Genomic DNA, 144179 nt, shown 5'->3' with positions numbered 1-144179 from the left:
TAGGAAGCCCAAATTTCCCTCCTCACTTAAGGAACACCTGGAAATTACCTGTACTGCTGTTTTGTTCCTTTTTTTCCTCCTGCAGGTTTGTACTGTCCCCACAGATTATCAAGGCTATGACAAGGTTCTTGGCCTCTGCATTTGTCAAACTGACAGTCTGGAGAGTGTGTGTAATTCTCAGTGTAGAAGACAACAAAGAGATACTCTGCAGGTCACTTGTACAGAGAAAAATGCTCAGCTTTTTATCACTTACAGAAATGAGAGCAAGGTAAAAGCTACGGTTATTTTCACAATCTACCTATTTTTGCTGGGCTTTCTAGAGTTTTAGTAATCTTTTAACCAAAGAACACCCTCATTCCTTTTTTCTTAGAAAATTATAGAAGCAATAAAGAAAACTCCAGGACACTATTCTACTATATGCATAGCGTATTTTTGTACCCAGTCTTATATTGCAACTGTGTGAAAAATTCAAGTAAAAAAATTTCTGAATGCTTTTTCTATTAGACTGCTGTTTTCTTAGAAGAATTAAGAACAGTTCTGCTAAGACCATATTTCTTTTTAAAAGACGCCTGCACTTCAGAACAAAGCAAATATACCCATCCAACATACATCGTGAAAAGGAGTGGTAAGGAAAAGAATAACAAGAGCTATAGTATTATCTGGTGTTAAATGCCTTTTATACACCACAAGCCTTTCCATGATATTTGTAACACAAACAATAAGAAACCTTGATGCTTATATCCTGATAGCATGCAGCAATACAAATTCATCACTCCATGCAAAATTCATCCCACCCAATCCCAGAACATTCATCTGAAATCTGTATGTTTCCAATATTACAGGAAAGGACCGCTCTTCAGATATTTCCTCCCATTCCCTAAATTACGATAAAGAGAGATGAAGAGTATCTTTTCCTGACAAAGGACTCCCTTCTCAGGTCCTTTATCCATACAAATTTTCTCTTGGGCTTCAAATTTTAATGTGCTTTTACCAAGTAGAATTAGTGAAACATTTTTTTTCCCAGGATTCCAGAACCAAGCCATAGGCCAAAAGCGCTATTTGCACAACCATGTGAAAATTTAGTAATAACAATAGGACAGAATCATTTGCCCATGGTACCTTTGCACAGTTTCATTGACTTCTGCCAAGTTAAACTAGTTGCTACTTAAGGAATGAGTCTTGCAACACCAAATAAACCCTAAAGGCTTTGAGTAAGGCCCAAGCATTTTAAAGCACTGCCCTAGAATAACAAGAATGTACTAAAAAGTATATCATTAGATTTTAGATTTTGTAAGTCTTACTTGGGGTCTTTGGTGAGCTGATACTCTATAAACTAGAAGGAAAAGCAAAGTTCAACGTAAAGAAAACCAGAATTGACCAATGTTTTTTAATCCATTTCAAGGAAAGGATTTTTAGGGGTGTATAATCCTGACCCACAACAATTTCACAATTTCATCATGCTAAATAAGGCTTCATCATACCACAAAAATAGGCCTTCTTCAGCAATAGCTCCAGGTAAGTCCTCCTGTAAAGCTCCAAAGCATGTATTTAATACAGCTTCTCTAAGATTTAATTGTGCTTTGTCATATCAACCATCTCTAATGCCGACCTAAATAGGTTAAATTAAACAGTTAAATCAAACAGACCTCACCATCTTCAAATTCCCAGAGAACCTGTTCACACCAAGCATAGTGAAGTCAAAAAAAAAGCTTTACCTTCTCTGCACTGCAAGTCAGAACCTCTGCAGCCACAGCCCAAATGCACCGGAAGGCAGACTACTTCCCTCTGGCCCCCTGCCTTTTCCCCAGGGGCAATGAAGAACAACTGTGTGGGCAACTGTTAAATGCCTCCACCTGTGTATGCACATGACCTGGCACACAGCCCCCTAACACTGCTACCACCGCCATGTCCATAGGTATGCAGGGAGGACAGAATCCAAGAGCAGCTACCAGAGCTGAGATTCTCTCATTTCCTCCCACACCTCTCCTTTGGCTTAGTAGTCCTGATCCACAGTTTAGCTCCATTCTTCAGTTCTAATCTACACCATCCTCTCCTTAGCCTTGGGCATGTCAGATCACTTCCTTATTATTCCTTCCACTTGCATTCCTCTTGGAGAGCAGGACTTGAGTCCCTCTTTAGTGTCTGCAGAGATATTCTCAAATCTATAGGCAAGCCAAATCTGACTAAACATAAAGGGACAAATCCCTTATAAAGGCTGCTGATTTTGCAAGAAGTGCTGCTTCTTTACCAGATGCACCTCAGCAGAGCTGTTGCAAAAAGACAAGAAAATATGGTGCATAATTATCCAATATCAGGAAAATGCCAGTGGCATGTTTGCATGCTGTCTTGACAGTAAACCTTATTCTGGAAACCAAATTTGCATGTATAAAGTTTAGTCATAAAAATGAAAAGGAAATGCTGTATCCTGCAGTTGTTCTGTAGACAGAAAATGATCAGTAATGATCCAGCCTAATGAGGTCTGTGCTTTTACAGTTAAGTCTGCCATGAAGAACGCAGGTCTTCCCAGCTACAAGCCTGAGACCTTCAAACTCCACATCAAAAATCATATTTACTGGCATCTTAAATCCCACCACATGCATTAATGTTAATGTTACCATCGTGTTAATTTTCTCCAAGGAGCATTACCCAGTTTATGATGTGTAAGTACAAATGCTGAACATAGAACTTAGCTAGTGCACTTTTGCTTAAGCTACAGAGAACAAGGCTGAAGTTTTTACTTTTTCAGCATAGAATTAAGAGAAAACATGACTAGGAAGAGTAGAAATCTCATTATTAAACATACTTCAATGTCTTTTTGACAGAGAAGACATTGTGGCACAGTAGGAAACAGTATGTAAGCCATTAAGAAAATAACATTCACTTAATAAAATAAGCAAAATTAAACATATAAATACTGTTCCTGATGTCTTGCTGATGCTATTTCTGACCTGTGTTCACACTCTTTGCAACTTGACATCTCACTGACTTATGCTGTATAGTCCCTTTAGTTGACTTTAAGTTCTCTCCCCTTTTTTGTAGTTATTGAGTTTTAGGATCTTACTGGAGCTAAGGTTTAGGTTTTGGTAAACTAACCCAAATGGAAACAAGTTACCCCATGCAACGCTACAGGCTTGGGCAAGAGTGGCTGGAAAGCTGCCCGGAGGAAAAGGACCTGGGGGTGCTGGTTGACAGCCGGCTGAACATGAGCCGGCAGTGTGCCCAGGTGGCCAAGAAGGCCAGCGGCATCCTGGCCTGTATCAGAAATAGTGTGGCCAGCAGGAGCAGGGAGGTGATCGTGCCCCTGTACTCGGCACTGGTGAGGCCGCACCTCGAATCCTGTGTTCAGTTTTGGGCCCCTCACTACAAGGAGGACATTGAGGTGCTGGAGCGTGTCCAGAGAAGGGCAACAAAGCTGGTGAAGGGCCTGGAGCACAAGTCTGATGGGGAGCGGCTGAGGGAACTGGGGGTGTTTAGCCTGGAGAAGAGGAGGCTGAGGGGAGACCTCATCGCGCTCTACAACTACCTGAAAGGAGGTTGTAGTGAGGTGGGTGTCGGTCTCTTCTCCCAAGTAACTAGCGATAGGACGAGAGGAAACGGCCTCAAGTTGCACCAAGGGAGGTTTAGATTGGACATTAGGAGAAATTTCTTTACTGAAAGAGTGGTCAGGCCTTGGAACAGGCTGCCCAGGGAAGTGGTTGAGTCCCCATCCCTGGAAGTATTTAAAAGACGTGTAGATGAGGCGCTTAGGGACATGGTGTAGTGGGCATGGTGGTGTTGGGTTGACGGTTGGACTCAATGACCTTAGAGGTCTTTTCCAACCTTAATGATTCTATGATTCTATGATTCTAAGTAGTTCCTACTGCACTGAAAGCCTTAGGAGCTCTGCCTTTGTGGCTTTTATTTGTTTGGGTGGTTTTGTGGGTTTCTTCCCCTATGGCCTATTTTTATTTCATTTCTGCCATTCATCCAGTTTCAAAGCATACAAAAACCACCAGGGACAAGTAATCAATAACAAAGCCTACATGTGGTTTCCATGTTCTCTATGTTGACATCTGCAGTGATTAAACACCTATAAGGGGTCCCAGTGTCTATTTATTCACTGCTAAATAAACACCCATGCTGCTTAGGCTTAATTCCTGCTACTTCACATTTGTTTTGGGGAGAACTAGTTGGAGCAGTTCAAAACAAAACAGGGGATGAGTAAACAATAGAGCTGTGTGGACAGTCAGAGGTTCAGTGCCTAAACTCACGCTGATCCTCAGTTATTTAGTGGTATGGATGAACCTTGAGTGACAACTTAGTAAATCTCTGCTGTAATTATGAGCCTACCCCAAAAAAATGGGTAGTGACAAGAATGGACTTTTGTACTTTTGCTCCTAGAAACAACCTGTACAATACGAATGCGGAATTTGACTGGGGAGACCTTCGAAGCCTCAGCGAGGAAGTGAGAGAGGCCTCCCAAAAATGCCTCCTCTTCCTTTTCCAGTTCCAGTACCCCGGTACCTATGTGCTACGGCTGAGTAGCAATCAGCACAAAAAAATGGTTTGTATCAAGGAATCCTGTCTTTGCATTTACAATGTCCCTCTTAGCAAAGCATTTCATGTTTTATATGAATGTTTGGAAACACAGGAAATTTAAAAAATAATAGTGAGCATCTTTTCATTTTTATACATCATATCGTACAGGTGAGTACAGCAATAAATATGTGAATTTGCATGCCTGTGTGCTACATATATGAGTGCAAAATGGTGCAACTGCTGCAAAGCTTTGATTCAGTGTAACAGACAAAATAACACTTCATATTTAAATCAGCATGCGTATTTAAATCAGATGCAATGACATGTGACTGGTCTTTCTATTTATGCTCATTTCATTAAGTACGTTAGGGTTATGCCACTTGGAGGACAGTGTTATGAAGAGGGGCCATTCTTCCCCACAACACGCAGATATGCTGTACAGGTGGGCATTGCAAAAAACCGAGACTTCCTACTGAAACCTGACTGGACATCAATTACTGGAGTAATCACAGGACTTCTCCTATTGCTTATTGCCTCTGTGGTATTGACAGTAAGTAATAGTTACACAAAATTTTTTTTTTAGAGGATATTACAAGATTTTGCACAATGAACCCGCAAGCTATCTGTTCCCTTAGGCACCACCTATAAAGTTGAAATTTAGAATAAATTGTAACTCAACCTCATGTTTTATATATGGGGTAAAATTCATCCCTATGAATTGATCCAGCACCACCCAGTATATTTACCCGTTACATAGGTCACTTGGAGATACTCATAGGTATAGGTGAATTTCATTCCTATTTTCTGATTCGTTAGATCAAACCAGAATAAAATTCTTCACAACTCACATCTCTTCAGGAAGGAAAGAGATCATCAATGAGATGATAATTATTTTTTCTTTAATGTCTGATCAAGCCTGCCTCAAAATAAAGAAGACATAGATAAGTCCTGGAAAGCTGTTATAAGAACTGACAGTCATTAATAAGTTTCTTCAATGGTCATTCATGTGACATTCAGTTTTGCACTCCTTATTCAGACAAAAGTCCCAGTGACCACAACATACCTGACATCAGATGTGCTGTTTCACAATTAAAAACCAAGATGGTCCTTCAGACTGTTAATCCCCCAAACAGCCATTCCTTTAAGTTTCTAACATGTTCTGAAATCAACAGGCTTTTTCTGCAACCAGACTACTGAGGTAATGATAGAAAATGTGATTTATTCATCCAGCAAATCCAAACAACAGATAACTATACTTCCCTCCCCTTGGTTTCAGCCTTATCTGCTGGGATTACTAATTCTTCTGTTTTAGAACAGATTTCTTTAACGATGTACTTAGAAAACAGACTCTTAGGGTCTTTGCCTAACAGGTATGATGCATCCTGCTTGTTGAGTGAATAACATGTGAATCACATTAATAGAACATGTCAAAATAAAAAAAGGAACTTGTTTAATTCTGTTGTGTTTTGCAGCTTCTTTGTCAGGGATTTAGCTGGTCACAGAAAGGCACTACCTGCCCTCCATTTTGAAGGTAGCAGCTGAAGTATAATCTGGACAGCTATTCCTAAATGTATCAACAGTCTTTTCCATTAAAAAATGTCACCCCTCCCTGCAAGAACAAAGGTAGTATGGATGATGACTCTTGCACCACTGATGAAACAGGTCAGATAATAAAAAGGTTAAACAACAGTGGGTCTACCTGGTTACTTGCATATAATGGAGCCAGAATCCCATGTTTAGCAATGTGCAATGGCTGCTAAGTTCAGTAATTTACAGGCATTCTTTGTTCAAAAAACAGTCATAAATGAAAAAAATACTAATAAATGAATATCTATATTTCAGCCTGCTTCCTGAAAAGGGGTGATGTTTGGGAGCCTGAAGAACAGATAGACCATGAGTCATTTAATACCAATGTTTTCTTTGAACTTTTGCTGAGACAGTCGCTATCTGTCACAACCAAACTGGGCCATTTCAAAGAAGAAGTAAATTGTGTTTTGAGGCTACTCATATTTATATAGAAAGAGCCTAAAACATGTAGGTAACTTTGCCTGTTACCATTGTTTCATTAGCCTTTTGCTATTAGGTACATGCTTTATTTCAACTTTCATTTTTTTAGAATACAAATATGTACCTATGTTCTTAAGCATGTTGTTTATAGCATGGAATATAGTGGGAAGAGTAGTGACCTTAAGGCAGAACATTTTGGTTTTCTTATGGTTCTGCACTGAACTGACACCATTTTTGGAAAGTCACTCCATCTTCCAGCTTCAATTTTTCATCTGTAAAATGAAAATAAAACGGATTTCCTAGTCAAACACTTGAGAGCTGCAGATTAAATTGAGGAGAAATACAAATTAATAAATGAATGCATAGTAACACAGATATGGAGCCTCATTCTGTTATTTGAATTTTATAATAATCTCTCAGCTGAAATCAATGGGATAGCATTTCACAGCCCTAATGATGAATCTACCTGTAATACTCATCTAACTTCATTTGTGGTTTAAAGGACAGTAGAGGGAGCTGGCATTACAGCATGCAGTTAACAGGTGAGTAGTGTGGAGAAATCATCATACCCTAATCTGAGACAAGCTAGCATTAATGTGTTTTATACTGAAAACTCAGACACCAGCATGTGTTTTAATTATATAAGGAGCCATCTATTTTGAAGAGAGACTTCACCATCTCCAAATTATCTCTTACAGTCCTAATACAATCTTTTTTTTTTCTTTTCTTTTTTTTTTTTTTTTTTTTGGACCTCAGGTAAAAACTGTATATCGCAAGCTTAGGAGTGAAATATCTTCACTGAAAAACCTTTGGATAAAGACACTGAGTATCCCAGAAGAGATGGAGGCTTATGAGAGCACAATAACAGAGGCTTACTTAAAAGCAAACCAGCAGGTAGAGCTCAGTTCAAGAACATTTACACATGGAATAACAAATTAAATTCTCAGTACTCTATTTTCAGAATTTTAGGCATGGTCATGTAAAACCTCACTTTTGGAATTGTAGACGTTTCATATTTCATAGGCTGCAAAACAATTAACATTGTAATGTCTGTGAACAATAAGTTACACTGGACCTTTAAAGCATTTAAAGTTGCTGCTACTGCTTCATGCTAACACAGAAACATATGTCTGAAAGATTACTCTTTTTTTTTTTTTTCCTTGATCTGTCTGATACATCCATGCATCCCAACTCTTCTTCTGGGAGCTCTTGTCTCTCTGCTTTCGTAGCAGAGGTTTCAGCTTTGAAAACAGCATAAATTCATCTGCTTGAGCATGTGTTGCAACTTCTTTTTCCACATCGGAACTGTACTTGTTTACATTGTTACAAAAGTTCTAAGAATGAAACAATTTCATGTCTTGAAAACAGAAGTATACTCATCGTCTCACTCAGAAGAATGTACATGCTACATAGTAAGGAGTTGCAAAAGCTAATTCTTTCTTAAGGACTTATTACATCACTTGTTAAAAGGATACTCTAAGTTATTAGCTTACTCAGATCTGGATACATGCTGATCACTTATGTGCTAGATAATTGTAATTCAGCATATTAGAGTTGTCAGCATATGTATGCTGAAATTCAAATGAATACATCAAAATTATTTTAAATTTCTAAATTTGCCCTTTTAATAAAGGGCAGAAAAGTTTGTGAACTCTGTTTACATTTGGATAAAACAAAAAAAGAGGTGTTTTGATCTTATATCCCACCTAGACAGAAGAAGAGATGCAGCAAAGGAAACAGCTGGCTGCTGAATATGAGGAAAGTGTGAACAAACAGATGCACTTATTACAGCATGATCTGAAATGTCAGGAAGAGCATTGTGTCATGTTCAATTCTGCCTTGCGAGAAGTGATGAGATTGGCAGAGATGCTGACAAATAAGGTGGCATGTAAAAGAAACCAAACAACGCTGCCTCAGCCAGACTATACAAGGTAATAAACATACTGCAAAATTCTGCTGCAACTTTCTTTTTGCTAGCTAGAAAGCGTTTGTGGCAAGCAATTGGGTTGGCTTGTGATTGATACATATATCTGGAAGTTGAAAACTGATTCTTGATCCAGAAGATCAGATGATGCAGATCATAATTTTCACATTTATGTAAAGCAAGCCTAGAAAATCTCAAACAAAGACAAAAACTCTGAAGAGACTCCCATCATAATCTCATGGACAACAGTATTTTCAGGGTCCTTTCTCGTGCTACCGACCAATTTGGCTCTGGGATATCACACCAGTTCCAGTCAGTGTACCATCCATGCTCTGACAGGTCTTAACACTGTCAGAATCAGAATGGTGTAATTAACAAAAAAAAAACAGAGAAACAAGAAAGTGGTCTTTTTTACAGCATTAGCCAAAGCAAATAATCATCAAGCTTTCTAATTGCCAAAGTGCAGATCTTGCTTGCATGTCCATCAAAATTCTTCCTTTACTCATCCTTTTACATTGTTTTACCTTATCTTCAGATGGCAAGTAACCATCTTTATCTCTTGAATTCTCTCTCTCTCCAGGTAGAGACAGCAAGCAGCAAGATGTCAAGCATAATAATAAAGGAGAGTCACCGCATCAAAGCATGGGGAGTGCTGGGTGAAGGAATGGGAGCTCACCTTCTTAACAAAGCTAAAACCAGGATACTTACCAAGCAGGAGCTAGTGGGTAACTACAGCTTCTAGAAATTTGTTTGAAAATTATGTTAGTGTGTAAGGAATTGTAGGCAGGCTGGTGTAGCATAGGTCACAAAATCTACAAAATATAGGTCACAAAAAAAAGCTAGGTCACAAAAGAACTTATAGGAAAATCAAAAGAGATTGTATTTAGAAAACCATGTCCTCACTGAGTTCCCACTAACAACTTGTGAAGTAAGGGATTGTTACAAAAGCAAAATCATCAGTAGAACTCTTCTACATTGTTTCTTAGGAAGAATGTCAGATTTGCATTCATCAAGATCTTTGACTGGGTACTTGCTAATTATACCCTAGCAACAGAGAAGGCAATTAACTATTCTATAGGCCAGTCTCAATAAGTTCAACTAATTTGCTCCTATGTGTTTGTCTGCTTTCCAATATTGTTGCACGTGGTTTTGTACGACAAAATGTAAAAGGTACCTTGACACCAAGACACCTTTCTTTCACCCTTCTAAAAGGAACAGAAGTAAAAAAAGTACAATGAAACTGACCTTGGATGTTTAAATTAATGTTGCAGACTGAGGAAATGAAATCTAAAATCCTGAAAGGACATTCATGAAACATGTCTCCTCACTGTTACGAAACTCATGCAGACATGGTAGAGAGATAATCAAATCGCCACGTACTATAGACATTTCCCCACAGACATCTTCTGTAAAAGCAGTAGAAAGATCAGTTTCTTTTTTCTCACCCCATCTCTGCCCTTGCATACAATTTCTGATAAACTAGCACCCCCCACTCCTTCTGCGAGGCCTACAGGCTGTTTCTTCTCCCCCCCTCCCCATCTATTGTAAACTGCTTTTAGACTCAAATGGCACTGCCCGAGCACCTGACGTTGTCTGCGTGGATCCTGTCACTGGACTGTTAACTTCCTACCCACACTGCACCGTGCTACTGACCAGTCAGTGCCCTGGGCCGGTACCTAGCAATCATTTTCTGCATCCTGAGACTGGAAAGGTACTTCACGTAGCTGGTAACATTGGTTATGATCCCATCAGATCTAAGCTGGTCTGTGCTGTAGATTCTGCTTCAGGTAAGTGCCACAATGAAATAATCAATTGATTCAACTGCCTATTTGTGGAGTACAGTTATAGTGGGGGTACTGGTTAAAACAAAACAAAACACAAAGAAACAAAAAAACCCCAACTTGCTATACTCGCATGTACTTTTCCCTTAACAAAACCTAAAGGAAATCTGAGAAAGCTTCTCATTAGCGTGGCACTGGAAGATAGTGTTGTTCAGCTAGGTACAAGATTTACTGTGGATAAGATGTATTAGATGTTACAAGGCTTGTATACAAGGAAGTGCTGAGGTATTCCTTGTTTCTGACAGATTTCAGCCCCTCTGTTCATTACACTATAAAAAACATTATATGCTGAGAAACTTGCAACCTTAACGGAAAGGTCAAAGCAAAAATTAAATGTAAAAAAACCCTTACAATTGTCAGAAAGGACTTACATTCATTCATTTAATTCTGGACCTAAAGACAACAAACCTTTACTATCAGCATCCTCTGAAAGTTCCATAGTCTCCATTCGGAGCTCTAATGCTTCCTTGCCATTAGCATTAGTTCACATAACCATGTTAAATTTCTCCTGGTTCTACATGTAGGTAAGCGTCGTAAGCCTGAAGTGCCCATATTTCCCTACATTCCTTACCCAGTTAGTCCCAACACTGGCCTACGCGTGAAGACAAAACTTCCAGTCCTGTGTCCTGAAAAAATGTTTGGTATGGGAGGACTCATGCTAGATCCGGTGACAGAAATAGAAGTTCCAGTGTTTGGGGTTACGATCCATCCTCACACTGGGCAAAAGCTGACTGCTGGTGGGACATACCTTAACCCCCTTACTGGCATGTTGACACCTCTGGAGATTGGGGGTCCTATGACTGAGCCAGAGGGAGGCAAGATTGTTCCAATACTCGGCGTCGGTTTGGATAGTAACACTGGTAGGTGAATGCTCTTCATGATTCAGTAAGTGTGGTACACACATTTAACCTGCCCTTAACTGATTGATTTGAGCCACAGACCAGAAGAAGCCTAAAAAGTCTTTATGTTCACCTCACACCTTTGCCTTCTCCTGTTGAGCCAGCTGTGGAACAGTTGTGCAACTTAGCTTTTACAGACAGTAATCCCTCTCTTTTATATAGTTTTATTTTACAATTTATCACTTTAAAGTTCAATAAAACTAACTAGAGAAACTATGAGAGACATCTGAGGTCATCATTCATTAACTATGATACAAACTACTGAAGTTGACTTGACTCTTAAAGATGGTCCAATTGCTCTATTAAAATATTAAAAGTAGCATGAAATGCATTATTTAAAGGCTTAGGGGGGTTGAAATTCTGGATTTTTAAAAAGCATTTTCAGATACCTATATTCTGTATGACTCATGTCGGAAGATACACTAGACCCAAAAAAAGGAGTGGGGACCTTAACCTTCTTCCAAAGTAGAAACTAGGAGACTTATTTAAGAACATTTTGTGAGCCAAATTATTTTATAAACCACCTCAAACTCCCTTCCCTTTCCTCCCCCCCCCCCCCCCCCCCCCCCCCCATGTCCCATTAGACCTATTTCTGCTTCCATTGTAAATGGTCATTGTGCTTTTTTCTGAATGGGAAGGACTGGACCATGATGATGAGTTGCCAGGTGATGTTCTGACTCTCATTTCCTGTTCCTTGACTGCAGGAGAAGTTATACCTCTAGGTGGGCTGGTCGGTCCTTCCAGAAACCTAATGCTTCTTGGAGATTCCTTCACTGAACCTCTGAGTGGGAAAATCACCGGGGTACATGGAGCTCACCTCCAGCAAGACGAGGTGCTGCCCCACAGTGGAAGCTACCAAGCAGTGTTGGAAGCTGACTGGCTGGTATCACAAACCCATGTGGTGAATGCTCTAAAGCAGTTTAAGGCATCTATTTTGGAAGATACCTGTCTAGTAGCAGACAGATTAGCAGCACTAAAGGCTTCAGTAGAAGATATGAAGAAGTCTTTCACCGCTAGGTTTTATCATGCAATACATTGCTTGCAAAGCCTGGAGAAAAAACAGGAAATAGCTTCAAGTCTGAAGAGTAATGGTGGTAAACTGGGTAGGTATAAAACAATCAGCCTGTTTTAAGGAGTAAAACTGAAGGCTACAGCAATGCACCCACTTCCATCGCAGGGTTTGGCCCAGACATCAGCACTTCAAACTTCTAGGAAGTTTTTTGTCAAAATAGCCACTCTAGCAAATCTTATGATTAACTCAGGTATTATTTGGAAGCTGTAGCAGAAATAACAGCATTGTAAGCCTCTGAAAGTGAAAGTAGTTCTTTTCATCACAGAACTATTTAATGGTTTATGTTTCTCATCTTTTTTGAACAAACTAGGTATGATCAAATATTTTGGCACAGAGATGTGGATCCCTGCAGTGTTTGGAATGAAAATCCCAGATCCTGGTGGGTCCAGTTTGATGGTGCCAATTCTGGGAATAGATTATGACTGAACTTGCAGGAACCATGGAATATAGAAATGGAAAAGGTAGAGCAGGAAATTCAATTGGATGATGTAAACAATAAAGAGACAAGGAAATCTTATTTTCAGAGCAAGAAAATCACCCTACCAAAACAGATCAGTTTCTACCTCAACACTGAATAGAAAATACCAATTTTCATGGTGTGTACATTCAAAACCATCAACACCAGAATAATGGTGAAGGAGAGTGTCGTGGTTTAACCCCAGCCAGCAAAAATAAACCCCACGCAGCCGCTCGCTCACCCCCCCCTCCGGTGGGATGAGGGAGAGAATCGGGAGGGCACAAGTAGGAAAGCTCCCGGGTTGAGATAAAAACAATTTAATAATTGAATAAAACAATTGTATAAACAATTAGTAGAGCAGTAGAACAGTAGAACAGTAATAATAACAATGAGAACAACAACAATAACAGAATACACAAAGCAGGCAATGCACAACGCAACCGCTCACCGACCGCGTGTCACGAACGGGGGGCGAGCCCCCCCCACCCCCCGACCCCTGGTTTTTATACTGAGCATGATGTCACATGGTATAGAATACCCCATTGGCCAGCTGGGTCCACCACCCCGGCTGTGCTCCCCCCTCCCGGTGCAAGCACCACCCAGCAACAGCCAAAGCATCAATGGGCCATCAACGCTCCTTTCACACTAAACCCAAAATACAGCACACCCCCAAACTACTGGGAAGAAAGTTAACCCTGTCCCAGCTGGAACCAGGACAGAGAGCTAGGACTGAGAACAAATCACTGTGGTTTTCAGCCCTTCAAAAATCTACTGTACTCTTTAGGAGAACTATTCTGATGTTCTCAGTGACGGGGTCATTAATACATGCTATCTGAAGGTGAAGATCTGAAGTGCCTTGGTCCGACACTTGGTACATAGCATTTACAGCTCAGGAAAATTCAGTTTGTTTTTCGTCAGGCAATTTGAAATCATTGTCAGTTCCTTTTGAACTTTAATAAAAGCTGCTCACTAGGGCTGCAGCTGGAATTCATGATCTAAAATCTAAGCATTATACTTAGTTTTTCTTTATCCACAGGCCTTGTCCCCATCACTATTGGTGCCAGAACCATAAGCCCAATAACAGGTGAAATTGGGCCTGCTATAGGTGCTCAAACCAACCCCTGGACACACAATGTAATTCCTACTGTTCAGTCTTTTGGAGCTTTACCAAGAAGAGCTACAGATCCAGATCTGGTAATTACAGCTCCAGCAAACTATCTTTATTTACAGGTTTGATATCTGTGAGAAATACTTTGCTGATGCTTTTCCACTACGGAGAGGAAATTTCACTTCTTTCTATGCCCCACAAGTAGTATTTTCTTATAGTGCAGATGAACTGAAATATCTGTATATCATTTTACTTAGCTCTCCCCTTTTCATTATCTTTTTTTTCTCATTTTACTTAACTCTCCTCTTTTCATTATCTGCTTTTTCTCGCCCTTCTATCTCTATCTTCTTCTGCTGATCTTTGTACCTTCTATTTCATATCCTTCCCCTACCCCAAAATACACATTGCATTTGGACATGAAATATAACACGCATAGACCTAGGACTGCAAAGCATTCATCCCCTGTGGCAGCAAACTTGGATATATGCTGTCAAAAGCATTGAATGGAGATTTCATCCCTAGCTTCAATGAAGTTTATAATCTTCATTCAGCTTCCTGCAAATCTGAGCTATTATGTCTGTCATTGCTTTACAGCTGGACTTTCTAGAAAAGGAAATAAATTCAAGGTATATATACTGGCATTGCAGAAGAAAAAAGAAGAAGGGCTTCTTAAAAAGCTGAACTCTCTATTTCTTCATGTCCTTGATGCTGCAAAAGATGGAAAGGCACAGAAGGTATGGTGCATTCTTTTTGCAGCTGGCTTCAGGAAAGTTCTTTAAAAATTCCTTAAGAAAGTCTTATTCACACATATCCAATTCAAATATCACTGATGCTGCACCCAGGATGGTGATGTTCTGAATCCAAGTCACTTCCTTCCCCAATACGGTGCAAACCAAAAATGTAAATGGAGATGTTGCTACTTCAGTGCAACCATTCCCACCATAAGGGAATGGTGTCAGGTGTCCTAACAGAGTAACCAACAGTTCAAATTCAGCATGTGTCTATACGCAGGAAGGACAACACAATTCACAGTGGTATCAGAAACAGGGGGTTTGCAATCAGTTTCTACACAATCAGAATAATTAAAAGGCTAGGAAAAAGCAATAACCAAATTAGACAACCTCTTGCTCTCATCTATCAGAGAAAAGAGTATCACAACAGGTCACTATCTCACAAGTTAGCAACATCATCTAAAACTCTCTCTCCTCTTCCGTTTCTTACAGATAAAATACAAGGAAAAAGTGAAAGTCATTGAGGAAATGTGCCATTTTCTTAAAGGGTCCTCTCTGCAGGAAGCTGAGAGATGAACCTCAAAATATTTTAGTAGCCAGCTGGCCACCGAACTGTCCTTGCTATTCAAAGGTACAAAAGGGTAGCTACAACCAGAAGAGAGGGAGGCAGGGTCGTACATCATTTTCTGTGATGTTTGCTCCCTCTGACAGGTTAGCTTAAGCCTTACAAACTACTTATGTCCTCCTGAAGCAAGACAATACAGAGGTAGGACCTGAAAATTGAGCTATTCTAAAAGATAAAGAATGTAGATGTGGTGAAGCACGTTGAGAAGGCATATTACTTCAGATTTGCTTTGTGAATTTCCAGTAGATTATCAGATGGGTGCTACTGCTAATATTTGCTGTTTATAACTGACAGAGATGAAAAAGAACAGGAAATACAGGTTCTGTTGGAGATCAGAAAGGCACTGGAGAAGCTGATGCAGTTCATCGAAAAGATGCAACTAGAAGAAGAATTAATATACGTGACACTGATAGAGAGAGAAAAGCAAAGGATCCACATCTCAAGTACTGAGACAGTAACAAACCTGAAGCTCAGGAAGGTGAGGCCACTGCTGGGTTGGGCTGAACATCCTCAATCTCAGTCCACAGAACACGTTGGTCTACCTTTGAGAGGCACTGTAAAATGAAAGCTCTGAAGCCAGTGTATTAGATATTTCCAGTTCCAGGAACTGCTATTTATAAATGAGTTTCTCCTTTCCCACCTGGCCTTCTTTTAATCCCAATCAGAAAAAAAATGAAATAAAAGAAAAAAAAGTGGAAAGACAGACATCAAGAACAACAACAACAAAAAAAAAGAGGAATTATGAATACCCCAGTCATCCTAGACACCCATCACTCAGATATTTAATGATAGACTTTTGGCAACAGCAATGTTTCATTGAACTGTGTAATTGAATCTGGACTTCATTAAGGAAAGATATCCAATGGAATTGTAGAACAGCGGTGGCTGAGCTAGGAGTGGACACAGGCTGGAGTTTGGAGTTAGAGAGAAGACCTGACAAAAATGTTATGCTTTCCTTTATTTTCCTGAGTGGAGAAGATTCTCCTTATGTCAGGAGCCAAACAGTCAGAGAATAAATGCAACCTACCACATAAAATCACAGCTGTTAAAGCTGGAACAGATCTAGGAGATCAGGAAGTACCACTCCACCAAAAAGCAGTGCATATTCCCTGTAGGGCTGGATCCAGGTGTGATCCAGATAGGGTATTTGCATAGGTGAATTTCTTTTCCTACATTCTTCCTTCTTGGAGAGAATACTAAGAAATATCTAAAGACTTCCACACAGGTAAATCCATATTCAGCCCTTGAAAACATCATCAGTGCTTCTCCAAATAAGTGTTACCTAGTACTACAGAGAATGCATCTATTTCTGTCCAAGCAATACCAGCTGAAGTAAACACACAACTTTTTAGTGACTGAACAGATGTCAGATAGACTTTATTGAAATATATTGCCAGAAAGCTTTTTTTTTTGGCCCTTCACATCATCTGCAGTTCCCATGACGGTTCTTTAAGGGCTACCCAGATGTTAGTGCTTTAGAGTCATTACAGTTACACCAGCTTTGTAGCTAGTCACTTGCCAGATTTTGTGTAAGAAAGCAAATGAAAGCCAGGATTTGCAATTCACTTGAAGCAGGCTTATATTTTGTATCATTTCTTCCAGGTCATACTTGCCCTAACCTCTGAGTCTCAGGAATGTATACTGAAAAAACAAGCTAGTGTGGAGGCTGCATACACCAAACTGGAATATTTGAGGGACTTGTCAAATATCCAAATGCAACAGGCAAAGGTACTGACTTCACCTTAAGGGAAATAAAAAGCAATCATGTTACTTACTTTCTAACAGCAGCATGAGCAGTTGCCATGTTCTGACAATACCCATCCAAGAACCCTGCTGCAAGAAATCAGAGTCCTGTAAAATAATAAAAAACTTAAATAAGAATTGCAAAAGTTGATTTATAAAGTACATATCAAAAGACTTTTACACTTGGAAATTCAATCAGCTTTCACTTTGAAAGGCAGTTTTTCAACAGCAGGGTTAGAAAAAAGATAGAATAGAATAGCATAGCATAGCATAGTTCACTTGGAAGGGACCTACAAAGATCATCTAGTCTAACAGCCAAGTTGTCAGTTTGTCTACTTGCAGAGAGATTTTAAATAGCTGGACACCTGAAGTTCTGTACTTCCTAGGGAAGAAGCAAGTTATAAGACATTCCACAACTCCTGTGAATACTTTTTCCTGGATGCAAGATGATTTTCAAAAATGCTTGAGTACAGAGGATCAGAAGTCCCCCTCTCGTAAAGGGACCTTTCAAATCCCATAACCTATAATGTTTCAAGAACTGTAGACCCAAATCCTTTTGACAAGAGAGTAAGTGAATCTTTCCATGAATTCAATGGTCTCAGGGTCTGATCCTTACTCTTTGCATTAAGTGGTTTCCACATTCCATTTTGGACCACTTACAATAAAACGATTAAAATTAATGCACTTCCCTAATCCTTGTTCCCTTTCTTCAGGGCCCTTTAAAGTTCCCTGGGAGGTCTCTCTGTCTTCGTCTTCTGCGCTTCCATTCCCATGAGACCACCACTATTAACTAAACTTCAGCTTATTAATCCAAATGAGATAGGATTATTAGACCACAATGTTGAACAGAAAGCATTTTACTACATGTATGGCACTTACAAATAGATTCCAAAGGATATTAAATGCAAGTAATGCAGTTCAAATCATATCTTACAAATTTTACATCAGCTTGAAGGATGTGGAAAAATCTAAGAGTTGGGAGCTGTGGGACCATAACCATTGCAAAGGGCTTTTAAACTGCTGAGGCAAAGTGCTGTAACATCTTATCGAGTCACTGGACAATTTGCATAGGATGGCTATGAACTGACAATATAAGGTTTTCATGAGAAGGCAAAGAATGCCAGGATGCTTTTTTTCAATGATATTTTTGACAGGCATGAAATGGCCTTTCTATGCTTTGTGGTGTTTCAGGTGCTTTTCTCTGGGTCACAGCAGTGTTTTGAAAACTATCAGACAACCAGATTTTATGGCATTAGTGGGATCTCACATGTACATGCAAGGTCATCCAACAAAACCTGATCCCACTACTCAAGTCTATGCTTCAGATGCTGGAGGAAAATAGCAAAAGTAGTGTATCACCTGAGACACCAGTAAGAGAGAAGATAAAGGTACTCTCAATTACTTTATTCTATTCTGGCCTTGAAAAACATGTTGTTGGAACCTTTCAACTTTGAAAATCTAGAAGGAGGTTCTCCCATCTGATAGCTGAAAATTAGAACTGGTTCCATTTTGTAAGAGTTAAAGATCTCCTGGGACTTAATGAGTAAACCCTTTATCATTTGTGTAAACTTGCTGCAGGGTGGGATCAGCCCTGAAATCATTTGTAAGGCTCAAAGTTTCTCTTGCCAGGCCTCACAAAAGTTGATGTATATTTTGCAAAACAATTAATGTCTTTCTCCACATTTAGGGTGTTCTTACAAGTATAAGTGCAACTTCATTAGACTAATTTGTAATAAGCTGAAAGCCAGTTAAAATTCAAAGGGAAGACTGTGAGAAAAGGGTGGCACAGAATTTGATTCCTTACATTTTCTATGCATCAGATTTGAGATGGTTTACCTGGAAAACTTAAGTAGGATGCTTTAATCTTTGGAAATCAAAAAATGCATTGTGTTTATGCATCTGAACTAGTTCCACGTTTTCAGTCCTGCAACTCCCTGCAGAATGGAAAATCTAACCTCAGTTTAACAACAGAAAATGCAGTACAAACCTAGAAATCAATAGCAAAGCTTTTACTTACCCAGCTGAGAATATTAAAATTGTAAATTACATTTTGACCAGGCTTTTAGTTATGTACAGGTCTGCCTGCCATATATAAGCAAATGGAGGTAAAAAATACAAGCTGTTCAACTGCTGAAGAAATTTTAGTATGGAAAACGTAAAAGAAGTATGCTTCTCTGAAACCCTAGAAACAAAAAACATAGTGGAATTTCCAAGGAAGTTCCTCTGATGATGTCCCAGCAAAAGTACTACTTGCAAAAAAATACATTTCTTTCTTCATTCTGAACAGCACAGTCTTTGCTAGGGCAACTAGCTGTACAGCTGGAGTTTGAATCATTAGTGTTTCAAAGATGTTTTCATACAGGATCTCTTCATTACTATCACATCTAGTGGTGATCTAACTCACTTAGAAGACTGCTGTCTTCATGGAAATACACAGTGGATAAACACAAATTCAGCATGCATACTGCCTGAGGAAATATGCACAATGGAAATGGGGTTTTTGTTTTTGAGCATATAGCCTTCTATTGCTGTCAGGTACTTCAGTGAATCAGGAATTAAGTAACAGCAGTTTCACAATGCAGCTACTACTTTTTCAATTTTTCTGTCACCTCTGGTTCCTTTTGAAAACATTGGTGATTTTAGCTAAATTGGAAAGCCTGCAGATTCGTCAGCACTTTAGAACTAATTAGTGGCTATTTAAGCAGCAGGCCTGCATTAAGTAATTGATACACACAGAATCAAATAGCCATTCTTTTTTTTTTTTTTTTTTTGAGGCAGTATTGATTTTCATTTCAGTATTTTAGCTTGTACAACTTGACTATTTCCAACATAACTAGGGGTGGGATTATCATAATATTTCCAGCACAAGAAGATGGAGGAAATAGTCAGTTTTATTTTAACTCCAGTAGACTAGCATTGGTGATTAGTAACAAAAATTAAATGAACCAGAGTAAAGACACATGCACTTTCAACCTCTTTTCCTCTAAAATAATCCCCTGTAGAATCCCTACATCAACTGCAGGCACCTCTTAATTTATCTGTCTGCAGCAAGATATTAATCGATGGGTATGCCCTTAGGTTTTTTTTCATCTACTCCTTTATGCTTGGGACAGATTTTACACTGGAAATAACTGTCTGGATAAGCAGCAAGAAGATTCTATTGAGTTAAAATTTATCTGCTGTTGAAGTTCATTTGCAGTTGAAAAGGAACAAGTGGTATAAACCAGGTTTCCTTTCTCAATAAGCAATATAAACAGACTTTCAGAATTCTCATATCCAGATCAAGACAACTCTTATTGGAATTATTGATAAAACACACTTTTTTTGTTTAAAAAAAAACCTGTTCTGGTAAAACAAGCTTTTGTGGAAATGTAACTGGAACAGACTGATAAATGACTTTTTGAAAGGTCCTTTGGTTTCCTTCCAGCTAGGAACACTGCTACTTTAACTATTGAATACTGTAGGAAAAAAAAAAAATCCTAAGAAGTGTGTAATAGGGTTTGACTGTACCCAAAATATAATGATTCAGCAGTAAATATATTTTCTTATGTTTCTTCCACAGGCTACTCATCAAGGAGCACTTTAAAAGCATCTGCTGCTCATTCAGAGGCATTAAGGACTGAAGAAAGTCAGGAAATGGCTTCAGCTTCCATAGTATCACCTGCTCTGCCCACTTCCCATTCAGAAAGGATCAGCCACATGCAGCAAGAAATCCAGACAAGGTAAGAAATCCTTGTTCTGCCTTGTTTAATTGCCTTTGCATTTTTAGTTACAAAAATATATTCTTTGCAATTTTGGAAGGTTTTCTCTCCAGAAGGCTTATATTTGGGTTTTCTGTGTGGCTCAACAGAAGATACCTGTTACAGCCTACTGCTTTTTCTCCAGGCAATGTATGTATGAATGTGACGAGTGACTCATAGTAATGACTATATAAAAACTAGTCATCTATCTTCAGTCCTGTCTCATGCATATCCGGTTGTAGGTTTTTCTTTGAGAAGCAAGCTTGTGAACTGGCACATCTGGAACTGTCTTTACTCTTTTCCTTTTATGAGTCATCCAAGGCTAAGGAAAAGGAATACCATAAAGGAAATTGGGTAAGGTTGGCATTGCATCAGCTGAGGGTTCTCAGCTGATACACAGAAAAAGAAAGTTTTCCATTTCCTTTTTGAATTCCTTTCGATTTTGTCACATCACTTTAGAAAAGGAAATTGAAGCAAAAAGGAATTTATTAAAGAGGAAAGAAATCTTCTGTTCTGACTACTGCAAAGCAAAATAGAAACTAAATTAGTTTTCCTTTCTCAATGTTAAGGCACAAAAAGCTGTTAGCCTTATTTTCTCTGGAATTGTGTCTGTTTATAGCAATGGGACAGCTCACTCCGTATTACAGTATATTATACCGTATATTTTTTTAATGCCAAAAAGAATTGAAAATACCTTGGGCTTAGATACTAAAGATCAGACACTTCAGATCCATTTCTTAACATAGATTTTCTTAGGGCTCCTTTGGGAACCTTAAATTTATTTTTGATAGTTGTGTTTTTGTTATTTGGGTATTTATAAACAATTACAATAAAGGGTGTATAGGACTGTAAAATACTGTTACCTAGCTTCCACTACCTTTGATGGCATTTTCAAAAACTCTGACTCTTAAATCTGTTCTCAATGTATTGCGTGGAAAGTAAGATAACCAAAGAAGATTCACACATTTCATGTTATATTTCACATGACAATTTTATCTTTCAGGAGTTATCGACCGATGATGACACCAGGGACATTTCGCATCTCCTGAAGCACAACACAGAGTATATATTTTTAGTGCTGGAATTTATACAAACTCTAAGATTACTACAACTGAGAGAGGCACAGTTTAAGGTAATAGTCAGAAGCCTAAAAGGCTGTATCCAGGAGAAGGTAAAAGTAAAAATATATTACCTAGTAATTTTATTCAGAAAATGTTAAATAATTCACATTGCTATTGTTACTGTGCAAAGGACTTTGTTCTCCAAGTATCACTCTTTCCAGAACAATACCAGGATCTTGTGGCTTGTTGATTTTTTTTCTTATATACAATCTGTAGTTTGTGGATGAAGCTAACATCATAGCCAATGAACTGAAAAAATTCAGAGAGCAGAAAATGAGAAGGCTGGAGGAACAGTTGAAACTCTTCCTGGAAAATAAAAGAACAAAGAAGAATATTTCAAGTAATTTTGATCCACTGCACATTAGAAAACCGCAAATCCCATAAGTTTTCTCATTGAACAGGCTGCATTATATGCACAGTACATAAGATTAATGGTATAATGCTAATAAGACCATGACTGCAGCTATATTGTGTGGATTATGTCCTGTACTATGAGATTCACAACGGATATATGAAGAAAATGTTTGAATGTAGAGATTAGGAATGCAATACTTTAAGAAGCTGGAAAGGGATAGGAGAAGACAGCTTTCAAAAGTAGGCTAACCCCCAAGTAAAAGTACAAGGCAACAAAGAAAAAGAGTTTTTCTCCTTTACAGAGTTTTCTCCTTTACAGAACAAAAATGCCACCTTGAAAACAGAAGAAACAACAGAAAAAAGAAAACACCTCTGGCAGACTTTCCAAGAGAAACATCTGGACCTCAAAGAATCTCATACACGGCAAATATCAAATGAAAGAACAAAGCTGCAGGATTATCTGCTTTGTGGAGAACAGAAGAGCAGGATGAAGCCCACAGGATTTGGTTCTAGAGCATACACTGAGCAGCATGATAGGGTACTCTGCGACTACCTCCCTTCACACAACCCCCCCTCCAGTGTTTTGGAGGGTTTTTTTTGCTATTTTCTGATTGTCAGACTTACTGAAAGATTGTGAGGACTGGTACTCCAGAAATGCCATATCTAGTACAGAGTGCTAATCATTATAGAGTCTGAGAAATTTAACAGCAGAAGGCATGCTAAGCAGCTAGTGCCTGCCCTAAACAAACTATGTACTGCTAGAAAATTTCACTCCATAAGGTGACAGTCTGCTGGAGGTCTCTGTATTTGCTGCTTAATATTTTTTCTGGCAATTGAGTAATGCGAGGGAGCAGAAGTTTCTAAAATACAGACCCTAAGTTCATGCAAGGGGAGGAGTAAAGAAAAGGTCACATAGAAGCAAATACAAACTTTCCATTGTGCTTTTTATAGGTACTTACTTTTACATCTCCTTACTTTTCCTTGTAGAACTCAATGAAAGAATCCAGTGAAACAAAAGCTTTCTTAGAAAAGGATTTTCATCCAGATTTGCAGAAGTTGAGAATGAGACCAGAAGAAAAGAAAAAAGAAAATGAGATGCAGCAAAACAACAGTCCTCTATCATCCACAGCCATGTCTTTCTGGGTTCCAGGAATACATCATAAGGCAGATGACCAGCTCCTACTGTTCTTGACTAAGAGTAAGTCTGGTTTGTCATAGGAAACTTAAGTGACCTATCATTCTTTTTTGATACTGATGCATTGCCTGGGGGGGCATTAATGGTGTGGAAATGGAATGAACAGAGAAGAGGTGGGATGGAACTCAGACTATAGTTAAAGTACAAGATGAGGATGATGTGATTCTGGAGGAAAAAAAGTCAGTTGCATTCTTCCAACTAACCATCAGCAGGAGAACATGTAAGTATTCCTAGAAACTGAGCAAATGAGCAGGAAGTTTTTAGATTAAAAGTGCATTTTTCAGCTCAGAAAATATCAGTTTTCCACCCTTTCAAGTAAAGGATATTACCAAAATTCACATGTAAAACTGGATACTTACATGGGTGCTTGGCTTTTCTAGGACATGAATAAAATTATATGTCTTACCTACATGACGTTTATGCATCTGCAGAGCTAAGCTTATTCCATCCTTAGGGTTAGCAGGTCTGTAGGAGTTTTCTTGAAACATCAGCAGCTACTTGGTAAGTAGCAGAATTTCTTCTTCTTTGAATTGAAAAGATTTCGTAGGGATCAGATGAACTATCACATGTGATCAATTGTTTAGTGTTTCAGAGTCTTTTCCAGCACCTTCTCTATGAAGTAAACAGCTGTTTATTTACTCATTAGCTTGATGAAGTGGGATAGCACAATCCTGGAATTCAACTAAACACAAAGAACTAAGACAAAAAAAAATTTAGTTTGAAACGGTGCTATCTGAAACAGATGAAAAATAATTCCTTCATGCAGCAAAACTGGAATTAAAGAGAGCACACACCAAGTGCGTCAAGCAGTCCAGTTGGCCTTATTGCTTTCTTATCACCCTGTAAGCAATTCCCAGAGCTTCCTGAACAGCAAAGAGTGCAAGAGTCATGCAATTATCAGAACAGCAGAGAAAGATTTCCTTATCTAGCCCCTTGGAGAGATTCCAATACACTTCTGCATTTTAAAACCTCTTCCAAAAATTAGACATTTAGTCAAAAACCACAACTTTTATTCGTAACAGTTGATTTTTAAACTGATGTCTTAGGCCCAAATACTACATAGAAAAGTCAACGTTAGTTTATGGAACAATAAGAGGAATGGACACAAACCTCTCTGGAATTATTTGCAGTCATTAACTAGTATATAGTGTTCCCACAGATATCAAGCTGCTGAAGCAGGCAGAACACCTGATGGCATCCAAAATCATTCTTCTGAATCCACAGTTCACGACACCTTCTATGTATGGTAAAAACCTTAAGTCACTTTATTGACTACTGCCCCACAAACAGAGCTGCACAAAATGGTCTCACAAGAGGCTTCTTTTCCTGCCAACTACCTTCTTTTTGTCTGCTTAACAACAAAATACATAAGCGAAATGCAATATCTGCATAAGAACTTGCCTACAGTTAAGAATTAGCAATGACATAGTCCTTATAATAAACCAAATACTGGACTTAGAGCACTTAAAGAGGTAAATGTTGTATTCATTAGCTGGAAAAAAAAATTCCTACCAATTCTGATGAGATATGGAATTTGACACTTTGATAGAAAGTCACTATTTATAGAGTTAAGGGCAGATAGAAATTTTTTTCTCATCAATAAAAATGCATCTGTGACAAAGACAACTTACTTAGGAAAAATTGCAAGGGGTATTGTGTAAGCAGTCCAAACAAGAACTATGGGAATGAGAAGTGTTTGGACTTGGGGTTTTTTGTTGTGTTTGGGTTTTTTTGTTTTAATTGAACATTCCATTCTTCCTGTTTAAACAGACTTCCACGTAATATTTGAGATATATGAAAAAGGAGAAAACTAGTTAATTGGATAATGTAAAGCGTTTTAGACAGAAAGGTATTTTCTCTGCGACATTAACATCTTTGCCTAGACTTCAATGTCGTGCTCCAAACAGCAAAACTATTTACCTCTTTCATCTCACTTGTCTACATAATTCCAATGTGTGAAATGTTTGCTCAAAAAAATATGGTAAGAGGTGGACTGTTCAGGAAAGCAATATTTCCATATTTGTTTACACAGGTGGTGATAAAACTAAGTGTATAAAAACCTCTTTTCTTCTTGGTCTTCTGAAAGATGAGCTACAAAGTCATGCAGTGGCAGCTGGACGAGAAAGCCAAAGGCTGGACAAAAGTAAATCTCACCTCTGTTCTTCCTTATATGAAAGTCAGAACTTGAGTGTAATGTGAAGATTTCTGTTTCATCATTCAGGTAGATGTTGGTTGTGTTTATTGTGATAAGATCTTGCTGGACAGACATCATAAAGTTACTCTTTTCTTTGGAGGAAGTGATCTATCATGAAGGAGAAAGGGTCAGAACACAGAATCATCCCCGACTTTGCTGCTGATCAGCTCTGAGGCACACATAAGTAATGTCACTTTTCTAGGCCTTAGTTATCAGAAATTTCACTAGGAAGAGTGAAATTTTGGGCATTGCCTAAGGGTATCTAGCACTTCATGACTCTTAAAAGAATTCATAATGCATCAGAAGGGCTTCATTTTATATTGAACAATGATGTTATATTATGAGGTGAGAAATGCAGTATATTATACACTTGTATTGCAGTGGTACCTCTCGGAAAAACAAAATGAAAATAGAAAACAATTAGTCTAATGAAATGCTATTGTTCTTGCAGAAACAGCAAGTACTTCTCAGGGTATACAGGATGCCTTGGTGACTCAAGAAGGAAAACTAACAGTAGTTGATCCTGCAACCCTTTCTACAAGAGTTTGTCATATACCAGTACGGCATCTCCATCCTACAGTTTCTCAGATTTCACATTGGTGTACGTTTTTAAGATACTGATATTTAGTAATCAGTGCTTCCAAGGGAAGAGAGTTATCAAAAAAATTCTTCAGCCAACAGGCTGCAAAGTGTCTACCAAGGTAAGATCAAGTAGAGAATGACAAGTGTGCAAACATCAGGAATTGAATTCCATTTATGTTTTCTCCACAATGGCGTAGGACTGTTTTGAAGTCAAACCTCTGTCCCACAAGATCCACGGTCAGTTCTTATATTTGTTGTGCCATCTTTCTTGAGCACATAACGTAATTCTTGCATTACCTAATCCCTGCATATTGCATAATATGGTGATAAAACATATTTCCTTTATAACTTGGAGCAAGGATTTTCTCATTTTCTTTGTACAGTTCTTAGCACACTATAGCTTTAGTCTAGGTAAACTCTCCAGGGTCTTTTGTAACAGTATTAAATAAATAATAATAAAAATCATGGTGACTACAGCCAGAGCTCCAGAGCTGGAGTACACTTTCTTTACTTAATTAGAAAACTGGCAAGATGAACTACTATGATTTGCTAGGTTTTTTTTAAACAGTCTCCAGTTTCATGTGGTATTTGTTGGCTCTGTGTACCCACTGCAAATCAAAGCTGACATTTAAATGAACTTATATCCCATTAATCCCTCTTACTTTGCAGATCTGATGCGCATACACACTAGGATACTGAGTGCAGTATTTTTTGAATATATTTTAACATGAGTGTCATACCCAAGGCACATTTATTAAATCAGCTCTGGTTACCCAGTTTCTCATGTCCAAATTCTACCACTTGCATTTCTACCAAATTCTCTATAGGTCAGCTTTATAGAAGCCAGCAGTGTATCAGCATTTTACTTGCTATAATTATATTACAGAATCTGACTATTTAGTATTATTTATTTCTAAAACTCTGGGATGTTGAGAGAGAAGTTTTGTAAAGTTCATGATATATAAATATAAAACTGTCTAGAAACAGAGAATGCAAGAATGCTTTAGATTCACATCATAGAGTATTAAGTAAAGTCTTACGACAATGCTGCTGTCTTGTGTATATGGATATTCCCCAGCACTCTAATTTGAATCTTTTGACTTCCCTAAAATTGAGACAAACAGTTGGAAGAGTTGCATCAGCTGAGCTGAATACTGCTGTGCCTTTGTGTCAGCTCTGGGTATTCATTCTTTCTCAGAATTCAAAGAACAAACTATTCGTTCTAAGGGATTGCCTGAGTTCTGGAGGAAGTTTCCTTCTCCTCCTCGTGCACTACTCGGCTGATAGCATTGCTGCTGACTTCAACCACGATGCCAACCCACTCTTTCTGAGGCTTTTTTTTCAGGTACATCAATATGTTCCAAATGTAATTGCATTATAGGAATGTTGGTAAAAAATTATCATTTTAAAAGTGGGGGGTTAACACCTTTGTACAACTTCCATTAATAAAAATCAAAAGGAGAGATTAAATAAGATAGGTAACTATTACCTGAACTGCCATTATAGTCACACAGTGGCTGTTCACAGACAGATTCATATTCAACATTCAAAGAACATTGTTTCACCTTAGGTGAAGACAGCGAGACAGCAGAAAAATCCACCATATCACGTATTAACATTCTACCCGTGTACAAACAACACTAACTCAGAAATACCTGTTTGTTCCACTGACAGCTAAGGAGATGAAAACAGACAACTACATTCTAACCATCTGTTGGCCAGTACATGGGAGAATCAAACAGAGGATGCTCTTTCATAATCATAGTCCTGACTTAGAGAACATAATTATACCAGACACAGATTTGTTGAGAAAAAAACATGGAACTGCAGTGTTCTTTCCATAACACCTTGATGTGATGCAACCCTTTCCATTCAGCTTTCAATAAAGTGCACTTTTATATTGCAGGGGATACCCATTATCATCTCATTTTCCCCGAAGGTGTTCCCAATATACACACAGTGATTTTAGTCCCTTACTGAAAGCTACTCTTTATGAATTATGGTTCTCCTTATGAGCTGTAAGGACTACCAGCATTGTCTAGAAACCAACATAACACAAATGTCCCAAACAGGATTCCACTCATGCATGGCACTATGTTCTCATCCTGATCCGGTCTTTAACAGCTGCATATTTACTACCTTATGCAGTGTATTTGGGGTCTGTATCAAATCCCCATGAGAGCAACAAAGTTCTTTTTTTCAGATGAAATAGGCTTCCAGAAGTGAAAACCTGTCTTGATACCCTACTATTGTTTGATTCCATCTTCCCCCCTGCCCCTATTAATATCTCTATTCAGTGGTTAGATGTAAAGAATTGTGTTCGACTGCTTCCAGGTTTTCAAAACAGAGGGTTTTTTTCTAGGCATTAAAGGCTTGTCTTAGTGAGACGTTCTCTCTCAGACTCCATCTGTCAGCAGTTCTCCAGGGTCATAAATCTTATGGGATGTCAGATGTTGCTAAAGGAAGAACCATTCTCCAAGGAGGAAATAAATCTCATCCCCCAACTTTTTGAGGTGAAAGTGAAAAGTCTCACAGACATGGAAGCCTTTGAGAAGGTAATAAGAAAGATCATGAGACCTGGTCTGGTTGAAAGCTCGCCATCCCTATTTGACACTAAAAATCTATACTATGGTTTCAGTTCTTTCTCTTTGGATTCACTTATATAGGTAGCCCTCCAGTCTTGAACTGGCTCCTAGTTGTCTGCTTTTACAGGACAAACTGCTTCCCCTTCAAGGTTACTTATTAGCAAGGTTTTTTCCATCATGGCTTATTAGGTAATAATAGTTGGACTACAGCAAGTAGAAACAGCTGCAGTAAGTGACAACCATAGGTATTTACATGAGCTATTAAGTTTTGACAAACTAGTTTGTTTAGCATTTTGACCAGATTAACCAGCAAGACAGAAGGTATTGACATCACTTCTGTAACCCTTATGCCCACAGTTTAATCAACAGGCTATAATGGAGTAGGTGACAAGTCAGTAGGAAGACATACTGCAGGTCAACAGAGCAAAGTTATGCTGATTCTGATTGTTTAAGACCACATTTTTTAGTCAGTACTGGAAACAATATCCCAGAGCATAGTTTTGAAACCCACTAGTATTCCAGTGAGTCCTTTTCCACTGAAAGGGGAGTCTCCATCTGTCTGGAGTTCTAGTTCTAGCTAGAAGACAGTTTGACTCAAGTTGTCTGGAGCTATGATAAAAGCTTTCTATGGGCCACAGTATTGTAAACTGGCAGGCTAAACATCCTTAGAGATAACAGCTCCATCATTCTACAAGGTGATGGAAAGCTACACCACCATGTATTCACCACTCTCCTGTTCTTCTGACAGGTAAGCTATAGTCTAGAGGCAAAAGCCTAGCTGGAGCCACAAGGCAGTCTTTCACAGCTGCATATACCAAAGCTTCACTCAAGGGGGAGCATAGAGGTGATTCTGCTTGTGATGTGTAGATGTTTTGCTCGCAATGCGGCTGTCCTTGCTACCTTTGAAGAAGGAAGCAGACTATCATTCAAAGCAACTTGGAGGATGCTTTTATCTTCCTTGACTTGCTTGTATTTTCACCAAAAATCTTTTTAACTCCCTTCAGGTCACTGATAGCATATCAAACAGCTTTTAAAAAACACATGAGTAGATTTATTGATATATGCATTTCCTTTTTAACTTACAAGTAGAGTCTCACACTAATTTTCAATCTTATGTTAACATTAATAAAACATTTAAAAGGTTATATAATAAAATCCAAAATTTTCAGATGTACAAAGTAAGAGATAGGGATTAGACAGTAAGTGCTTTCTGTTTTTATGAAACGTTGTAGTGCCAGCCTCCATCCCATACCATAGTTCAGAGTTTCAACAGCCTATAACAGCTGCAGCCACAGATCTACTGCTTGGTATTGATCCAGTGGTATCTATCAACACGCAGTCCTGTGAAAGCAGCTGTTGGCCTGTAGACTTTGTAACCCCTGTGCTGGGCATAGTATGACCCATCAGTCATATAGGTCTTCCTATGAAGATACTGAGACCAGGGCTGTATGGGTGCCTTGCAGTGGTCACTGAACTAAACGGCAAGAAATGAGATAATGTTAAAATGTATTGGGGAAAGAGGGGAAGATTAGTCTGGCCATCAGTTAAGTCTATTGCATTCCTTCATGATGGAACCTAGAGGCCAGATGCTAGCTCCTACGGAAAGCCACATAGCATTACCACATGCTTACCTGGTAGACACTGTTAGGATTGCTGACAGTGGGGATAGCTTTTGGCTCCTTGTTGAAGCTCTCCTCATCTGAAGAAATGCCAGAATGACAGTCTAGTGCTGCTTTGTCAACAGCATAGCTGATCTGCTGAGGCAGCTCTGGGTTCTCCTCTCCTTCAAAGTGCGCAATTGTGAAGGGCCGGTTCTTCTCACCATACCTGAAAGTGACTGTATTTGTATAATGCAGCTCTGCATAGCAGTATGCACATTTGTTAGTAGTCAGCTGACACTAGGAAGTAAGTATACCCTCAGACATTAAGACTCTACTAACGGGCTTGGAGTTGATCAAGATTGTACAGGGCACTTGACACGTTAGTCACAGCTTCTCAACTCACCTGCAACACACCTCAAACGGATCAACCCATAGTGTCATCTCTTTTGGCAAACCAAGCTTATTAAAGTCCACATTACTCTCCACACAAGCTTGCTCCAGCAGTGGATCTCTTGTCTGATGTTTGTTTATCCTTATACACCTAGGTGAGGACAAAGTATAGGTGGATTTGAGAGTTCACTGCAACTTTGAAAGTTCTGCTTATACAGAAGTACACTTAAGTTCACTATTTATTTTCTCAACACATTTAGCCTGTTGATGCAAGTTCTTACTGGTAGCCCCAACAAGCAAGTTAGCCTAACAAGCTGATTTATGAACCCAAACAAGGTTTTGTTTGTTTTAAACACAGCAACTCACTTTATGAGTAATTTTTGAGAATGAAAAGCGGTTACAACAATTCCACAAGACAGTTTAAGACCACTTGAATTCTGCATACAAGAAGTCAGAGGGCTACTCAAGACACTTTGTGCATATTGTCTTAAGATTTCCACCTCAGCTCTCTAGTCATACCTACACAGGCACACTGAAAACACTTTCAAAATAGGTGCATCTTTACCTGTTAATAACACTTCTTCCCTCAAGCTTAAGGGATAGCTATGTGGTTCTCTTTCAGTTTTGTGTCACTTATTTCCAACTTAAGGGCTGCGGGCATTGAAAGGGTACTTGCTGCATCGTCAATGTCATGCAAAGGCTCCATTCCCCCTCCTCTTCTACTAAGGGCCCTCTTACCTGAAGGCTTGTCCTCTGGATGGATTGTCCAAGTACCAGTGATTCTTATACTTTTCGAACAGTATTGTCGTCAGCTTAGCTGCAAATTTCTCCATTTTATGCTTGCTCAGCTTGTCTTCCCTTTTCACTAGCCTTGTGATGAAGAAGACTGTGGCAGCAATTTCATCTTTCATTTTAAATTGAAACGCACAAGGTGCTTTAGCTGTTGAATAGTCATCAGTAGAGATGAGACACTACACTAGAGAGATTTAATAACACTAAGGTACTATCAAGTTCCAAGGATAGATATTGCAAAACCTGCATAAGCCATGACAGATAAAGCCTAGATAAGCTCAATTGCCAAACAACTGATAAATTTAGTTCTGGGTAGTGAAACCAATTTAATGCATTACTAGATGACACTCACACTAAGCAAGTTAACAGAGTATTAAAAAAGAGTTTAAAAGATAGTAGTCCTTTTTATATATCACTTACATATTACAGTCAACAACTAACAGTTCTTACAATTACATAGTTTTTTTATATATAATGAAGACCACAAACATCACCTTCTCAGACCAGAGTTGTTGAAAACCTGAGATATGCTTTATAAACAGCTTCAAGTAGTCACCAAGGAAACAGATCTAATGCTACAAGAACATACATTACTTATATTTGGGGGGAAGAACCACCACCCAAATCCTCCATCACTCTTCCTCTAATGTAGCTTGCTTAGGGTTTACATAGAACAGGAAATCATGTGGCTCTGAGGAATGTAACAATATTCAGGTGTGCACCATTAGACTAACTCACATGCTGGTTTCAAAGCTATTTCCAATCTACTTGGTTTTATTCCAATATCAGCTCCTTCTTTCAGGATTAATTGATTCAGTACTGTATTCTGTTGTGTCCATCAGTCTATCTCATAAACATCTGTGAAATATTTAAGTGAAATATTCACCATGAGAAAAATAGTACCAGGCTTATTAATTAATTATTAAAATTGCACTTGACTGCTTCCAACAGACTTTACAGAACACAGTTACTTTCCTTATGAAGCCCTTACATTTGGTATTCTTTATTTTGAAAATTGCATGACTCTATATTTATCATAACATTAATCTTCCTAGTGATCTATATAAATGTTCACATTATTAGTATAGCTTTATTTTAATTTTGAAGCATTTCATACAAAGTGTGAATGGCTCTGTTAAAGAGTTCATACACAAGTAGTTTCTCAAATGTGAGTGCTTCATTGTTTAAAATTTCAGGCAATAATTACCTGGGGCACATTCAGAGAAGAGCTGATGTGTTCTTTTCTCCCTTTGCTGTCTCAGCAAGTTGTGCCTCCAGTGTCAGATATCAGGAACTGTCAAGACAAAAGAACAAATTAAGGTAAAAAGAGCTGAGTATTTAAACTGGCTCTTAATTTGACTGTAGATGTTGCAGCCAAGCAATTCAAGTGCTTACATTTCAGTCTTGTGAATAGATTGTGATACAAGACAGGGGGTAAGAAAAATAAAGCATGAAGGCACAAATTCATAGAAGTACACATCTTTGCAGAAGTGTACCCTAAACCATAACTATTTCTGGATTCCTTTTCTCCTCCACTCACATAGTTAGTTCCTTGCTCTTTACAGTTTCTTTCTGCATCACAAAAAAATACTTACCAAGGCATTTAGTAGAAACTCTGGTTTTAAGGAATGACTAATAAATGACAAGGAAAAAAGATGTCTTTTCTTTCTTTTTCTCACATATCAAAATACTTCCTTAGCGAACGGGGACCTTTCAATAACCACTCAAACGAAAGAGAAATCTAAGTCTGAGACAGATAATGAATCTTCAGAAAAAGCATTCAGCAGCGCCACGAGTTGAGCTTTAATATAGTACACCAGTGTTTTGACCACAAGAGTATCCTTATCACGTGCTCTGCACTGCACTTGGTTGCTTGTGATGACACATAAGGATTTTGTTCCATACACAAGCCATGAGTCATTCCTTCCCTTTCACATATAGCATAAGAGAGCAATGGTAGCCTGTTCTATGCTTTTTGGAGAATGATGTAGGACAACAGGAAATCACTATGTATTGCCAGGAAGAATTTCCATACAACGTGTTTTAGGAGTTGGTTAGCCTCTTTCTATGCAGCCTGTGAAGATTTTTACCTGCTGCTCACTGTCTGCATCCAGCACACCAAAATTAGCTCTGGGCAACAGATGAGCATTTCTTGAACAGGCAAACTGGATTTTCATGCCTGAGGCCTGAATTTTATTCTAGAGATTAAACTTGCTTTAAAAATGTCAGGCAATTGATGGGTCATTTTCTGATTTGAATGGATTCCTTTGTAAACACTGAAGACCATGTTTACAGTCACATTAATTTTTCTTTGTTTTTAAACATCTGTTGCATGGTGTCAAAAGAACAAAAAAAAAGTTCTCAAGTGACTTGAAACTTTTGATCACATAGATTTTGTTACAGAGGGTAGCTGAATTGCATAAGAAGTGGGTGTTATAAAAAATGGGGCTTTGTTTCTCATTTTAAGAGTGAATCCATCAATGAGGGGGCTTAGACTAACAGATACAGCTAGATACACATCTCCTATAAGTAGATCTTCACAGACTCATTCTTGACTTCACTGTATGCCTTATGGTGGATTGTCAGCTCTCTGAACAGCACTGGAACAATCTTCAATCCTGAGAGGCAGAGCTATACATTCCTGAAAACCATTCCGGCATTCTCATCTAGTCACCCTTGAGATCCCCACATATTATTTCGCCAAAGATGACACTTGCTTCATGAAATATCTTAAATGTCTAAGAATTTTCTACTGGAGTTATAAACAAGTATCCCAAAGCTTTGCAGAGGAAAAAGCTAAGATACATGCAAAGTATGAGGCAAATGCAATGAACTGATCCCTTTTCTAGTGTCTTTACCTCTAAGAAAATGTGGCTGGGAGCAACTACCACAGATCTGGGGTTTTTTAAGTCTGCTGACAAAGTCGGTTACTAGGAAAATATCAAATGAGAGAAGATTTGCTACCTAAAAATGACGGATAATGCACATAATTATAGTTTTTGAAGAAGTTCTCAATAACAGTTTAGTCCACTCAGGGTTTCATGCACAATCAGAGACATATGGATTGTGAATCCTCTAGGGATGATGCTGTCTTTCTTGCCAAAGCTTAGGAAGTTGCTGTTTAGTCTGGTTTCTTTGCCTTCATATCATTTTTTCACAATATCATATTATACTCTAATAAAAGATATGACTTCTTCCTATAAACCTTGTTTTCCTTTTATTCTTGAACTATCAAGGCTAAAATAACATTCCCACTGCAAAACAGCAGCAGACATCATAGGGAGTCCACCCCCTGCCCTGGAGTCCGTAATTTGATCATAGTTTCCATGTGGGATCTGACCATGACACAGTTCAGTCTCAGGAATTATCCAGTTACTGCCTTTTCCTCAGTAAATGCCAAGCTGGTTTGGATCAGTGGGACACATCAGTTTATGGGACTTCCAACTGTCTTCTGCCTTCCTACTTTCTCCAACTTGTCCAGGCAGGCCCTGCGAGTTAGGAAATTCTGTGACAAAAGACTCAAGTGACTAGATTCCACAAAGGACAATCAAAGAGAAGTCTGAATCCCTACAATACCTTGTTTTGTTGAGTTACTTGTTCCCATAGTTAACATATAAACTGCAAGACAGCAGTAAACAAACTCTTCACCTGAGAAACCAGATTACAGCAGTGCAATCAGTCATGCAATAAGGTGCTATTTCTTGGATGTTAGAAGGCAAAACCCAGGCCAAACTGCACATATTTATAACAACAAACACAGGAAAATTTAAGCGAAGTTCTTGGCAATTCATCCAGTTGGCTCTAATTATTAAGGTTGTCATTCACATAGAAGTAAGGTTCTGAGAATTTTTTAACTTGGTATTTTTAATATCATGCAGGAGTTCAAAAGTACTTCTGTTAATGGCACAGAAATCAGAATAGCAGAGAATATTTCTGGCTTCCCATTTCAGTGACAAGAAAAACTGGCTCTTTTAATCAGGTAGATTCACTGAACTCGAACCCTTCATAATGCTGTCAGTTGTCACTGACTTGAAGAAAATGTGGCTCTGGGTACTCTATTTGGATAATAAGCAGCTAAGAAATAAAATGTCAAAACCAAAATTTGAACAGTCTATCCCAATGTGACATCCGTTAAATAACAAGTCAACAAATTGTGCTCCCACTCATTCCCAGTTGCACCCAAACAGAAACTGTTAGCATCCCAGCATATTTTGCAACAAACATGACGAATAGCCAAGTGTTCTGACTGACATGATGCATGAGATAAATGAGTAGATATTTGCGCCCTTTGTTAAATGGTGCTGTTGTTTTTTAATCCTTATTAGGAACAGAAAAAAAACAAACCACTAAAAAAGACTGCATTACAGCACCTGGACATTCATGGGATTCATCCAGAGCTCACTGATATCAATGGAAATCTGTCCAAAAACTTCAGTGGGATTCGGATCAGGCCCCTAACTCAGCACAAGCATTCTTAGCCAGATTAAATTATGGGTCTCCTGGGTCACCAGGCAAGCCTAGGCATGAACTACAAAGGGAAAGAGTCAGACATAGTTTCTCTAGTAACTGCAGGCCAAACCAAGCGCAAACAACTGTTTCCCTAAACACACTACTGGCAAGAGTCACCCCTGCAGAATTTTTTGCAGTTTTCTTGCTTTAAAGGATTGAGTACATGGAACTAACAGAACAAAGTGCAGCTTGCCAGTAGCAATCTCCCTTCTACAAGCCATTTGATTTTTGTGGATGATGGATAACAGACAATTTCTCCAGGTAAGCAGCTGAAGTTCATAACTATTGATATAAAAATCAATAAGCCTGAGTTATTTCCATATGGGAAAATATCCTAGGTGACAATCTTCTTAGAGAAAAGCACTTTGCATTTGCTTTGTCAGGCTATATACTGTCCTGATCACATTCAGAAGTATCATGTAACAGCAATGTACAAACAAAAGTAGTGCTGCATGAACACAGCACCAATTCAATTGACTATGTCATTATGTAGGAGAGCGGAAGAAACCTCGTATCTGGATGTTAAAAACTTACACCTTTATTTAAATCTTGCAGTCTCTGTGCAAAGAATTATTTTTGAATGAAACAAGACAGAAACTGATTCCAATCAAAGTCACAAACTAAAATTTTAATATGTTGATTGCTCACAAATTTTTCTCTTTCAGCTTATATAAGTAGACACTTTCTGGGCCTGATGAAAGGGCTTAAGAATAGGTATTTCAGAAATTAACCATGTTCCAATTAAGGTTTTCATCTTTACTTGATTACTTAGTTACTCAGTGGGTGTTCTGTAAAAACCTAAGTGATAGATACTAACAGATAATATTTCTGGTTAAAGATTTTTCCATGAGTACTGTATTTTAGTATGCAAAGCACACATGACAGTATGACCATGCTAATTACACTGATCAGGAGGAGCCTCGTGCCCAAGGAAAACACTACTGGTGTAAAAGGTCTTTGAAACAAGGTCTGTGAGAACACCCATATTGTGCAGGTAAGCAGGCAAACCACGATGGTATGGCAAAACAGTGTCATACAGGGCAGATGCAGGAGATAAGATGTAACAGCTAAGGAGGTATATTCCACAACTGTAGAAGATGTTCTGGCTAGTAACTGCATCTGTAACAGTTGACTTCAGGACCTGCTTTTACACTTATTCTGTGAACTGTCATCTTCCTTTGCAGAAGAGAAAAACTTTGCGGTTCATGGGGCTATGTAGCAATGTTTAGCACCTTCTAATACTTTTAATTCAATTCATATTATGATATAGGAATTGGTAAAAGCTTAAATTTGCTTGAAGAGGACCTTAAGTGTTTGAGCACCACATACTGCTAGATTTTAATTTAAGATCATGAGTCTTCAGTGACTTAAGCAATAAAATAAACTTAAAAGAAGACTGGTGCTGGTCTAGCATGTTCTAAAGTTAAACAGCAAAGGAAAGACTGCAAAGCTACCTGGGCTTATTTTATGCAGTCTAAAAACTATTGCTGTAGCCTTGTAAATTTTTTTGCTAATGTAATCAAGTGTTGATTACTTTTGTCAGTTCTTTCTTCCTCCCTATTTGCATGCCACGATTTTCAGAAATGACAAGAGATTTGAGCCATCCAGCTGGACACAATTTACATGGGCCTTATAGAGGTATGCAATTCTCAAAGAGCGTGGGATGCCCAGAAATTTCTAAAGGACAAGCTCTTCAAAAGCATCTCAGGTCAATTAGATACCCCAAATCAATAGACACTCTTGAAAGTCTTATTCTTACAGTGCTTGTGGATAACATCACCAGCTAAGAATCACATCTTGCCGCTGTTGCTAACATAGCAGGGAGGAGCATGTTGGATTTCTCTTGCAGTTCTTCCTCCCACACAAATAGGGGCAATTCAGAGCACAAAATGTCTTTTCTCCTGCTCTGCCTTGGTTGCCAGGGTGGTTAGCATGGAGCAAAGGACAGCCTAAAGGGGGGACAGTCAGCATTGTACCAATCCATATGGGCTTATCTATCTGCCTTCTGCCCCTCCAAACATAAGTGGCAACAGGATGGAGCTGTGTTGGTGCTGATTGTGAGGAAGAAAAGAGCAAAGGGTTACTTAGAGAAACAAGACCTGAAATGCAAGGGAATGAGAGGACTGCAGTGAGCTGAACAGGTCCAGAGCAAGCATATAGAAATGGCTGGCTAGGCCCCCAAGAAACAGGGAGAGAGGTGGTGTGGGTCACCGTTGGGTGAAGATGTGCAGCATGTGCCTCCCACTGCAGCCCAGTACCAGGATCACAAGACATCCATTCTTTTGAGCTGTTAGTCTGTCTTTTTTGGGGCCTCCTTCTATGGCAACTAGACTCCTGATATGAATAAAACCAGGCTGAAGCCCCAGTATCCAGATATCAGCCTAGAGGCGTGTGCCTGGACTGCCACATGTGACACTAAAGCCTGGATTACCTTCAGTGTCTGTGACACAACGTATAGTCATTTGTCCACAGGAGCAGGGCGGAAATTCCCTGTGTGCTCCATATTGACTTTGCCCATAGAAACCTCTTTTGCAACAAAGCTTCCTATGGCAAGAGCCATCTACACGTTTCAAAGCAATGGTCCAGTCTCCATGCACAAGCCCCAGCTGAGTGGCCATGACAACAGAGTGTACACAAAGGTTAGAGGCATGGGGCTGACCCACAGCCCAGACTGGGGACACTCCAACCCAGGAGTCCCAGGGGAAGACATGGGGCACCCAGGGACCACCTAAGGAACCATCCCCAGAGATATGTCTGCCAGTGAAAGACTGCTGGGTACTCAGTGAATAGGTTGCTGTGCTAGCCATGGAAAAGGGAAGGAAAGAAGAGTGAAGAAGCTAGCTGTCTTTCCCTTTCCATTAAATCTTTTTAAGTATTTTATTATAAATGCAGTCCTTATTAGGATTATTACAAGGTAAGCTTCTTGAGGGTAAGTTCTGAATTCTTTTTATGCATTTTAACAATAAGGCATTTATGGGTGAAAGCTAGCAAAATTGTTTAATTTGCAGACAAACTTATCTTTGTAACTTCACAGACTCTGTCTCATTCCTGATTTAGAAATAGCCCGATAAATCTATATAAAATAGTTTTCTCACATTATTAATTGCATACATATGTATTAGGCACAAGGCATAATCAATTATAACTACTTACACATATTCAGTTTTGTCCTGCAGAACAGATTTGCTAATTTCTTTAACTACCACAAATTAGTGTAAAAGGTTTGAGCAGCCTGACATCTGACTACCAACACTATCTGTGTTCCTATATTTTTCTGGAAAAAAAAGCTTTCTGAAGTTCAGGGAACTAGTGAAATTCTACCATTCTTACTGCTGCTGTAGTGACATGCAGTTTCTTCTGAAAGCTTTTAAATGGAAATTGCACAAAACCCATACTGTAGGACATTAACTCAAATGCCCCAACTAGGGAACAAGAATAAGTGGGATCACTGTGACATAAGCACTAACAGCTGATATGCTGTAAACAAGGTAGAATGTTATTTGTGTTGAACATTTTGTCTTGGCCCAAATTTGCAGCTATATTTGCACTTCCAGCTCTGAATACAGCTACCACTTAGTCCACATTCATGCAGCAAGGACTGCATGCCAAAGCTTTTCTCATTTCCCATTTCCATTGTGGTGCATTATAATAATTTAAATTTGAGTCTTGCATTGCTTTGTCTTTGCACTCCTGAAATGATCTTTGTGATGCATCCATTGCAGTTTTTAATTATTAAGAACAATTAATTTGTGATACAAAGTCTTTGGATTTAGTAGAATAACACTAGGGGTGATATGACCAATGTTTTCCATTATTGTCAATTGCTTGTTGTTATAAGAGCATTTGAGGAGATAGAGTATGTTAATATAATTGTTGGAAGTGCTTTCTTTTTCCTAGGTTTCAATGCCATGACCCCATCACAAGAGTAGTGCTTGGTTTGTAGGCAGTGTAGTTAGCTGATTGTATCCATTACTTCGCAATCACTAACTTCACTGCCATCAAAACAAGGCACAGGATTCCCTGCTACAACCTCAGTACACAAAACTGCACTACAAAATTTCCTTACGACATTCTTATTCCCAGTGCAAAACTATTAATAATGTTTATTCATTTACAGCTTTATTTCCAGAATTTTTGCTGTCCAACAGAAGCGTATGGTATATGTTGGCAATATCAAGTGAAATCTTAGATTTCTTGAAGTTAGTGCTAAAATCCTTAGGAAGTTTCCTGGAGCAAGAATGCTGTCTGTTGTGTTTAAATTATTTAGCCACATGAAGACTTATTGTGTACTTAATTGTTTATGCACCAAGATTGGACTAAGAATTTTTTTGGTTGTACCCTTCAGTTTATGTATCAGGTATTGGGAAAATAATTTTCATTTAGTTTTCATGTCTTATTTAATAAGCTAGTAAGTGAATGCAGTTTTGAACAATGATTAAATGTTAAACTCACGATATGATATGAATGTTTTTTACTCTGACCACTTTCCTTAATGTTCAAGAATTTTAATAATGGAGAAAATACTTACTAGTGCTAGAATCTGCTCTAAGAGTTTTTTTTGACAAAACCCCAGTCTTCATCAAAGTAGGAGTTGAAAGGGAACTGTCTCTTACATTAGCCTAGTTACTAGGCAGTGTAGTTAGCTGATTGCCAAAAGTAACAATCACTAGCCACACAGCCAGGTAAAAAGGTTTGGAAGATATCTCAATGGAAATCAGACGCATGGGAATTTTGACAACAGGAGGCAGATAGACTAACCTCTTTGCAGAAGCATCTAATAGACAGGCAAGACAGTGAAATAAAACAAGTGAAATGTACTGGATTGCCTGTCACACATGCAAGAGACATTAGTACATTTGTCAAGCTAATTTAACTGCACCTTACTGTGTGATACACTTTATACACAACTGTATTGCATACAGGACACTAAAAACATGAGAACAAAATGAAAGGTTTTTTTCTTCCCTAAATTTGCAGACATCAGCTGCTGTTCTGATTGTGCTAGTCTCAGCCTTATCTCAGCCTTACACTTGTCCAAGGCCACTGTTTTCACATTTACCTCCATTTACTTTTGTTGAATAAATAAAATTGAGGCCTGTGGTGGCAGCTAATTCTGTTCATAGAGAGGCCTGAGGCTAGACTTGAGTGAAAATGGCCCGAAGACACTGGAAACGAGATGTACAATGTGGTCAGCCTTCTGGTGTTCCATTCTTTACTGTGACAGGCAGTGTGTCCCTTACCGTGCAGCTGGGTCCAGACTCCCCAGGCATGTCTGTGCTGCTGTGTCCCCTCTGAGATGGCTTCACACCTTCACTACAGTCCTCTCTCCTGGCACCAGATGCCAGTGATGGCAGGGAAAAGGGCCCCAGAAGAGAGGTCACAGGTACCTACCACAGCAGGTGACAGTGGCAGGGACGTGTCAGTGGCATGGGCAGCACCAGGGCTTCTTCATGGCCGCAGGCCAGGAGCAGACAGGCTGAGCTGGGCAGGCCCACCTCATGGAGAGGGGCACCGAGATGCAGCCCCATGCGGCGCCACAGAGACAGAGCCAGGACAGCACCCGATGGCGCCTGATGGGCCCCTTGTCTTTGCTGGCTCAAGCCCAGCCAATGTGGGCTTTGCCCGCCCCTTCTGAACCTCAGCCGTGCTCCCACCACCGCTCAAGTCCTGTCTCGGTGCTGCCACCCTGCGACATGAGGGGATCCTGCCCGGGAAGGGACCCTGCTGTACGGCGAGACCCTACCCTGTGAGGGGATCTTGCCCCATGAGGGTGCCCTGTATTGTGAGGGGACTCTGCCCCGTGAGGAGACCCTGCCTGCAGCCTTACACCATCTCTGGGGCTGCACACCTCTCTGCAGAGTCCTGCACCTTACCTGGGGCCTCATGCTCCTCCTGGGGCCCCTTTCCAGAGCCTACACTTCTCCTGAGGTCCCCACACCTTCCCTGGGGCCTCACACTTCCTCCCGAGGCCCTGTGCTCTCCCAGGGGCCCCACACATTTTGCCTGAGCCCTGCATCCTCTCCAGACACCTCACACCTCTCCAGAACCTCATGCCCTCCCTGCACCACCACCCCCCACCTTCCCCAGTGCCCTTAATGTGATTTTACTTTCCAGAGAGAAGCACTGCTCTCCAGGGCCCACAACTTTTCTAGAAGTATGAAGTACTGCATGCCCCCAGCTTGCTAAATCTTTGTTGCCTCAGTTCCTGGGAGGAATTAATTCTCAGGAATGAATAATGACTCATGCCAATAAGCTCTGGATGACAGAAGAGCCACAGCCCCTGGTGTGCACAACTGAGATATTTCAACTGATACCTAACAGTCTTGGGATCTGGACACTGGGATCACTAACCTTCTGAATGGTCCCAAAATACACTATGGTTCAGTTGCCTTCTGTGAAGGATGGTGGTGGTAGGAGCACTTGATCATTTGCCTCTCATTTGCCTTATTTAGAAAGTGAGAAAAACAGTGAGAAAGAGAGACTATCGGACACTCAAAGCATGGAGAAAATTAAAATAAAAGAAAAATGTCTTCAGCAGGTAAGAACCACTGATCCTGAACTGATTCTGACTCTTTTTTCATAAATATTTCCATTCACCGTGTGTCATTTGGTGGAATACTGGAACTTTGGAAATGACATGATGAACAGTAACAAAAACCACCTGGACCTGGTCCACTGTGTGGTTTGCATGATGCAGCCTGTTTCTTGGGGTTAGCTTAAACTTATTCCCAAATTATATTATTAGGTCATGCTGGCTTGGTGCAGGGCTGAAAGTAGTAGGCTGTGTACTTAATTTCTTCATAGTAAGCACATAATGTCTGTTCTGATTTAGTATCTACAAGTAGCCAACTGAGAGTGCCCATATTCAAAAGTGGATAATTTTGCGGGGGGAAAAAACACTAGTGCTGCATGTACTTTCACACACAAAATCCTGGCATAAAGACATTGAAGCACAGCTCAAAGCACAAGTTTATTTCTTAGTTGTCTTAGTTGTTAATAAATCTTCTCCATTAGCCTGTGCCCAGCAGCAGCTAGTGCCAAGAGTTCATTGAATGAGAAATGTGGGAAACTTTATAGTGGGCGGTTATTAAATCAGCTCCTGTAGAAATGCTTCTGCCTTAGCCTGTCACTCAGGGACAGGTTTAGGTGACATTTTTAGAGAGCTATAATTCAAGAACTGCTAGACCAAGCCATTTCAAATTTTGTAGCTGCAGAACGAACTGTAGATTTTAGCAAACAACCTCAAAACTGAGTTTATAGATGATGCTGTCTTTCCAAAGGAAGGCGTAACTGGGATATTGTAGTGCCTTTCAGGTTGGATCCTTCTGGACTGTGCAGAGCCTTCTGACTTAGTGGAGCTTTACCTCCACTGACACCAATCTGGCATGCAACTACCCACTCAGCACTTCAGTTAACAGTTCCTGTAGTCTGTAATTGGTGGATAGGATCAATAAAATTTAGCATGCTATGAGGTATATATACTCATGTTTATACAGTGACTCAGTCATTAAATTGGCTATGAAAAGAAGCAAAATAAGTGACATGGTATGCAGATCACTGAGGTTCATCTCCTGAAAAACAGTGGAATTGGACCAAGTACATAGAGCTTGGGGTTTCTCCTACTACTTTGCCAAGAAAAAGAAGATGCAGACAACAGTTGTGCTTGCTATTGAGACACTAATATAAACTTCTACTGAAGCCCCTATTAATCTAACTGGTGAATGAGTGTTCCACATATATACCATTAATATAATTCACACAAGTAATGGAAACTAAGACAACTAGTATTAAATATTGTAATAACATTTTCAGCCTGACTCTGTAATTATACTTTTTTTTTTTCTCATTTTAGTAAAACGTTCCACATTTTTAGTGAAAAGCCTGTAGCCTATATTTGGAAAGCAGGCCAGATGAGAGCAATCTGCAAGAGGTGCAGAAAGGTGCTGAGGTGTGCAAGTCTTTCCTGCAAGTCAGCGATCCTCTTTTTCCAATTAATAATTCCAGAATACATCTCATCCATTATCATCAATTAGCCTTCTTTCTGAATTCTGGCTGAAGCTAACAACAGTTCCCTGAATCTTCCATTCATTTTTTTAAAATTCAGTAACAATATATGATAGCAAGGTTTTGCCGCTTTGGGCATCTGGCAGCCGTAAAGATGACTGATTAATTTCAATGAGTAAATTACTTTATACAACTACAGGACATGCTATAAGCCTCACATAAGTCTAAGAAAATTAAAATTAATGCACTGAATGAAATAAGAATAGTGTTCACATTATTATCAGTCATAGGTGTCCTTTACTGTTCAAATCCAGACTTCAGACTTGATACAGACATTCTGTTCCTGCAGCATGTCCCCTGGGAGAGCAAAACCTGCAAGCTCTGTTGTGTAGATCTAGGAAGTGAATGTGGTACAGGGTACAGGGTTTTTTAGAAAGAAAGCTTAGCTGCATTAACACTGTTATTTCACAAACTGACAGTGAATTCATTTATTAGAAATGCTTATTTTAATTAGTTAGCTAATTTCATATGAAATAGTAGTGAGGCACATGGCAAAAAAGCTATTGTCTTTTGGATGTTTATTTCACTGGACTAGTCTATAATTCATTAATTCCCACAGGCTTTACAGGATAGTTTATGATTAACAAAGAAATTTCAAAATTATAAACACTGCAAATCTGAGTAATCAGTTTAATGCATCTAAAATAGAAATGTGAATAGATCTTTGTATTGCTAGACATTTTTCCAGTCTGACCACTTTTTCTTTTTATCTTGGTCTTATTTGGCTATCTTTAGTTAGTAAGTTCTAAGGTACCATCAGTGAGCTTGACCTGTGGACTGCCTTCCTGACTTGAACTTGTACTGCCTCATCACCACAAACTTGCCTGATGATCTGGTCTCTTGGTTGAACCTGGTTCGCACTCCCGGACATGCACTGCTTGCCTTACCTGGGTATTGTGTTTACATCACAGTGAATAAAAATATTCACTGTATATTCAAAATATTCATATTAGTGAATAAAAATACAGCTTCCTATTGTGATCTAAGATGTCGGTCAGTTTTGCTTTTATCAGCTCAGGTATTTTACTTTCCTTTTGTGAAAGGGGAATAACAGTAAAGGATAAGAATTCAAATTCTAGAATATTGGGTGGGGGTTACTTTTCAATATCAGGACTCACAAACATCTAGAGCTTGGGCTTTGTCTTTTATGCTGTCATCTACATTAATCTGTTGGGGAGGGAAAAAAGCTGGCAATTTTTTTAATTAGGCTTAAATCTGATTAAAACTTGGAAAGGGTTGTTGAAGAAACCACTTTAAATGATGAAGATTCCTTAATTTCTAAAATCAAATTGCATGGAAGAAGTTGTCATTAGACAAAAGAATTCACTGCACTAAAAAACAGGGGGTTTCCCTATCAATTTTACATTATCTTTTCTTAACCACTTCTAGATTAAAAAGAACAAATAAGAAACTCTTTTTCTTTTCTTTTTTTTATTAGTCATATGCTGAGATGTGCTCCTTTCTGGCATTGGTTGACGGTTTTCCCAAAATACTTCCTGGAATGTCTGTTTTGTAACAAATTGCTAGGAATTTATGAAAACAATTTAATATGTTTTTACACAGCTTAAGAAGTAATGTCTCACTGTAGCTGAAAGCTGTTCATTTCCATAAGGCAAAAATATACAGATGTGCTCCGTTGTCTGGGAATCAGAATACTAAAAAAATCTTAGTAGGAATTTATTCTCCCTAGGAAATTATTTTTTCTTCCAACTGTATAGAGAGAGGAGCTTTAACAAGTTCTAGAATGTATACTTATCTTCTTGTAAAGAGAAGAACTTGGACCATTCGTTGAAGAGAGTCATTAAATGTTCCATAGTTCAAAACTGGGCTAAATTCCATCATCTTTGAAATTATCACAGTTTTAAATCGCTTCTACAGAGTAGCAGAGACTGGCTTAATCCAAAGGTGCATACTGAAGATAAAAGTTTTCTCTCGTTGCACCTCTCACATGAAAAGGTTTTTGTAATGAATCATTATGCATATGAGAGTCCTGAATTACCCCGATTTTATAATCTCAAGATGCTATAGAATAGTATTTGCTAACTTTAGTATGTATATTCATCTTGACATTTGGAGTGATTCCTTCTGATTTGAGGAAAGAATGATTATTTCAAACCTCATGTAAATCTAGGAAGAGAAGATTACTCTCCCAAGTGGTGTGTTTTCAGGATCTCAGGAAGAAAGAGAAATTGAAGTACTTTATCCAGTAACCTGTAATGCCTGTTTCTGCTGTATGTTCACTCTAGTTCTCAGCTTCAATGAGGAATTTAAAGTTTACAATCAAATTAAGTATTACATGCTTTCAATTCATTTTTCTGAGCTTATTGTGGTAAATACATTTCTTTTCAGGCCAGGAGAAGAGAAGAAATACTAGCTTTCCTGAGGAAACAGAGAGAGGAAAGGATTGCAGTAAGTCTGATTCCTTTTTATTATGGATGCATCTCAAGGTTTGTGCATGCTGACAATACAGACAGCATTCAAAGTACCATAGTCCAGTGTATGAGGGTTCATGGGGTATTGCAAACTATACCACGGTATCAGTCTTGCATAGCAAAAGCACCTCAGTTTGAACTGAGTAAGCATGCAGAAAAGTTGGTTTTATTCAACAAACTCCCTAAGCAAAGAGGATCCTGTAGGCTGTGTGATTCTGAAAGTCTCAGGCCAGACAGTAGGAAGCAATAGGCATAGAAGCTAAATGAAGTTTAAGCGAGCTAAATATGGTTATTGGACAATTTCCAATCTGAAAACCGCAAGGAGTAAGACAGTGATATTATAAATACATTAAAGTGTTTGAAGATATAACTGACTGTTTCTTGATGCTACAGTTCATTTTTGTATGGGTATATCTATAATTTAGTCAGCTACAACATGCTGGCCTTGATTACTTTTTCCAAGACAACAGAATAGAAGAGTCGTCAAGAATGGATTGCATGTCTTCTTGCAAACTATCTCAAAAGGATGACATAGTACATCAAAATTTTCACAGAAAATGTGGAGATGCTTGTGGGAGGAGCAGACAGGAACTGAAGCTGACCTCACTGGTGGAGGCAGATAGGGAACAGGGCAAATGTGAGAAAGTGTGGAATCTTGAAAACTAGAAGAATTTAGGACTGAGAAGGGAAATACAGCAGAAGCAGTGACTACAGTGCTGTCAGAATGGCAGTGAGGACTGTGGCAGCACTTTGCTGAAGGCCCTGTATTCTTTATAGAGATACATAATGAAAGGACCACAGTTATTTAAATTAAACCAATTTTAATACAACTATGTGTAAGTGTCTAAATTTCTCAGTTTAGTATGCCGAAGGAATCTTTACAGCCTGTCCATTGTTAGTTGTTTTCATTTTTTTCATTGTTGTCTCAAGGGTTTTTTCCACTGAAACACTAAAACCCAGTTTATAAAAAAGTTATTAAACTGCTGCAAGTTTCACATGCTCTGCTCTCTAAAAAGGTCTCATAAACTAAATTTGAGCAATAAAAGGAAGAACTCTATTTAGAGATTTTTATTATTATCAGTAGTAAACTCTAGATTTACTGATTTATAATGGTTTTGCTCGGCCTGGCCGGATGTTTATCGGGAGAAGAAAATTCAAGAATAAGAGGTCTGTATTATATTAAGGCACTTTTTTCCTTCAGTTGTAATTCATAAGATACAAAGCAGAGATAGATGAGTTTTTACCCCATACAAGGTTAAACATCTGTCCTTCTGAGGAACTACATATCCTAATTAATACAATTTCATTATTCAATAGTAGAGAGTAGAACCGAAATTTTAAAGCTGATAAGAGTAGTGATTTGAGAAGTAACTTGGAAAATAAGATTTCAAAGGATACTTTCAGAAATGACGTATTCATTTTGGACATAAAAGCCTCCTTTTTTCTTCCTCCTCATTTAAGCTTTTAAGTTGGTTCATATTAAGTACTTCCTCTTCTCAAAGTTTATTAAAATGCTGAACCAAGTGTATCTGCTTTGTCCAAATTCTACGCATTAAAGCTAGGCCTGAAATAAAACATAAGTCTCCTTCCTTCTGACACAATAGCTCATTTGAGTTTTATACTCTGGACTACTCAGGTACCATATTAGCACATTAAAAACTCCAAACTCTTTACTATTGCTAGTGTAGTCTTTTGTTTCAGTGTTTGTATAAAGCTGTCTTCCAGGATAAACAGTAAGTTTAGAATGAACTAGTGATAATTAATAAGTCTTCCTCTCTTTTTAGAAATAGCTGATTTCTCATCCACATAAACCAAAGATCAAAACTGATCAAGTAAGGTAAAGAAAATACTTAAAATAAGTTTGGTTTTGGTTTTTTTTCCCCTCTTCTGTCTAAATAGTCAGGCCCTATCTTGGAGGGAAAGGTGTTCTGGTTTTATTATTATTACTATTATTTTCAAAATAACTACTCGGCTTTATCCTATATTAATACCTATTATTATGAAATTTAGACATCAAAAGGTTGAAAGTCTGTTGCTATTGTTCTGTACTTCACTCCTTTACTTTCGATATATGTTCCATTTATTTCTAAATAGTGGTTAAGGGAAGTAAGTGGAAGCTTAAACATTTTTTAAAAGTTATGAAGACTATAATTTTGCTATTCTGGTTGGAATTCAGAAAGTCAGGAAAAAGACCAGTTATCAAAGTGTTTCCATATTTCTGAAAGGGTCAGGAAATATCAGAAAGCCTGTTCCTTTCCAATGCGTGTCATGGCTGAATGGGGGAAGAAGCACCAGTGGGACCTTGTCCCACTGTATCACACTGTATGGATGCTTTCTTTGGTTATATTTTTGCAAATTTTAAGAAGTTTCCATGTTTATTGCCCTGCTATAGATCCAAAAATAGATCACCAAAATAGCATATTATGTCATCATGTCATGTTGCATGAGATGACTCATTCAAATTCTTTGGAAAGTCAGCCTTCCAAATACTGCCACACAAATCCAGAGCAAGGGTTTGATCCTGAAAATTTTTCTGCCTGGATGCACTGCAGCATTCTTGTGGAGCCCTGTTGAAATTGTCTCTGTCATCACACACGTCTGTAAGATACAGCTGGTAAATTAAGCCTTTAGGAATACCTGCAGACTTTGGAAATACGTGGGATGAAATGATCTGAAGCAGACTTACCTTAAGTTTAGGCCAGTGACACAGGTGCAACAGTTGCTAAACCAGGCAGTGAAGGATTCCTTAATTTGTAACAAACAGTAGGCCTGAGAGTGCTGACAATCTTGTTACATTATGTCGGACAGTTTCCTTTCTGGCATTTGGCTGTGACCTCCTGAATGACGCAAATGATGTTATTTTCCAGTATCAATAAGTACCTATTAGAATAAACAGGATCCCTGCAGCTGTCAGGTAGGGACTGTGCAAGCAGAAACACAAGTTTAAGGTCATCCACTGTTACTGTTAGTCTGGGATTGAGAAGAATTGGAAAACTGCCCCACCAGAGCTACAACAGCATGTTTTGGCTACATGCAGTGTTGCCCTTGCTTTCCCTTTATGCTGTCTTTGCCAAAGGGATTCTCTCTTTTTTTAGTTTAAAAGGCAGTTTATTTAACTGGCCTTGTATGTGTAAGTTATTTCTCAATTCAGGATAGACAGGATTATTGTTTTTTAGTAGTGGCTAGCTGATTCTTTTCACATTTATGGGTAATACTTTCCACTCTGTACTGTGAAGTTAAGGCAGCTGCTTTTGCCCTTAAAGTACATCAGTACTGCCCTGTCTAACCCAAAATCTTAAACTCCTTCCTCAAACATAGTTGTCTCAGTCAGATGGGAGCTATGAGGGCAGTCCTAAAGGTGCATTTGGGCCATGGGCTAAGCTACAGAGTTAAAGAGAAAAGCTACATTATGAAGTTGTTCTTTATTCCTAAAAACCACCTCATCTTTGAAAATGCTGACAAGGTAGCTCACAGCCTTTGATTCAGCAATTTCTTCCTTTTAATGAATGCCATTTAAATTATTTAAGTGAGGCCATTTTTCTCACACTGGCACCAGTTTAAGCAAGATGGTGTCACTGAATATCCACAACTTAAAGACTAAGCAATGAATCTGTAGCTTACATCTTCCTTCCAACTTAGCATATGGATATGAAAGCTGAGAAATGACTGACAACAATTAATTTTGAAAGCAAACATCTCAGGAAAATGCTGGACATTAGGTGGAATTAATTTCTAGTATGACTATTACCTCCAAAGTTAGCTATAAAAGAAAAATAGAAGTATCTGGAACAAGTGAAAAGGCTGAAGGTGTAATGTCTGCTGAGGTGAGCAGCTGCAGGAGTAGGTATAAGGGAACGACCTACAGAATCCTTCCTTCCATCATCAGATACTTACAGAAGGAAAGCTTAAGCTGTCTTGAAGCTGTGTCAAGGACAACTGGTGGAGCTCTTTACCTGAAATGATAGTTAATTGCATGGGGAGAGTTAAGATTCATGCTTTATGTAGCAGCTTATGGCCTGTGAAGAAAACTGTAGTCCAGTTTATTAAACTATTACATTTTTTCTTTTAAACATTTTAATCTGAAAAATATGCATCACTGTATTTATTGAAGCAAACTCACCCAGAGCACAGGGTATTGATTACTGCTGTATTTAATTAGAATAATTGTATTTTTGTAATGGCCTGTGAGCACTCATTACTAGGAAATATGATCATACCAATTTTACTAACGTCTCATAAAATATTTATAGTCTGTATTGACCAAGATGATCCCTGTTTCCAGTGGCAACTCAGACGAATGACTGAGAAAATATTTCATATTTTGAGAATAGCTACATTTGTCAAAATATTTTCCATGGACAGAATACATTCTCTTCCTGATTCTTTTTTCCTTCAGTAGATCCTCTTTTTTCTTATTGCTCATCTTTTTCCTGATTTCAGCAAACTCTTGATTTGTGTATGTATTTTCATAGGCCTTCACTTTTCAACAGTTTAAAAATAGAAATAATGATTTCTTCCTTACCAGCATTCAGGGGAAATAGCTTAAATAGTTCAGTGCTTTGGGTTTTTTAGCTTTGTTTAACTAGTAGCTTGGGGTTTTTTTAATGAATTTGTATTGCTTTCAATCTACAAATCAATACAGATCTATCAATGTAAAGTTGTGTGTACGGATAAAAAGAAAAAATATCTCCTTAGAGAAGGGCATTAAACTAGTATAAAGCACTTCTATACCGATATATAATTACATCCCTATTGGGAATTATATTGGAATAGCTTTCCAAAAAATCTCCCAATAAGCTACATAACTTTAGCAATATAATTACATGAATGCAATATGTGCATGTTGAAAGGGTTTCATCCAACTGCTTTGTGCCTGAGTGTTTGAGAATTGAGGAATTTGGAATATGAATCCTGTGCAGTACTTCACCTGAAGAAATGTGATTTTTCTGTTAGTTTGTATGTTGCCTTTGAAGTTTTTCTCAGTGAAATTTTCTGAGAGTTCTGATACTTGTATGGGCTTTCTTTTGTGCGGATTCTCTGAACTAGTGTTCTGTGATTTTTGCTTTCTCCACATAGCTAGGCATTTACAAGGCATCTCTGCATTTAGATACACATATAAGTACCTGACATGATGACATAGACTGGGCTAAAGAATTCTGCACCCTGGCAGCTATTTCACACTGACTTTTCTCTGTAGAACTGGCCAAAAAGTCAAAACTGACACCATTTTCAGGACATTAGTCTGCCTGTAACTAATTGATGTTTCATGTAGATTAGCTGCAGCTGCCTCATCAACAATTTGCTTTATCTGATATATTTCCAGCAGGCGGAAGGTGTCTGAAGCTGACCTTATGGATCAAGAAGCAGTAAAGGCCCTTAAATAGTTCAGCTAAATTGATGGAGAGAATAAAGTGTTTCTTTGCCCCAGAAAAAATATCCTGCTATCAGAACCATGCTGCTTTGGACTTCAAGCCATGCACATTCCTCATTTGACTACATATCTAGTTGCTCCTACTGAGACATGGCATGAATGTGACAAAGGCTGTGGATAGGCTTGCAGCAACTTGTCAGCCTACCCATAAATTTCTTTGTTTTGCTGGAGTTTAAATGCTTAATTCAGAAACATTTTAAAGGATGTAATTTATTTACTTAGTAAACTCTTAGTTCCTAATGTGTTGTTGTTGATCTCAGAAACACTAAGTTTTTTATTGTCCTCTTGCTTTCCTGTTGTCTTGGCACCACAGCAGTGAACAACGTATGCAAATAGCTGCTTCTTGAGGCTCAAAATTACTCTGAATTGTGTCCTTTATTGGCATCTTACACCACTGTACTGTGAGACAAAGTGGGGGGCTCAGTTTACTACCTTCTCAGTGTGCAGGAAATGAAAATGTTTGTTTCATTTATGGGTTTTTTGAAGCTGTCAGCATTAAAGGAAAAGGGCAATAAAGTGCAAAATTGTCAATGAAGCATTTGCATTGGGCTGCTAGGAATTCTAGAACTGGAAAGACTTATGCTTACATCTTTCTACAAGAAGATAGACTATACATTGTCTTCAGGTTTGCGATATCATCTATTGATATAATTTACTTCAGGAAAACACATTTTCTATGTGCTCTCATGTGCTCTCTCACACTTGTGCACCCCTCTGCCTCAATTAAAGTACCAGTTTTGCCTGGATAACATTGACATCAATCTTTATCATCAAAGTTACCTTTTGAAATATAAATGCTAAAATATTTGGGAGCCAAAACATGTACCTGGGCAGTTGTAGACTTGTATTCCATGGACATCTGTGGTCCTGGGACTTTTTACTTGCAGGGTTTGAAATCTTCTGAACTTACTAGACAGCTTTCAAATGGCACACTTCTATGATCTGAAGGGGCTGTTAAATTGAATATATGCATTTCATGTGTGCTAAATTTACCAAAATTATAAATGGAGAGCAACTGCTTTGGCTACTTTCTTTACAAAAGTATAAACCAGGTCAAACGGAAGTCTGTGGCTGGTAATATTAAGGTTGCACAATAAAGACACTGAGTTTTGTAATCGACTGTTATAATAGTGTTTGAATGCTTGCAGTTGACCTTTGTTAAAAATACATCAACAAAGGCTTCTGTCAGCTACTGCCATTTTCCTGTTGAAGTTAGCAAAATCTTTGGTAATCACTTGGCTGCTGTCGTATGACAGTGTATTCCTCAATTGGGCTTTTGATATGGAAGAGGCTGTAAAATGCAAGTGCCAGAATATTTATTCACCAGTAATTCAAGAAAGCATGTCGATAATGCTGCTACCTCTTGCCATGTATATATTCAAATTTTTTTCCTTCGGACCCATTACAGAAATGCTTTCCAATGAATTTAGAATAGAAATGTGCTGAAAAAAGGATAGACTGCTAAAATGATTAGCAGGGCAGTTTAAGCTGTGTTACAAAAATACTTACAGCTGTAAAGAAGGTGAGTTTTTGTTTAATTTCCAGAAACACTGTAATTATTTTTGTTACTTTTGTCTGCAAAACAAGAAAAAAACTCCCTCCCAAACAGGATTTCCTTTGTCAGAAATTCTCCAAAGAATCAATGTACTAGTGGATCTTCAAGGTAATGAAGATTGGCTTGATAAAGGCTTGACTCCAGTCTTACAACTCAGGCTAGGCAGTTCAGATGCTCAGTTCTTCCCTGTATTTGAGGCATTTCCAATTATACTACCTAACAGTTTGGAAATAGTTAAACGCGTATGTCACTTTCATGGACATACCTGACTTTGAGTTGTTTTATCTTCTAAAATACATGAAATTAAATGCAAAACTGTCTCACCAAAATATTAGTCCTCATTCAAATTCATTAAACCAGTTAAACCGCTCCTGTCTGTAAAGTTGCTCAAGTGCCTAGTTATTTACTAAATCCAACCTTGATCACCAAGGACTTAGGAAATGTAAAAGTTCAATTCTAGAATACCATTGATGTGTGTGTTTCACAGACATAAATCTGTGACACGTGCTGCAAAGCCATAGCCTTAGTTCAGCACCAACACCTACCTCTGAGATTCTTGACTTCTGGTGACCTGGAGTGGAATGTCTTAATGGTATTTTAAAGGATCTTTCTCTATTTAAGATACTGATTTCAGAAATAGTTTCTCCAACTGGACTCCCAAGAGTTGGTCGAGGTTTTAAGTCTTTCACAAAATCATTAATCTCCTATTTTAAAACATCGACCCCTGCTAGTATCTGTCTGAGCAGAAACTGTAGCTTTTAAAGCTCCTGTATTCGTTCATTTTGGTGCTCTGCCCCCCTTCTGCAACCTGCAAAAAGCCGTTAGAGGCTGACCCATTAAAATCTTAGCTGGAGAGCTAGTGCTCCCGGAAACAGGTGCACACCAGCTTCCTAGCTACCAGGAAGCAGGCTCAGCATTTATTAATGTTTGAAACAAAGTTCCCGTGTTCTGTTTTCAGTCTTGAAGCAGTTTCTTAAAGGCAGCTGCATATCAGTATGGGGAGGGTCAGCCGTTGGTTTCAGGGACTGCGGGTGTGGTTTCTATCACTCGTACGTTGTGGTGGATGGAGATGTCTTTGTGCTCACGCCTTGTCGTTTATGTGCGGGACAGGGAAGTTGTAAAGCTGGAGCGGGGGGAAACATGCAGAAGTGATGAGGCGTCTGAAATGTGGTACGGGGGATAGTTGAGAACGGGGGCAGCAGCAAGAGGGGCGGGGTTAGCGTGTGCCCCGGAGCGAGAGAGGCAGATGCCACCGAAGGAGAGATGCGCAGCGGGTCCCGTCCCCGGGCTTTGGCTGGAGGTCTTTGCCGCTGCCACCTCCTACCCGCGTAGGGGCTGAGCCGGGCCCGGCCCGCTGGCCCGGAGCCCGGGGAGGGAGGAGACGACGGCTCCTCCCCGCTCCCTCCCTTCTCGCCCGACAGCCGGGCCGCGGGCCACTCGCATGGGGCCGGGCGGTGCAGCGAGCCGCGCGCCCAGCGCACGCCGACGGAGCCGGGGACGATGCTGGCGGCCGCGGCCCTGTGCGCCGCCGCGCTGGGCTGGGCTGCGGGGACACGGCTGCTCAGCGGTAAGGCGGTGCGGGGTGGCGGCCCTCCGCTCGCCCGGCTCCGCGGAGCGGGGTCGGCGCTGAGGGTGCCGGGGAGCGCGGGGTGCCGGACACGGGGCTTGCAGCCCGGTCGAGATTCGTCCCCTGGCTCGAAGTGGGCATGCCAGCTCCGCCGGCCGCTCCCCTCTTGCGCTGGGAGGATTTGGCTGCCTGGGGCAACCGTTGCGACATAGGCAAGGATGTGTGTGCACCACCTTCTGCAGCAATTTGTCCCTTCTAACTTCCCAGCGGGAGCTAGCCCTGCCCTGGGGAGACCTCCGCATCCTCTGCGTTGGGTGGGAGCACCCCTGCGTTCCTGGTCGTGAAGGGGGCACGCCAATAGTCCAGTTCCATTTTCCCCTTCCAGTGAGAAACCATTCTGCTCTCCCTGCTGCATTTCTGCGTCGGTTCTAGGAATTTTAAATGCTGCTGTGACTAACAGAACTCGTCCGACCCTCAGTGGTAACTACCAGCCTGGCTGAGTTTCCAGCCAACACTAGGTTGTCTTACCCTGCCTCTACAAAGTCTCTTTTGATTATCAGTCTGACCTCCTGGATTTGTGCAAAGGAATGTCGCCTATTTAGGCACCTTTCATAGGAATAGATATATGGCAGCTCAAGGGTGGACCAGCAGTATTTTTGGATGTAGTACCCAAACTAGGTAGTCTAGTGTGGTTTTAGGGCACGGAATAGCCAGTCTGGGGGAAGTTTCTGCCTGACTTGACAGGTTGGTATATTCAGCAGAAAGCCTGAACAATGTCACCCGTGAAATGTTGATGTTATTCCAACGTAAGGCAAATAGTTTTATTATATGTATAAATACATTTTTAATTCTGCCACGCTCTTGATTGCAGTAGGACTTTTGTGGGACTGAGTTAGAGGGCTCAGCTGCCAGCTGTGGGGTTGGAGATGAATTTTTTACTTCTCAGTATAATTGACTCATCCCTGGTCTTGCATTACCAAGGCTCACTGAAGTCAGCAGGCTTTGAGGCAGATCCCATATAGGCAATGAGGAGATAAGGGGAAAACAGGAGGAACCCTTTCAGCATTGGTTAGAGCTACATATCCAATTGTCCTTTGTTACCTAAACTATATTTGGAAACCTAACTAGCAATGAAGTCTAGACGGTAATCAACTACAATAGCTTTTTCCTTAGCTGAAAGCAATGGCAAGTTTGGCTGGTAAGACAGAGATTTTCTGCCAGTTAATAGGAAAAAAAAGTGTTTGTGTATCAGAAAAGAAACCAAGTGCAGTTTGTGACACTATTTCTAGACAGTTGCTGCAGTTTTTTAATGACAATGTGCCATCTGTGGTTTTCTTATGTCTTTCACAATAGCACTGGACATATCCCTCAGAAGAGGTAAGGGTTTTTGCCTTTTTCACCAAGCCTGCATGAGTGTTAAGTTACCAAGAGAAACACAGGTTATACCTAGCGATGTATTTTTAAATACTGCTTTTGCAGTACAGCCAGTTTTAACTTCTGTGTAAAATGTTAGCAGACTCTGTGATTCTGAGTACTTAACTGTTCAAAAATTCCAGTACGAAAGGTGTTTAAATTCCCACTCTTAGAGTGGCCATGCAGGAACATACAAGAATAAAGAAAAGCCAGCATATGTCCCATGGAGGGGTTTATAATGACCTGTCCTCATATCCCATTGGTCTGAGTACATTACAAATGTTGCTAAATGTTTTTCTTCTGTAAAAACATGTAGGTTAGCAGATTGTGTCTGCCGTGTGTTTGAAAAGAAATATTTACTGAGTAAAACAAAACTGATTGTTTCCACAGTCTAAATATTGTGACTCTTCTGCTGAGAAACATACAAGTGCATAATTTTAGATTATGTACCTTTTCACTTTGATCTTTACTTTCCTTGTAATCAAAATAAGCCATGCTGCTTCATGCATGAGAAAGTCCTTGGCTTATGACAGTCTGAAAACAGACATTGTTTACTTCCTGGGCAGTCAGTAACATTACAGTGCAGAGCAATGCTTACAATTGGACTGTGTGAACACATCTTGATACACTGCAGTATATACTCCAGAAGATAAATTATTGTTATCTCTGCTTGTGTAAGGAGATGTCTAATTTTAGCCATTTAAATTCCTTAAAAATAATAATAATAAAAAAAGCCTCCTTGAACCCTTGTAAAGGAACTCTCTTTTTAAAAGTTTGCACATGTCAGCTTGCTCTCTTGGCATAGCATTGCTTCTTTGTAAGGAACTCCTAGGGTCTTCAAATCGCAGAAAATTCATGAGGGAGCTGAGAAGTGCGGGACATGGAAGAACAGCGCTCTGCAGATCAACCTAAACTGTTACGTGCAGCAAGAAAAGTTCGGAGATGCCATTTGCCAGTCCAGTAATACAAAAGGCTTTTTACCTGTGTTGAGTTTTCTATCGTACTATCGTACTGCACTATTGTACAGTGCAAAACTCAACCAAATGGAAGTATTAGCATTCACTTTTGGTACTAACAGGCATAGTTTCTCTAACAGGTTTCTTTCCATTTCTGCAGGACAGAGAGTTTGCCGGGGTGGAACACAGCAACCATGCTACAAAATAGTTTATTTTCATGATGCTTCACGCAGGATCAGCTATGAAGAAGCACACCTTGCCTGCAGAGCTGATGGTGGACATCTAGTCAGTATTGAAACAGAAGCAGAGCAAAGACTGATTGAAAAATTTATTGAGAGTCTCTTAGCTTCTGATGGAGATTTTTGGATAGGGCTTAGGAGGAAAAAGAAGGAGGTAGACAATAGTTTAGAGTGTCAGAACCTCTACTCCTGGTCAGATGGCAGCTCATCCAAGTTCCGGTAGGTACCCGTGAGTGAGACTGGGAAGCAACCTGATCAGGGACTGTCACCTGCCTTTAGCAGTCAGAAAGGATTCTTTCAAAAGAATCAAGCAGTGTTGTCCCAGCTGTCATGTATGTTCCTTCTGCAGTCACTGAAGAGTGGTATAGTATCTCCAGAGAGTGATTCATCCCATCCAGATGTAAGGGGTAGACAAATTACCCTCTAGAGACCCTGCTCTCTCTTTGTTGCTCTATATAAGACACCTAGAGTGTCTAGCTTGGGCTAGGTTGATAATTTTTGATTGCTAAAAGGAGGTGGGAGAGCAAGCGATCCGGTCTTAAAAATCTCAGATTAGGCAGGTACAAAATATGCTTTGACCTAAAGGTTCCTGCACTTCAGATCCCCTGAAGTTTTGTCCCCAGTGTCCTGAGCAATGGGTCCGTCTGCTTCTACTTGCTGAGGGAATAGCATTTTTTTCCTGTGAGACAGTAAAATTGGAGAGTTGCAGTATTTATTGTATACCTGAAAAATTGAAATTTTCACAACACTTGTTAGATTTCTGCCCCTTGTCTTAAGGCAAGCAGAACCACAGCATTTGCTGTAATTAAATATAAAGGCAACAACAGTTACAACCAATACAAGTTTGCTGGAGTTGTTTTCACTACTTTCACATTTCTGTTCATCATAGAACCCAAATGTGTTTAGCTTCAAAAGTTCTGCTAAATTATGATTTGATTTCAATCACGAGTCACAGTTTTCTAGACAAAAGATGTCCTTAGATCCAGGCCTACAAGGTCTGCCTTTCTGTAGTATAGAGGTAGAAAATCTGCTCTAAATATTGCCAGGTTGATGAAAGCCTTCGCAACGAGGTGCCAGCTCTACAGTGAACTTCAGGTTCAAGAGTTTTGCCTGGTAGATATTTACTATTGAACCTGTGATTAAAGTAATTTTAAAAAATCAAACTATACAAAGTTCACTCATTATCGTGAACTTCTTGCTGCATTTACAGTGACTGAACTGCAAATTTCATTAAATAAGCCAAACGTTCTTAAATATTTTATGGCAACATGTCATATATATGACAAGTCTGCCTTTGCATTCTTCTTTATATTGGACATGTGTAAAAATACCTTGTTATTGTGAACTTTATGCTTTGGGAACCCATAAGAAATTTTAGTTGCTCTGTGCAGGAATGAATAAAACAGAACTGCTTTTAGTACTGTTTAATATATTAAAGTTTCTCCTGCGGTTCAGATATAGGGGTAGATAATAGGAAGCTAGAACCAGATCTGCTGCTGCTAAGAAACAGACATAGCTTTATTGCCTTTCATTGGTGAGACACAGCTTATTGATGCTAAATGATAAAGGCAAGGAGAAGATCGGGGCATGGCGGGGTGGGGGCACTAGGGGAGGAAGGAAGTGAGGGAGGAATACAGCATTGTGATGATTGAAAAAACACTGTTTTAACATGTGTGGATTTTTTCCCATTTGAATACCTTGGTATATCTGGAATTATTTATATTGTATGGATCAGCTTGCAGAAGTGCTTGACATGCAGAACATTGCTTGTTCCAAAATCACTGGGTATTGAACATTTTTCAAAATCAGGACACGGTCTTAGAAGTGTTTCTCTGAGATGCATAAAATGCCTCTTCAGTAATGATTGTATTACAGAGTGCTAAGTAGTGAAGCCTCCTTCCTGTGTACTACTTGGAAAGGCCTACACAGTTTTCCAGTGGTGAAGTTTATTATTACCAAAAATTAAAAAAAAATGTCTGCAAGACAGGTTTTTTTCATGTTAGTGCTTTTCTAGACAGAGAAGAACAGATCCTGCTTTAGCTTTTTCATTTTCTTATTAAATAGGTGTCAAAATTTTTCAGGCATTGGGCACTGAGGCCAGAGAGCAAAAATCATTTTGGTAGATGATTTTGCACAGGTCTAAAATTGTGTAGAGAAAGTCAAAGTTCTCCTGAGCTTTGATTTAGCCTTGCAGAGGAGTTTCAGGCAGTGAGGTACTTAGCCCTTCACTCCCTAATATTTTTGAACACCTTTCTCACTGAGTTTTCTTTGAAAATTAAGAATTCCAAGAAGTGAAGATACACTGTAAATAATTGTATTGTTATTGTTCCTACTTTTACACAGTGGAAATGGGGGGTGAGGGTGAGGTGGGGTGTGCTGAGCTGTAATCTTCTTTGATTCTGCCCTCTGTGATGCCCTGTGTGCTGTATTCCCATCTGAGCTTCTGCAGTACCATGAAAAGTGATGTCAAGTCTTACTTGACATGTTTGTTGTATTTTCTTAGGAACTGGTATGTAGATGAGCCATCCTGTGGGAGTGAAATCTGTGTTGTGATGTACCACCAGCCATCTGCCCCACCAAGTGTTGGAGGTCCTTACATGTTTCAATGGAATGATGACAGATGCAACATGAAAAATAACTTCATTTGCAAATATTCTCTTGGTAATGAGTCATTCTGTAGCTTTAAAAAACAACCTGCTCCCAGTCCCCCAGAGGAAGTATGAGGAGATTGTAGTAACAGATAGGGAAACCCTTAGCTTCACTGGAAAGATCTGGTGGGAGGTAGATATCTTTAAATTTATGCAAGTCCTGAGGAATACAATCTCAGTATCTAATACCTGTAGGTACTTGCTTTGTGACTTATATGAATTCTCAGAGGATTTTTGTAAAGTATTTGAGATCTCAAATGGGGCCTGAGGGAGAGAGAACACTAAAGAAGGGTGCTTATGTTGTTAGAGTATATTCAGTACACTTAGTCTCCCTACTCAAGCCTATGAGGAAATTGTGCGGGTTTTTTTTCTTTTAGAGAAGCCAACGAATGCTCCAATAGAGAATTCTCAACGAGGTAAGTTACAGATATTTGTTTGGGGCTTTTTTTAATGATATGCTAACTTTCAGTAGAAATACTCTCTGTTACATTCATTGTAAAGGACACTCACAGACTGAAAACTTACTGAGCAAGAAGCTTCCCTGGAGTTTGCACTTTCCTCGTGCTATTCTATAATCCATTCTGCAGGAACACAGTCTTGCTGTTGTTGATGTAGCATCTGGGACCACTGGTCATGCTGCAGAAATCTAAGCAAACGAGTACCAGTACACCTTACATATCTTTGCAGCTGGCAGTCTCTTCAATCTCCTCTCACCCTCGCTTTTTATGATTCTTAAACTCTTTCAAATAACATCTGCAATATTAATTAAGCTGCTTCTTTCCAGATGTTGCAACAGAGCCCTTGAATCCAATATTCCCAGAACAACACCACAAGAAAGATGCTAATGTAACACTTGTAGAAGCCAAAGGTATGTTGTGCATTCAACAGCTGGCCTGTTCTCTAACTATGCAGGCCCACATTTCTCACATGTGGCTGCAAACAGTCAACATTTCCATTTGAAGTGTTTGACCCTAAATGTAGAAGACTGAATTTAGACAACTGCATCTGAAAAAAAAACTTCCCTCAAATCTTTTCCAGTACAAATCTAAACTGATTGCTTTGGCTACCAAAATGTTCTAAATCTAAAGCTGTGCAAAGTATTTTGGGTCTGAAAAAGGTACTTTTAATTTATTGAATCAGTTTTGAATGTCTAAATTGTTAATATTTTATTCGTAAGTCTATTATTAACTACGAAAACCTTTCAATTTCTTCTTACCACACTGACTTCCCCCCTACAAATTCACAGATCATAAAAGACTTTTTGCTCTCTGAAATCTTCTGGCTGGGGGTTCCTAAGCTTTTAAAAGTCAGCATATCTCATTAACTTGTACTACCGTTGCCTTCTTACAGTGAGACAGTGAGGCTTGTTGGTTCCTCATCTTGAAGATTTGAGCTTATTTTACTTTAACCTGCCTAACTAGATGATCGGTCTCTGTTAGACTTGCTGCCATTGAGAAGTAAATACTGCTCATTATGAACAAGACTAGAAGCCCACGAAGGTGTGATGATGCTGCCTTTTGCAACTGTTAGTTTTTCTATGAAGTTCTGTGCATGTCAAATGCAACTGGAAGTGAATAAAAACCAGAATCTCATTTTTACCCCTAGAACCTGTTCAGAGTCTTGCCTACATCCTTATTCCCAGCATTCCTGTGCTGCTTCTCCTGATGGTCATTACAGCCATCTTCTGGTTTTGGCTTTTTGCAAAGAGGTAAGTGACGTTTTTGTGTAACAAGTGAACCTGTGATATCTTGACCTGGCAATCATTTTACACCTAGCTTCAGGATCCTGTAAGATGCTCTGGAGGGGACCGTTTTCAGCCAAATAAATGTTTAAAAAGTGGCATGGGTGCTCCAGGCTGAGTTATTTGTGAAGTAAAATTTTAAGTAAATTACATTATGCCATTTTATTGTGTTCGCAGACATATAGTAGTTAGGGAATGGTGTAAAACAAGATGATGATTTTGAAGTGTTAGCACTTAAGTTTTCTTATTAAAGAAAATATTCGAATTATCAGAAGATCCCCTTCAAAAGTGAAAAACATAGTAATAGAAATAAAAGGATATACATTTGGAGCAAATAACGTTTACCAATTTCCGCTCCTTGCTTTCTCTGTGTGCACAGTACCTCTGGTGGGGATGCTGGCTGTGGTTTTGAGAGTGTCAAGTTTTGCTGCCTCAGCATCTCAGCCAGCAGCAGGGTGCAAGGGGTACTTCAGCAGGTCTTGCCATGGGACCACTCCAGGTGTGCAGCCAAGTAATAAAAAATGTCATCCTGAGTCCAGGCTCTGAGTGTCAGCTTTCCTCAAGGATCACCATTAAATTACTGTAAGAAAGGTGTGGTATGGTTTTGTATTTGCCTCTGTAAAAAAGCATATTATGACTCGTCCTCTTTCCTCCATCCCTAAGGAGGCAGGAGCGAATAGATGCAAGCCCAAAGGAGGAAGATGCATGTCTGTCTAACCCCAGAAGGAACAGTCCAAATCTGGATATTTACAAAGTAATCAAGAAGCAATCAGAAGCAGATCTGGCTGGAGCTAGGCCTGACACTAAGAATTCTTCCTTCCGTACACAGGAAGATAAGGTGCTTGACAGCCTCTCCAAGGATTATGATGATGTGGCAATGAATATGTCAACGAGTGGCTTTGTGACATTGGCCAGTACTGAAAGTGGCTTTGTGACCAATGATATCTATGAGCTGTGTGGAGATCGTGTGGGGAGGAGCAAGGAATCGGCCTGGGTGGAGAATGAGATCTATGGATATTAAGGAAATGGACAAACAAAGCCTGGAATATGGATGACAAAGTGAATATCAATACAAGTTAACCTGCCCTCCCTATGCACTTGTTTTAATAATAGTATATGTGATGTTTATCCTGGTTTTGCATTGTCCATATATTCTTCTCTTTTTTGAAAGAATATGGTTTTTAAAGATCCAAACTGAAAAGAATATATATATTTTGCTTTGCATCAAGCCCCCTTTTGCCCCAGGAATGGCTTGTTAATACTCTTGATTCTTTTTTGTACTCCGCAGATATGCCTGTGAAACTAAAGGACAAAATTCCTATTTATTTAACTGACCTACTCATCTTCAAAGGTGTTAAAGGGCAAAAGTCAGTCACACTTGGATTCTCATAGGTGTCCCCAAGAAAGCTGCCATGGTCGCAGGTTGGTCGTTGTTTCCATGTCAGCCCATATCCCAGCTGTGTTGGCCTCCCTCACCATCTGCCTATGACACTACAGACACTTCACAAGAAGGAGGGTAGTGTGGTTTCTGCTTCTTTCCCTCCCTCCTAGTTCTTACTGCCAAGGCAATGTATGTGAGTCACAGTACATAACTGTGTATTACTTAGGCCATTAGGTTGGTTTTTAAAGAATCCCAGGCTGTGTTCCCTCACTTACCCTTTGCAAAAGGAATTGCAAAGCAAGGAACAAGGGACTTCTCTGCAATGCTAAAGGAAGGGAATGGAGTACTCCAAAGCATTCTGATTGGTCTCGGGAATTACAGCAGCCTGGTTAGCTGTCCAGAGATGTGCTAGTTTGGCCTAAATGACAAACTGAGTACCAATTCCTTTCTTGTAGAAGGAAGAGCCAGTTGCAGTTTTATTCTAGATCTTTTTGCTCCTTGGGCTTGTGGCATGTACTGAATTTCATGAAAACTGACATCCTGATGTTAGTCTCCATAGAGATGGAATTTATGAAAAGGTAGGTGAACGTAAAGAATTGGATTAAAATCAGCATTTTGACAGGTAAACTAAAGTATCACGCTAATCAGTTATAATAAAGTAGCGTTGTCTATTTACAGGGACTTCACATATTCCAGTACGTAGATTAAATAAGTATTAAGGTGAGGTACTGAGGATAGTTCATGGAATTCCCTCTCTGACAGTGTGAGGGAATGATATCTTATTGTACCATAGTTTTTAAGGCGTCATTTTGAAGCCAATATTAGATACCTCCCATTGTCCTGCACCTTTGGAGGAGTAGAAATGAATGGCAGCAGGGCATAGCAACTTAATATAAATTCAGGTGAAACGAGAATTTTCCCTAAAGGGGATACAGGGAACAAGCAAGAATATGAAGCAACACCATTTACCTTGGAAAGAATTCACCGTCTGTAGTTCACTGCTTGACCTCTAAGGGAAAGAGACAAGAGACGATCCTTCACGCTAAGGGTTTTTTCAGATTATTATCTCTGTTTCTCTGTTATTTGCAGCACATCTAATAAAGTTGTTAAGAAGTTAGGAGAAATCGAGTATGCATTTGCCATGTAAGTGCCATGGTGTGAAGAACCTGTCCAAATGTCTGCAGAAGCAACTTCAGGCTGGAGTTTTATCCTCTCTAAGGTGTATAAGGAGCCAGAGCAGGCTAACAGGATATTCTAAGAGTTGCACTGAGTTTAATTTCTCTTTATTGAACAGAGAATGTATAGTTATTTTAGACATCTGTACATAAATATGAGATTTCTGGTGTAGGAAGTTAAAAACAGCTGTGATGAACTATTCCAAAATAAACTGAATTTAATTTGGTCATTGGTATGTTTTAAGGCCTTTTGAAGCACACTTCAAGAGATCACTTGTATCACAAGAATAGGGAATATATATTGGAAAATAGAGAAAGGTGGTCCCATGCATCTTTCTTCACAGCACTGTCTTTTCTGCTTGGGAGGATAATGTCATTTATCACTGAGAATGCAGAAAGGCAATTAAATGAAAATTTCGGTGCCTAGCATTTTCTTTAAACTGTGCCTGCCTAGCTGTGGTTTGGTGAAGAGATACCTAGAGTTATCCACAGCAAGTTGAATACCACACAACTTTACTTGGAATCAAGAAGGTACAGAATTTGCCCATCAGCATGGATTCTTAAGTAACTTCTTAAGTCTTTGATTTTGAACTCGTCACATGGACAAATTTTCATTTTCCATGTATTGGACAGAGGACATTCCAGCATCTCCCGTATAAGCTTGTAATTTCCTATGCTATGTAGTACAGAGAGCATCACTGTATATGTTTGCTGAGAAGAAACACAGCAAAAGGGGCTCAGGAGCAGTGCTGACAACCTGGGATCGTGATTAACATGGTTTTTGCTAGGGCTTTCTGATACATATTTTGTTCATGAGACATGATCAGATCAATGTTTGTCTCACAGTTATAAGGACTCAACGACCTCCATAGGAGCTTGGAACTAACTCCTGTGGCAAGGTCTCTGCACTGTCGCATTTGTCAGTGCAGCTAAGTGTAACAGGAGTTCGGCTGAAAGCTGAGATTCATATTGACTTGAATATGCTCAGGGCAAAATCCCATGTGCTGCTGGATATGGGCTTGCTTTAACTGAATTCCATTGTAAAAGTTAATTTACAGGAAGTTGGAGGTACTTGGAATTGCCAAGGCTTTTGGAAAGGAATAGGAAGAGAATTAGGATTTACCAAATAAGCACATGATCTGGTTCCATAAAGGACTACTTTCTGTAAAATGTTTGATGTTAATAATGAGATCTGCAAAACTGAAAATACATTTACAAATATAAGATTCCCCCCCGAAATGAACAGGCACAATCCATTCCTGTGCTCCCCAGCTGCTTCAGGCTATAGATGGACAACACAGCATTGTTTTGCACTTTATGCTTTTTAAAAATGTTTGTCCTTACTTGAACACATTGGTGCTAAATGGACATCTGGAGTCTGGAGCACAAGTTCTGCAGCAAGTGGTAGATTCTAAGGCAAAGTCAGTGGCCATGAAGTACTGATAGCAGCAGTGTGGCCTCTGGATTTTTTTCAGTACAGAGCTAGTCTGAGTTTCTTATGTGAATTGAGTCCAGCTGTTAATACTGAAGTCATGAATATGCTTAGAGGTTTGCATTCAGAGCTGTACAGCTTCTTGCTAGGGATCTTTGCATGTTCGTAGCTGTATATGTGTAGAAAGCACTGCAAAGTTAGGCCATTAAGATTTCTCTGTCCTGTCTGATCTGATATCTCGGCTATTTCATACATTGGTTTATATATTCTCAAGGCAAATATGTTCAGCTTTGAGTAAACGAGCACATTTTGCTTTGTCTGCACTTACTCTGTTTTCAATTATTCCAGCAATGGAACTGTTTGATTGTATCCCATTTAACTGAGAAAGAAGTGGGAGTGCCACATAGAGAACCAAGGACGTTGAACGTTGGAGAGCTGGACATCCGCACTGAAGAAAAGAAAGTATTTAGGCTTTAGACATTTAGACATTATCATGTATCTGGGGCCATTTGGATTCAGCTCTGTCCTCTGTCTCAGTCTGATCTTAACTACCAATTGTCTCAGTCCCATGTGAAAAACAGAAATAACAGCATTTCACAGGCTTCCAGGGATGCCTGGAATCTAAAAATGAGTGACTCTGAAGTGATTTTGAGACTACAATGATGAGGCCTTGTAATTGACAAAATTTTAATTTTATTGTCCAGCAGATCTGTGCAGCAATTTTGAAGCGTGTCTAGACTAAGTCATTATGTATAAAAATTTATTTGATTAAAGATATGGTTTGGTTGAGCAGTTCTGGTACCTGGCCCTGTGTATAGCAAGTAATCTTTTTTACTTATTCTGTCAGATCACGTTCGACCTTTTCACAAGCCAAATAAAAGTAGTAAATGCCTGTTTACCTACCTGTCTATGTATAAAAAAACCCACAACATCCCAAGTTTTGCCATTCTGTATTGGTTGCAATTATATCAACTTTTCAACAAAGCTTTTGCCCATAAATCTCAGTCAAGCACAGGACTTCTGAACACAGGAGTACTTACTGCAGTAAGACAAGAACTACTGGTCACTGAAGTTAGTCCTCAGTGTTATGATTTAAACAACCAAGGGAAACTTTTAACCCTGTCTAGACTTCTTAAATCCTTAGTTCAGATTTACTTAGTGGAGTCTTAAGCAATCTTGAAGATTACCATGTAACTCCCAGTCATTTCTCAGCCAAACACCCCTATTTAATAGCCTGCAGTATTGTGGCACGGAAAGATTTCTATTCATCTCCTTTCCCTGGTTGAATGTTTTCATTAAGAGTATTTACTTTGTTTAGGATACCTTGTGTACACTATGACAGACAGAAATGCAATGCGGTAGTGAAGTGCCAGTCTTCTGCTGGATGAGTTTTGCCTCATGTAATGAGGCAAGATGTAATGCAGAGCTAAAAGAAAGGTGCTGGTTGAGGCAATCTTGACACTGTGAAATGCTTACTGAAGCCAGAACTCTTCAGAATTCATTGTTAAAATCACAAAGAATTGTATCTCCTTTGTCTGGCTTTACACTAGGGATTTGCTAAACTCCAGGTTTTGGATCCATCTGGTTTTTGATTTTGTTTTTTTCTTCTTTGATCAGAGACCAGGTAATGGAGGGAGAATGACCAAACAAATAAAGCATGCCAAGCAGGAACACAAATATTGTTCTGCAGGTGAGTATTTCCGGCTCCAGGGGAGCACCATTTTGCTGCCAAATAAGTCTGTCTATGAAGCATCTGAAATTAATTTATCTCTTCACAGCGTTCCCTAAAAGTTTGCTCTTCTCCATTGCATGGAAATAAATAAATAGGAAAATGAAGCAAAAAAAATTTGCATAAACCACCAGGAAACAAAGGTGTGCCAAAGTTTTTGGCAAAAGGTGTTTTATGTGGGACTGAAACAACAACAGAAATGAGTGCACGACATGGCTATGAGTGTGCCCTGCCAATGTAAATATGCAGGAAGTCATTTCTGGATCTGTGTGCTATTGCTGTCTATTGCAAACATGGAAATATTTCGGTCAGTTGCCACAGCTACTTCTCTGCTTCCTGAATATTAGAGGTGAGGTTGATGCGCACAATGGCTCTGTCCTGCGTATCTGCAGTATCACAGAGTGTCTGCCAATCTCACACTGTTCCTCCACCAGACAGTGGTGCAAGATGAAGCCCTGAAAGAAGTAATCCCTTTAAAAAAAAAAAATCTTCTACCTGTTTTGAAAATTACACCCAGTTAGCAACCATTTCTCCTGAAAAGCAAAATCCTGGTATAGGAGAGTAGTCATTTCTGGGTGCCTGCAATGTCTGGGTATTCTAATGCAGTAATTAGTGTTCTTTTATCAAGCAATTGTGTGTCTATCCACTTTCACTCTTGTATCCTTGGGCTCTTCTCTTTCTTTTTGCAGGCACTAAGCATCTTTTAGGCATTGAAAAACAGGAAATGAGAGGAAAATCTCAAGCCAGATGTTGGAGCTTAGGTGTGTAAACATGTAAAGCCATATTTTGGCAACTAAGTGTGTGCCCTGGTCTTTTGAGCTGCTGGCTTACTGAACTCAGGCAAAGTCAGCTGCATGTGCTCAGCATCTCTGGAAGTTATTAGAAGGAGAGGTAATTTTGTAATTTCTTTTCTTTGCCATCTCCGTTTAGTAGAGCATCACAGCTGTAGTATTATGTACAGGAACATTGACCACAAGAGGGCATGTGTGCTCCACAATGTCTACCATTCAGCCGATTGTTGAAAATGGCCTGGAAGAGCTCCTTTGTTACCAGTGCATGTGAGAAATACTTGAATCACTTTCCTTGAAGCATAGCAAAAGCCATCGATGGCCGTTAAACGCTGCTGTACAAAGAATGTTTTTGTGACTGCATTTTCTTTAGCAGCGTTATTAAGAAATGTTTCTGTAACCTGAACTTTCAGGCCAAAAATGTCATGGTGTGCAGCACGACAAGGTTTCTGCAAAAGTTTTCTATTGCAAACACAAAATCTGACTTAATAATTGATTTTGCACCAGTCTAGTGAGATTTTACATGGATGAAAGTGGGCAGGAAGCAAATAAATATTTTATTACTGAAAATTTTATTTATAATAAAGTGACTGAGAATGAATATTAGGCAATATTTTGTACAATGTAGAAAAAGTTACTTTTAATACACCAAGCTTGCGTCATGCTAGAATTATGGTTTGGTCAGTGTTTCAGATTTCTGAAAGGAATGAAACATCCTATAGAGTGAAACAGGAGTGAAATTTCGCAAGTAGCAGCTCGGGATGACACCATTTTCTATTCAAGTAGGATTATGGTAAGCTTGTTCATGCACCTATCAATCATTTAAAAGGGTGGATGTCTGACTAACTCAAGTCATCAGTTAGTCATTGCCAGAACTTCTTAAGGGGATAAACAGAACAGTAACAGCACAATTATTATCCATAGCAGTCTAAGTCAGCAGCGTCATATCAAAATTCCATTCCTTAGAGGAATCTCATGAACTGCAAGTGCAGTGAAGGACAAGCATTAACTTTTCATGGAGGTCTTCGGTTCCCTTTGCAGAACAGTCATTGCTGTTTGACATGTAACTTATTTAACCAACTTTCCACAAGTATGAGGTTGCTTTACATGTAAGGCATGTATACAAAGGGAAAGCAACAGACAGAAGTTCGTTTCTTGCATTCTTCCACTGGTTTTTTATGGCCACGCGCTGTTTTGAGCTGTGTTTGCATCCACTGCATTCTGTGTTCATAAAAGGTCTCTGACTGTTGCTGAACGTGCAGCTGATTCAACAGACACTCTTATACTCTTGTACCATCAGCTTTTGGACATGCCTTGTTTAGTCAGGGGAACTGAGCAAAGCCTCCAGGGGTGATTCCTGGTACCTAACTGTCAGAAGGTACCAGTCCTCCAGCGTGAGATGGGTCAGGGGAGAGGGAGTGATCGGAGAGGGACAGGTGTGAAGTGGGAGAGGAAAGATTGCTGCAGAGTTGAAATGAGCATGGCATTTTTTAAATGAAAGCAAGCTAATCTGTAAGTGCAAACATAAAGCAGACTAGGTGGACTTAGTACTGGAAATGAAATTTAGCATAAAAGGCCTTAACTTTTTTCACACTTACATTCTCAACTCTAAAAGGGCCTTTAACCATTTTATGTCAAAGGGCTTAACAAAGCTTCCAAATCTGTCTTTCCAGGTATGTAGGAAATAAATAGAATAGAATAGAATAGAATAGAATAGAATAGAATAGTTCAGTTGGAAGGGACCTACAACAACCGTGTAGTCCAGCTGCCTGACTGCTTCAGGGCTAAAAGTTAAAGCATGTTATTAAGGGCATTGTCCAAATGCCTCTTAAACACTGACAGGCGTGGGGCTTCCTCTCCAGGAAGCCTGTTCCAGGGTTCGACAACCTTCTCTGTAAAGAAATGCTTCCTAACGTCAAGTCTGAACCTCCCCTGACGCAGCTTTGAGCCATTCCCACGCATCCTATCACTGGACCCCAGGGAGAAGAGATCAGCACCTCCCTCTCCATGTGCCCTTCTCGGGAAGCTTTAGAGAGCAATGAGGTCACCCCTCAGCCTCCTTTTCTCCAAACGAGACAAGCCCAAAGTCCTCAGCCGCTCCTCATAGGACGTTCCTTCCAGCCCTTTCACCAGCTTTGTTGCCCTTCTCTGGATGCATTCAAGCATCTTAACTTCCTTCTTAAATTGTGGGGCCCATAACTGTACACAGTACTCAAGGTGAGGCTTGCGTAATGCTGATCGGGATTTTGGGAGGCTGATGTACCAAGAAAAGGCACTTTCTGATCTGGAATCACTTGGGCCACTGGAAATGCTGCTCGCTGCCAGGGAGAGGCTATTTCTGTCAGGAAACTGGGTAGAGTACCCACAGAGTCTCTGATCCAGGTGCAGCAGCCCAAGCTCTTACTGCATCCTTGGGATGATGGAGACCCTCATTCAGGGCTGGAGAGACACCTGGGGCTGACTCGTTGTTTCTCCTCGTCCTGCTAACGAGGAGCTCCTGGTGGCCTCACCCCCTCTCCAATAGCCACGCTGTGCGCGCAGGGCCGAGGGGTGACGGAGCTGAGAGCACGAGGGGGAGCTTCCCGCCGGCCGCAGTGCAGAGGCGGAGCTGGGGGGGGGATCCCCACAACGACGCGGAGGGGCCTAGAGCAGCGCGGAAGGCGGGTGCGGGGAGGGGGCACACAGCAGCGCAGGGCACGCGTACAGCAGCGCAAGGGGGCCTGGGGCACCAACGGGCGCCACGCGGACCCGCCACCGTGCCGCGGGGGCCGCCGGGGAGGAGAGAGGAGGGGAGCCCGGACGGCCCTCCCGCCGCAGTGGCCGCGGTTGCCATGGCGAGGCCCCGCCCCCTCTGACGCGCGCTGTGACGCGTGGTTGGTGGAGGAGGGCGGAGGAGGGCGGAGCGGCGCGGCGCGGCGCGGCGCGGCTCCAGGGCGCCGCAGACAGACTCGAGCCGCCTCCGCCGCGCGCGCCGGAGCCGCCGCCGCCCCCCGCGCCCAGCATGGTAATGGCCGAGCCCCGGCGGCCCTCCCCGCTGCTGCCCCGCGGGCTCGCACCCGTTCGCGTCGGCTTCTACGACATCGAGGGCACGCTGGGCAAAGGCAACTTCGCCGTGGTCAAGCTGGCGCGGCACCGCATCACGCGCAGCGAGGTGAGGCGAGGCGCGGCGCGGCGATGGGGGCCGCGGTCGCCCCCTGCGCCGGCCTAGCCCGGCCGCGCCGCCGGGCCCCTCCCGCGGCCCCTGGGCCTCGCCCGGCCGGGCGTGGGGCGGGTAAGGCTCGGGTGCCCGCAGGCGGGGGAGCTCTCGGGGTTTGGAGGTGCGCGCGGGGCGTGGGGCGGCGGCCGTAGGGCTGTGGGGCGCTGCTGCAGGGTTTGGGGGGAACTGGCCGTAGGGGCTCCGCTCAGCGGGGCTTGGAGGGGCGGCTGGCGTTGGGGCTCCAGGCTGTGGAGCGGGGGGCGGGCAACTGGCCTCGGGGCTGTGGGGCTTTGCTCAGGAGCTGGGGTTTTATTGGGGTGGCCTGGGTGGCTCGGCGGGGGTGTGCAGCAGCGCCCTTGCAGGCTGCTTGCTCCTTTTGTCCCCTCCAGCACTGGAGCCTCCTCCTGTAGGGCGGGGGGGATATTTTATTTACTTGAGGTATTCGGCTGCGGGCAGGCTTTGGAGCAGGAGCCCTGGCCGCCGTTCTTGTTTGGTTTTTTGCTTTCATCTGCCTGGCAAGGGCAGTGATAATGCCTCCTAGTCTGGCTGTAGCGGGGAGCCCCTGTGGCTCAGGCCACAGACGGTGTGTTGCTGTCACAGTAAGGATGCTCGGGTTGGGAGGATGCAGGAGGCGGGCAGCTGTTGGCTTAGTTCGCAAGCGTAGCCATCTGATAGTAGTAACTTTCTGTTAATAGGGCAGGTTCAAACCTTGTGTTGTGCCTGCTTTCATGTCCTGAATATTTTATGGTTTCAGACCTGGCCAATACTTGCAGAGGAGCAGTCCTTCTACCTCGGTAATCTGTTTTAGCAAAGGAACTTTTGTGTGTGTGTGTGTGTGTGTGTTTTGAATTCTTCAATACATCATCCTGCCAGTTAACCAAATTCAACCATTTTTAGTCTCTCTGTTTAACCGCCCTCCCCCCCCCCCCGTATGTTACCCGGTGATTACTAGCCTGTAGATTGTTAATATTTTATGCTTTACCTAAACCAGAAATGATCCTAAGTCTGCGTGGATAAAATGTAGTTATGTTCACTTTTTAAAAACAGGTATCTGATGAGAGTAATGGCTTTGAAAGATCACTTTCCTCTTATATTTTCTTCTTAGGTAGTTTTAGTCGCTACACCTAGAGGTACGCTTTTTGTTATGGTTCTGTTACGGTTGCTTTCATTGCTCACTGAAGAAGAGCTTACTGTGCTGCTCTGTACCAGACAAAAGTAAATAAAATATTGTCCGAAGTACAAGGTAAAAAAACTGAAAAGACCTGCAATTATTCAGTTACTGTGGTCTTGTGTGGTAAAATCATTCCTTACAGGAATTAAAAATGCCCTTAGCTTGGACTTCAGTTAAGGAAAACAAGCCTGCAATGCTAACATTGTTGTGGCCATGCAGTGTTAGATGAGCTTTGCGTCCCAAGTATTAAAGAAATTTCTCTTATTGTCTTATTTCTCAAGTTTAACAATAAACTGTTAATTATTTTTAAATTCTTCCTTGCTATTATTGAAGAGCCAAGCAAAGACCTTGCAATTTTTGTGTTCTGTTCCCAAGTTTGATGCCATACGCCAAACTTCGAAATGCTTCACTGGAAGATAGTAAGTTATCGTTTAATTTTTAGTTCTCATTTCTTTGGCGGACTTTGTGATGGGGATGAAAACTTTAATCTTTATTTTTATTTGTCAATTTAGAAATTATATTTGTTTAGTATTGTTCAAAATAACAAAGGTTACAGAAAACTTAGAGCTTAACAGCTCCCCAACTCTGGTATGATTTTTCGATCTGTGTCCTAAGAAACTGCTGAATTCCAGTGCATTCTAATAGAGTCTTGAATTTTTTTAACCAGCTTTCCTTTTCTGAGGAGCCTTGTGTCCTGAGGAGGCCTTTTTATCTTCTGCATGATTTTTACAGCAGATTTGCCTGTGTTGGAGATTTGTGTCAAGGTCTTTCATTTTTCAGTACAGCTACATTGACTTTCTGCTCTAAGAGATGCAAGAATGTTTATCTGGAACTTAATTGCTGAGTTAGTTGCTGGAAGTATTTACATGGCCTTTAAGGAAGGGGAACCCTATTAAGATCACTTCTGGTGATGTCAGGGGGAATTAATTCTAGCCAAATGCTACTTTGAATAAGCACTTCAAGATTGGACCACCTCACTTAGTTCACTATGCACATAAAGTGAAAGTCCCGCTTATTAACGTTTCTAGATGGAAGGCTGTTCATTTTTCAAGCTTGTTCTAAACCGTTGCTTAATCTTGAGTTGCTAATTTCTCACATTCATCTGTGCCTTTATTAGCTGGTGGAAGAATATTCAGCTTATTATGTTCTGGAAAGGCTGTACCTGTGTACCATCAGGTCTGTACTGCAGGAAAGTCTGCACTGTGTTGCTGTTGAGACTTGCTCAGAAAGCCCTTTTGAAAAGGACTATTTCCTTCCCTGAGTTTCTCCTGAATCTCCCTATTTGAACCCTTTAAATTCAGAACCTGTTTGTTGTTGGGCTTTTTTAGCATAGGTACTTTGAAATTGTATTTTATATGGCTTTGACCTATAAAAATATTTGCCTGGTTTTTTTTTATAACTCTGACTAGCCAATAACTGTCAAATTAAGAAAAGATGGGATCTTATTACCTTGAAAGGTCAGCACTTATGGATTATGTACAGAACCCATCCTTTTTATGGAAAACCTACATATTGGAATATAAAATTATAACTTGAACTGAAAATAGTAAATATAGTTGCCATAAATTGTTAGCAAAGTATAGGTGAAAATAAAGTGAAACCGGGCATGAAGCAGAAGATACACGTAAGACAGAGTAGTAGATGGCGTATGCAAACAAACTCAAATTATGATTTGAATCCTGTATTAATGCAACACTAAAATTGCATGACTAAATAGTCGAACAGAAAGAAGTGTGAAAGTTAAGAAAAATGGGGGGATTGATATGTATTTGTAGTAACAGAGGTCGCGCATGACCCACTAATGATAGTCCATACAGGGTGCCCCAGAGGGGGCTACATGGTTGAATGTGACCTTTGCTTTGCTTGTTGGTTGTGTGTGTGTTGCCGTTTAAGTTAATGACACGTGCTTTCCTGCCATGCTAATTTATCCTGTTGCCCAGAAATCCTGTGATCTCAGGGTAACTTTTGTTAATGAGGCATGCACAAATAAGCAAAATTTTTCCTCAGAAGGAGGAGAGGAGTCTAAAAAAAGAGAACAAAAGTAATCGGAAGCATAAAGTTCAAGAAGGTGGATATTTGTTTCTAGTGAAATATGACATGTGAAATAATGAACAGTAGTGAAAAGCTTTTGGAATAGATGAAGGTACTACTTGGAAAAAAAGCAATGCACTTTAAGGATGAAGGAAAGTCTTTGTGAATAGGCTATGTGTGAAAGAGTCACGTTCCCCACCCACCCCCAAAACTCTGTAACTAATACCCCCTCAGGATTAGTCATCTACAGAAGAATACTAGCCATTGCTCCTCAGATGAAAATGAAACCCTTCTGACTAGTATGTCCTTACAATTCACAGTTATGCTTTTAGCTGTCTGGTATGTTACAGGTGTTTTGCACTTTTCTCTGAAAATTACCAGCTCCTGATACAAGATGTGATATGAGTTTAGATGTGAGTGTCTGATCGAGTGTGCTTAGGTACGTGTAAAAGTGAATGATACAAGCAAAGACAGCAGCTCCTTGTGCTATATAGCACACAGTTTGGGTTAGTGGAGTAATTTAGTGGGAAAATGACACTAGTGCAAAAAAAAAAAAAAAAAAGACTCAGGGTGCCGATTTAATTGTTTGCAGCTGTGGGCTCTCTAGATCTGTTGCAAGAGGGAAATAAGGAACACATAACTGGAGGCAGAGAGTAAGAGCTCACAGGTAAATCAGGTTGAGCATAATGTGCTGCACTCTAAATCTTTTATAAATCTGTGATATCCAAACACTTTGTTGCAAACTGGAGTTGCTCCAGGCTGCAGGAAGTTGTGTTTGTTAATTTTAATGCAGTTCGTCTACTTTTAGGATGTATTGGGTTAACTCAGATCTGAATCTCTGTGATCTGCCTGAAACCTTAAAGCTTGCACTGACATGGACAAACCTCCTTTTGTATGTTAACTTGTTAGGCCATGTTGGGGGGGGGTGTTATGTTCTGGTGGGTTGTTTTTTGTTTGGGGTTTTTTTTTTTTAAAGACTAGTCAGAGAGTTAAATGAATAATATAAAAACAATGAAAATTGAAGGCTGGAGTAGCAGAAGGGTAGAACTTTCATCTTTTTTGACAAGCATTTCACCTTCACTGCTTGACAATTTCAGTTTCCAGATGTCAGATGAGGATTGAGCAAACTCCAATTCTCTAGGCCTTTAATAAAAGAGGGAAGGAAATGTGTGCTATTCCTAATATTTTTAAATGAAAAGAAATCATGAAAGTTGCAAAGATATTTTGGAATATAAGTCTTAAGCAGCAAAAACTGGTGATAGGGGAAGATAAGGGAAGGAACAGGACTACCTCTTATTGTTTTTTGTCATTTGAAGTATGTACTAATACTAATATTGATGTTTGGTTGGGATTTTTTGGTTTGTTGTCTTTTATTTTCCTTAGGAGAAGTGATAACTATTTAAAAAAAAAAAAAGCCAAAACTAGAGTCACAAAACTTGTGTAATTGTCCTTAATTTGGCATATGCCAAATTAGAGTCAGTTTACTTGTGCTGTGGCAATGATTGACAATAATAGAGAAATGAGAATTCATTTCTGTGTGCAGTCAGTCTCTCTGCACTGTCTTCAATCTGCAAAATGCTAGTAGTTGTTAGCAAGCTGTATATTCAGGAACAAAACACACTTTTCAGAGAGGAAACTGTTCCCCCATCTTGAAGCGGCTTCTCCACCTATAAGAATTACTTCCCTTTTTCCTGTTATCATGACACAGCTGAGATCATGGACAAAAGTGAGCTGCTGCTGTTGAATGCACTGTTCCTTCTCACATCGTTATGAAGAAGCTGCTGGATTTTAAGTATTTCCAAGTGGTTTTTTTTTGAAGTCTTCTATGGCCCTGGCAAGATGCATGAAAACTGAAGATTCAGAATAGACTGAGATATCTAATCTGCATTTGACTGTAGCAGCAGTGGTGCCAGCTGCTACTATGCTGCTTCTCCTACAGAAGCCTGCCACTGTGTGCATATATGTAATATATACATTGAGAGTTGTACAAGGATTGCAAATAGCAAAATTTTTTCCTTCAAGTAGACACATGCTTTTACTCTGTGTTCAAAAACAACTGCTTAATAGTACCAAATAACTCCACCTTATAAGACAAAATATGGTTTGATGTAATGTGATGGGTTTTTTGTCTTTTTTTTTTTTAACAGATTACAGATGTAGCAGCACAAAATGCATCTCTTAACATGATGACAGAGGTAGCAAGTAGCCTGCTAAGACAGTGGCTCATTCTGTAACGTTCCAAAACAATTTGTTTTCCAACATTTGCAAAGTCGCATATAACATAATTTTTCTAGCTCCATAGTTGCCTGCAGAAGTTCAGTATTAACTGACTTAATAAAGAGCGTTTTATTAATGCTGTCATTATTATCTGACGATATTTTCATAAAAACATTTTTGTGGAAGTATTCGTCCAAGTCCTTGATGCATTGTTGTACTTGAATGCCCAATCAGGTGCCTAAACAATCAGATCTTTTCAGACTCAAAAGCTATAAACGCAGAATACTTTCATCAGTGATACATGTTAGTGTTATAATTTTGGGAGTAGGTGGGTGATTGTATAGACAGTATAGAATGTTACTGTGTGCTTCTGTGGCGTGTTAACCTTCTGTAACTTGTTCTAAATCTACGATCACTTTTTACTTGTGGTATGGGGAGGTTTCAAAACTATTGAAAGAGGATTTTTCTGGAGCCATTCTGTTCCAAGAGATGTGTGACCTGAAGACTTGTTTTCTTGCTCCCACACTTTCAGAAGAAGGATTTGGTTTCAGAAGAGACCCTTTCAAAGGTCTCTGGGAATTGTTGTATTTCTAAATGTGTGCAGCAAGGAGATAGGATAGGAAACTTCTGGAAAAGGAAGAAAGTAGGAAACATTGGAACATGAAGCACTGTTGTTGGCCAGAAAGTGAAGGTTACAGCAGGATTTGTAGCCATGTTTCCCAAATTTATATGACCCATTCTTTTTTATTATTCTTTTTTTTAAATGCTTCTTTCCTCTAATGAAATTTTACTGGATGTTGCTCAGGAATTAAGACCTGTTCAAGGATTTTAACCATGTAAAGAAGAAAAATGTCTTCTGCACATTTTTATTTTATATAAAATTACTTACTTTTTAGTAACTGAAGTGATTATATAATTGCATATCTTATTAACCTTGGAAAACACAAAACTATAGTAGTCACTGATTATTAAGGAATTGAAGTGGAACTGGAAGTATTTAATCTTTAAAACTGAAGAAGGACAAATGAGTTATCTAGGTTTTTCTAGGGAAATGGATACTTTTGTTATCTGGGAAAACAAAGTTAAAAACAGATTTTTTTTGTTGTTGTTGGAATTCTTTGTGGATGTTAGAAGCTACGAACTGCAGTATTTAGAATAATGCCTGATATCTCTGGAGAAAGTTGGCAACATAGACACTTGTAGATAGGCTTGGAAGTGGTAACAGGCTGTATTTGAAATATTTGTACTTTCAGTATAAGGAAAACTCAAAATTTAAGAGCAAACTGTGGAATGCCAAACTATACTGGAAAAAATACCAAGAGTCAATGTACTTGTAAAGTTAGATTTTTCAGTAGGATAAGGTGATGGGAGTCAAGATTCACTGGAAAAAGTAGCACTAGGAAGCCATACTGTTGCAGAATTCCCCCCCTCCCCACTAGAAGTATAGAAGAAGGAAGTATAAATATTTGTGCTAATCAAACTGATGATAGTGTGATGGATAGATAAACAAAGGTTCAGCATGAGCCCCAGAGAGCAGGCTGCTGTTGGGTTTTTTGGTTGGGGTTTTTTTTTCCAAATTGTCCAGACCCCCCCTTATTTATTGCTTTGCTGCAGTTTCACTTGTTTACTGTGGGTTTTTTTTTCCTCTTCTATGCTAGACTTAACCTCTTTCCTTTGAAGTCCTGTATATCTTTGCTTTTATTAACTTTTCTGTACTGCACATATTTCCTATGTGCAAGAAGAGTAAACGGGAGAAAGTTACTATATTTTTTTTGCTTGCATTTGAAGAGAGCTTTGTAAAACACCTAACTGTGGGGAGAAAATGCACAGTGACTGTAAGGTGAAATTAAATGAACCAGAGCCAGGGAAGGAGGCAGACTTAAAAGTTGCAAGTGATCCAAGTTTTAGGTAAAGCTTCTACACTGTGTTGTCTATGTGAAGAAAGAAGTAGGTGAAGAAAGAAGCTACTGCAAATACCTCAAGTTGCTGAGAGGCTGATGCTGTCTGTGTAAATTGCTATTCTAATTAGATTGCCATTAAACTTTAAATACCAAAAAATGCAGCAGGATTTTTTTGCATTACCCTAGATCGATGAAGGAGGCATTCAGACTTTTCTGAACACCTGATCTGTCCAAGATTGGAGATACCTTATTGCTTGACTGAAAGATGTATTACCGCTTTGTGATAGGAGTGCAAGATTGCTACAGGTTAATCTTTTCGTTGGTTTGTAAATAAGAAATAGTGGGCTCCATTCCTCTTAAATCTGGAGGTCACCCAAATAACGGGTATAAACTGGGATAGATGTGGAGAATGAAGGAGAAGCCAGCTTGTGTCTCTGGTTGATTCCAGAGAGACAGGATAAAATAAATTAGAGGAAGGGGAGAAATGTGACACATGGGTTGTTTTTGATAAATATTTCCTGATGTATAACAAATTGGTCTGGCTTTAGTGGTTTGGTTTGATTACTTTGACATTTTGTAACTTTCTAGTGAAGTGATTTCTTCTTAGGCTAATAAATTGTGCCTGCAAAAAATAAACAAAATAACCAGAAGTCATTTTATTAGGTGTGATCTTAAATTAGACCAGGGAGACTTAAAGGTATGGTTTTTGTGTGGTGTTTTTTCTTAAGCTGCATGAATGATTGTTTGCATCCTCTCCTGCCACATGGCATATAATCACACCAAATAAGGAAGCAGCTTGCTATTCTGCCTTTATAAGTGAGCGAAAGGGGACCTGCTGAGAGAATGAGCAATTGCTGTAGGGAGTAGTCAAAGGGAGAGCAAATTTAGCAAGACCAAGTGGGAAGTATGCATTTGGATAGTCCAGTCCCATGCACGTTACTGTTCTTCTTTTGCCTGTCCCGTATTCCTTGCATGTGTGACGCCAGACCTTTATTATCAAGTCTTATACGTATACCAAGTGTAAGACAGCAAATTAATACTGTAGTTGGAAGGAATGGGAATAGGATGAGGGGGTAACAAGTGGGAGCAGAAGCAGGTGATTCACGTTTTATTTGCATGGTTTAGAGATAGTGTCTTCATAGCCAAAAGACAGAAACTTTCAAAGGGAGATCTGTAATATTTTAGGACCTGCCATCTTGAGCATCACTGTTCCTGTATGCTTCTCAGTGTGCAATATAGTGTAATGTGAAAGAGGGCAGAGTAGATGCATTATGGAGAGTGTTGTAAATACAAATAGCTAGCAGAAGACAACAGGGGGAAGCATGTTTTGAAAAGATCAGGCATCAGGATCTTGTAAATTGCTGTATGTTATACTAGGATAGAAGAAAGTTGCAGAGAGCTGGGGAGGAGGAGGGCAGTGTGGAGTGGTTGAATACCATTTTAGGTACCACTTCTTCCAAAGTACCCACTGTTATGTTTTGAAGAATAAAGGCTATGGAGTACCTTGTGATTAATGGTGAAAATGTTGTGGGATGTGATCGTCTTTCTTGTTTTCTGTCTAATGGCTGTATATATCGTTATTCTTATAAATGTGTATTGGTTTTTGATAAATCTAGTTTCAGTGAGTTCTACATTAGTCGGACATTGTTTAAAATAGCTTCAGCTATGTAAGAGTACATCCTGCATATTAAAAGCAAAAACAACTTTCCACTGATTACAAGGCTAGATCATTTTATTCACTTGTAGCAGAATCTTATTTTTCTGGTGGTTGGGGAAGACAAGTGATGTTTGAAGAGGTTATCAAGCAAAAGCATACTGAAATGAAGTCAATAAATAGTTAATTCTGAATTCAGGTGGGTCCATAATCAGCCTTGCTGGAGATAATGAGGTTCGCCTCCTGTGGATTTTTGTCTCCTGCATAGCAGCTGTCTCCTATAGTTCAACAGTTTGTGAAATGCAGTTATAATTGGAAGCATTTGTGTGACTTACATTGTTTGCTCCTACTTCAGCATTAATAATGTGATATTCAGGGTGAATAAACACCATTTATACATTCAATACTCTTTAGTATTGTTATCCTTTGCATGGTTTTTATGGCAGCTATAATTTTTCTTTCTTCTTCATTTAAATTTTTTTTTGAAATGTCTTCTGTTTGAAATTTTTAGTCTCTTAAGCGTATGTAGTTATCTGTAATTCACTTTGCAGGTATTGGCTAAAAAGAAGGTCAATAGGACCAAGATCTGTTTTCTAAACTATTGAGATCTGTTTGTAAGGTTTGACTGACAAACATATTTGTACAGAGTTTTTTCCCCTGATCGGATGAACTACAGATGCCTTTATGTAGTAGCATATTAACTACAGTTAAAATAAGCATGTCAAACAGCTGAAACTACAAGGATCCATCATGTTTTGATTATTTGTGTTGAGCCAACAGTTTTTCTTTTATAATACCATTTTGCATTTGTGGATTCGAGTTAGCTACCTTGACTCCAGAAATGGACACCATTAGGCTTTTTAAGAAGATTTTTGTCTTTACAACACTGCTCATGAAGGGTCCTCAGTTGTTCCCACCTGCTACTGATACAAGAGCATTCTGCACCTGGGCTCATTGGAGCACTGGCCTCATCACTGTTCTGTGTCTTCCATTTCTTGTAAAACTTTCTTTTTCTGACTTGCTCATGTAGGCAATATTCCTGCAGCCACTTAGTGGGACTACTACATGTTTAATGTGCTGCTGTATTTTTAAGTATGGAATGTGCATTTCTGAGCTAGAAGAAAGCCCCCAGTTATCTGGGGTTGCATTATTCCCTTTATAACAAGGATAAACTCGTTATAAAGTTATAATGAGGAAAATGTTGGGGAGTTTTAATCTCACTTTTGCTATTTGTCTGCAGGTGGCAATAAAAATCATTGACAAATCTCAGCTGGATGCTGTAAATCTGGAGAAGATCTACCGAGAAGTGCAGATAATGAAAATGCTTGATCACCCACACATTATAAAGCTCTACCAGGTATGGTTAGCGGTGTCTTTTTTCCCTTCTCCCCCTTTCTTTTGCTCCTGTATGAAGAGTTGGCTCTACACCAGTGACTTCTGGCAGATCACCAGTCTGTGACAAACGCGGCTTTTCTGGAATTGATTTGCATTGGATAAGTGTTTAACTTTCTTTGAAAGGACATCAGTTGTCTTTTTCATTCTATGGTACCAGTTAGGCTGTCCGTGGTAGATAATCAAGCGTACCTAAAATCTGCTTAAAATACACAGAAGGCTGTAAATTTTATGTTAGTGAAAGAGCTGAATTGGAAATACCCAGTGATGAGACTTTGCTGTCTGTTCGTAAACAAGGTACTATGTAGGCTAGAGCAGGGTAGGAATATTCAGCAAAATGTTTGAGTACAGTGAGACTAGCTGGGAGGATCTGCATGGATATAGTGGTTTTCTTTAGTCGAGTCTTGGTTCAGAGTGCAGATGGAGGAGTACTTGCAGCCTTTTTTTCTTATCCAAAGATGGTAAGACATGAGGATACGTAAGTCCAGATTCTGCAGATGTGCTTGTGATGTAAATGCACACACCAGGCAAGAGCTTCCCAAACACTCTATCTTTAAGTGCATTTACTAGGAGATGAATAACTAGTTCTTCGGATTTATTTTTGTTGGAATCTTGCATTTCACTTCTGTTGTGGATATGGACAAATTGATACTTACCCTAAAGTGAATTATGTACGTTGTGGAATTGAATGTGTCCCTTTGTAACATAAAGGATGAATAATTATGGTACAACAATGTGTATTTACATAAGAGATATGCACAGCACAACGTGCTGTTGTGATAACACATACAATTGCAGACAATGAAAACTTTTGAAGGTTTTTACTTGTGACTTTTTTTGGTGTGCATAATTTGTATAGTAAAATGTAGGTTTGTTTTATATTGTTTCTCTTCTGTTTCATTTTCTGTTGCTGCTAGCATATGGTAAAATATTTGAGGCTGCTGGCGTTTCTGCTTCAGTTAACTTTTGTTTTTTAAGGCTTTCCTGAGAATATTCCCTTTGGGGTCTGTTTGTTAGTGTTCTGTTTAACAAATCACATGGTGCTTCTGAGATACTCCTGCTTGTTTCAAATAAACCTAGCTCAACAAACAAATCAAGACTTGTGCATGCAAAAACCAAACTTTGAATTTAAGTTCATCTGTTGTCTATAAAGGCAATGTGAGCACAAGGACTTGGACTTGTGGTGTTGGAGTTGTTCTACTGAATAAAGACGAAGATCCTGGTTTAGACTTGTTTAGCTTTAATTTCATCTTATGGGAAAGAGACTAGCACTTCCTCTTTAAAATATTGATTCACCGAGTAGAGGCGGACCTTAGGGAGTTAAATTTCTAACTGACTTGAGTAATATTTACCACAGTTCCTTCTGAATTAATGTCAAAACACAAAAATGATAGTATCTGAGAATAGTTAAATTAAGTCTGGAGATGAGCAAGATCACTTGAAGAGGAGGGTAATTGTTATGTAGTGCTTACCCCTTTACTACTAAGGATTGGCTTGTTAGAAATGCATTTGGTAGATAGGTGAGTTTATTTTTAAAATAGCTTTCAATCAAATTGTCTCACTAGTTTGCTTGTTTAATGTACCCATCACTGTACTGTGTCCCCACTACAAGTTCCTGGATTGTCTCATGTCAAGGAACTACTGAGGATTGTCAAAGCTAGGTAATGAAGCTACCAATCTTGGCTTGATTAAGAATGGTTCCATATATATGTAATCCACAGGCTGTTGCAGCTTCCTGTCTCCAAATGTTGGTTTAAAACAGTCTTTCCAAACTGTTTTGCCTTCCAGATACAGACATTTCAATCATAATATGCTCAGCTGTTGTAGAATTGAACAAGGGTGCAGGGGAGACTGAAGAACTGCCATCTTGTTCTGTCTGCTGGCTTGTCAGTTTTTTGGTAATTCTGCTGGTTTTATAACTATGTATCTTTCAGGATTTGCCTTTTTTTTTAAAAAAAAATTCCTCTAAAAAGAGTTTATTTGTGAGCAGCCTTCTAGTACTTTCAAGCTTGTGCATAAATAAAAAGCACAAATCAAATTCCAGAATGTCTTGTCCACAGACAGCTCAGGCTGAACTGTGGCTATTGAAATAGGCCCAAAATGTGCTGTGTGTTGAAATTGTTGTGTTGTACTGAAGGGAAGTCCTAAATGACTTTTTTATTTTGAAGTAGAGGATTTTTCACTTTCAGTGTATCTTTTGATTTTGATTATGCTATTTGTACAATGCATTCCTGAGCAGCTGTTTAAGCAACTGAGGAGTAGATCATTAGGAAGAAAGCTGAAAGATAACTGACTGGGCTGCCTTTTCCCAACTTGTATCATGGAAGTATGGAATTTTGAATTGCTGGGTGAAATCTTTCTGTTCAAGGCCATGAACGTTTTCCATGTTCATGGAAAGTTCTGAAGTCTTCCCCTTACGCTCTTTCTTTTTTCCTGTTTATCTCCCTCTATTCCTTCCAGCCTCCCATGTTTTTGAATTCTGAGTAGTCTGTTCTTGTAATAGAAAGGCTGGAACTTACCAGAGAGAACGTAGAAGATGCCTAAAGTTTGGTGGGTTTTTTTTCCTCCCCCTACCAGGGGATATATTGAGGATGTGATAGTTCTGTAGCTGTACTGTCCGATTGTACAATGGGATCCTGTGATGTGGTGCTTTTACTTGAACTTTGCCAGATTTTAAGACTGATGCTCATCTGTGTGGATTTTTTTTTCTCTCTATAACTAGAGAACTGTTGGTAACAGAGGTCAGTATTATCCCCAGTCATCTTTTCCAAGCAGCAGCCATCAGCATGTTACAAAAGTTGAGCAAGGGAATTACTTCAGGCTGATTCCTTAAAGGAAAGTCTTTAAACTAGCTGCTGAGGATACTATCATTTTGTGTTAGTCACTTGTGGCCAAGAATCCTATCCACCTCCTCCTCTGTACACTGGCTTTATGAAGTATTTAAAGCTTATCCTTGTGCTTAGCATGCAAATGCTCCCCTTGAAATTGTTGAGGTAACTTGAAAAAACAAAGTGAAAGATTGTGATAACTGTCTGTGCAAGGCAAAGACTTTCACATCTTTACCAGAAGAGAACAATGAAAATAAGTATCCATTTGGGTGTGTGTTTACTTTTTGCTCTGCCCACAAACAATCTTATGTGCGATTTCTCCATCAACAGGTGATGGAGACCAAAAGCATGTTGTACCTTGTGACAGAATTTGCCAAAAATGGAGAAATTTTCGGTAAGCAAGATAATATTTTCATGTTCATCATTTTAAAGTTAACTTCTGAAGTTTGTCAATTGTATTTATCTTGTCCAAGGATCCCTTTTACTGTAGTATGTCGGTTTCCTTTATTTGTCAAGAAATGTGTGATAACTGTCACTGTTTCTCATTTTAGAATGAAGAACTTTAGGGAAAATTGTTACAGTGTACACTAGCATAAGAAAAAAGTTTAAAATTACTGATGTTCCTTTAGCAGAACACGTAGCTGTTAAATAGAACAGTGCAGGATAAACTCTCATCTCAGCTGACAGAATTAGCAGATTTTCAGCATTGAGTTGAGATTAAAAACTATATTTAAATGGTCAGCCCGATAATGAACAGTGGCTCAAACAGTATTTCAGGTAAACTGAAGAATCTGTTTCTTGTGCAGTTAAGTACTGATTTATCAGACATGATTTTTGTAATATGTTTTCAAGGAAGAACATGGTGGGCAGGAGGGGGTGTCAGTGTGACTTAGAGTAACACTCATAATAAAAATTTTAGGTTGTCTGTGTTGACCTGCGTGGTCAAATTCACATTAATTCTTGTTCTTTGGCTCAAACTCATCACTCAAGCAGGAACTTCAGTGTTAAATTTGTGTAAAATACAGTATTTTTTAGTTGTAATACTTCACGATGCAAATTTTTTTTTTTTGTAATGCTCAGCTTGGACTACAATAGAGATCTCATTCTATTTCCTTGGACGAAGTTGTTACTTAAATCAGTGCAGGACAATTGTAGTCTATAAATATTCTGAGCAGATAACAGTTCACACTTGCTCAGCCCTCTTTTAGCATACATGATCGCTCAAAGTGCAGAACAGTAAGAATCCTTCAGTATTTTGAAGGACCAGAAGAATTGAAGCTTACTAAATTTTAAAATCTTCTGCTGATGATCATGTAAAAGGAAATTTGTGAAGTGGCTGTGCATCAGCCTTTACTCTTCCCAAGGGCTATGGAGTGAATAGAAAAAGTGATTCCATGCTCCTGAGGCTTGCGTTCTAGTACTGAAGGTGATTCCTGCACTCTCTCTCCCTTCTTGATTGTGGTAACGGGCACAGTAAAAAAAACTTCTACTTGCATGTAACACAGACCTGGTTATGGCAGCCAGGTTGTAGCCTTTGAGCTCTCCTTCAGTGTAGCTTGAATAACTGTTCATAACTCTAAAAAGTAAGGCTTATGGCACGTGCTATGCCATTATTGGTTATCTCTAGCGCATTTTATCTTTCATCATTGTACTGTGCGTACATGTCCCAAGTTATTGTTTGAGATTTTTCTAAGCTATTGAGTATAGGGTAGCAGTGAAGTCCTCTCAAGCAGTGCTCCTTTTTAGGCCACAAAGAAGAAACACATGAAATGTGATACTAAGTAGTTAAATGCATTTCATTTTAACTTGTGTTAGTGCCTTTAACTTAACTAACCTGTGTTAGTGCCTTTAACTTTAAAATGCGCATTAGTGATCAAAGTAAAAAATGATTTTTTTCAGCTCCTGCACATGCGACAAAATATTTGGGTCAGAGTGTTCTTCTGACCAAAGATGAGCTTGCTATTCGTAAACTTGTTTGAAATGGTTGACAACCTGCAGAAAATAACAAGACAATGTTCTAATAAGGCTGGGATGATAAAATACCAAGAATGTTATTTCCATTTCTGTATACAGCATGTTAGCATAAGTCTGTTTTGGGGTCTGGTAACCTTTGAATATCTTGTGCATTTCTCAGGAATGTGCGTTTGGTTGTCTTGGTTTATTTTTGTGTTATGTTTTTCTCTGAAGGAACAGCATGATTTGCTGTGCACTGATTACCATCTGGAAACACTGGATAAGAAGAAAGGGGATTCTGTTTTTCGCCACCTTCTAAGCTGCTGTTCTTGAACCAGTGCTAATCTTGAAGCCCAGCCATGAGTTGCAGGCTGGCCTACAACTCTTTTTTTTTTTTTTTCTTTTCTTCTGAAATCTTTCCATTCATCTTACTACTTGCCTTGGGAACTACAGCAACATTGGAGGTTGTTGATCTTGCAAGATTTGTATGCAGACTTGCATAAGTGATTAGCATAAGCCAAAAATCTATCTAAAAATTACCTTTGTACCTATATCAGGTTAAGTTTGTGTATTTTATGTAGTTTTAAGGTTTCATCTATGAAACATTCTCAGTACTCAGTCAAGATTCTATAACTATTAAGTTATATGATCAGAATTTACATGATCAGAATTATTTTTTTGCTGCTGCTTTATGTGAGAAAGTGAGGTGGTCATAGGGAAAAACAAATTAACAGAAGGCAAAAACCTAAAACTTTAATCAGCATGGCTAAAGATTCTAGAAGTAACTTGCCTTCTTATTTGTCTTGGCTTTAATGTGTATCATTTCCTGTAAAACTTTGACTTAAACTCTTAGTTCTTTCTGAAGAAGCAAAGCCTTTTGGGCTCTGAGACTTTCCCTGTTTGCAGATCCTTTAATGTATGCTTCAGACACAGTTTAGCTAATTCTCTTAGACCTTGTTTTCTCATTAAAATAATTAAGGAATCTTTCTGGGTCCATTATTAGAGACTTAATATTTCTGTAGAGTTTTTTCTAAATTAATTTTTTTTCTGATTTGTTGGAATGATTTCTCAGAGTGGCTTTTGTAATTAAGGATGGGTTATTCTGCTGTTGTATGTATTTGACACTGTTATATATGTTTTTGGAGGAGGAAGCAGAAATGAGATAATGGCAGAAACGTGTTAGAATTTCGGGGGGGGGGTGGGGGTGGTGGTGGAGTCTCTTCTGTTCTTTCTGCAGGCTCTCAGCCAGAAAGTGCACTACCAACAGTAAGTGCTAGGTGAAGAGCAAATGGTTACTGTCTAGCAATAAGTAATAACAACTTTGTTTTAAGTTTGAATGGTACCCAGGACAATGGGTTTATTTTCCATGAATGAGTCTAGCATGTCCTAGTAGAGTAAGAGAAGAAAGGAACAGAAAAATAGCAGAGGAGTAGAAATATTCTGAAAGGTAAAGAAAATCTTTTTAGCTGGAGTATTTCATACATAGCACGTACTGTTGCTTTGTTCAGGAATTGGACTGAGGTGTTAAAGTAACAACCTTTCTTGCTCAATGAAAGCTAATTTCTTGAGTTTTATGCTTGATACCCAGCCATGTAGAGTTTTCACATGCATTTTAGTTGCAATAAGAAAATTGGAGTTGCTGAGAAAGTTTCTCTGAAACTGTCAGTTAACATCACCAGGCGGAATGAACTCAGAGGGCAATGGAATAGAGTTCAACATGTAGAGGGCCCTGGTGATTGGAGTGCCGAAGAGGTGGAGCCTGGCTTATCTTTATTTTTTACACTGGGGGGTGGGTGGATGTATTTCATGGAAACAGAACTCAAATGTTCAAAGTCTCTTCTTGTTGTCTGGGTTATCTCCCCCCCCCAAGTCCTATCATTGGACTGCTTGTCATAAGCAGGATATCATGTCCAGGGCAACTTTGATGTAACTGGAAAATAGAGAAAAGCAGGGTAGGATTTAAAAAACAAACTAGTAGAAAGATGACTCAAACTATGAGCTTTTCCTCCTTCCTGTCCTGGTCTTTCTTTGGGTGTTTTGAACTTGCCATGTCAAGTCTAACAATGTGTGAAATAGTCTCCCTTTTATAACATTAGTTTTCAAACAGCACAAGTAGTGGGATGCTCTTCTGGAGTCCGGTACCCAAGTGTCTTCGAAGTTTCTAATACTTTGCCATGCATGATCCAGTTTTTTGGGGGATTTTATTTTCTTTGCTCTGGAGGGGGAAGCTGACTATCAACCCTAAAAACAACGTAATTGTTCAGCAGGGGGAAAGGGAATATCCAAGCTTTCAGTTATGGTTGTTTCTACCCACTCTTGCTTGCTGTCTGACATACTACATGTGCATTTTAAAAGCAGTTAAACGTGATCAAACTACCAGCTTGTGTGATTTATGTCTAGCTTAACAATTGTAACTATTTAAAGGAATGTGCTGCTTTTGGTTGAAGTTTAGGAGCAGTTATTTTGATCTTGTCCTTCAATTTCCTCATGTGGCCTCCTGCTGGGTTGTAGCATGAAACTACCAAACGAGATAATAGCACAACTTCTTCATCTGGAGCTCCAGTACAGCATTTGACACATGACAAGGGTGACTACCTATGTATGTACTTTTCTGGTACTTCCTTTTTCTACTTTATGACAGAAATGTGAAGGAGAGAAAGACTAAGGAACGGTTAAGGGGCAAACATTTCAACTGCCAGACATGGTGCCTGGGAAGAACAGCTTAACTGCATTTGCATACCCACTCTGTTTTCTTATATCTCATAGTTGACTTTCCTGATTGTTTAGGTGTTCCTTACAACTTTCAGTCTGTTTTGCAATTGGACAGTAGGTTGCGAGGACCTTGCTGCCTTTTAGAGAACCTACAGGAAATAATGGGATACTGTCAGACTACGTTATTTTGCTAATTCTTCTACTCTTACACAGGCATCTCTCTGCTTTACTGTGAAGAACCGTAAGATTATTCTGAGATTTTCAAAAGCGTTCACAATGGAGACAAAATGTTTATTTTTTACTCTTGCCAGATGCCAGCCAGGGCATCCCCTGCCCCATTTAAAAAGTTACTTTTGTGGAATGATAGTAATGCACAGAAATGCAAAATCAGCTGCTTTAGTCAGTCCTGTTTGTGCTCGGCCTCTCTTGTCCCAAAGGGTTCCTTGGGACTTACGCCTGTTTTTGCAAGAGGCTCCTGTGCATTCACAGTGTGTGCCCAATGATTGCAGAGGAAAATAGATCAGCCTGGGCAGTGTGGTGGGTATCATCTTCTACACATGCAAAAACAAACATCCCTGTCAAAGTAGATGTCAAAGTAAATCTGATTTTGGAATAGCAAAGCACTGAACTTGCAGAGAGGCTGGTAAATACTTGGAAAAACGTTTCTTACACAAAACAGCAGCTAGATGTGAAAACACTCCTACATTAAATACGTACAGTAACTGGTCAGGCAAAGTGTGCTATGGTTGTGCAAATGAAAAAGTAATAGTGCTATTACAGTTTTTGATGCTTTTCTGAGTGTTTCTCTGAGAACGAGACTCCTTTCATAGCTAGTCCTTTGTGATATTGCAGTATCCCGGCTCAGTTGATACAGAAGACAGTCTTACAAGTTTTCTAGAGTATTTCAGCATATATACTGAGCCTTAAGGAGACGTGTTTGATGGTATAAACCTCTCTGCTTACAAAGTCAACTTCTCAGCATCTTGCACCTGTTTAAGTGAAGAATAAACTTGAAGTATCTCCAGAAATGCTTCCACGTGAAGGAGACATTCAGACATCTCTTTGATTTCTTAGAACATTAGTATTTAATTATGTTTGTACCTGTAAGAGCCTAGCAGTTTGTCCTGGACAATTTCATACATGTTTTGAGCAGAGATGCAGAAACCTGGACTGGAATGGGCTTGAGCACCTTATCTGCTATGTCCCAGCCTCGGTGCAGGATCAGCTGCACCGTTCTTGGAAACGTCCGTAGAGAAACATTCAGTAACCTTCCTAGACAAAGCTATTCAGGATCTGAGTTTTTTTAATTATAAAGATTCTTTCTGATGTTTAATGTAGATTTTCTTAGCTGAAATTCTAACCGATTATTACTGCTTCTGTTAATAGGCATTCATAAGACTAGAAATACGATGTGTCCCCTAATATGGGATTATTTGTTCCTTACTAAGCTTGAACCAGATGAGTGATATCTTGACTGCTTTACACTGAACCCACATCACAGAAGAGTTGAGGTTGGAAGGGATTTGTGGAGAATGTCTACAGGGTCAACCAGAGCAGGTTGCTCAGCACCACAGATGGAGACTACAATCTCTAGCCAACCTATTCCAGCATTTGATCACCTGCACAGAAAAAAACCTTTTTCTTAGGTTTAAATTGAATTTCCTGTGTTTCAGTTGGTTCCCACTGCCTTTTGTCCTTTTGCTGGTACTTTTGCTGAGAAGAATCTGACTTTGTCGTCTTCCTCCTGTCAAGTATTTATACACACGATAAGATTCCCCTCTGCACCTTGTCTTCCCCAGGCTGAACACCCACAGCTCTCTCAGCCTCCCCTTGTATGACAAGCGCTCCAGTCCCTTAATCATCTTCATTATCCTTCTGTATGTGCCTCTTTAACAGAGCCTTAACATACTAAATTTAAAATGTGTACAATTGTCCACGTAAGTGAAGGACCGTATTTAAAATGAAAAGCATTGACTACTGGGTTTGCCAGACAATGTCTGAGTCACACGTTTTGAAGTAAATACCATCTTAATCTTTCAATTGTCTAGTAAACAAATGTACTTTGGACTACTGAAAAGGCTGGACAGGAAACTGCCTTGTGACAAAAGTCCTGCTGCTTTCTGCTGTGCATCCACCTGAATCTAAGATAGCTTTTGGTTTCTATTTTTTTTTATAGAAAAATGAGAAAAAACCTACCACAGAAACATGTAGCCAGAGGGTATGACATGAGGGTAAGATTTGTCAAAGGACACGTTTATAGGTAGCTTTGCTATTTCAGTCTTTGCAAGGTACAATATGGTGCTTTGCTCTAGGGATCTACAATAAAAACTAAAGAGTCATGGTTCTTAGCTCCACAGGTATATACATGCATATTCAGTGTCCAGATTCTAGCTTTTGTGGCAGAAGGTCTCTAGCAAGTTTCAGCTGTCTTGAAGTGGTTTCTGTAACCCAGGGGCTGGCACACTGCCTGTATGCCAGCCTTTCCTATTTGCAAGCTCGTTAATGCACAAACAGTATCCTTGCACGTACCATCACCTATTTAGATAGGCTATGGTATGTTCTACTTCTCCAGGAGAGGAAAGCGGTGTTTTCAGAATAAATGACCTATTCTGTGCAGACTACTAGACTTGGTGGAATACTTAAGGCCAAGGTGGTTTGGAATCTTTAAATAAGTCCTGACAGGTTAGAGCCATAAAAGCAAATGACAGCTTGGATTCATTAACTTGTTTGCTGCATTGCTAACAAGTGATGGATTAACAGCTTAATGGGCTGGCTTGCATTCAGTGTAATTTAGTTTGTGCCTTTGATATCTGACTTCACCTTGGTATTATTTGTGACTGAATGATACTTAGCTTGCAAATATTATGACCTCCCCTTACTGCCAGGCTTTTGTTCTTGTGCTTTGCCAAGTTAAACCAGCTAAAAGTGCCTTAAGACTTAGGTTATAAGCTCTGAGGAGAGTTTTCAGATCTGCAGGTTCCAGAGATGAGATCTAACCTGCTTTGCTTAAAAATATTTTGAGGGATGCTGAAATGGGTATACTGCAACTGAGGTCTCTAGTCTGCTGCTTCAGATGGTTCATGGTTCAGCAAGCCTCTGTGCTTGTAGAATGTGCTTGGGAGGTAGTAACACTAGTGCATGAAATCCTTTCAATCCCAGCACAAGTAAAACAAAGTTAAGTTACCTCAGTAATGGGGTATAGAACTTTTTCCTAAATGATCCCCCTATAAAACATCTTTGAAATAAGCCTGTTTTACTGAGCATATTAAGAAGATAATGTGTTAATGATTGTATTTGTTTATTTAAACCATATGAGTGAAAATGTAATTCAGAAGTCACTTTGATAATCAATATCACACTGTCTGGAGCACTTAACGGCAGTGTAGTCTATTAACGGCAGTGTAGTCTAGTGACCCAAGTGCAGCAGAGAACTCATGATGTATAAGAATGCAAGGTCAGTGAAGTGGTCGATTTTATACAATCCAACAACAAATAATTTCTTTTTCATGTTTTTCTGAATATTTGCAAAAATCCTCATGGTTTTTGGGTGGGCCTGTGCCCCCTCCTTCTGAACAACATACTACTTTGTCCTTACCTATAGTAAGAAGGAAGCAGAAGTGCACCATCGGTGAAGTTTTACCTGAAATGTATTTTCAGGTTTTTAGAGTGTGCTTAATGTGAGCTGCTCAGGCCTTCTCTTATCATAAAGAAAGCAGAAAAGCTTAAATGAAAATGTTGCAAGCACCTATAAAGCTGATAAACAAACCAAAACACCACAGCCTAACAAAGCCAGGTATTCTGCTTTGGCATTGTGTGGGGGAAGATTATGCTTTTTGGATCACTGAGATTACATAACTAGCTTAGATATGATTAATCATTTTACTTAAGGATTTTGTCAGAGATTCTTATAAATAAACAGAACTAGGCTCGAAATCTCCATTACATCATGTTCAATTTTCAACTTGCAGAAGCAGCTGTTTGAACCTGTTAACTGAATTCAGACAGAAGTGTTTGTGTCAGCTGGTCTGTAAATGATGATTCTTGTTCATGGGACTTTGTCTGTAAAGGAGGGGTTGGAGGCAGCTCCAGCAGTTTAGTTCTTGCTCATTGGTTTTTGTTTAACTTCAGTACTAGTTGTGATGCAGCAAGTGGTTGGAGATTGCTACGTGTGTATATGCTCAGCCCTTGCCTGTGATCACTGGGTACAGTATCTATATGCATTTGCTGCACCTTGGCCATTAACTGCATTCTTCGTGGGATGCTGAAGGCAATTCTAAAACCATCCTAACAGTTGATTCTTTGATTTTATGCCTCATAAGAGAAAGAATAGAATTGGCTATAGAAGCTGTTTCTGTCAAGACTCACACAGCTGCTGGTTCACTTGTTTTTGTTCCTGAGGATAAATGAAGTCTTCAGTTTCAGAGCTATCATTTGTTTCAGGGCTAACGTTAGTTTTTACAACATAATCAAATATGAAAACAAAATGTTCTTTCTGCTTGTGATGCAATGAAGATAAGAGGGAGGTCAGGATGGGTACCTTATGGGTACCTGTTTTATTTCCAGAAAAAAAATACTTTTAGCCACCACGCAGCCTCTGTTGAGGCTTCAGAGGGAGAAGTGTGGCGTGAAGCTTGCATGAACTGGTAAGAGGCTAAAGCTTAAAGTATCTCGTGATGGTGAAGCCAGTTATTCCAAGTATTCCCCATTCCACCAGAGTTGTGTTATATGAAAATATTTATCAGAATAGTCAGGTAACTTTAAGAGAAGGAACAGAGAGTAGAGTTTCATTACACAGCAGCTTTTTATTACTCTTTTTTTCCATTCTTTTGGAGGGGAGGGTGTGAGAATAATGGGTTGGAAACTGGGGTTGGCTGAAATACTTTTTGAGTTTCCTAGTGCTAATTATTTGAGAGAAATTATTTAGTTTCAGGGTTGTTGCTTGCTGTCTAATCCATTTCAACCTGCTTTATTTTAACAGATTACCTCGCCAGCCATGGCCGACTAAGTGAGTCTGAGGCCAGGCGCAAATTCTGGCAGATCCTGTCAGCTGTGGAGTATTGCCATGGTCGAAAGATTGTTCACCGTGACCTGAAGGCTGAAAATCTTTTGCTTGACAACAACATGAACATCAAAATAGCAGGTACTCAGAATGTAGATGATATTCAGTAACACCTTATTTTTAGGAAGGCCATTCCAGTAATTCAATTGCTGCTGCCCCCCAAGATATCCTGCTGTAAACAGAAAATCAGAGTGGTAATACATGTAATATTTTTGCATTATGGATATCACAGCACATGTAGCTAAAAATTCCTAGATTAGCTCTATTATACTTCCAGGAAAAAGGAAATAATTTTTGGAGTTATAGTCATTTTTTGTGGGTGTCATAACATGTCTATAATGCTGCCAGATGTTCAGGTTAAAACAGAGTTAATCAAATAACTTCTTTCAACATTAGAAAAACTCAGAATGGAAGCTTATTGATTTTTTTTCTTTTTGCATGCATGATTTCATTTTAATTATAAATTTAGACACAGCAGATGTTGCTAGCAATGGAAATCATTCTGTCAGTTGTCAACTCATTACAATTCCACGAATCCTTCCACACTGACTTTAGCCCAGACACTTGAAATGGGAAAGCTAGATAACATCTTGATTTGGAGGACTGCTGAACTTCAGTCATCAATAATACGGGAGCAGGAAAGGAAGGCTAACTGCTGTAAGAAGCTGGTTTTTATAGGAGTAAGCTTGCTAGTTCTGAGAGGGAAGTGTGAACAGATAGCCAATCAGGCTGAGAAAGGTAAAGTGATAAAACATTTCTGAGTTGTAGATCACTGCTGGATTATTTTACCCATGAATTTCCTCTCTGGCATTCCTGAAATGGATGAACTGAAAATGTATCTTGATCTTTAATGCTTTCTGTAAGGATAAAATTGCAGAAAAGTGTTAAATGTGCCAGCAGCTCTCAAGGATGCGCTCCTTTTTGTCTATGGAGTACGAAGACAGTGTCCTTAAAGATTTTAAAGGAAAAGTTAACACCTGTTAGCATCTGTCATGAAGAATCACCCTTTTCTCTGCAATACTACAGGAAACATTGGGAAGACTAGGCAGTTAATTCTGGGGATTAACTTCACCCTCAGGAAAAATCTTTTAAATCCTTTCAAGTCATCTTTATCAGAATGGGCAATTCTATACAATCTTTTAAAATGAGCACTCACCTTCGAGATGAAAACTATTTCTTGAGCAAGAATTTTATCCTCTTTAAACTTAGAGAAAAGGAATCCATAGTCATTGCTATTTCAAACAAACAAACAAAAACCCCACCCAAAAAACAACATAGGTTATCTTTGCCTATGAAATGGGATTTTACTGATAGACTAAGAAGGATTTCGTATTAATGTATGTATTAATAGAGTAGCTTTCCCAGATCCTGGATGTTTGTTGCTTTTTTATTGACCTTTGGTTTTGTCTGTACATTTAAAACATTCATTCCTTTATTCTTTACCACCACCTTTCCACCTCTAGCGTCTTTTTCACATGGTTTACGAGTTTACAGAAAGGTTAAGTAACAGATAAATTAAAACTGAGGAAAAGGAAAATACAGCTATGTGAGTTCCAGAACCATGATTTTCATAGAGTATTAGGCTACTGTTATCAAATCCGAATGTAAGGCAGGTTTTTTTGGCAGAAGGAACAGTGTGGAAAACAGATTCTCTGAAGCTGGAGAGGGAAGCCTATTAATCTGCTCCTTGGCATGTTCTCCGTATTTCGTGGCTCTTTAGCATCTCAGAGTGGGAATTTTACAGTAGGTTCATCGAAGCTGTAAAAATTGTTATTTAACACTTTATATAAATTAATAGCAGAGTCTTTGCAGTAGTCTCTTTTTCATTTCATTTGATATTAAACTGTTTATGGTTATCTTTTAATTTTCTCTATACTCTATTGTGGGCTTTCGTATTAAACTGTAAAAATATTAAAAGCTACCATCAGATGAAGTAAAAGGGGTTTGCAACTGTTGTAGTAGGAAGATGCAGTTCTGGTATAAGTTCTTATTTAGGGCATTTGATACCTGAAGAAAGATAAAGAAACAGTTTGGGATGGAGATGATGTCTGGACTTTATAACAAAGTGGCCCAAGTATAATAACTAATAACATTGAGATTGAATTGGTGGTGATGTCTCAAAAGTCTGAAAATAGGGCCACCTGCACTGATTGCTTACAGCTGGTAATAAGGCTGTGAATTTGACAGTGAAAGGGTTTTGGTACTTTGTTATGCTTTAATCCAGTGGGTTCATCAGCACTACCATTTGTAGAGTATTTTTACTTTTGTCATTTCTGATTTCAAACTTGCATTTATTTCTAGCACCTACTGACAATCATAGCACCTGGAGATTTATGACTGACATACAATTATTTACCAGAACAATGTATGGCTTCAGTACATACTGTGTCTAAGAGCTGCAAGTCACATGGACCCCACTTACTATGAGTAACTGAACTAAATATAAGGGAATTTTTGTGCTATTGTTCATCTATGCTTTCTTTCCTCGCCTTCTGATCTGCCGCTCTTCTCCCCCTTTTCATCACCACATTCTATCCCTTCTAATTTCTTTTCCTCCACATCAGTGTTCTGCACTGCAGCTTGTCACGTTGAGCTTGGCATAGTTTTTCAGAACTCCTCAGGGGCCTCAACTGTGCTGGAGTGGGGCCGTATTCGGAGGTATTCCTTTCATGGATGTCCTTAGCACCGCAGGGATGCAAGTTCCCTGCCTCCCTGAACACTGCAGTGCAAGCATGACACAGGCTCACAAAAATGCTACTTCAAAGGCATCTCAGGAGACCTGTTAACCGAAGAAAGGTTAGAGACATGAACTGTTCTGTCGCAGGGAATTTCAATGCATAGGTTCTTCAGGAACTCAAATAAAAGCGTTGATAAATGGTAGTTACTAGATTCATCAGCTGCTGCTATCTCTTTCCTCCTCTTAGCTGTTCTTGTGCTCTACCTCTGTATTACAGAAAGTTAATTACAGGTGGTCTGTATGTAAATGAACACATTAACTGACAGTGATTCATATAGACTGATTCTTTCATGTATCTTTGTCAAGCTTTATCAGATTGATAGCAATTCCTGTGTCCAGTTTTGGTGATAAAGTAGCTGGAGGAAAGTTATGACTGCTAGAAACTTTGTAGTGATTTGTGCTGAATCAGTTGTTTTATTTTTCTCTATAAAGGAGATAGACGATGAATTCCACAGAATGGTTTATCTGTGATTTTGGAGTTATCTGGTGCTGTACAGATCCCTGAGAACAGTCTCTTCCAGTGGTTCATATTCTTCATGGTTCATTTATCAAACTGTGGAAGAACAAAGGGCAGCCAGGATCCCAACTCTGACAGCTAGAATTACTCTGTAACTCGAATTAGTCTAGCAATTGAAAAACAACACAGTAACTGATGAATTATTTTGATAGAAAGCTCTGCAGTGTCAGTGTTTGCATTGGGCCCCAGCACTATGTGTGGGGCTGTCCCTTGCTGATCACTCCAAGCAGCTTTGAAATTCACATAGATACTCATGGCCATTCCAGGCTCTTCCTGACTTCCAGAGGACGTCTTGATTCATTCTGATGCTTCCAAGACTTTTATTAAAGCTTTTACTCTTTAAGAATACAACATTTTTTAGTCAAATACAGAAACGCGCATGAAGTATTTCAGCTATCAGGAGAATAAACTAAGATTAAAAAATAGGTGTTCCTAAAACTGATGAGGCTGCCACCTTTTATACTTAAACAAGGAGGCTGGACTGAAATTTAATAGTTTTGTGTTAATATTGCTCTAAAAGGAAGATGATAGATAGAATTCAAAGGATCTTTCTTTTCAGTCTTAGTAACTGGATAAGAAACAGGGGATGAGTAAAGAGCTTGAGGCGGGAGCTTTGATAGACTTATTTTCTAGAAGATACTAAGTAGTTGGGAGCAAAAGCCTCAAGCTTAAGTTTTAGCATAAGTAACATAAAAGAAGGTATTAATCAGATAAAATGTCCACTGAGAAGGTTGCGGCTGAAGAATGCCGTACCAGGCAATCTCCATTAGGTGTTGCATCAAATTTGTTTTTAGCACTAGCAAGGTAAACCTTCTTCGTTCTTCGCAAAGTTATTGCCTGTAGATAGCTGATTGTTCACGTACCCTTTACATTTTGCTGTTTTTGGAAGGGATCATAGGGACTGGATTTCAGTTACTGATCACTGATACGCTATGCTGTCATCAAATAAAACTTGCTCATTGTCTGTACAGTGAAACATCTGTGCATTTGTGAAAATTAAATACAGCTTTGAATTGAGGATGGAATAGTGAGCTTCTCTCTGTATACTTCCAGCCCCACAAAACTGCCAGATTAAGATGCCTTATAGATGTCTGCAGAAATCATGCCATCTTGGTGGTAAAGCTACTGTGTTTGAACCAAATCAGGTAGGAGAGACTGTTATTTTGAAGTAGGTTGTAGTGCTGGTTTGTCTTGCTGGTGGACAGTAAAATATGCATTGACGTCAGAACTAGCTGATCAGCATTCAGTTCATGAAGTGGGTCAGGTTTGTTTCTAACACACTCATACCTTTCCTTTATCAGTACCTCTCTCCTGATTATCTCCTTTGCTCATATTACTATTCTAACAAAAGATCCATGTGGCTCTATGAAGCCAGGCAGATTGAATTCTGTTGGTAATTTTAGAAGAATAGATTAATTATGGCTCTGAAGCTAGTATCCTTTCTAAAGGATTTTTAGAGGTACAAATTAGAGACTACCTCATATTGCTGGATGCACAGCAGAAGTTGCAGTGGTTCTGGCAGGGAGCTTCCATTTCTCAAATTGCAAACGGGTCTGAAATCTTAGTCTGTTTCCATTTTTAACAGGAAAACAAATTCCATTTAAATGATGAATGTTCAAAAAATGATACCTTCTAAATTCAAGATTGTTCTAAAGGGGGTAATGAGATTGAGAAACAAAATACCGCAAATGTTGAGAGCCAATATTTGCAGATTGCACAAACACAGTGTTTATTCAACTGAACACAATGCTGCAAATGATCGTATTTTTTTAATGTGCAGATTCAGGCAAATGTTAAGAAGATAAAGATCCCTCCATTATATAATCTCAGTCCTCTGGTAACAAGTCCAATTTCAGTCCTTTTAGGATTCTGTGGCTGGCATATGTTTCTTTGAGGGCTGGCATATTTTTCCCTTAAACGTCAGTAATGTTCTTAAAATCCGTTTCTCTGGAATGAGAAAACTTAACCGTGTTCTTAGGTTAAAAACGATTACCTTTGATCCACAATAATTATGGTAGATCAGCAATTGCAAAGTAGAAAAAACGTGGAGGGGGGGAAGAGAGAGAATGAGAGACTAGTGATTGTTTTGTGCTTAATTGAATCCTGGCCATTACAAAAAGTGGAACAACTAAACTGACAGTGCAATAATTAAAAATTGAGGAAGCCCAATGGACCAAGCATCCAGTATCCTATCTAAATCCTGAACAACTTCTTTGAAATGGTTTTCGTGGATGCTATTAATTCTTGCGTTCTTAAGAAATGGTTTAACATCATTTGAAGACACAAGTGTAGAAAGCATAATGGAAACAAAAAGAGGTAACCATAATAATTTATGTACCCTAAAAAATAATGCTGATCTCCCTGCACAGGTAATTATTTTGTCCAACAATAGAATATAATTGGATTTCTAAAGATAAGAGCAGATTGCTGAAATATGCAACACTGTTTTTAAGTCCTATGTTACATGAAAAAGTCCAGTATGAATTAGTAGGTACCTGGCTCTTACTGTGCTTTGTATTGTCAATGCATGCTATTTTTTCAGCAGAAGTTCATAACTGAAGGATACTGGTGTTCCTTGCCCATGAAAAAGGGAAGAAATTGAAGTTCTAGAACTGCAGATCAAAGACAGAATGAAGGAACCATTTTCCAGGTTTATAAGACACATGCTCCTAGACAAAGCCCACAGACTCATGAGGAATTCCATACTGGGTCAGATCCATCTAGCAGTGACAAGGAGAGTATACCAGGCTGGCCGTTTTCTGCAGCTTATTCCCCTAGTGCTCATCCCTACCCCCAAACCCCAGTAGCCAGTATTGTTGTATTAGTGCTTATACAGAGTGCATCCTTGGCTACTTCTTCTAGTATCAATTTATAGACCTTTCATTCGTGGATTTGCCTAATAAAACTTAATCGTCTGTGCTGTCACAAGACCATCAGATGCAAGCCAATTGCTGCTGTCCCACCCAGTCAAGCACTGTCTCGACAGCGTAAGTTCTGTAATTCTGTTGCTTAGATAGGGAGCAAAGGTAACGGCCTTGCAAGGATCATGCCATTCAGTTCTAAGATGTCCTTGCTCTTGAGCTACTTTTGGTAACCATAAATAAAACCATTACGTGTTAAGGAATTACGCATGTAAAGATAATAGTAAAAAACCAAAAATCCTAATTGTAACATAAACCTGAAGCTTCTCTTATATTGAGCAGTCAATATAAAGACTCTGTTCTGTCTTTTGCTGTTCAGATTTGTTCATGTTTCTTTTTGAAGTGGCTTCCATGTGTCCCCATTCACCAAATAGCTAATTTAAATCCAGTCTGGATAGGCAAAGTGTTTCACTTTCTTTGGAATTGAAATCTTGTGTATTTCCAAGCAGGTCATGCTTTCTATAGCTGTGCTTACAAATATATGTACATGTACTTGTGAATCTGATACAAAGATTTATGAGGGTGGCACCTGAGTAGGAGCTGCAGTTCAGACATAAAGATTGATATTTATCTGCAGTACTAAGAGGATGTTGAAAATCTGACAAATTCAAGGTAAGTGAAAGGAGAGATCAGATTTAACGACCTCTACACGGACAGCAAAATGCTTCTGAGAGAAGAAACTGCTTCATGTCTCCTGAAGTATTGTCAAGGTTGCCAAGCCAATTATGTGTGAAGAAAAGTCTCCTCAAAGAGAATAAAAAAATTCACAACAAAAGTCTAGCTGTGATAGGAAAAAGGCAGGTGACATACAGTGATTAGGGGATTTTTTGGTTGAAGATTTTATTGTTTCCCCCTCTGTTATTGCAGCTGCAGTTGCAGTGGTTTCAGAACTGAAGGAGGACATAAAAGGAAGGATAGCATGAATGTTATATTCAGTGTTTCCTGTGTAGATTTGGAATCTGAGCTGACCTTGGCCGTTTGCACCTCAAGAGTATGGTGACATGCCAGGATGCCATTGTGTAACTGTTCATGCAGCTGCCGGGCATTCTGTGTGCTTGCAGAGCATGACACTGTTACAGATCTCGTGTGTGGTCTGACCTTCAAATATTCTTTCTGGCATTGTAGCCTTCTTACTGATAAGCAGTGGGGCTCTTCTTTGATTATGGACAAGTCCCAAAAGTTCATTGCTGTGAGATTGGGTATCTGATTTTCTGACTTTGAGCTAACACACTGACCTTGGACTAATGTTGGAGATTTAACCTCTTGAGGGTTCCACCTGTACCAGATATTTACAGTAGTGCAAGATGTTCTCTTGTAACAAGGTATGTTAATTATCTGGAATACAATATTAATTTAGGGACATTGGGTTCAAAGGGTAGAATGAAGCTTAAATATTTGTCTGTCTTTTAAGTTTCCAGTCTGATTGTTGACAATGCAAAAATAGATGAGGGATAAGAGTATCACATGTCATCACAAAAATGACAGCTCATCATTAGCAGTCAGCACACAGATACATAAATCTCTAAGGAGCTAGGGTGATTGTAGATCTGATTTAATCAATCACTGTTTCCAGCAAACTCAATCATTCCTGTTTGAACTAGAGTTTATCTTTTTAAAAGTACTCAAATTTCTAATCAGATTTTTAGAGTAATCAATCCACCAAATACTACTATGCTGCCCTAGAAGATGATTCTAAATCAAATCCATTAAGAGAAATTATGGAATACAACCATTTTGAAGTTATTTATGCCCCAGAGCCCCTTTACCAAGCAGTTTGCATAAGTCCGAAGGCTCTGATCATCATCTTTCTTCAGTAGATTCTCATGAATTGTTTCTTCCAGACTGAAGCCATGGGCTGAAGCTCCTTATTTGTCACTAGGATCACTTTAGCAGATTTGATGTCAGATAAGCCCTGTAGTTCTAGTCTTGAAGGGAGGATGACAAGGCTGTCTAATGACCAAATCGGCTTTGCTAGAACAGAGATTTACTTGTTCAGAACAAAAGCATTTTGGGGAGGAAATACAAAAGGTAAAACTGCAAGGATATAAGAGATGTATCTATTCCTGCTTTGTGTGAATACAAATAATGGGTATGGTTAGTTTGTGATGAGAAATGAAAAGGATTAATCCTACAACTGTGGGTGACACTGAAGAGCTCCATGGATTGAATTACTGTAAACAGATCTTATTCATGGAGTGTTAAGGACCTGAATCTTTGCAGAATTTTTGTTGCAGAGGAATTGGCATGCCAAGTTTCTATTGACTTTAACGTGTTGCTATTATTGTTAGCCCTTTATAATGACCTTGCAAATCCCATCCCCCAGGCATTTTGAACCTTGCAGAAAAGAGCAGGAATACTCTATTCTATACTCTCTCTGCTGCACATTGGAAGTGGGTGTCCCAGAATTACTCCCATGGTTAGGCTTTATCTGCACACAAGGGCTCCTGCAGCAAATGGTGCAGTTAGTGTTCGTGCAATTGTCAGCTGTCTCTGGGAATACGTTCTGTGTAGCTGCACTGAGGCACTTTGGGATCACTTCCAGGACACATGAAGATTGAATACTTTTTTTTCCTGCAAGAGGAATTACGAGAATGCCTTGGGAGTTATTGGCACCAGAGAGATTTAGCTCTTGTCTTTGCAGCAGAGTTACTGGACTTTACTGGAGTACAAGGAGGCAGAGCACCTGCCCATCTGTCTGTGAAGCAAGACTGAGTTTTCAGAATACCTGCAGATCCAAATTAGAGGTTTTCTTGGGTGGATAATTGCAGGGTTAGTGCAGCCTGGGAAAAGTTTTTGATGGCCCAATATGGAATTATCTGTAATGGGCTCAGTCCCTGACCTAGTTTCTTTAAGGGTTCTAGACAAATAAAGAGCAGTCTTTTGGCAGCTTTGGGTTAGATCTAGAAGTTTCAGGTGTGTGGTCAGATAGCTGAAAGTAGATGCAGCCTATTTTCCTATGTTTTCAACACAACCTTGCTGCTGCTGCTCATTAAGCCAGTATCTTTATCATCCAATCATGGACTAGGAGTATCCCACTTATTTTTAGACTTGATCTCTTATGATAGCAAATTCAGAAATCTCTGTAATACGATTTCACAGAATGACTAGTTTATTTAAAAGAAAAGGCAATTTCTGATCAGTTGTTGAGACAGTGATGAATTATGTGCAGCGTATTGGACTGTATAGTTACAACTGAGGGAAAAACACGTAAGGCCAACGTTTACAAAAGGAAATGAGACTTAGCGTTTCCCCTTATACCCTGATCTATTTGGGTCACTGACTGAGATGTGCCCAGAGCATGTGATGTACATTAAAGATGGCAGAAAATTTACAGCAGAATTACAGCATCGAATTTCAGGCTGTGGAAATGTTGAGGCAAAAGTTTTCAGCAGAGACTGACTGGTTTCTATTTGCTGTTTAGAGAATGACCAGGCACTTCAGTTATGCCTGGCCCTGGCCTGGGTCAGTCACTGATTTGTTATTTGAATTTGGGCTAGTCTATGAACTTCTCTGTTCCAGTGTCCTCACCTGTAAAACTGGTATGCTGTTTCACACCCTAAAACCCCTGATGAGAGAGACAAATTCCATAATCAATACCTTGAAATTCCTAAATACAAAGAGCTGCTTTATGCATATTGCAAAATATTTTTACATGCATTTTTTGTAGAACACCACCACTGAGAACTGGTCTAAGTGAGGTTAGACATTTATATTGCTGTATCTAGCTGTTCCTTCAAGATTACCACAAATGAGCTTTAGGATAAAATGAGGACAGAATGACATTGATTGTGGGTCTGTAATTGTGGCTGATCTACAGTTACCAGTTGCTTACCTGAATCAAATGGGCCACCAACACAAGGTATGTAAAAAAGGCCAGTTTATATTATGAATGCCCCCAAGTAATATTGCTGCTAAATGGAATAGTGACTGTTTTTATTACCTTACAGTGCACGTTACCCACTGTAAAGATTTCCATACTGAGAGCTGGATGGTTGCATAGTCTTGATTCTCTGTTATTCCTAATTAGTCCATTTCATTAAAGACAACTAAAAATATCTGCTTATATTAGTGATACTGTTTAACACAATGGAGAGTCAGCAGTGCGATGCAGTAAGGAAGCAGAGGTGAGGAAGGTATTAAATAGGTAGTCTTTGTAATAAGAATTAACTAGTGTAACACAAAGACTTGGAATATCTTTCTAAGTCTTATAGATTTCTTCCTGAAATCTTCAGTGACCTCGTAGTTAAAAGAATTCATGAAAACAGCCAAAAGGCCTATGAGATCATGCTGTTTGTGTATGTTTCCCAGATAACTTTTGAATCTGTTGCTTGCCCGTAACCAAATTTGACAGAGAGCAGGAACCTCAAAAGCCAAAAACATTCCTGCAGGTTCATGTATAGGTGTTAAAGCAGTGGGTGGTATGTCTTACCTGTGGAGACAGTTGCAGAAGCAGCCACAAAAATGATAAGAGGGATGGAACACTTCTCCTATGAGGACAGGCTGAGAGAGTGGGGTTGTTCAGCCTGGAGAAGAAAAGGCTCCAGGGAGACGTTATTGCGGCCTTTCAGTGCTTACGAGAAAGATGGGGACAAACTTTTTAGCAGGGCCTGTTGTGACAGGACAAGGGTAATGGTTTTAAACTTAAAGAGGGTAGATTTAGACTAGATGTAAGGAAGAAATTTTCTACAATGAAGGTGTTGAAACACTGGAACAGGTTGCCCAGAGAGGTGGTAGATGCCCCAGTCCTGGAAACATTCAAGGTCAGGTTGGACGGGGGGTCTAAGCAACCTGATCTAGTTGAAGATGTCCCTGCTTATTGCAGGGGGCATTGGACTAGATGACCTTTAAAGGTCCCTTCCAACCCAAACTATTGTATGATTCTGTACCTTATTACATGCTAAGGAAAATCTTGGAAGACCGAAGAAAAAAATGCTCTAAACGCCTCTTCAGTTCTGCTGTTCCCAAAATTGCTTCTTCTGCCTATGTTCATTTTTGATGTATGTTGCAGGAAGGGTTCTATTAAAAGAACCTGCTGGAGGTCTTGTGTCCTTCTGTTAGGAAAGCAACCAAATATCTTTACTGTTACGCTCAGTGTAAGTAGTCCATTTCAATTTCTATACTGCTTCTCTAAAACAATGCCAGGTTAACTTCATCTAAGCCTGGTAAGTTTTTGTTTAATATTTCAGTATTGCTTTTGATTTTGAGGGTTCTCTCATAGTTTTATAGCTCATGATGTATGGTGAGAGCACCAGGCTCTTTCCTCTGAGTAACACAACCTATACAAATAGAAGTAAATGGAGTGGTACCAGCAGTGCCTGTACTGTGTCTGCTCACCACAGTGTTTATCAGTTTTGCTATGTGCTGATCAGCACCGCATTGTATTAACATACCTCTGAGGTATTCGGTGCTTGATAGTACTAAATCAATGGCCTGATTACTGTTTATCATCACTGTTGACTTTCACAGGATTCCTTGAGTCACACCAGCATGCAGTATTACTCTGCAGGAGCCTGGTTAGCTACAAGGGTAAAAGCATTATTACCTTAAGAAAAGAAGCACCTTCTGTAACTTTCTACTACATAGTTTGCTCCAATGTGGAAAAAGTGGCAGGGAACAGTTAAATCATTGTTCACACAGTAGTAGACCAGTGACGAACATAAACAATGTTGCTGCGCTTGACAGTCTTTGCATGTCACTTGCCAATGCTCCATTCTGTATTTCCTTCGGAGATACAGCTGACCAGTTAGTGAATTGAAGCCAGTTTGCCTGAAAGCCTTAAATCCAAAAAATATTTGTCGCTGTTGTCAGATCTCTGTCCTTGAGAACTCCTCCTTCTTTGCTTTAGTATTAACAGCATTTGTTATCACAGAGAACATACAGAATGGCCTGCAACGCAAGTGGAATAAAGGACTAAGCAGTATGGAGCAGTAATGCTGGGAGCAACAGGGAGGAATGTCGGCTTCATTGAATTCCGTGAGAAAACTCCACTATACTTAAGTGGAACAAGTATTTTGATTCATGGTGTGAACAGGTGTATCCAAACACTGTGCTCCAATGGCTTTTATTAAAAGCCTGATGAATAAGAGCCTTGTGTATTAATACTGAGGAGCGTCATGGAAGGACTGTATTCAGAATGGGTATCTGCACTGGATGTAGGAGGGACTGTTAGGATTCTGGGAGGAAGAGTAAAGAATGCTAAAGCAAATGATGTATGAACGAAGCAAAGGGAGCAAGAGTGATGGCAGGATAAAAGAGGAACTAGAGGATCTCGGCTGTGAAGAGCTCCACTGGTAAGAGTGGAGTAGAAGGCAAGAGAGCTACAGATCAGAGCACCTGGGAGTGGTAGCAGCCACCTGAAATTCTGCATTTTGAAAAAAATCAGTTTCATTTCAGTCATTAAGCTAGCTTCCTCAATATTAATGTTGTTTGCTGTATTCTAGTAAAAAAAAATGCAACCTGGGAGAGCAGCAACAGGGGAAGCTAAAAAAAAAATTGCATCAAACTCTATCTGACTTCATGTCTGTATGCAATAATGGCTGTCATTTTGCTTTTCACTATAGGATTACTACAAATGGTGACTAATACTGAAGTCCCATGGGACCCATGGCTGGTCCCATATTAAGCCATAAGAAGAAGCATTTAAAAGAACTGCTTAGTTGTGGAATAGTAAATTTCAGTTGTAGATTGAAAGGGCTGTAGACAATCCCAGTAGCAGAGTTTCCTTCCTAGCAAAAGGCTTCATGTTTTCCCATGCTTGTTGCTTTTGGTAGAGTTCCTTCCTGACATCTCCAAAGTTGATGCTTTTGTTGTCAATATTTGTTATGTATCCAGAGCTAGAGAGCACCTAAGAAAACTCAGGAAATCTTAGATCCAGTACTGAACCTCGGATATCTCTTGGCAAGTAAATAAGCTCATATGTATGCATGATTGTCAGTTTGTTGAATTTTAGTGATAGCTGTTTATAAGCTTAGATTTAGCAAACTGTAGAAGTTTACTCAAAACTCCTACAGGTTGTGAAGTTTTGCAGAGTGTTTTAATAACTACATAGTTGTCATGAAAATAGCAGTATAGGACATTCAGCATCCCAATAAATGTTTTCGGTGGGAGTACTGATAGAAGGATTTGTGATAGAGCCTTTCATGAATGAGAGAGAGCTTTCAGGCCGAGTCCATGCATATAATTATTCTTTGTCATGCAACTAGAGTTTGGAGTGACTTTCCCCTTGATTTCCCAACAGATTTTGGATTTGGAAATTTCTATAAGAGTGGTGAGCCTCTGACAACATGGTGTGGAAGCCCACCATATGCAGCCCCAGAAGTCTTTGAAGGACAGCAATACGAGGGACCCCAGCTGGATATCTGGGTATCATTATTCTTTTTTTTAACTGGATTCAAGTCAACTTTTAGGAAGCTGGAACAAAGGAATAATCGTTGATTTTTCTTAAGCTGCAGACAAGCTGTTCCTCTTCAGCTGTATTTCTTGAGTGTCATAAAATGCCCCTTAACATTGAAAGGAATTGAAGTTACCTATCCAGGTGGCTATTAAATGTACACTGTAGGTGTATGTTAGCCCACTAAAGGAAAAACTGTAGCTCCTCCAAAAACTCTCCTGACTGAATGCATGAACTTTGCTTTTTTCAGTGCATTTAGTATCTTCTGTGTTAAGTGGGAATTGAACTTGTAAGGCTGCAAGTTCTTGATAAGGTTAAAGGAATTCCAAGTCACTGAAACAGGAGAGATGATGACTGCTTTGCTCTTTGAGCTGGAAACAAGCCCATTTGTGCCACAAACATTTCTACTGCAGGCAGCTGCATGTTTTTGAATTGATGTGTCTCCATGCGTACTAATCTAATGGAAGAGGATAGAGAGTGCAACCCACATCCTTATGCAATGGAAAAGGGACTAAAATGAACTGAAGAAGTTCTGTGCACCCTTCATGCATTGTCAGAGACTGCTTTTCATTCCTAATTTGGTTTTATTTGGGGTTTTTTGTTTGTTTTTTTTTTATTTTAGTATTCTGGTACTTACCATTGTATTCTGATACTTACTAGATTCATATCCTAAAGCAACCAGAGACAGTACAATTTGGCAGTCTCTGCTCTGGCATCAGGTTTGCAGTGATAATATTGCACATAGCATAACAACACAGGCACTGACATTTTGGTCAGAGCCTGTTACACAAACAGGGCAGTTTGTGGAAAGTCACCTTTCAGCTGCTAAACTAACTTAAATTAATCTATGTGATTTTAGATACATATATTTGTGTGTATACATGTATCTCTCTATATACATACATATATACATATATGTAGCTGGCTAGATTTTTTTAAAAAAAGGCTACAGCCTTTCTGAACCTTTAGTAACTGGTAAATAAACATACAGCAGACCTCAGCTATGCTTACTGTTTCAAGTAGCACAGGCACTGTTTGAATGTCAGAAGTGAATCTCTGAACTTTGGTAAATATTCTCTAAATATATAAGATCCTAAATCGTTAACAGAATCTGCCCAGAGAGGAGTGCACGTATGTTTATATTTAAGATAAAATCATCAGCATCTTCACTTATCTTCTGAGATGAGTTAAGGATTCTGCATCTCTTTGCAACATCCAATCACAGAATAAATCTGCTGAAAGTGCTAAGCTTGCAGGAGGAATGCAACAATCCACAGTTTTTGGCAGGTTAAGGAAGGAAGGAAGTGACTTCTTAAATATATATTTGATTTTAAAATCTTTTGTGTGCTTACAAAGTTTTAAGGTGAATGTTGAATGCCTGCTTTTTCCCCTTGAGAAATCCAGTGCTGTGGCTATCTATGCCAACTGATTGGCATGAGGGTCTGGTGTGGTTATTTCATCTAGTGTGGCGCTATATTTTTTTGGCATATACTGCAAGACTATTTCCACTTGCAGTGCCAATTAACTTGCATACTTTCAAAAATTAGTCTGGCAGTTGGAAGAGAGCTCTTGCCCAGATCGTCTCCTTTTGCTCATATTAAATAATCTCTCATACTCAGCACTGCACACAGTGCGGAATTACTAGTTGTGTTCCCCTGAAGCTGACTGTTCATGAAGTTATCGGTGTGCCTCTTACACAGGCTTTTGCAAATTGGTAAATATAAAAGGTTACCATTTCTTATTTTGAGCGGCTGCTGCTTGAGGTTTGTTTTTATCTGAACAACACTGAGATTAATAAAAAGTATCTCTAATTCTCACCTGAAGTTGCGGCTCACTTTTCAGGTATCATTCAGTCATCTGCGTGGAGCTTCCTGCTAGCAGCCAGAGTCTCTAACCCATTACACTTCATTTTACCTGCTTATCAGCACAAGGTATTGCAAGCCTAGCCGTTTTGGGTTAGCTGAGTGTTCTTAATTATTTACGGATCTTCAGAAATCTAACTCCTTTTTGTATAAATTTCCTGTTTCTGCAGAAGATAACTTTTAATTTTTTCTGTGGCAGGATTTGGCTAGCCAATCTCAAGAGACTTTGCTTGTAGCTTGAAAAATGAAATTAACATTCTCTTTCTTACAGAGCATGGGTGTAGTTCTTTATGTTTTGGTCTGTGGAGCATTACCTTTTGATGGACCAACACTCCCCATACTGAGGCAACGAGTTCTTGAAGGAAGGTTCAGGATCCCTTATTTTATGTCAGAAGGTAACAATGTGTCCTCTTACGCTCTTGGTGTGGTAAACCTTGAGTAAATTCTACAATAATCTCTACTGCAATACAGCAAAGGGTGGTGCATCTGCACACTAGATTATGGTATGGCCAACTATTCGTTTTGCAAAGAAACACAAATACGCCTAGGTGAGCTGTATGCCTTTGCAGTTAGGCTGCTGCTAGGCAAACCAACCCGTTTTTCCCTGCGCTATACGTGGAGATTGAAGTGTGTCCCTGCGCTATACGTGGAGATTGAAGTGTGGCTGTGCCCACGGGCAGGGAAAGAGTCAAACGGAAGCTGAAGGATCTCTTACTCTACTGTGAACAGAAATATGGGGATGCAGGGGGGAGGCACCTTTGTGTAGGAATTAGCTTTTGTCCTGCAAGGCCGTATACATTTTAATGTGGAAAGAAAATATGCTGAGAGCAGTATCGCTGTCAAACCTAAGTTGTGGATTGGGTGTTTCCTGGGTTTTGACAGCGTTTGCTAAACAAAAGCAAAAAAGTGCACAGCCAGTTCATATGCCAGGTTCTCATTGTCATGTATCTGGCACTCCCACATGCGACTGAGATTTCTCTCCCTCACTTAATTGCCCCATCTGTTGAGTTTCGCTCTCCCTCATGCCTGTTCAGACAAGAACAAGTGGATCCGTTTTTACACAGGGTTTGATGGTGTCCTTCAGCCTCCCTATATTAAAGGGTCTCTAAACCAGATTACTTCAAAACAACTTTCCTGAATCAAATCCGCTTTTAATATACTACTTTCTGTGCTTTTTTTTAAAGATAATTAACAATATGTTTTTCAGCCTTGTTGTTAAGGGTTCTGTGGTGTAAAACATTCTGGTCTTTCCCTTTTTCTTTCGGGTGGCATGTACTCCTGTGCAGCGCCTCTGAAAATAGCCACTACAGTGTAGCTATAGTGCACTTGGTTGCTTTTAGCAATGCCATTATGGCACCATGGCAACCCCTCAGCTTCCTGGGCACATTTTGCGGCCGGCACTGAACCGTATTGTGTTTCTGTGACTTTGCTGACATAGGTATCTGAGCTAGATCCAGGTACCTTTGTGTGAGTTGCGATCATTGCTGTGACTGCAGTGTGGGTTGGCTGTTTCACAGGCTGTTTGCTGCTCCCCTTGCTGATCACATGATGATGCAGGGAGTGGGGAAGGGTGTGCCTCTTAGCAAAACTGTGAAAACAAGAGAGATAAACCGGAATAAATAGCCCGAAATCTTTCTCTAAACTATTTGTCATAACTACCTGAAATGGACTGACTCATAACAACTGTACTGTAGCCATATCTCAGTCAGCTAGAAATGCGTGGCAGATTGATAAGCTCCCTTAAAGGAACTTAGATTGACTTGCTATCATATACAAACTATACGTTCATCTCTTGTGCCCTCATCTTCCAAAAACCAACTGACATCTGAAGAAAAATTTGATGTTTTTAATGCTGTCCAGCATGTAGTAGTCAGAAAGCAGCAATGGTTTGGTGTGTTCAGAATTATTCTAGCACCTAAAGCTACTGATTGTGCTTTGGTTCTGGAATTAAAACAGAAAAACCTGCAGACCCACTGGCTGCTATTCACAGCGACATTATTTTTACCTTTGTTTTTGTGACCACTAGGGTGGAAATAAAAAAAAAAAAAAAAAATCCAGACACTAACCCCAGTTTTGCCAATCCCTTGCTTTATGAGCCTGGACAAGCAATTTCAAACTATGCTGGAGAAGGATGCTAATTACTCCCCAGCACATTCACAGAGGTTGTTTGAAGCTTTATCAATTAATGTTAGCACTGTACTTAGAACAGCACAAGCAGCTTCAAAGAGGTATTAAATATTACTATTACCCTCATATGGGAGCTGTGTAGAAGGAATGGCACTGTTAGCCATACCATGCATTTAAAGAAGTTGGGGTTTTGTCCTTCTTAATGTGACTTTTAATCTTGTTTTGAGAGATTGTTTTAGCCTTCAGGAAATGTATTTAGCACAGCAGTTAGGTAGAAATAAAGCAGCTTCCTGTTGTCATGCTCTGTATTGGTAGGTCTCAGGTGAATATATGCAAGTATCACTTAGCAGGTTGGTAATTTTTTTTCCCCAACAGAGTGTGAACATCTGATTAGAAGAATGTTGGTCCTAGACCCATCCAAACGGTTAACTATTGCTCAGATTAAGGAGCACAAGTGGATGCTTATCGAAGTTCCTGCACAGAGACCTGTTCTTTATCCACCAGGAGAGGAGAATGAGCCTTCCATTGGAGAGTATAATGAGCAGGTCTTACGGCTAATGCACAGCCTTGGAATAGACCAACAGAAAACTATTGAGGTAAAATAGACTCATACAATATTTGGCCCTGGGGGAAAGGTCTCCTGTTTTGTTTTTATGACTAGAACTTATTACCTGAGTTGCTTGCAACATTCTTTATTTCAACGATTGGGGGGGGAGCAGAAAAACCCAAACCTGGTGGTATATTTTACCTGATCAGACCCTAGCAAGGGCAAACATTTTAAACATGCTGTGCTACTGCCTCCCTGTCCTGCTGACGTCTCAGTCTGTGCCAGCAGACTGATCAGGAAGAGGACAGACCTCCCTCCAGAAAGTTTCCTAAAGATCATCCCTAGTGGAGATAAGGTGTCTGTGTTATGCAAAGTGCAGACAAAGCATTGTACAGTAGGCCCGCAGACAACTTCACGTGTGTGCCTTATGCTGGCCAGCCACACCCAGCTATTCCAGTCCAAGGCATCCTTTGCCCATAGAGGAATACATGTCAATGAAAAGGCAGCACCATGAGAGAAAGGATACTGCTCTGTCTCGGGAATCCAAATTAGAAAGCATGGAAAAGAATAATGTGTTCTGGTCACATATCCCAGGACTAAGTACTGTTCTTTCAGTGTATTAACTATTTACTTTAATGTAAACAAGCACACATTTCAAAAAATTTGATGTTGCAATTGCTTTAAGCTAGAGGACACATAGAAATACAGCGTGGACTATGTAAAAAATGGTACCCCAATAGGGCTGCCTGTTGCAATGGTGATACTTGCTGCTGCTTACAGTTGGTCATTTCTAGAGATTTGTTTGTTAACCAAGTTGATTCTTGAGCACAGAAGTAAAATAAAGGAACCATGTTAGGTTCCACGCTGTTAGATTTCCTGGGTGGGGTTGGATAAATCATTACTTGTCAAAATGGAGAGAGGAGAGGAAATCAGAATTGAAAGTAAATTCATTTTGAACTTCTAAGAGGGTGGAAAATGAAATTCAAAAAGAAGCATAAAAGCAATAAGCAGTTGAATGTCTCTGTCCAATCCCACATCATGCTTCTTACCAAACATAAATGCCAAGACTCCCTATGGAGTTAACATGATCATTTCCTTTAGGATGGTTGATACTTTAAACTATTGTGGAGGTTGGCAGTTTGAGTACTTTCTGCTAGAAGAGGCTAGTTTCTCTTCTTTGCAGAGGCTCAGTTCCCCATTGCTTCTAGTGACTTGGAATGGCCAATATATTCAGGAGGTGCTGGAGCTCAGTCCCTTCTCCAGGTTCAAATCTTGAAGAGTTCAGAGTAGCACCTGAATGTTAGCTACAAGTACTGTGCAGCCCAGAACATAGCAAACACCTGTGAGCTTGCCACTAAACTAAGGTTGCTTTTCTTTGCCTGGCAGTCTGGTTTGAAGCTTTCTCAATTCAGAACATTTGCCTACCCCACTACCTCTTAATTTTTTTTTTCTTTCCTAGATGGCAATTCTTTCTTCTTCCTGGTCTCGTAGAACATAAAAGATCATGTATTTTTGGCTGCACCCACACTTTTGTGCTTCTCTTTTTCAGTCTCTGCAGAACAAGAGTTATAACCACTTTGCTGCTATCTACTACTTGTTAGTGGAAAGACTCAAATCACATCGGAGTAGCTTCCCTGTGGAACAGAGACTTGATGCTCGTCAGCGTCGGCCAAGCACCATCGCTGAGCAGACAGTAGCCAAGGTAAGGTCTCATTCCTTAATGTGGGCTTAAGGCTGTGCAAGACATTTTTCTCTTTCAAAATGTGTTTCTACATAGATTCACTTAGAATCCATCGCTATTCTCTGATTTCTATAGTATGTAGACTTGCAGCATCATTTTGGAAAGACTTTTTTGGATTTGCTTTCTGTCAGAACTGTATGATGACAAATCAGTTGTTTGGCATGCCTCCTACAACTGCTCCTGCTGCCCCCCCACCCCCCAAAAAAAAAAAAAAGGGGGGAGTTTGGAACAGACTGGATAAGTTTTAAATGAGAAAGGAAATTTGACTGCATTCTGAAGCCCAAAATGCAAACAATGGCTTTGGCTTTAATGGGTATCTGCATGGTTTAACCTAACTCCCAGTTTACTTCCCAGTTAAAGTACTGTGCTTGTGCTTCTAATTGGAACACTTCCAAGACTTTCAAACCTTTTGCTGGGAAGTTATGGGTTAAAGTGTTAGAGAAATACCATTTCTGGAGACTGTGCAACACTTGGAGTATCTTTAATGGGATTGACAAATGAGCTGTTGAATTTATGGAGAGCTGTGCTAGCTTGAGGGCTAAAAGCATGCAGGCTCCACTTAGTGTTATAAACATAGTCACTCTAAAGGGACCTGTTAAAAATAAAATTACTTTCTCCCCTGCTGTTCTCTAGATACGCTTTCTGTCTCCCAAGAAATGAAGTGTGGCAGAGAATAGTAAAGAGGCACCCAAAAGAAAATACTAGGATCAACCTATTAGGTTAAGATGCCAATTCATTGTGGTATATTAAGTACCCAGTAAAAATGTCATTGTCATGAGACTCTTAATGGCTCAAGACTCAGAGATTTATTTCTAAATAATGTAATTTCTTTTAAGATTTGCACCACTTTTTCCTCTGTGACCCAGCAAGAGTCCAGTTTCATGGGAGACTTTGCAGCACGGCTGCAAAACCTCTATGTGCATAGAGCCAACGTGACGACTGACTAATTGATTTAAGTCTTAAGGATGTCACGTGTATTTTATCAAGAGCAATTCTGGGTGCTCCTTACATCTGGTGCCAGCCCTTCCGTTGCGGAAGGCTGTCCACTTAGTATCCTCTCTAATTATACTGACTGATTCAGCACAGGCTCCATAAGGCTATTCAGCCTGCTTCTTCCCTAGTAATTTTCTTTAGAAAGGAAGGTCATGTACAGTTTATCGTGTCTTAATCCAATAATTCTCAGATTTTTTTTTTACTATGTTCTTTTGTTTCATTAAGATACACAGACATTGTACAGCTTTTGGTTTCTATTAATGCATAACTGGAAACATGAAAGACTTGGCCTAAGATGACTCAGATTTATCGTGGTCTCAAATAAATATTCTCTCAAGTTCACAGCCTCCTAGGTACTGTATTGCTGCTGAATAGAACAAGTGCCCAGACTCCACTTCCAGGAGAAATCACTACCATGCTGCTCCTTTTTCACTTGAGGCAGCAAGACACTACTTGGTTTTGGATTCTGTTGAAATGAAAGCCAAATCGCTTCAGCTATGAAAACACAGGTCCAGGAACAATATGGCTGACAAAGATTAAAACCAGCTATTTTCTTAGATAGTAGTTCTAATGATGGAAAGACACAGTATTCAAAAGCAGATTATTAGTTATAAGATGTATTAAAAGCAGGTGGAGACAGATGAACAAGGAGGAAGAAAAAACCTCCTAGAAGATAGTTCCTTATTGTACTAAATTCCTGTACTTTATAGCCATATTACCACTTTTTCCTCAGGACTGAAAAAAATCTTGCAGTTATCCTGAGTAACAAGATAATTTGTTTTCACACATGGTGGCACCACAGGCTCCTGTATAAGACTGCTTGTTTCCTTTTGGACAGGCAAGTTGTGTGGATACTGCACTTCAGGAAATTAAGGTTAAGAAACAGTGAAAACCACTGTTTTCCTCATTGTGCCATGCTTGCCTTCCCTGAGGCACACCTCTCCCTTCAGCAGTTCTCCATATGTTAAAATATCTTATTTCAGATCCAGCCTGCTCTATTCTTTCCCATGCTTTTTCCTCTAGGAATCAGTGCATGTTAGAAAAGTCATTGAAACTAGCTCTATGCCTCATGCTAATATTAAGGGGTTTTGTACTCAATATAAAAAGGAATTCTAGCATGTCAGAAGTTGGAGGGCACCAAAAGGGTCCCAAACTCGGCCTTTACTGCTAGTAAGTGCTCAGCTTCAATAAGTAGCTAGCTTAATGACGTTGTTTTGGGGGTGGTGGTGCTTTTTTTAAAGTCTAAAGACTAAGAATGTAATTCATCAAGAATGAGGAAATTAATCTTGTATTTCTCCTGCTCTGGAAATGGGCTAGGTATTGTTTATTTTTAATTTGTGACTTTGTATGTTGCTTTCTACCTAAAATTGTTCCAGTTTTGGAGTTCTTAAAAATCTCTTTTAGGCACAAGCTGTGGTACCCTCAGTTAACTTGCATTCACAAAATGCAAGGTTGTTGCAGTCTCCAGGTCTTCCCTCAACTTCAGGAGCAGAAGCCTTTTCATTCCCTCCATCCAACTGCCATGGAGAGACAGCATTTATGGAGGAAGAAAGAGTTGAGACACCAAAGGTACAGCTTAAAATCACCCCATTGTTTTGTCAAAAATTGTTAAGGCTAAAAAAGATTGTTGCCTAGTAAAAGCAGAGCTAGTGGTAGTAGCTGTAGCTCTTCAATAATTAATTGAAGATTAGTTCCTTCTGACAGGGTAAAGTTCATCATCCTAGCACAAAGCACTGTGGAGTCAGGGCCAGAGCATTTGCTAATCCAAACTAATGTCACTTCATTGACTTAGTACGCCTCCAGTGTCTTGGCACTTGCAGGTAGCTGAGCCGGAGAACCCTGCTGCTTCCCTCTGCTTTCAGTAGCCTTTTCCTCAAAGACCCAATGTTCTCAACCTGCTCCCAAGCACTTACTCTTAAGCATATACTGTCCCCAAAACTCTGGTCTCCAGCAAGTTCTCATTACTGGGTAACCTCTCAGGATAGACAGCAAGTCAAATACAAAGACCTTTAGTATCCAGCACTTGACTTGTACATTTCTTGTACTAGCTGGACAAAACACATTGTGCCTGTTTTCCTAAATTTAAGTATTCTCTGAGTGTCAGAGTTCTAGATATTCCAGATTCTTTTTCTACTTCTCTCTTGCATATAACTTCCAACAGCTGTGTCTTTTTTTTGATCACTAATCTGCCTCTTGTGTTCTTTGCTTACATTCCAATCTTACCACACTGTCATTTGTAAAAGAAAAATCAACCTACAAAAGTGGGGTTTTTTTTTCTTTTTTAAGAGCCCTGAAGACTCCTCATATATAGCTTCCAATACAAAGGGTTCACTGCTGAGTATCTAGAGTAACCTACTCAGCTACTCATCCAAAAATTCAGACAAATGAGAACAGGAAGGTATAATGGAACCTTAACTGTAAGCTTCCATTGCCAGCTAAAGCGATTAAAATACCATGCACTTGAAATTCCATATCTCTGCCAATTTCATAACAAGCCAGCCAAAAGAGTTACATTTTTGTTAATTTTTTGTTGAATGGTAAATAGCCAGCAGTACCTTCTGACTGTCAAAAACTATTAGAACTGCAGCATCTCAAATAGGTTGTAGCAGTTCTCAGCTAGGCCATTTCTGTAACTAGGAATGCCTGTAAAATCTTCACTGGAGACCATGTAAAATTGCAGCTCCATCTAATGGGTTTTGTTTCGTGTAATCAAACTGGAAGACTTTGTGTAGGCTTTCCACACCTCCACAGTTAACAGACTTAACTGAACTCAACTAATAGGATGTGATGGCTCCACAGCCTTACAAATGCATGTATGTACAGCTTAACTCTCTGAAGGGAGCTACAGTCTGATCCATTTTGCCATGCAACTTTGAGGTCTGTGACAATACTCTGCAGGGTAGCAAAGAATACATGAAATACCCAGGAGTTAGCAGTTAAGAGCTTTTGTGAGGAAGGGGAAATAGCTTAAAAGAATTACATTTATGAAGTATATTATTATTCTCATGAAACTTTTGTTGCTCTCTCTCATATCACATCACACGTTAATTTCAGCATATTGTATTTTGTCTGGTGCCAGGTAGGGGTTTGATTTCATGCTTGCCATTTTGAAGCTTTTATTGCTCACTTACTGGTTAGTTACCAACACTAAGAGTGTGGCCCTGGTTCTCATCACTGTTTTAAGTAACTCCTTCTATGGTCTCTTACAGCTGGAAAGCAAAAAGCAGTTCAAAGATATTTGGAAATTAACATTTCAAACTTTATTTTGCATCCCCCTTTGCTTTTATAGATGCAGTTTGGCCAAAGTAGATCAACTACTGGTGACTACAGTTAGGTGTCAAATCACAATTGACTTGGGAATATTCAGTGTCTTAAGTATTATAGGACATGTCTACTAAAGAATTCCAAGCTCTGATCCATGTGCTATGGCAAACTGCAGAGAGCCAACTGCCCACATGGTATTGGTTCTCTTTTTCCTTTCCAGCAGTTCATTAAATAGTCTTCCCAGGGCTTTTGCTGCCAGATTGGTATTTGAATGGGAAAGTCACAAATGGAGAGTAAGGTGTGCAAGAAATTAAGCTTAAAGATATAATCCATTAAATTAAAATAGAGGCAGCAGACCCAGAATTTTCCTGTGCAGGCAACATCATTTTACTGATGCTCAAAATATTTACAGCTGTTTCTTGATACTGCTTTAAGTATTTTCCTAGAGTACTACCATATAGTCTGCTTGCAAGACCATTTGTTAACAGCTACTGTTAATGCAGTGAAGCTTCTTTTCCAAACACACTTGTTTTCAAAATACCGAAGAACTTTGAAGAACATTCAGGATTGGTTCATTGAGGGTTTTACATAAAATCAGCCTTAGCAATGGCAGGTTTTATGCTAAAAGAACGTGTTGTTTCATCCATATTTTACCCAACCTGATCCTACCAAAACAGTAGGAGTGACTTGTGCAACAGGACACTAATTAGAGCTTCAAAGGTGTTACAGAACAGAATACCCACCCCAAAACTGCATGACATGCAGGCCGTGGTTGTCAAAACCGAAGTAGTTGGGTTTTGCGTATGGCAAAGAATGAGTTAAGAGACAGAAGGATTCAGGACAAACTGATTTGGAGAATAAAAACATAATTAAAATCCTAGGAGTATTTTAGGTTGAAAGGGTACCTCTAGTCCAATCTCCTGCTAAAAGCAGGTCTAACTTCAAAGCTAGATGAGGTTGCTCAGGGCTTGATCAAGTTGAGTGAATCCAAGGAGGGGGATTCCACAGCCTCTCTAGGCAACCTTTGTTTGCAGAGGAGCACCATGAATCAAATGGACTTTTGCTGGAAAGAGTGCATTTATGGTAGTATTCTTGAACACACCTCTGCAGCTCTGCAAGAATGCTGCAGAATTAAATACAACACTATTTTTTTCATAGAGCTTATCTGAGCATGATAAATGAGCACAGTAGGGTGTAGTAAGGGGAAACAATAATACTGTACATTCCATAAATATTTTACATTTGTGACTAAGCTGGCAAAGGTTTTTAATAACTCTTAAAAAATAAAAGCAGCTGTGGAGAACATAGTACTGTGGAAATAAGAGTATTTAGATTTAGGGAGTTAAGTACTAAGAGAATGTCAGTGGTGATCCTGCCTGGAGGAATTTGTTTGTCACGTACAATTCTTAACAAGTCTTTCTTACCTCAGTAGATTACAGGGAGGTTCATGCATCTTAAATATCCAGGTTGCCTTCAGTCTACGTGATAGGCAGAGATTTCTTGTACTTTGGGGTGATGCTCTGTGCACGTAATTGAAAGCTGTCCATCTTCTCCTTGTGCTATTTAGGTAAATGGCTGCCTGCTAGATCCTGTACCTCCTGTGGTGATTAGGAAAGGATGCCAATCACTGCCTACCAGAATGATGGAAACTTCTATTGATGAAGGAATAGAGGCAGAAGGAGAGGCAGAAGATGACCCTGCACAGGCATTTGCAGCCCTCCAAGCAGCTCGCTGTGGGAAGCGACGTCACACTCTAGCAGAAGTTACCAATCAGCTGGTGATGATGCCAGGCAGAGGTACAGAAGTTAGCACGGACATCTCAAAGCTCATTTCCTGCTCTCAGCACTCAATCTAATAAGTTCAGGATGAAAAACACTAGGTTTTAAGAGTGACAAGCACAAGACCGTTTCTGGGTTTTGTTATTTAACATTTGCTATAAAGGCCAAAGGGGAAAAAAAAACCACAACAAAACACCCCAAAACGTGCTGTACAGACAGTATAAAGGCAAAGCAGCAAATATACACCTGGCTACAGTCATGTACAACCCCAATAGCAACTTGGTAAAGTCTGGCAAGATGGCGTGTTCTTTTTCACATAACTACATGTCCCCAAATCATTCATCCCCTAAAGATGTGCTGGGAGGGGAGGACAGTGAGGAAACAAAAACCTCTGGATCCTCAGGTATTCCAAAACCAGCAAGATGACCAAGCCTCTCAGCTCAGGCTACAGTCTTATCTGGATTATCTACTGGGGGGGGCAGGGCGGGGGGGGAACCACCACCACCACACACTTGAATGCTCTCCAAACTAGCCAGCAAACATCATCTGCATAGGATCTTACTGCTGCGATAATGTAAAAACCAGTAGCAAATGCCCATTCTGGTACTGCAAGTGTTAAACTACAATTACTTTATGAAACTTGATTTTTTGGTTTAGTTTCCTCTAAGACAGTCACTGTTGGCAGGAGTAGCTTGAGCCTGTGGCAATTCCTTTGCTTTGCTAAATTACTGCTGCACTTTCTTTTTATTCTGGCTTTTGGTTTTTGTCACAGGGAAAGTCTACTCATTGGATGAAAACTCATCTCTAGGCAGTATTGATTCAGAGTATGACATGGGATCCTTTCAGAGAGATATTAAATTCCTGGAAGACACCCCTTCCTTGAAAGAAATGGTGCTAACTAACCAACAAGCACCCAGAATGACAACACCTTTCATAGGTCTGAGACCTGCCAATCCAGCCATGCAAGCACTCACCTCCCAAAAGCGAGAGACCCACAACCGCTCTCCTGTCAGTTTCCGAGAAGGGCGCAGAGCTTCTGACACATCCCTCACACAAGGTAATTATAACCATTGTCATGACATATTATACCTAGACACGGTAGAAAATGTACTCCATACACAGACGCACCAAGCCACCTTGTGACTTGGTTGTTACTCAGCTTATCTCACATTTGCTGTGCTAACCAGATACGAATTAACTGATTTTCTGACAAGGATTTTGCTCAACTCTTCTCCAGGAATTGTAGCATTTAGACAGCACCTCCAGAATCTGGCACGAACGAAAGGAATCCTGGAACTGAACAAAGTCCAGTTGCTGTATGAACAGATGGGATCAGAACAACCTTCTCTGACATCAACTGCCACCCAGTTGCAGGACCTCATTAATAGTCCTCCGCAGGTACTTAAACCAGAAATCAAGCACCATCTTTCAGGTGTTAATGCTTTGGGACACATAAGGAGAGGATAAGGTGTTCTGGAGATCTGAGAAGAGGTAATTTACATATAAAGTTCCCTCTTCTCCTTTCTGTCTTCTGCAGAATAGAGGATGGGCATTTGCAGGCTAGCCTTTACCATCCTCATGGGGTCAGTGAGATGGCCTTGTTAGCTTTCCAAATCCAACATTTTATTATTGCTTTTAATCTGAAGGATGTTTTAGATTTAACAAAGCCCAATAACATCTTTTCCTATTGGAGTTGGTCTGGTATAATTGTAAAAAGTGCAAAAGCCGAGTTAATGGTTAACCTGATTTGCATAGTGAAATGCTAAATAGCTTCTACTAGCTCCCTAGTTACTTGTTTCAAATGGAACAGGTCACAGCAAACAAGAATAATAAGTTTCTGTTAAACCACAGGAATAAAATGGGTAAGAAGTACACAGGCGCTGTAAGCACCTAATGTTCCAGATGAAGCCTGCTATTCTTAAAGCTCCAGCTGTTACTTTCTCACTGCTGGAAAACTTCAGTTCTGACAACGACAAAGTTGTAATGTTTTCACAAGAATCTCTCACTTGATGTAAACACGCTGCAGTGCTCCTGGTATACTCATGACAACAATTCACTCCCCTCCCATGTCAGCACTCTCCAGCTTGCTAGAGATGCCTACTCCGCACATATCCTCTCCACCACTATTGAAAGTTTTTCACCTTCCGTTTTGAAGCTGTGAAATAAGAGCTGCACGAAAGCACATTCAGAGCTTGGACAGTTTTCTAACCCTGTACATTTACTATTTCAGAGGGCAAGTCAGAAGATATATTACATATAATACCATTTTAGTTACAGATGTAAGCTCTTGCCATTTTGCAGCTCAAATAGTTCAAAGCTTTGTAATTTAGGCTTCTCACCATGCAGTGAAAGTAGTGAGTGACACCAGAGACCAGTCCATATGGCAACTATGAAACCTCTGTCAGGGGAAATCCTTAAAGGAAGGGTTGAGGCAAAAAGCCTTTTCTGGGGATGAAACTTGTTCCTCTTCTCTCTGCAGGAGGAAGCATCTCCACAGCAGCAGGAAGCTGCATCTGCTTTCCCTAATGGTGCACATCCCCCATTATTATCCAGACGGCAGAGCTTAGAAACACAGTACTTGCAACACAGGCTCCAGGTACCATACCTCTCCCTCCACTAAATTAAACCAGCTGCTGTTACTACACAGCAGACTAGCCTTTTAGATCTTATTACTCAGGAAAATCAGCCAAAGGCTAAATTAGCAGAGAACAGCTGAATTTGAAATTATGCTGTATTTTTCTTTTGTCAGACACTGACCCTAATTATGCAGAAAGTATACTATATTAGTGCTGTTTTCTACTCAGTCTGTTACTGTATAGTGTTATTAAAGCAATCTGAAGTAACTAGTAGTGAATACCTATTACCTCTGTTGCACCCCATAAAGGTTATGCATCTGAGGAGCCACTTCTGACCCCCTGGGGCTTACTGTTTCTCCCCACCCCCCAAGCCCCCCTTTTTTTTAAACCAATTTTCATATAGCTTTAGTTTATAAAAAACTCTTTTTCCAGCTTGCAACTTCTCTTTCACTTGGGAAGAAATCTTTCTATGGATTTTTACGGTACAATCTATAATGCAAAGATATTCTTTGTCTAAGAATTAGAAGCCAATAAGCAGTAGTGGCTGTGGTTTTAGATAGTAGCTCTATTGACAGCTTCTGGAAATGGAGCTGGGCAGTTACACCATAATAAAGGTAGACAATCTTCTTTCACTTGCTTTCTGGACTAATGGATTAAATCAAATGCAATTTAAAACAGCACTGCTTTTCTTGCAGAAACCCACTCTACTATCAAAAGCTCAGAATACGTGCCAGCTATACTGCAAAGAGTTGCCCCGGAGTCTGGAACAGCAGTTACAGGAGCACAGGTAAGAAGCTTCCAAACTATGCAGATAAGTTAGTTATTCTTACTCTCAAGAGTAATAAAAGAACTGGAACAATCTTTGTCCCTTTAGAAATTCTTTGAAAAAGGAAAGCTTCACTTTAAAATTTGTAAGACTACAGTCCTCCTTTTAAAAGGGGGACAATGGTCCTGCCATGCGTTTACAAATTTCTGTGCTACGAGCTCTTTATCAGCTAACACTACTAGGGTGCAGGTAAACTGCAAATACCTGTATGCTTCATTTAGTGCTAATGGGCATATAGAAGCATAGGAGGAAGTTACTGTACTACTTACATTGTTGTACTTAATTTCACCCTCATCCTCCCAACCACCCACTGTTTATAACCTACATGCTGCACTATTTATCATAAGTCAGAACATGGATCGTGTATTTCTGCCTGCTGGGAAGCCCTGCAGTCATTTAGGTATTTCCTGTCTCATTCCTATGACCCAGTAATTTTACAGTAAAGAGTGAATAGATTTGATGTGTCCCCTTATAGCTGTACATATTATAGCAGACAAGATTCTAATTGCCAGGTTAAAGGGCTGTAAGCTCTTTATGAGCTCATCATTTGGTAATCTTCAAACAAGTAAGCAAGATAGATACTAAAGACAGTTACTATCCCTGAGTTTTGCAAAAGAATCACAGAAAGAGAAAGGAAAATAACTACCTAGCTACATGCCGTCTAGAATAAAAAGACTGAGGAACAGAGGTATAAAAACACTACCTAATTTCAAGAAAGCTTGCAATCTGAAATTACTTTTTAGCTTATGGCCACTCCTGACAACTGTATAGTTGATTAATCCTAATCAAGAACTTAACTAACAGTATTGAGAGCAGCTTGGTGTACTTCTTTAAGAATAGGAAGTCTGCACACAGAAATAAGCTGGGAAGCAATAGATTCATTTTCTGAACGCTGTCAGCTTGCATCAGTAGTAGGTTTCCTATTTCTGCATGCTTTTGGAATTGGCTGTCAGGAGACCTCCATTTTGTCATATCACAGGAATTTGTCAAAGGTAGCTATAACCTTGCATTGTGTTATAAATTCTTACTGTTTGTAAAGAGTGAAAAACATGGAGTTTCATAAAAGTTCATAGGGAGCAGTGCAGTTCAGAGAAAAAGAACATGGGCGGGAGAGGCAGGAGGAGACTGTTCGTTTCCATTAGTAGCCAGCAATACTCGAGTCTTCAGCTCCCAAATTCCACAGAGCAGTGAGTAGCAGGCTTAAAATACAAATACAATGCATCTTATTCTTAGCAAACAAAATTAAACAATGCATTGGGGTTAACTTAATTGCACAGGAAAAAGTTCACTAGGTGATTAAAAAGGTTATCAAAAGGAGGTCTACAAACTCAGCCTCTTCACATTTGCTGAAAGGTGAAGATTCTGGTCTGCTGTAAAATTTAATAAACAAGATTTGTCCAGGAATTTTCCAATTCTGTACTTCACTCCCTGCTGGAACTGTTTAAGTGACTAGCATGCAGGACTCATGCTATAGCCTTAATGCTTCAAAAGGTGAAAATAATTGCTGTTTATGTCCTTAATTCAGGCTGCATCAGAAGAGACTCTTTCTCCAGAAGCAGTCCCAGCTGCAGGCCTATTTTAACCAGATGCAAATAGCTGAGAGCTCATACCCAAGGTCAAGTCAACTGCCACTTTCATGCCAGGAGGAACAACAGCAGCAGCAGCAATCAACCCAGTTCAGCTTGCAGCAGCCTCTGAGCCCTGTGATGGAGCCTTCCTCAGAACAAATGCAATACGACCCCTTCCTCAGTCAATACGAGAAGGTACAGCTGGATCCACTGCCACCCTCCCAGATCACCAGCTCATCACGGTTGTCATCACCAGTTCAGATGCAGCAGCCACCACAGTCCTTACAGTATGGATATCAGACTTGTGAATTGCCTGTTGTCAGCTCTTCTGAGCCAGACTACCCAGACCAGTGCCAGTATTCCATGGACCCAGCACAACAGAGCAGTGTAGCATTGCCTGACAGCCAGAGCAGCTCAGCATCTCTTGAGTCCCAGTCAAACTATGATGCATTAACACTCTCGGAATTGCCTGGACTCTTTGATTGTGAAATGATGGAGACTGTAGATCCCCAGCTCAGTGGCTATGTCCTGGTGAATTAATATCATGGGGTGACTAACATGAGAGTGGAAGATAGGACAAATGGAGAAGCATGTGAATTTTTGTTTTTTGTTCCTACCCCAATGTTCATGGTAATTTTTTAACCCTTGAATTAACAGGGGAACTAAAAATCCACCTGGCTGGAAAAAAAGCAGAAGGTGGCAAGAAGTGTTTGGCCACTAGTTCCTCTTGCTGGTGGCAGGGGCTAGAGAACAGATAGTGCAGTTTCATCCCACAAAGAACTAGTTTGCATAGAAGGAGGCAAAAAAAGTGACTTTTAGAGGAAAGAAATAGCCCCTTCTAAAAAAATCGGGGAGTTTGTCAGCATTCATCTAACATTCACTTGGAGAAATGAGAATGAGTGCACATTGTATTGTACTTCTTCGCAATAAAAGCAATAGTTTTCATTGAAATTCAGGGTAGATTTGGGTCTGCACTGATGGCAACTGTAACACTCTTGAAACAGTAGCATGAGGTGGAATTAAAGGAAAGTTGCACTTAGACATCCAATTGCTGGTTAAGCTACTGATCTGGAACTACTCCATGGTAAGTCTCTGAGACCATCAGGCATCTCAGGCAGCCTCCGCTTCCTCCTGCTAGCAAGTAAACAGTATTTCCCAAGCTTGCCAAGGAACTCTTAATTGTCTACTAAGGGAAGCTTCTGGATCTCTGCTAAGTGACATCTTGACTTTGTCAAAAGACACCTGGAACTGACACAGGGCACCACAGTGTTCTGTGGAGACCTCTGGGTGGGGATCAGAATACTAAAGGATAAAGGATTAGCTAACAGAGATAGAAGGTAAGAAGTACTATGAGAAAAATCAAGAGCTGTGGTAATGGCATTAAAAAAAAAAAATCCACCTGGGTGGCTTTTGAAATCAACTCTTTTTGCAGGCAGGCCTTTGTGGAGGGCTCAGTCTTGGAGAAGTTCCGATCACTGGAAAGGATCCATCTGTCCTTCTGTTGCATTTTAAAAACAAGCAAACAAACTGTGTTTTGAATTTGCAGTATGTGTTGCTGGTGGTTTATTGAGCTTTGTATATTTGGACAATTATTTAGGGTTTTAGAACTTAAGGATAAAAACAATGAGCTTAAAAAAAAACCCATGTGAAGTGATAGTGCTGTGCCTTTTTCAGTTCTTTATCAGCCTATATGCTTTTTTCTGAAGAAAGTAGACAATACCCCATTTATATCCTTGCTATAACCAAAGTCACTTCAGAGCACACGTTCCACCATGTGGAACATAATGTTTAACTTTCTTAGTGTTTTGATTGCTCATGTATATATAACATTGAAAGTATTACAGCAATATTTAGCATCACGAACTGTTGATGTATCAACCATTTCAAGAAATACTAAACTCAACAAGCAGTTGTGTTTCCAGAACTTTCAGTTGTGAAATGCGAGTCATAGGAGGATTGTTCAGAAATCTGCAGAAGCTTTAGATCTCTAGTTTGGGTTTTGTCTCTAGCCTTTAAGTATTGTGGGACATTACGGAATGATAGACAAATGAGGCTCACAGCTAGACAGTTCAGCCCTTTTCTGAGCAAACATTAAGCACAACTCCAGGTTCATTAAAGCACAAAGAATGGCAGAGAAACTGTGCTGATCACATACATAGAAAAAAAAACACTTTACTGGAAAGTTTGGTGAACTAAGGTCTTTGATACTACAAATAATGAGGGTGTAGTCACCAAACTCAAAGTTTGGGTATTCAGGGCACATGGTCACTTAAAAATAGAATGGGTTGAACAGGTAGCAGAAAGAAGAAACAAACAAACAGAAGTAGTACTTCTGGTATGTTGGTTCGTCCGTATTTGTCAAATCACAGATCCTGCCAAGCTAGAAAAAGGAGTTCTCAAAGCTGCTCTTTTTTCCTTCACTAGAAAGGTGGATAATCAGCCAGCATTTACAGCAATAAGACCACATTTAAATGTGGAATAGTAGGACTTTAGTCACTGCATTGTAGGCTGTGTAAAGGTGGGAAGGGTTTAACAACTGACAGAAGGTACCTTGCTTCCCATATACTACAATTAGAGAGGCAACTCCTGTTGCTATGTAGCCTGCTCTAATATTAGTCCAGTTGTGCAGCTGGACTCAATCCATAAGCGCTCAGCTTCTACCTCTGGTATCACAGTGATTCTGAAGGCATCAGCAAAGGAGAGTTCAAGAATCACATCCATACACTACTTATGTGATTCAAGATAAAGAGAGCTAGAAAGCTCTACTTTAAATAGCTGAGATGATAGAAAATGTTTTTATTGTGTGGTTTCCCTTCAAAAGGAAACTCATCTGACACAGTAAATAGCTATGGAACACAGAAACCCCTATGACACCTTAAGTGACTAACAAAGGGAAGGGAAGCAGCTTGACAAATACTGCAGCATAACAGACCAGATATTTCACTACTGCAAAAAAAAGAAAAAGAGGCAGAGAGTCCTGTCCTTTCATTCCTTCTTCCCTACCCCACAGCATAATAAACACTTTCTGGAATTTTAATATCTAACCAAGCACTTAAGGAACTATGCAGTGAAAACTGCTAACAGGACACACACCACCTATGGAGACGGGCCCAGTTCTGCTCTAGGAGCTGGATTACTGCCATAACTATAACCACTTCCTTCCCCATCCAACACCAGGATACTGTACGTGTATTGGACTGTACTGGACTGGACTCAAAGATAAAAATAATTCTGTTCCCAAGTTCTGTGATTCATTTATCAGGATGTGCCAACTAGTCTAAGCTCATTTGAGCTTTGCAGTGCTGGTAAGGGGGAAGCTACAATGTTTTTTAATGTAGTTTAGACTGACTCTTCCCCTCAACCAAAATCATATTTAACATTTCATGTAATTTCCTTTAAAGCCAATTAGAATAAAAGGCTTCTAATGCCTTCTAATATGGCAGAGTATCCATTGGGCACCACTTCATATTACTTTGAAGTGGCTTTTTTTGTTCAAATCTGTTATGTCTAACATTAGAGAACTGTTTACACTACTGTTAAGAGTAATTATTAGCTTTATTATCTTGTATTACAGACTCCTTTGAAGAGACTTTGGTGTGATGTATATGGGGTAAAAATTTCATATGGAGAAAAGTGCAATATGTGTGTGTGTGGTACGTTCTTCAATGTATTTTTTTAAGGAGTTAGAGGGTTTAGTCTCTGCTTTGGGATAAATGCACTAGTTTTGTGAGCTCCAGTTTGGCAAGTTCATCTGTAGTATTTACATGCAACTGATATGCTGGACTCTGTAAAGCAATTACAGTGTATTAATACAAAATAAAGAATATGTGCATTTCATTTCTAAATATCTAGCGAGCTAAGGCAGCCCCTGCTGCTCTTGTGTTCTTAGCAGCTTCTTTCAGTATTATAGTGAGGTTATTTTCTCTCTGACGCACCAAGCTACAAATGACAAAAAAGAAAATTAATGTCTACAGCAAAGGCTGGATCTTTTAGACTGAAGTTTGCTTCCTACCACTTTGACATACTTGGAGTAGTTGATACCACTGACTTTTGAAGGCAAATATGAATGGACAAAGCATCCTAATAGCTTCAACAGAAAAAGCTGCATTTCTTTACTGCCTGCTATGCCATGGAATGTCAAACACTTCAGGAGCATGCCTCCAACACAGGCAAGGTCATCTGTCAGTGGTGTATCGCCTTGACTTTGAAAGAGGAAAGTTATTCTCAAAACCTACTATCATCAGGTTTGACATTTTTCCACATTAATCAGTATACACTATCCAACAGGTGATACAAAAGCAGTTTAATGCTGATGATATAATGCTAAACCTTAAGAACACTGTGTGAAGGGCATGGGGGTTTGGGTACTGCCGGAGGGAATCCATCGTAATTTCCCTAGTAACATAATCACAGCATGCCAGCATGTCATCCCATGCTCCACTGAGAAGTACCAGTCTGGCTTTGACAGAAAAAGCACTTACAGAGGGAGCTGCTTGGGATCAGAATTATTACCTCACACAAAGAGATGAGATTTTTCTTTTAGACATCAAAGTGGAACAGTTTCCTCAAGACTCCAAAGTTACTGTGAAATTTCTTGAGGTCAGATTTTTTTATCTATCTCCTGTTACATCAAGTGCAATAAATTAAATCTCCTTTCTCTGCAGAGAAAAAGGTTGCCAAAAAAAAAAAAAAGCATAGGTCCTTGTTACAGCCATTCTGGATAGCATAGGAGCAGTTGTTAGGGAACTGAGAGCAGGTTTTTTAAAGCTACTTACTTTCCACTGATTTAATTCTTCATTAAAAAAACAATTGGATTAGTACAATCTAATGCTATAGACATGGTTATACCGTGCAGTGTCACTTACAATGGTTGTATTTCCATAGGTGAACAAGACTCTATTGGTTGGAAATAGGAGTCGGTACCACATGGGGATTTTACTGACTGTTCCTAAATTAAGAGAGTTTTGGAAAGCTACTCATGCAACAGTAAATTACAACTAGGTCCTACTGAGCTAGTTATGCTACCAACTGCGAAGAGTCTGTATTTCTGCAGTCCACATACATACAGAGTTCAAGGCAGACCAAAGAATCAAGGCACTGCATGGGACACTGCAGTCTTCTGTAGAGACTGGAAAACTTCCTGCCACAAGACTGTTAACAGTACTTTCAACTTTCATTAATAGAAGACTCATTCAAAATTATTTAAGATGAGATCAAGAAACAGTAGGCAAAGTTGGGGAGAATTTTTCTTCTCTGGAATCAGAAACAATAAGATTACCCATGTTTTCTGCTCCCCTGCTTCTCTGCTTGGACAGCAAGTTTGAATAGGCCTGTAAGAGACCACTCGAGAAGAAAAGCCCCACTCCCAAGAATAGAACAAGACATAGATGTTCAAGAATTGCATCCTGTTAACTACTTTTCTTAAAACTTTTTACCTGATCTGGGGTGTAATAGGCTTACTTTGACTTAGCCTAAGACAATCTAGGACTTTCCTCTTAGAAGAGAGGCTTCTTTCCTCTAGAACTATAAGCACCAGCAGTGAAGAATTCATCTTACTCCATTGCTTGAAGCACTACACCCCTGTCCTGTTGAGGGTGAAAACTGAAAGTGAACCATATCTGTTCTCTGGTAATTTAGGCAGAAAGTTTACATTCACAGAGAGAATGGGCAACTCCAGAAGAGGCTCTGTGGAAAAGCAAAATGCCATACTCTTCACAGAGGGAGCATCAGAGACCAGAAGATAACTAACATAGGGAAAACATTACAGTTCTTCCATAGAACTGCAACAACAGTTACATGACACAAAAGGTCATGATGTGTGTGTATATTGGGGGGTGGGGTGGGAATCTCTGTAGCTCTTTTCTCAACATCACTAGCAACACTCTTATGACCCTCAGGGTTTATTGAAGAAATCCTTCCAATAGGAAGAAAAGTGTGATGCTCAGAGATACCAAGCAAAAATTAGTGTAGTACCCAGCAGACTCACCTATCCTCCCACACCGAAACTGTTGTCCCTACTGCACTTGTGTAGCATCCTAAGCTGCAACTGGCCATGACACACTGGGACACAAAACACTTGGCAACAGAATTAGTAGCTTGGCTTGTAACAGTACTGACCAACTGACTGATCATCTTCCATATTCCCATGAATCAGAAGTGCCAAGAAGCCTTTAGACTATGCATCTGGACAGCATATCAGTAATGCTGTGCCTTGACGCTACACCAAGCTCGACACATTCAGCATATCTCTCATGGCTGCTTTCCCACATACCCTGCTCCTCAGCTGACTCCCAATACAGTCTTGGGCAATGATCCAAGCGAGCAGGGTGAAGTGCCATATCTGCCTGGACGCCCTGCTTAACCAGAGACGTCAGCCAGAGATCACAGGATGACTCAAGCTGCACAGAGACAGGGACTGTTAGTCACTCCTTCCCCAACAGCACCACAAACAGGCTACATACAGTACAGGAAAAAAGAACGCAAATGCACTTTCCCATATAGACAAAGTCTTTCACTGCTAGCAGTCAAAGCAAAACCAGAGAAGGTCACACCTTAAGGGGTTACCTCAACTAATCTTACAAGCTGTCTGGAAGACACACGCACCCCACCCCCACCCCCAAAATGCAAAGGCTAAGCCTTCCTTATCCCAGTGAAGACAGGAGAAAGCCCTCCCCCTCACTGGGGTAAGTTCTGACTTACAGACTGGGTCAGAGCCTCTAAATCCCTTGCAGAGTTGCAGAGCACAGCATTTCTCTGCTGGGCCTCAGGCCAGCAGAGCTTCCCTTTTCAGTGTTATCTGGCTGACAGTGCTCGTTTAAGTCCTTGGCAGATGGATCAGCAGCAAGGCTGTCACAGGAACACAATACAGACAAGGTAGCGGCCTACCATCAGCACAGTTTATGCATGGGGTGAAAGCACAATGCATACACATCTCTTCTGCTGATCAGGCTTTTACAATCTGAGTATGTCTTTAAAACATTGTCTGAATTTGGTGCATAACATCTCTACGGGTGTGAGCTTCAGCCTCTGTTCATCTTGCACGAGTCCTAAACACATTCAGGATAAGTCTTGAAAAGCTTCATCCCCAACTCCTTTTGGTATAAGCAAAGCAATGGGGGGGAAGGGGGAAGATTAGTTGAAGGACGAGTGGGGAGAAAGCACATGAAAGAACTGGTGCATTAGAAAGAGGGAACGGGTGAGTGTCTAGGAAAGGGCTGCAGGAGTAGATAGCCTCAGATAGCAAATATTCTCAATGACAGCTCAAAAAGACACAAACACCCACCCACACATGCACTGCAAAAACCTGATCCTCTGCACGTACAGAGCAGGAAGGACTTCTGCAGACCAGAATGCAAACATATAGCCAGAAAATCTCCAACAGTGATACAGCCAACTGGAAGCTTTAGTCTTGCAAGGCTTCAGCCAAATCTAGACACTTTTCCTCCTAGTACAGGCAGATTTGTATACTTGGATACGTAAACAGCACCAAGGCTACATGCATTTACCTGCAGCTATACTGCCTTGGGCACTGGAAGGATGCACCTACCCAGCTGCAAAACAGAGTTGGCCAATTCCCTGATACAAGGCAAGAGCACATTTGTCAGCTGAAGATGTCGTCTTCATCCCTCCCCGGCTCTGCTTGCTGAGATACTAACTCGTGATTATCTGAAACATCATAGACAAGCTGCAGAGCTCAGCGGAGCCCTCAGCTAAACACCATTGCCCAGTCCTGGGCTGCCTGTGAATACTCCACATCACAGCCACGCTTCTTCCCAGCTTCTGTTGAGCCCTCCACCCGCTACATGCAAAGCCTGCATGCAACACCCATGCTGGTTTGCACTTTGCTTACGTGTCAGGGAATTGTGACACTCGGAGCCAAACATTATAGCACTGACAGGAGTCATCTGCTTTACAGCAATAGTCAGTGCAGGACTGTTTGCATGCAAATACAAGGTAGTTTCCTTCCTACAGCTCCTCCCAAGAGGCAGACTTTCTCCGGCAGCAAAACATCAGGCCCGTAAAAGCAAGCACTGAAATAATAAATGCTTCACCAGCACCTGTTCTTGACAGGCCCAACACCCTGCAGCACAAACAAGGACAAGTTTATTTCACGCCTACTGCTGAGCATACCTTCATCTAGCCCTTGTGAGGTGGCAAATGCAATCAACAGAGCAGAGCTTGAGGTTGAAGAGCAGTACGCAAGCCAGGCAAAGCACTGTCTCAGGCCACGAGAGAGATTTTGGAGGTGTTATCTCCTGTTAAACTATCCCTTTTTCATTGGGACCACATGCTTTTTAGATTCAGTTCTTCTCCTTTGCCTCTTCTCAACTCAGCCTCCAGGGTATGAGGGGACTATTCTCTTCCGGCTGCCCATTGTCTAGAGAAATGTGACATAAACATGAAGGCTGATGTGAATGGAGAATGAATGGGAACATCCAGGTATGAAAGCACTGAAAGGAACAAAGTGTGGGAGAAGGGCTTTAAGAATAAAAGGTGTAGGTGGCATCTAGATTAACAGGACATTCAGATTCCAGCACATGGTGAGTTAATCCTGACAGGTCACAGAATAAGTGGGGGGTAGAGTAGTAAGCAGATTGAGACTGATCCCTGTTAGCTCCAAAAGTGGTCAAAACCAGCATCTTGCCGCCAATGTAAGAACAACCCAGGAGACAGAAGGAGGATGCCATAGGCATCACCCCTGTCTTCCACGCCCATCGTTGCAAGGAATCCTGACCAGATCACATGGATACACACATCTTGGTGCTCATGAGCATGTGGGCATGAGAGTGCAAGTGAGCTGAAGTTTAAAATAAACTGAAATCACCTTTTCCCCTCTTGTAAGACCACACATTGTCACAACACTATTTTCCACATTAACTGAAGAAGAACACAAGGTGTAGGCAGAATGTGTATAGACTGAATTGCTGGATAACACAAAAGGGAAACACATATGCTAAGCTTTTTGCCATGGCTGTTTCAGAAGATTTCAGAAAAACAAACCAACCAACCAGTCTTATCCTAATGGCTGTTATTTCCAAATAAGAATGGAGCTGATGGGCAGAGGGCTGCATTATTTATTAAAAACAAAACAAAACAAAAACACCATTGTGAACGAATTTTGCAATTAATCACCACATCAAATAGCAGCTGGATCTACTTAAATTGGAACTGCTTAAATAAAGAGTTGAGTCAGATGTGCACATCCTGAAAAGCAGAGAGGGATGCATTTTGAAAATTATCTAGTAGCTCTGAAAAGGCTCAACTAAGTTTGTTCACACAAAAAGCAAGGACTCAGATTAATTTATCCCCAAGAGGGACAGAGTGGGTTACCTCTTTAAAGATTCTTAGAAGATGTTTCTGAAGGAGCTGATCCAAGAGAAGGACTTGCTCATTGGACTGCTAAAGCAGTTTCAGATACGCAAACCTGCCTGACAATGAGGCATATTCTAGTAAATACTGTTCTATGGAGACACGTAAGTAAGTGTAAAATCTTTACTTTATATAAAGTAAATGGAGAGAAAGGGCATCCTCTTTGTGTCTGTAATGGCACGCCCTCCTAAAAGGGTCACAACATGGAGGAGAATATTCTCAGAAGCGAGAGAGAGTTGAAACAAAAAGGCACAACAGCAACAGACTGATGATAATCAGACTTCACAAATACTGAAGCAGGGAATGCAATGTAAGATGAGACTTGCAAGTATATTTAGCTGCCGCTACAGAGGATGTGACTGAATGCAATGCTGTATGACAAGCAGGGGGTAGAACTTAATCTCTTAATTTGTGTATTTTCTAATGAGGGAATAAAGCATGACTATTTAATCATTTATAAGAACACCCTACGCATGAAATTGATGAAGATTTAAGATTGAATATAAAATTATAGCGGAAATTAATTCCCCCCTCCTCCCTTTCCCCCGCTACTACTGGACATTCAAAGTGCAAAACTGGAAAATGGTGCATAAATTCTGTAGCCCTGATCCTGATGGGGACAAAATACAAGGAACATTGCCAAGCAGGTCAACCAAATGTAAAGAACTGCAAGTTAAGACAACAAAAGCATCGTGATTTTCACTGATGCAGATTATTTTCTGATGGGAAAATTATATTGCATGTTTGGAATGGAGGTCAGATAGCAGAAAACTCATTTTAAATATGATGAAAAGAAACTTCTAATTGGGTGAATCTCACAGGGAATCAACTGTGAATTAGGTACACAAAACCTCAAAGGAATAAGAATCAGGAAAATGAATGGAAAAAAAAAGCAGACTTAGCTGCTAAAGCAGCAGGAGCCTGGGGCACATGGAGCAACTAGTAATGGCTGTTACTTTGGCACAACAGAAACAACAGGACCAAGGCAGACAGGAAAAGGAGGAATTGATGAACTGATGTCATAACATTTTACATGATAACTGGAAAAAGACAAGTTAAGTAGTAGTGTGGAACAGCATAGATAGAAACAGGTGCCAAGAGATTGGATCCAAAATTGAAATGTGCAGAAGAGACAAGACAAAGACAAGTCACCTCCCCGTGCCACCCCAGCAGGCTGTCAGACTGCGTGCACACTTACGAGTACATTTTACATGTAAGTGGACGAAAACAGCCCACAGCAATGAATACTGTCTGGTAGCGATTCCTTTTTCAGAGGGGCTGGAGAGCCTTCCAGTACTCACATGTGAGGAGATCCTGTTGTGTGTTTGAAATTGACACCAAAAAAACCCACAATCTACAGGCTAAATGGGAAGGCCGTTTTGTAAATATAAAGGGATGAGCCTCCAGCATTTAATACAAATAACCCTCCTTATAAACAAATGCCACAGGTGAAGGAAGGCAAAAGAAAGAAACTGGAGCAGGATGATCAGCAGGGAGGTAAAAACATGCAGGGAGAGGGAGGAAAAAAAAAAGGGGGAGGGGAGAAAAAACAAGATCCAATTTGAAAGCTTCACCAATCAAGAGAAGCTTGCTCTCTCTCAGTGGGGATGGATATGCCTCTTACTGTTAATGGCAATTGCAAAATAATAAATGTTTCTGCGTCCACTGCTTTAAGGATTATAGGAGGTGATTGCAAAGCATCTGTACTATTGCTTACACCTCAAGATACAGAGAATAACACTGTGCCACTGACGAAGGTTTCCAAGTCTAAAGGAATATACTCTGTGTCGACTAAACATGGTATTAACCTGATTTGGACAGGTTATTCTGATTCTCAGCGGTTGAAAATTAGCAGAACAGAGAGTCATCATAACAGAGCACGGACATCCAAACAGACTAAGAAATTTTAGGTTATTCTTAGTGTAAAATCCCAAGACAGAGTAGAAACTGAAACCAGGGAAGAGACATATTTAGCTCACAGTATCCTCTAATTTAAAAGCAGCAGTCCCTAATGAAAAATCAAACCTACAGTTTCAGCAACAGAGAATACCATTCAGTGCCGATAATTTACTGTCCACAAGCTAATATCAAACAGCAAAACTGTGCATTATGTTAGAAAACCAACAAATATTACAAAGGACAAGAAGCTAATCCTGGGGGTTCACAGAGTAAATGGTGGGGGGCCGGCAGGGGCATAAAGATTGAGAAGCTGAACCTTGTCAGCTCCTAAAGGGGTCAAAAGGCATATCTAAAACCTGCACATCACCACCAATCTAAAAATAACCACGGAAATGCAAGCAGGATGCCCTAAGGCACCATTCTGGTCCTCAGCATCATTGCAGGGAATTCCAAACAGACCACATGGATATATACACATCATGGCAACATGCTCATAAGCATGTGGGTACAAGGGTGTAAGCAATTCAAGTCAGAATTGTTTTAAAATAAAATCACCTTCCACTCCTGTAAGAACTCACACTGTGGTTTGCTGTATTGCCACAACATGATTATTTGCAACTGCTTCTAAACAACACAGCCTATGTGTGGGATCTTCCCTCTCCCACCAGCCAAAGACTGCAGGAGTACGCAACAGGAATCTTTGTCGCCTCACAAAGCTGCAGAGATGAGAGGTGCAGTTCAGTACATGGCTCACAGTGGCTTCTTTCAAAAACTGTCTGCAAACCCAGGCAGACAGCTCAGCTCTGCTCCAGTTACACTCAGCTCACATCAAAGCAGCATTTTCTAATCCAAACTGCTGGAGCCATACTTTTTAATCAAACCTGAGACTGAAGCACACAACAGCAGCACCACATGACAATACCAGGATGCCCAAAACACTCTGTCCAAGCCCAACCTGCTGCTAAAAAGAAAAAGGAATTATGCTGTGAGATGCACCGATTTCGCTTTGTTCCTTTACAAGCATTGATAGCAATAAAAAGCTATTCAGGGAAAGGAGACTCATACACCAGATCTTACCTTTCCAGTTTATTTCAAAAGTTCTATCTGTCCTTTTTTCCAGGGCTTTCTAGCAAGGATTCAATACAATATCCCTAATGGGAAGGCTCCATTTCCCATAGAGCTGTCACTCAGAGTAGTTTGAATATGGTAGTTTGAGAAGAGATCACTTTGCTCAAAAGGGTACTTAAATGCGGTAATTTTCTGCAAGGAAAATGCCATAATACGGTTTTATGTAACAGTCCCTGCTGAACTGACTTATCAGCAAATAAAGGCTACACTGTTTTGATAAGAATCCATGTGGTGTTGGTTTGCAGCATAGGAGCAAAATGAGTTGCACACAGAAAGCTAATAGGAGGTTTGTTCCCAAAATACTCACAAATGGACGTTTACTTAGCTGAGAATTATATGCCGAGTTCTGGAAAGGTTAGGCACATTTAGGGAGTTCATAAGCTCTCTGCAGCTTGTCTCCTGCAGGCTGCTATAGTGGAGAGAAGCTGAGAGCATGCAGCTGCTGACGTCAATAGGGTAAATAATACAATGTACTGAAATCACCTGGGTATGCATTACCCTTTCCACAGAACCTGCTGAGCACGTTGTGCTGCAAAGCAGTCTGGGAAGTCCAGGTGTCTGCCTGCGTGGAAAATGCTACATCAGATCAAGTAAATATTCTCCAGGACCACTACCCCCCAACAAAAAATAAATACGTTGAGCTTCTCAGGGCTTAGGGTTATCCCTTTCTTTGAAAGCACAGTATACAGCACCATTGCTCAGTTCACGTACCAACAGCCATGTACTGCGATGCACAGATGCCAAATAGCAAAACCTCTCAGAAGAGAGCAAAGGCAACCTTTCGCTATTCCAGGACAGGCTGTTCTGTTTGCAATTAACAGCTTATATCTTAGTCACTTGGAGAGGCCACTTTGCTGCTGGTCTGGGGAATCAGGAGCTTACATGACCACAAAGGCAGCAGAGCTCCTTTTTATGGCTCTGCAAGACCTGGGGTCCTCTCCTTCAACAAGGCAGCCCACCAAGTCTGGTCTGCATAAGGGACTCACAGCAACCAAAGGGAACTGCACAGCAGCGCTGGCCAGGAAATACTGTCAGGGTCTCAGACCACAGCACCAAGAAAATGGTAGGTACAGTAACAGCAGATACTGCAGGCAAGTAACTCCTATAAATACCTATAAAGGCAGAATCCACCTCCACTCAGAAAAACAATGCCAAAGCTGGAAAGTGAGCGCACAGCATCTCCCAAACACCAGCCCAGCACCCTAGCCACTAGGCCACACTGTTTCTCCAGCAAGCTGGGTCTACTGCCTTCAGAGCAGGCAGAAAAGGAGCTAAAGCCAGTGGTTCTGCCTGTCAGAGTTCAGGCATACACTCCCACCCCACATTCCCAGCCTTGGAGACTGTAAGCTCCGAGTGTACCAGTCTGTCTGGGGTGAAGAGGGGAACAACAACTGGAATGCAGAAAACCGGGCTTTAACCCCCTTCCCTGGATATACTTGCTATGAGCAAAAGCAGGAGGACATTATTATTAATGCAGCAAATTAGTGGTTGAGTCCTAGTAGCACTGCTCATGTCACTGCAGCTGCATTAAAGGCTGTTAGAGAGACATATAAATTATTCACACTAATCAGGGCGCTGACAGCAAGATCTGGGGGCACAGCCAGGGCAGTGGCTGCAGCTTCCTGCTTGCAGTACCTTGTCATGACTGAAAGCCAGCTGCTCTCCTTTCTTGACAAGCATTTCCTTGGAGCAGTTGCCATGTCAACACATCTGTCTAGGCCATCCTACTTGTCAAAAGTTTAGGGTAATTTAGCACAGAAAGCCAAGGAGGGTTCTGAAGTGCTTTAACCCTTTTCATGCACTGAGCAAGCTCTTCCCCAGGAAGACGGCTGGAGCAGCAGCAAGCCAGAGAGAATTTACAGAGCTGCTGATGGAGATAGAAATAGCTGCCAAATTTCCCCTGCCAAGGGATCCACCAACTCCCCTGAATGCAGTAGGGTTAACAAACAAACAAACAACACAAAAAAACCCAACCAAAAAACACACCACCCAACCCAAAAAATAACAAAAGTGTGCACACACAAAATCCCCCCCAAAAAAGCTCTATACTAGGAGTCCTGGTCCAGCAGCAATTGCCTAGAGCCTGAGGCACAAACCAGACAGCCTTGTGCCCAGCAGCAAATAGTTCCCACTCAGCATAAGCAGCAGGCTCACGAGAGGCATGCTCTGCACATCTACTCTAAACCTTACAAAAACATGCCCACAGCCAGCGTGCCTGCACACAGACCTCACCACAGTAAGGCTTATTGCTACAAGGCATATCAACTCAGGATTCTCCATTTCTAGCCACAAGGTAAATCATCCTTTTCCAACAGACACAGCAGAGCACTGAGGATCTCCGTGAGCACCCCCCAGCTGCAAGATGGTGGTAACCAGACCCTCACCTCCCACTCTGACCGAGCCAAGCCCATCCAATGACCTGCATGTCTCCAGAGAAGCCTGGCTCGAGGACTGGGTTAGGCCAAGTCAAACCAAACGCTGGCTGTGCGCTCCTGAACCAAGCACACGTGCAGATGGGACCCTGCTCCTCCCTGGACCTGTTTGACAGATTGCACTACCCTGAAGGAGCAGCTATACCGAGCACTGAAGTGTTGAGGCTCCTACCAAGCTTAACAGGACAGGAGAAGTTAACCCTGTAGTTTACAGCATTGCCTGTGAAAAGTTGAAACACACTTGTTAGAGGCTTTCTGGGGAAACAGTAAGAGTGAAAGCAAGCAAAACTCAACCAAGGTATCATGAAGCCAGAAGGCTATTTTTCCCCTTAATACCTCGGGTTGCCACATATCACGCTGATGCCAAGCTCCAGTTAAATAAGCAAGACCCTGACCTCCTGCTAGAACCACATGGCTTTAACCTTTAGCCTTTCTAGTTTAACCCAGGCCCTTAACCTCTAGCTCCAAAGACCCTCTTGTGGCCCCAAGCACTTCACTTTGTTTTATTAATATTTATTTAAAGTAATCACATGTTTGAAGAGAGGCCAGAGCTCCGATTCAGTACTGCCAGTCTAAAAAGATTAGCTGTTTCTCAGTTCCCCAGACCAATTTAGCCTAAATATTGATGAATGACAATTAACTGGTGCATTTAATACTCCATAAAGCAAGATGGACTTGGAAAGCAAACACTTTGAGTGCTATTCACTTCATTTCAGGAGAAGCAGTTACAATGACAACAGGAATTTTGGGGAAGGCTTTCCAAAACCACCATCAGGAAAGCTCACACAACCTACTTCAAACAGCCTACAAAGACAGTCTGCTCCCTGAGCAAGCATTTCTTGAGCTCCAAGAAACCCTCATAACTCCCTTCTGACCTGCTCAGATGACAGGATTTGATTAAGATAAACACACACACAAACACAGCAACAGCAGAAAAACACGGGTTCATAAGCAGCTCATACATGTATTACCCTTGACTCAGAACTGGAGGCTAAGTAAAAAGTACAAAGTGCAAGAAATACCCATGCATTTTTGCTTTATTTTGAACATGTTGCCTAGAGCCCTGGCATGACATATCCAGATTTTTGTCTTTCCCTGGGGTATTTGTCCCAGAATACCAGTCTTTAAAAGGGCTAATTTTTGTATCAACAGTTCTTAGAAGCCACAATGGCAAATTTTTTTTCTTCAAAAGAATGTATTGTAAACCACCTAAAAATAAGCCTGGAAAAACTCAGAGAGGAAAGCAACGTCAGCTTCTGGCAGCTTTATTACAGCACTCTTTGTACTGTGTGGCCTCCATTGTTCCTAGCTGGGTCACTGGGGGATGGAGGAAACCTACTTTACAGGCCAAGACCTCCTGTAGTCACTGAGCAGCTCAGAGACATTCAGTTATAAAGCAACAAAGGGAAACAGCTACACATTTCACCTGGAAACCAAGACGACCTATGCTTAGTGGCTACTTTTCCACAGCAACCCTCACCTCTGAAATCAAGTCATCTACATACACAAGGGCATCCTATTTTCACTAAACAGAGAGCAGTGGCTATTGGTATGTGACTGTAGGTTTCCAGGAACCACCTCCTAGGAAAGACTAGAAGCCACTCAGGGCAGGGCCTCTGCAGCCTGTGCAGTGCCCAACAAAGACATGTTACAAACAGGATACAGAAACACAGCACCATCATCACAGGTTGTGGTTATAGGGAGTCACTGGTGCTGTGGAGCCACTATTGTTTTCGCCAAGCACAGCCACATCTCACACAGGACGTGGTCTACACACACTCAGAAGAAATAAGGCTCCCTGCAGCCAGAGGCACAGCTCTCACTGTCCTGCCAACACACCAGCCTCAATCCTGTCAGGCAGTAAGCTGCTTCAATCAGCAGAGCACCTTTCTGTGCCTTTGGAGCCCTCGGCCACACTTCAGCTGCACTCTCCACCCCTCCTCCAGCCAGCCAGAGCGCTTCCTCCTCCAAACATACCTCCACCCCACAGTCAAACCCCCCCTCACTCCTCCAGTCTTACCTCCAGCTATCCACAAACTCATACAGCACACAGCCACCACGTGCTCTACCTACATCCAACTCAACCACGGAGAAACTTCTTGAGTGCTCTCAGTGCCACCCAGGTGGTGGCAATCAGGGCTTGTTAGCAGCAGCCGGGATGGCACACGTGCTCCAGAAGCACAGAAGGAAGGCTGAAGGCTGTGCTGCCCATCTGCCCTGAGGGGGAGGGTGCCACACTTTGGAGGCTGTGCATGGCCTAGCTGCTGCACACCTGTAACAATTTACATGCCCTAGTGGTGGTCTTGGTGCAAAAGCCACCGGGGTGAGGCGGACATGATCTAAACATCAGTTTTAGCAAGCATAAAGAGCTCTGGGAAGAAACAATGTAGCACACATAAAAAGCTCTTTCTTATTACCAAATGCCCTAGTCTGTGGAGAGCATCCCTCAGAGTGTGATGCTGGCATCTACGGTTTGGTGCATAAAATAGAAAAAAGTCAGGATGTTGCCCTCACAGGCACTGTTCCTATGCAAAGGCTTTCCCATAACCAGCGAGGACCCCAGGATCTGAGTCATGCTGGGTTTTACACAGAACACACTCCTCTAGCTCTCTAGGAACATAGCATTTTTTCTGGAGTAAAGACAGCATGTGAGGGGTTAATGGGCTAGCACACCAATTCAGGCTGTATCTAAACAAAAAGAAAAATGGCCAAAACATTTCTTAAGAGGAGAGATAGCTGACGGTCAGTAGCACCTGATCTCCTGCTGCCAACAGGCAGTTCAAGCCTGTGTATGGAGCCAGAGCTCCTGCACTTTGTTTTCAGTAGTGCCCTTCTCCCTGTTTTTGAAGTAGGTCTCAGTCACAAGGCACGCGAGGCTAAAAGGTTTGCTGGGAGGGCTTTTTTCTGTCAGAGGGGATTTTGGAGACAGTACTACCAAGTCTGCAGTCTCAAAGGATAGAAATTCTCAGTAAAGTAAAATTTTAAAAAAAAAAAACAAACAGAAAATAATACTCCCATTTTACAACAAAAGAAAGTATCCAAAAACTCAACACCAGCTCTGAGTGGTTTTAAAAATATAACTGGGAACAATCCGACTTTTCTAACCAGATTGTGAGGATAAGGCCTTAGTCGTTAGTGACAAGCTCAGCTCCAGGCACCAAGGGTATTTCCAAGGTCATACAAAAATACCCAACAAGTGAGATAGTGGGTAAATTTAGCAGAGTGTCACATATTCCCCACTGCTGCATGGCACTTTGATCTGGCTTAGCTACACATTTCTGAGGGCTTCCCTGGAAAAGGTCCACCAACCCCCCCATTTATTCGCGAAGCAAGGTGAATGTTAGACGAAGGCAGGGAGAACCACGTGCTTTGCTGTACTGGCTCTGAAACGACACAGTTCTGTGGGCCTGCAGCTGAGGACTTAAAGGATGAACTTGTCAGTTCCCATCAGAGAGAAACCGCTGCTAGCTGAAGGGCAAATCGCTTTCTGGGGACGTCTGCAGTACCCAGTGCTGAATGGCTCACTTGGGAATTATCCTGTAACTCCAACTTTTCATGGGTGTGCAGGCGATACCTTTAGCTTGCTGTACAACTGTTCCCTCTCTGCAGTGGTCTAAAAGCATTGACCTGCCTGCACAGGAGTTGCTGGAGTCAATATAGTCATGCCTGAAAGACTGTTCCTTAGAGAACACAGACAGGAACAAAGCACCAGGTGGAACAGAGAAGATCAACCCAAAAGGATAAGCCTCATAAAACAGTTTTTTCAGCTCTGGAAAGCAAGTTCCCAGCCTACTCTGTCCATAGGCAGAGAGAAGCTTAAAATTTCTTGGCCTTGATTAATTTCATTTTAA

At 40.1% G+C, this 144179-nt stretch overlaps 4 protein-coding genes across 14 annotated transcripts; 3 read left to right on the top strand and 1 right to left on the bottom strand.

Moving 5' to 3' along the window:
* Positions 1–29993: 29993 nt before the first annotated feature.
* On the bottom strand, positions 29994–31598 carry BTG4 (BTG anti-proliferation factor 4). Its single transcript, XM_075172807.1, has 4 exons — positions 31426–31598; positions 30701–30838; positions 30328–30523; positions 29994–30170 (listed from the first exon to the last, which is right to left on the bottom strand). Exons 1-4 carry the CDS (start codon positions 31596–31598, stop codon positions 29994–29996), a joined length of 684 nt encoding a protein of 227 aa, XP_075028908.1.
* A 9737-nt stretch (positions 31599–41335) lies between these two features.
* On the top strand, positions 41336–48325 carry HOATZ (HOATZ cilia and flagella associated protein). The gene is given in 3 exon segments (XM_075172658.1): positions 41336–41734; positions 46402–46461; positions 48269–48325. Coding segments are annotated over 3 exon segments (516 nt in total).
* Positions 48326–57490: 9165 nt separating this feature from the next.
* On the top strand, positions 57491–64088 carry LAYN (layilin). Its single transcript, XM_075172909.1, has 6 exons — positions 57491–57864; positions 60149–60306; positions 60671–60709; positions 61078–61161; positions 61899–62001; positions 62698–64088. Exons 1-6 carry the CDS (start codon positions 57494–57496, stop codon positions 63053–63055), a joined length of 1113 nt encoding a protein of 370 aa, XP_075029010.1. The 5' UTR covers positions 57491–57493; the 3' UTR covers positions 63056–64088.
* Positions 64089–71449: 7361 nt separating this feature from the next.
* SIK2 (salt inducible kinase 2) lies at positions 71450–129345 on the top strand. Of its 11 annotated transcripts, none has more exons than XR_012677146.1 (16): positions 71450–71690; positions 81950–82066; positions 85260–85323; positions 94573–94734; positions 108066–108190; positions 110352–110475; positions 112583–112803; positions 114304–114456; positions 116893–117057; positions 120320–120548; positions 121303–121587; positions 121768–121928; positions 123010–123126; positions 123802–123893; positions 125458–126837; positions 126933–129345. XR_012677146.1 is itself a non-coding variant. In XM_075172914.1 (16 exons), exons 3-16 carry the CDS (start codon positions 82025–82027, stop codon positions 126038–126040), a joined length of 2523 nt encoding a protein of 840 aa, XP_075029015.1. In that variant the 5' UTR covers positions 71604–71690; positions 77085–77167; positions 81950–82024; the 3' UTR covers positions 126041–129345. The 11 variants fall into 11 exon arrangements, 10 of the variants coding, with proteins under 10 accessions (XP_075029011.1, XP_075029012.1, XP_075029015.1 ...); XM_075172914.1 differs by adding an exon at positions 77085–77167 and having other exon boundaries at positions 71604–71690; positions 125458–129345; XM_075172912.1 differs by adding an exon at positions 73240–73325 and having other exon boundaries at positions 71605–71690; positions 125458–129345.
* The last annotated feature ends 14834 nt before the right edge of the window (positions 129346–144179 follow it).

The sequence above is a fragment of the Calonectris borealis genome, chromosome 24 (assembly GCF_964195595.1).
Source record: "Calonectris borealis chromosome 24, bCalBor7.hap1.2, whole genome shotgun sequence".
Taxonomy (NCBI): domain Eukaryota; kingdom Metazoa; phylum Chordata; class Aves; order Procellariiformes; family Procellariidae; genus Calonectris; species Calonectris borealis.
This window is presented reverse-complemented; position numbering and strand designations above follow the sequence as displayed.

What these genes read in the sequence shown, in the direction of transcription:
- BTG4 (XM_075172807.1), bottom strand. Translation starts at nt 31,598, where the DNA reads ATGAAAGATGAAATTGCTGCCACAGTCTTCTTCATCACAAGGCTAGTG. An exon ending in CCGTTTGAGGTGTGTTGCAG is followed by an intron (nt 30,524 to 30,700) that starts GTGAGTTGAGAA and finishes AGTCACTTTCAG; the next exon opens with GTATGGTGAGAAGAACCGGC. An exon ending in ATCCTAACAGTGTCTACCAG is followed by an intron (nt 30,171 to 30,327) that starts GTAAGCATGTGG and finishes CTTGCCGTTTAG; the next exon opens with TTCAGTGACCACTGCAAGGC.
- LAYN (XM_075172909.1), top strand. Translation starts at nt 57,494, where the DNA reads ATGGAAGTATTAGCATTCACTTTTGGTACTAACAGGCATAGTTTCTCT. An exon ending in CATTTGCAAATATTCTCTTG is followed by an intron (nt 60,307 to 60,670) that starts GTAATGAGTCAT and finishes TTTTTCTTTTAG; the next exon opens with AGAAGCCAACGAATGCTCCA. An exon ending in AACACTTGTAGAAGCCAAAG is followed by an intron (nt 61,162 to 61,898) that starts GTATGTTGTGCA and finishes TTTTACCCCTAG; the next exon opens with AACCTGTTCAGAGTCTTGCC.
- SIK2 (XM_075172910.1), top strand. Translation starts at nt 71,541, where the DNA reads ATGGTAATGGCCGAGCCCCGGCGGCCCTCCCCGCTGCTGCCCCGCGGG. An exon ending in TGACACATCCCTCACACAAG is followed by an intron (nt 121,588 to 121,767) that starts GTAATTATAACC and finishes ACTCTTCTCCAG; the next exon opens with GAATTGTAGCATTTAGACAG. An exon ending in TCATTAATAGTCCTCCGCAG is followed by an intron (nt 121,929 to 123,009) that starts GTACTTAAACCA and finishes TTCTCTCTGCAG; the next exon opens with GAGGAAGCATCTCCACAGCA.